This window comes from Diadema antillarum, unplaced genomic scaffold (genome assembly GCF_040938485.1).
Source record: "Diadema antillarum isolate AM-2024a unplaced genomic scaffold, OU_Dant_1.0 seq00000847_RagTag, whole genome shotgun sequence".
Classification (NCBI taxonomy): Eukaryota; Metazoa; Echinodermata; class Echinoidea; order Diadematoida; family Diadematidae; genus Diadema; species Diadema antillarum.
The window spans coordinates 484,840-629,018 of NW_027271721.1; the positions used below are offsets into that span (position 1 = coordinate 484,840).

A 144,179-nucleotide genomic window follows, 5' to 3' on the forward strand; every position below is an offset into this window, starting at 1 on the left:
GGGAGACACAGAGCCAGGGCGGGAGAAATCAAATCTCCAGCGGGAGAATGGGAGATTTTGCAAAAAATGGGTTTTCGGCGGGAGATCTCCCATCGAAAATGGGAGAGTTGGAGTCTCTGTCATTAGTACTTTAGATCGTGGAACATTCTGGGGGTTGCTACATACTTGTTAGTATTTCAGGGTAATTCACAAACACAAAGTAATCAGTGAATGCAACAGTTAACCAGACAACCCTACCTTCCTTTTCTAGCAGCCTAAAATCGTCAAAGTAACCACCCCCAATTCTGCCCTGGAGGGGCGAGACGCTCTTCCAGTCCTCTTCTTCAGCATGGATAGAATCTATTAACCACCAGCCATACTCTCCCTCTTCCTCCTCCTCTTCCCCTTCCCATTCATCATCAATTCCATCCTCATCAGAGCCTAGGGAGGAGTGTTGGAGCATAGATGAATTTAGAATGTGTACATGAGCAGACATGGCTTCACTTAGATATAATTTACCATTTGCAGATGACACAAAAACCCAGCATTATTGCTTTAAAATAGTTCTAAAATGTGAGTTAGGGATAGAAACAACTGTTGTGAAATCAGTAAAATCAATGTAAGTATAGTTAAATATACTAAATGTGAACTCTCTTGACCAACAGACACAAGCATATGCCCACACAAGACCAACAGTAGAAAATGTGAGTAGTTCTGAACCACCAGCATAAAAGTGAAAGAGCTGCCAGATTGTGAATTTGAAGGTACCAAAATAGTCCAAGACCATGTCTTATAATGAAGACATTGGAACCAAAACTTTTACTGTTGACTTTGTTGTGTACATTTCTCCCAACTTGGTGTAACAATGGTCTAAAATTAATATTTTTGCCTGCACTATATGGTCTCTTCCATACAATTTTTGTGCAAGATGAAACTCTTAAATCCCAGTGTTTTATACATACACATACAAACAACTGCAACCATCCTCGAATGGATTAATTGTAAACATGATTTTTATCCTTGTCTTGATCTCAGCAGAGGTTCTTGACACCCACTGAAAAGTTTCGAATGTCAAAGCATAGTGGTAAGTGCAAATTCGCACAAGTGTGTAGAGTCTATTGTGTTGTTAACAGAAAGATCTTCAAACATCAAATGTGCACACATAACGCCTTGACATCATGACATTGTACTGTACCTACCTTCTGTCTCATTACTACTCTGGGTTTGGTGCTCAGGCACCAATGCCTTCCCCTGACCCCGCCAATCTGACACCTTCTCCCCTGCCCTAGCAGTAGAGGGTTTCTGTGGGCTTCGCAAGACAGGTGAAGCAGACGATCTGCCTCCTTTTGTAGGAGTGGTAAACTCTGCAGACCAAAAAATAAATACCAATGCACACTAAAAGAACAAAAAATAATACAACAAAAAAGCAAACAAATAAAAAAACACAATTAACACAAAATAAAACATATTTTGAAGACAAAAATAAAATCCGATCAGGATAATGGGGAAATTGCACCTTTTATTAAGCATGCTACCAATCAAATTTTAGAAGAAACTTAACATTCATATGAAAATTATATTCTAAGTGGGGAGAAAAAGGTAAAAAATATGGTACAACATACTGGGCGGCTGTTGCGCTTTGGTGTCTTGCTGGTTGTCAGAGCCAGTTGGCTTCTTGCCAGTCGATTCCTAAAACACAACAAATTGAAAAAAAAAAAAAAAAAAAAAGCATTATACCAGGCATATGTTCAGAATTCACGTGTTGATCAAAACTAATGTTAGATGTTATTCAGGGGCAGACAAAAATTGAAGCATCTGATTATTCCTGTTCGTGAGTGGCAAGAAGACAGCGTATTTAAACCACACTTATGACACACAACAACACTGTTTCAACAGTGACAAGTAGCTTGTAAACCAACTACGGTGTATTCACAAACTCTTCACTTTTTCAGAAAACCAAGAAATGAAGCTGTTCTTATGACAGATGCATGAAGTCAGTATCACTACTCATGGCTATTAATCCCTTGAGGGCGAGTCCCGAGTATACTCGGGCAAGGGTCTATGGGAAATGCGTGTTGTAGCAAAATTAGTCCGTTCTCAACGGGTTAGAAGATTCAGGGCATGTATAGTTCATCCATACATGTATCATCAGTTAGAGCATTAGTGAATAATCCTTTTACAAAGGGCATCAGTCTAAATCATACAAACTTTTAAATACTTCATTGGCAAGCTGGATACTCATGCTCATGATACCACTTTCCCCTGCTCAAAACACGCCCACCTCCTCTTTCTGCCAGACTAGGCACACCACATCGCCATCCAAATGAAAGACTTGGCTTTGCTGGAAGAAGTCTTTCAGGCCCCCCAAGTACTTGATACCCTGGCGCTGGAACGGCGTGAGGCCCATGAAGACACTGAGTAGACGCTTGTCAGTAACTTCCAGTGGGCCGTGCTCCTGCAGCACCACACCAAATGTTCTGAAACAAAACATAACAAACTGTAATGAATCACTGGCAATGCAAACATGGCAAATGGGCTCCTGTGAGTCCAGAAAGTTGTGTGAATCACAAGCCCGGTCACTCCTGGTCATCAAGACAAGTAGAGATGTATGAAATATACAAATGGCGTGAGTGGTGCGAGTTCCCTACAATCTTACGCATGAAAGGGCACTATTTCATCTTGTCAAAATATGTTGTTCATTTAATTTAAACACAATGAACTTTTACAAATGTTTTTGTTGTTGTTGTGCAATGATTACACTGTCTGTAGACTACCAAGGGTACTTGGGCAAGCCAGTACTAGGAGAAGGTGAAAACAAGAATGCATGGATAAGTACCCAAGAGTCTCACCTATATAAATCAGCCTTTTCTGTTTTGTTCAATGATCTGTCCGCATTTGTGGATTGCCTCTTGGTGGGAGTGTGCATTCCTCGGCGAAACAAAGGTTGAGGCACCATTGGAGAAGGAAGAAGGGGAGGAATATCACTTTGGGGTTGTTGATGGGGTGAGGTGGGGGAAAAGGGGTCCGGAGGGCGATATGATCCTGGACTGATGTTAGTCCCAATGTTTGTAGACTGGTTTGGTGAAATCTGTCCCTGGTTTCCTGGAATGCTACAGGGCGGGACTGGAGTCGGCGGCAAGCCACTGGCAAACACCGGAGGCGGCAGTGGCTGGTAGGAGGACACAGGAAACATTGTGGCAGCAGTGGGCACTGGTGGGCAGTTGTTCCTAGTAGATGTTGGCACAAAGAGCGGTGTTGGAAGGCATGATAAAGGCTGAATTACTGTCAAATGTTGAGTCACTCCCGGTACAAAGGCATTCGCTTGGCAGGACAGGTTCCTCTGATAGGGCACATTTCCCTGGCATGCCATGTTCTCCTGGTTTGGAATGTTTCCTGGATGGGGTAGCAAACTTTGTCCACTTCTGGGTGGGGGTAGCAAACCCTGTCCACTGCTAGGTGCAGGAAGCAGCTGTCCTTGGTATTGACCAGAATTTGGTGGATACCTAATGAAATGTACAAGAGAAAAATGGTTATAAAGATGATAAATGTGACTGATTTCCTCCCTTAAAAAGGCAAATCCTACATTTAATAACAAATTTCAAAGTCATATTTTTTTAAATACTCCAATGATTCTACTATGATTCATATAAATATTCAATCACGTATAAAATAGACATCCTGCATGACCTAACTTTTGCTTGAATTAAAAAGGTACATACATCTATCTTTTGTAATGTACTGTTTATTAGACAACAAACTTTCTCTTTTTTTGAGGGGGGATTCAAAGGTAATTCAGAGACACAAATCATTTGGTCACAGTATATTTATGAAACATCAGAAGAATACATGTATGACTAACATGACCTTACATGATTACACACAAACTACAACATAAGAATCATGTCATATCAAACAATGTCAGAGTGATAATCAATGACAGGTTCTACTGACTTTTTATTTATACAATACACAAAAATTTTTGAAGTGGTGTGAATATCTGGAATTGGGAAACACTGAAATTTTGATAGAGGACATAAAGGGCATTTGGGAACAATCAGACATTTCACTGAAAAGTTAAATAAAGACATTTTATAATCTATTAATTGACTATCATCAATATGTGCCCTCAGCACTGGACAAGATGGTTACAACAGTTTTTGATGTCACAGTAGCGAAATGACACCAAGAAAATATCCAAAAAGAAAATTCAACACCATTTCATTCCTTGACTAGTTACTAACACTTATAATTTATGGATACTACATTTATTATTCCCGTTTTCTCTAGGAAAGTAACTATCACTGACGATAAGGACTATGTGTGAACATAAATTTTGTATCCTAAGTTTGCAGGTCTTATATATTCACTTAACCTTCCATACATTGTAGGATAAGTGAAGAAAGGAAGATTCCTCGAACTTTGCACTTCGCAAGAACAAAATTTAGCATCATGCTTTGAGATTGATGGGGCATGTTCCCTTGTACTACTAGTAAAAGAGAATCTACCATGAAAAAATTCTTCAGCAACAGGTTACAGCAAGCATTAGTATGCAGCATATCATTGTGTTTGTGTAAATGGTGTGAAACTATGGGAAGTATAGTGCAAGCAAGGCCAGTGGAATAAAAGAGTACAGAAAAGGAATAATTTAAATCTAAATTGCATAATCTTTGGAATACACAGATTTTCCCTGCTCCTGGGTCTTCATTCTTTAGCTGAAACAACTAATTGTCATTTATGCTGATCTTTCAATGAACATGGGGCTCGTGGATAAGCGCTTCAGCACCTTGGCAGAAAACTCATTGAGGGAACATTAGATATTGGATTAAAGAAGTAATCCCGAAACTAGCATGCAGTAGCTAGTTGACTGCCTGTTCAACCAGTACCACCCACTGCAGGGTTGGTTTGAGTGATTGTATTCCAGTATATAAATCCAAAAGAAATTTTGAATTCTGTAAAAATGTGAGCATGTGTATACTCTATTTTAGCTCTCTATGATATTGTACTAGACCCATGCTAACTTTATGAAACCATCAACACATACAGTATATGTACTACTCTCTGGCTACAATGCTGGGAAGATGGTGAACCCTATGCAAAGACTGTACAGTATCAGTTAATTTGAGTAAAACGTTGTCCAATCAACAATATTTCCAGAGTGGAGAAATGGTCGAACATAATGCTTGCATCATTGACATTGTGTTAAAATGAAGCCATGCAATTTATCATTCCCCTCTCTGAAAAAACAAAACAAAACAAAAACAAAAACAAAAAACAAAAACAAATGAGGGGCAAGTCAAGGCAATTAAAACATAACAATGAGGCTAAGACTAAAGAGGCAGGTATGAATTCAGACTGTGTAAAATCATCCGAGGAAAGAAATTCTAAGCATTAATTACCGTTGTCCTCCTGGTGAATACATTTTTCAGCAGCTTTGACGGTTAAAACAGCAGAATCAAATCCATGAGCAGAACCATGAAAGTCCAAGCTCTAAAAGAAAACATGTTTATAATTGAAGTTATGAAATATCATCAGATTGTCCCTCAATGAAATAATTTTGTATGACAGTACAACAAAGAACGTAACCATTAGGGACAGAGTATAGGAAGATATTCTAAGTACAAATGCTACATCCAAAGTGAGAAGTCTTTGACAATGATGCAATTTAACATTTAAACTTGTGAAAAACTGCAAATCTTTGCAGGTTATAATTTTTGTAGGTTAGTGAGTTTTTAGAACATAAATTTGTTTCTCTATTTAACATGCGTAAACACATTTCATGTTATATTCTGATTTCTTCAATGTAATCATGATTCATTTGATATATCATAATTCAGAAAATGATTTTAAAGCTTGTGTTTCTGACTATACCCAAGAAAATTATCTATTGATGTGTATAGCCACTCGCACTTTCTGAAAGTATGAGGAAAACCATGTCTCATGTTACCTTTCCACAAACAAAGTGAACATCTAGAGTGATCTTTATGTAATACTGCAGTCTAAGATTCTGCTCATCAACCTTTCATTGCTTCGGAAGAACCAAATGCCTTGAATAATGACTGGAGGGAAACTTGTGTCATAACTATAGCATCACTTCAGAGATTGAGTTGATTTGTAGATCTATGTTTTCATTTCATAATGCAAGGCTTTGGATTAAAGTTCCAAGGAAAACGAAGATAACAATGTAGAAAAGTTCAAAATGTACCCAGAACAATGCTAACTGTAAGTATAGCACTTAGCAGGATTTAACAAGAACCCAAACTTTCCAATTTATTTGAAATGAAAGCATTGCTCATAGTGTAATTCTTAATCTGTTATGTTTGAGACTGTTGCATTTCTTTTCTGTTCAAATAAACTGGACAATCATAACCATGTACAGTTTTGGGTGTTGCAATCTGTTCAAGAATGTCCTCCAAATAAAAAAAAAAAAATCATCCACTTTGCGGTATTTTAGCAGTGATTAGCATGAACTAAGTTTCAATGACAAGCTGTGTGGAAAATTGGTTGATCTAGCTACCATCACTTTCAACTGATGCACTAACAGGCATTTACAAGTACACAACATCATATAAGACAAAACAAAGAAATGCTGGGTTCTGTCACTACTTTTGTAGGTAAAAGACATCATTGTAATATGAAAACTACAGCCACATGGTAACATTCATTCAATTTCAATTTAAATCATTCACTGCATCTCATACACCTCCGGACAGACTAATTACATCAATTTTGCACTAATTTAAGTCATCTAAACCTCAGCTCTATGAATGCTGAAATAGAGTAAAGTCTCTATTAAAAACAAACAAACTCACAACTTGTATCCGATCTATAGACATGATGTATTATATTGTAACAATTTTTAAAAGCCATGCACTGGCAAGGATGTTCTAGTAAGTATTGTTATTTCAGGTGAACTTCCTTCAATTTATCTTTCAGCTTCAACAAGATTTTCTTTTTAACAATTGCTGAAAAAACTTTTTTTTTTTGGTACTCAGAGATGCTGAAGGTGTAGCTGTTGAATCTTACATGTGAACATGTTTTTCTTTTATTATTATATAATACAAGTCTTTTGTATTCAGCACTGACACATCTAACATGGTTAGGATATCTAGCATTTATAATCACTTCACTCTAGAGCCCTTCCACTTGCAAAATATGTAGAATTCTGTGTACACATGCAATGTTAGTCTACCACAAAAAGCCACAACTTAACATTGAACAAGATTACCAACTCAAAATCTGAACAGCTCAACACAGCAGCAACCAGCCTAGAGTAGCAGTAGGCCTATGCAGTATCAGACAGATTAGCAATGACGATGCAACGAAGGAGGCTAACCCTTAACCTTATTACTACTAGCAGCAACCACAACAAAATCAAAATAAACTAAAATTGAGGAAAGGAAGCAGCATCTTAACTCCCATAACTCCCATAGGCCTACCAGTCCTAGGCCTAAAGTAAACAGAAGTGCCCGGTCTTCCTGCAAGAGTTGCTCTCGAGTTTTCTTATAAACGTTTCAGAAGTTCTGTTGGATGTTGACCTGGCCTGAGGCCTGCTTCAAACTCAAACTGAGTCATTAACTCAACTAAATCCTGATTTCAATTTACAGTTCAGTATAGGTCTAGTTCAGTTCAGTTTATTCAAACCAAATCAAACATGACAAAAATACAAGACATAACTGCAAAAATTTAGAATGATAGGTTTGGGACCCCAGTGAAGCACAGCTCAGAACTGTCTAAAACTTATCAAAACTTTAATTAATTTAAAGTCACTAGACTATGTCACTTATTGTCACTTCACCCAGTGATGTGCTTGTCAGCCAGCAATGTGTTGCCGTCACTCAATCAAGTGTCCATCTAGTGTAGTAGGACCCCTTTAGGTAATCTACCAATAACCATTCTAAAAAAATCAAAAATAAAAAAAATAAAAACAAAGTTCAGCATGATCAGATGAGATATGGCGAGTTGGATCTTGCAAAGTAACTAACAATGTTAAAGGAGCTCACCTATTCACTGTTAAAGGTCTATTATGACTTTTCCTAGAGTCCAGACTAAAAGAAGAAGAAGCAGTGGCCAGTGCCAGTGCCAGTGCCAGTGCACTCCCTTGTTTCCAAGCAGATGTAATTTAGACTGATAGAGTAGAATCTAGAAGACTAGATCATAGTCACATGCATCTAACGATTCTGTAAGTGAAGAACATACAGGATCTAGCGATAGCCACAAGGGTCTATGTCTAGCTGGTTTGGGCACAATTTGAAATGCGACTAACGCTACAATCTAATCTAAATTTACCTCTCGTCTGTTGCGTTTCTTCACAAGTTTGATCCAGATCAATTTTAATGGTTGACAGCACTTCTCACAGTCACTTATCACATGCATGCACGACAATCCGAGTCCAAGAAAAGACTGAACAGAAGTGAAACTGACGCAAGTAACCAAACGCAGGTCCTCGCAAGTTTCTGCAATGGTCTTGGTGAAGAAAGTATGATGGGGCTACACACGGGTCTTTACGGGGTCCTCTTTCCAAACTACAGGCACCAGCTGGATGTGGAGCCACTCTCACTCGCGCGCCCCTCCGCTTGATCGCCCATGCGAGGTCTACATGTCTATGGCGCGCCATTTGCCCAATACTAGTTTATCGTTGATTACACGAGTTTATCGCCGAAGAACTCAGTTTATATTAAAAGTCGATGAACTACGTCGTTGTTGTTTTTTTTTTCAAGAAAAACTGTGTTTATCGAGCGGTACACTAAGTTTTTTTTACTCTGTTTATCAAAAGAAAAACCCAGTTTATCACAAGAAAAACTATGTTTATTGTGAATAACGTACCCGTAGTTCTTTTTCTTACTTACCGGTATAGGCCTACAGTTCATCGACTGATAATCTAAGTTTTACGGCGATAAACTAGGTTTTTTGCGGTCCATAAACTGAGTTTATAGATAATCAGAGTTAATCAAGCTTTGTCAGTAGTGGGCGCTTTTAGCTTAGCATTACCAGTGCTCGTGTGGGGTATTACCAGCCTCAGGTGTTAAACGACACTCATAGTCACATTGCAACAGTTGTTAAAATGACATATTTTACATAGCCTGCTGCAATTCATTTATGAGACTGAGCTCCCTTTCAGTAAAGCTTAAATAACCATAATTATCGATAAACTTAGTTTTTGCTTGATAAACAGGGTTTATTGTTAAACTCAGGGGCAGATCCATAATTTTTTAAAGAGGGGGTGCCTTCGCCAAAAAAAAAAAAGTTTTTTTTTCTTTTTATTCTTTTGTTATACCAAAAAAAAAGAGGGGCATGCACCCAGTGCAGCCCCACCTGGATCCTCCACTGAAACTTAGTTTTTTTTTTTTTTATAAACTCAGTGTATCAACAAAAAAGAAACTCTGTTTATCGAGCGAATTAAAAAATAAGTTTATTGATAAACCCTGATTATCAAATGAAAAACTAAGTTTATCATGATAAACTCAGTTTTTCACTCAATAAACAGAGTTTCCCTCGAAAAACTAAGTTTATCGACTAATAAATAAAAGTTTTAGGGGATAAACTAAGTTTATTGGTCGAAAAATTAAAGGACAAGTTCACCCTCATAAACATAAGGATTGAGAGAATGTAGCAATATTAGGAGAACACGTCATTGAAAGTTTGAGGAAAATCGGACAACCCGTTCAAAAGTTATGAATTTTTGAAGTTTTTGTGTAGTAACCGCTGGATGAGAAGACTACTGCACTGTATGAATAACTTAGATGTCACATGCGTACAACAATATAAGGAAAATATAAAGAGAATTTCACAAAATTCCATCTTTTGAAAGAAGTACATATTCCCTTGACTCGTTACCGACATATGTTAGGGGTAATATTATTCCCCCTGCTTTTAGAAAGAGACAAGTCAAGTGCTCTTTTATTATGCGAAAAAAGTGAAAATATGTTGAATTTTCTTTACATTTTCTTTATCCTGTTGTACGCATATGACTCACAAGCTGTATATAGTAGTCTCCTCATCCAGCGGTTCCAACACAAAAATTGTAAAAATTCATAACTTTTGCATCGATTGTCCAATTTTCCTCAAACTTTCACTGATGTGTTCTACTAATATTGGTGCATTTTCTCAATCCTTATGTTTATGAAGGTGAACTTGTCCTTTATCGGAATTATTGGACATATGGCGCGCCATACATGTCGCTTTTCGCTCGTGGTTGAACTGATGTGGATTGTGAGATGACGTGATTATGTAATCGACGAAGCTTCTCTGCGACATGCGCATGCTCTTGCTGTATTTTTTCCAGGAAACTTGGGGGGTGGGGGTGGGAGGGGGAGGGAGGATGGGGGAACAGAATTAGAACAGGCTGCGGCGCGCCGCGGCGGGGTGCGGAAATGTGGGAATCTGAAAGCGCGCACCACCGTTCATCAGGCACGTGCACAAACAAAAACTCAAAACAAAATACGACCGCTCTGGTCTGTCGCTAACGCTCATTTTGCGAAGAAAAAAAAAAATTCATGGTAATTCATCCGGTCACCGTATATGCAACGCAAGATGGACATCCTTTTCAACCAATCTCCTCCTTCCTTCACTCCACGTCTCGAAAAAATTTGCACTCCTGTTACAACTTTTCACAAAAAAAAGAAAAAAAAAAGAGCAGGTGACAATATCTGCTCCTGCAACTGTTGATCTGACCATGGAGCTGAACATTGTAGCTACATGATCTGACTCGTATTCTCTCCAAGGACTGTTGGGTAACTTATGTTTGGCTATAGGCTAAGTATCTGTTTCTGTCTCTAAATTTTATCTTTATAACAATACTTCTCGTGGAACTGCACTTCTATATACTCATCGGAGAATCCGTATCGGGCTATCTTCATTCTGTTATTGATCTCGGGGATTATCATTTGTGTCGCTCCATCACGTATACACGGTATTGGAACACGAGTAATTGCGAACGGATGATCATACTTTTGGTTGAGATGGGCTGGATTCAAGTTTGAACTTTTTTTTTTCAAATAAGCCACCAACAAGATTAAAGAGCATACGATTCTATGAGGAATTAAAAGTTCTTAGCAGTGATGAAAATCGGTTTTGAAATGGCTGAGATATCCACAAACGAAGTAAAACAAAGTGGTCCTTCACCTATTAGGACATTTTGTTTTTGGTTATTTAAACCTTTCAAAACCAATTTTCATCGAATAAACTTTGAATTCCTCTAGAATTGTCTGTTATTTTGTATTCCATAATTATGTTTCTCATTATGAAATGAGGTTTCTCGATGAGTATCTAAATTGAAAACAAATTGAAACGTGATACACCATCTCAACCAAAACTACATCAGACGGCATCATCAACATATTATAATAAAGTATAAACGTGCTTAGTTTTCTGTTATTGTGTTTTGGGAACAAAGGGCCTATTGACAGAAGTACCAGTGTTCTTACAACGTTGAAGGGATTGCTTGATATTGGTGGACATATGAGAATTGGGCTTTTAACCCTTTTTTTTGCGAAATAATACAGAGCATAATTATTCTAAGAGGAATTCAAAGTTTATTAGATGAAAATCGGTTTGCAATCGCTGAGACATCCGAAAACAAAGTAAAATAAGGCGATCCTATAATAATAAAAGGTGGCTCCACCTTTTATTGGAAATGCTCGTTTTTGGATATCTCAGCCATTTTAAAACCGATTTTCATCAAATAAACGTTGAATCCCTTTGGGAATTACATGCTCCTTAATGTTTCATGAGGTTTGTTTGTTTGTTTGTTTGTTTGTTTGTTTGTTTTTTTTTTTTGCCGTGAGATATATATATATATATATATATATATATAAGATATGAGAAAGGGAGGAGAAATCGGTGCGTAGCTTTGACATCGTTATTCCTCTTACTGTTCTTCCTTTTTTTTTTTGGAAAAGCGCAAGAGTTGAAAAATTGGTCTCCGCCAGGAATCGAACCCGGATCTTTGGCATGGAACGCCAACGCCTTAACCGCTCGGCCACAGAGACGTCATAGCGATTCAGGCAGACCCAAGCTCGAATACCCGACGGACCAACCTTTCAACTCTTTAGCATACGTTCCTTTTTGGGGCAGAGAGTTATGAATAACGACCAGCCGCGTGCCTCAGCTGGATCTGCAATGAGATTCACGTAGCGGTGAATTGGGATAACGTTTTTGCGAAAGAGATCACCGCTACAACAGCTTTTTGGCTTCTCCTGAATAATTTTGCAAATTATGAGATATGAGAAAGGGAGGAGAAATCGGTGCGTAGCTTTGACATCGTTATAGGCCTATATATATATATATATATATATATATATATATATATATATAGGCCTATTATATATGTATATATATATAATATATATATATATATATATATAATATATATATATATATATATATATATATGTGTGTGTGTGTGTGTGTGTGTGTTTATAATTATGTATATATATTTATAATGTAAACATTAGGTCCTGCAGGCATCATCAATGAATATTTGATATCGTAAGTAAGGTACATCAACTTGTATATAGGGACCTAAACATGTTTTAAATTAGTAGAAGCGCTCTTTCCTAATCGTTGTACTTTCGAATGGCACATAATAACGAAGTTAAAGGGACTGTACAGTAGTGGTTGAGGTGGGGATTCATGTTTTGAACATTCCTAAGTGAGATAATGAGAAACCTCTTATGAAATATGAAAGAGCATGTGATTTTAAGATGGATTCGAAGTTTATTTAATGAAAATTGGTTTTCAAATGGCTGAGATATCCCAAAAAGTGATAATAATAAAAGGCGACATGCCCCACCTTTATTAGGATCTCTTTGTTTCACCTTGTTTTTGGATATCTCAGCCATTTCAAAACCGATTTTCATCAAATAAACTTTTGATGCCCCATAGAATTGCATGCTCTTTGACATCTCATAGAGTGGTTTCTGAATATCTCGCAAAATGTTAAAAGCTAAATCCTCACCCCGACCACAACTGTACACACCCTTTAAAATAGGTAGGGCCTATTAATTAGCTCGTAAAGCATGGCACAGACGGTCCGTAAATGACATTCCAACAATGGATGGCTATAGGCTACTTCTGAACGTTCAAGCAGTCATTGAGCATTATAGTTTCAACAGCATCACTATGGTAATTCCATTGCAGAAATCAGTGACTATTAAGTACTGTTCGTAATTCTCGTAAAGATTTCTTTATGTCAAGGTAACTTTATGTCAAGAGGTGCTGCTATAGAGACTTCAGTGTGAACAGGGAGGTGGAAGAGAGAAAGAATTCACTTTTTAACTGTAGCCCAAATATTCTACAAAACTTAATGCGTTCTCGAGTGAAAGGCTCCGATAGGTCGTAAATGTGTCAAGAATGTCCTCTCTGCTGACCAGATGGGAATGAATAACCTTCCAGACCCGAAACGTAGCTGAATTTGCTCTGTTTTCTGGAATCTTGACGTCACAGTGTTTCTTGCTACGATGAATCATTCTTCAATGCTCTTGAATTCATTAAAAAATCTCGCTAACTGAGGTATGTAGGCCTATTCAAATACTAAAAACGCATCTAAGCAGAATTATTATTCATACTGCATAAGGAATACACAATAATGATAACTGACAACTGATCGATTCTTTTGTGCATTTCGACATAGTAAATCATCATTTCACTGTATGATCAAAGAACCAATTACAGTATATATTACATTTAACTGAATACTGCTGCATAGGGCCTACTCATATTATTCCCAATAAACAAGATTTGGAAGCAAAGGAAGGAAGGATGAAGAATGCGAATAAGAAAAAGAGAAGGGGGTATTCTAGTGCACACACCAATATCTTGACCACATCATGAATACTTTCAAGACGAGCGTTTCCTCCACAACGCGGTCACACACGCGATGTCACCCATCAAGATCGATGGTATGGAAGCAGCAAATTTCAGTTGATATGCATCTGCGAATTGTCAACTCTATCTTTTAATCAGCTTTTGCAACAAGACCTTAATAGGAGCTTGATAACCGATAAACAATGTCATATCAACCAATCCGTATCTAAGGTATAGGTTTGAGCCATATGTTTCAGATATCAGATATATAATATACGACAATGAAAATCTCATGCGCACAAATGAATGCACATTCTCGTCACTCAGGTGCTCATCATAACAAAGAACAACTAGGCCTATATCAACACAATTTGAAGAAGCAACAATATTATCATTGATCTATGGCACAAGTGGTATAGCCTATAGATAATCCTACCGTGCATTATCTATGAACAAAAATTAGGCCTAGACTCAAACCAGACTTCGTACAGTTTAAGTTTGACAAAGAAGATAACTTACCACACAGTGCCGTAAATGCCAGAGATGCAGATAGTTTAGAATACGCTAACACAAATTCTTCTCGCCTCTTAAAATATCTTGATGTCACAAAGATGTCAGAACAAAATGATCGAGGAGAGAAAAACTTCCCTTTTTATTGGGTTTAAAATACACTTCAAAAAATACGTTTCTTACTTTAAGTTCCAATCCCTGCACTCACCAACCGTTTTTGCGTCACTTTTGCTACCACCCTGCTGGGGTGAAGGGCTATGACGAGGTCACAGCTTGTAGACCGAAGGATTGGGAGTGGACATTATGCCCATATTTGGCAAGTAAAAGCGGGAAATGTGACCTGACGGTGTTGATTTCCTGATACATAATGACTCATGATAACTCCTTTTCTGGAAAACGCATTGTTTTGTTACTAGTTGAGTATTGATTCTAAGAAATCTTTTCTTTCTTTCTTTTTCAGAACACAATGACTGTTTTTTTCAGTGACTTGACCATAATTATTTCAATGTGGTTGAGCGTTCTTACAACAAAATGCTAGAGTGTTGATTATACTTTTGATATATAGAAGACGTTATGATTACATACCTGTACAAACTATTACAGGCTTGTCCATTTCATCTGCTCTTGATGAAGATTTGAGGTACACGTGTATAATTTTATTGAAAAAACGAGAAAAAAAAAAGAAAGAAAAGTGGTTCAAACCATTCACCGACTTCTTTATTGATAGAAACAGTGTAGGAGATAATTATTGATGTTTAGTTGCATTTTGCCCTTTCAATTTGGTTTAGTTCTGCTTAGAAAATTGTGTGAATATTAACTGAGCCATTAGAGAAAGGTGTCAAAGGGGAATTCAACACCAACAATATTTTTTTAAATAAGAAAGTAAATTGGTGAAAATGTAGAAACATTTTTGTTTAATTTCAGGACGAGTAAACTGCCAAAGGTATTCGATGAGGTACAGCATTTTGTAGATATATGCCAGTGTTCATAAATACTTACTAGATGATCTACAACAACAAAATTTACTTACCATAACTTTGCGCTATTCTCACACAAAATATTCATTTGTTTATACAGAACCAAGTGTTTGTAATTAATTAATAGATGATCTTTAAAAAAAAGGATGCACGAAGGTTTGCTGTATTTACATGAAGATTGAAGACGGTTCAGATTGGAATTGTGTTGTTGTTGTTGTTTTTTCTGTTGTTTGTTCACTTTTTATCAGCTTATTTGCATTACAGTGGACTCCCATTATAACGAAGTCCTCGGGACCGGCAGTTTTCTTTTGTTATATCAAAATTTCGTTATAACCGAACAAATAAACAATGAAGAACCAAGAGCGGATAATTTTGCGGCGTGAATTCTTACTTCGTTGTAACCGGAATTTCGTTATAACCGTGTTCGTTACAACAGGAGTGCACTGTATTTACTAGATATTAATTACAGTGCCCATGTCAGTGAATTGTATCTGGCAATTAATCTATAATAATAGAACTGTAGACCCCTTCTTCCTCTCCTACAGTCCTTCCTTTCTTTCTTCCTTCCTTCTCTCTACTAACTGCCCCTTCCCAATGCCTCTTTCTGCCTGTATAATACCACTTTCCACTTACCTTGAATATTGTCGTAATTCTCGTGTTTTTTTTTTAATCTACAAGTGTATGTTCAGAAACTCCAACACCAAGCACCTTCTGATCGGGAGATTCTCCTGCCTGAAACCCCTAGCAAACGGGAGACTCCAATTTAATGTGCGCGCGAAGCACATATCACGAGCGCAAAGGGCGAAGTTCCTTGCGGTCGGGGTCCAGGGCCCGCTTGGCTCAAGGGCCCTGCAAGCTCGGTTCTAGATGCTCTCTCGTGCTATCTAAGGCTTATTTTTCAACATACAATGATATTAAAGTAAGAAATCATTTCAAGCGGGGGACACAGAGCCAGGGAGGGAGAAATTAAATCTCAAACGGGAGACCGGGAGATTTTGCAAAATGGGCTTTCGGCGGGAGATCTCCCGTCGAAAACGGGAGAGTTGGAGTCTGTGTTTGTTTCATTGCTTGTAATACTGTCTGTTTTGTCATATGAAAGTATCTAATAAACCTTCATTAATCAATCAATCAATCTTCATGTTTGTCCTGTTTGTGTCTTTGTTTCACTGGTTTGTTTTTGTGTGTTTGTGTGTTTGCTTCTTTGTTCTGCCATTGCTTTACTTATTTTTTCTCTTGTATTTAAAGTCCAATTCATTTTGTGGCTCACATCTCTACTAAGCATATACATGTAGTTTCATATCTACACGATGTATTTACACTGTGCACTTGCTCATTTTCTTTTTCTGCTTTCCAGTGTATGTCAGAATATTCTAACAAATTGATTTGTTGTAATTATTTCATAGAGCCATGGACAAAATTTTGCCACAATCAATTTCTTTCATGCATGCATCCAATGATTACAGAGGCAATGGCAAATTTATTGAATGCATGTCTTGCTGTCTCTTGCTACAAGTGTGCTATAGCATGTATACAGTGGCTGTCGTCAGTGATCGTAATGATTATTTTATATCAAATGATGGGCCAGAAAAAATCAATGCACAGCTCTTAACCGATACAATTGCAGAGTTTTCTGAGCGTGTATTATAAATGATAGATGTATAAACTGATTGCATTAAGGCATTAAGACATTTCATTTTTAGATCTGTAAAAGCTCTTTTATTGTGTGGTCATCACTGCCACATCTAATTTGCACATGTTGCTGTAATGGATATTGCTGTTCTGTGAAAAATTCCTTAAGTAAATTCTTGTTTGATTTTTTTTTTCATCTGCAAACTTATATTGCTCTCTCAGTATGCTTTTATACTATTTGAACATGGAGTAATAATTGTCTTGCAAGATGACAATACAGCACTGCTGATTGTAGAAAAATAAAGACTTTGTGTGTTGACACCAAAACAATACAGCTCCAATGTACACTTCCAAATTGTAATCATTCATTCATCAAAAAATGCCTTCAAGCAAATAAGACATGACAACTAATTGAATGAATTTCTTCGCAACTGAATCTACTTGACAAGACTTGCAGGTACAATGTATTTCAGTTCAGTTCAGTTTATTTCTGCATTCTGTTTTCAATATAAAATGTAACAAAATTTGAAAATATGTCATGAATCATATGAACTGTACCAACAAATTACTGTATACGCCATATATTTAGCGAGTCTAAATTTTTGTTAATCGGGACTTCCTGATGATTTCGCGAGTGGTTAAATTCGCGATTGTGGAGTCCTGTACTGAACAGAGAAATGTTTACGCGTATGTCACAGTCACATTGGTATCACAGTCAATATTTTCGCACATCTTTAATGTCGCGAATAGCACCTGACTCGTGAAATTTGCATAAATAAAACATTGCAAAATATTTGGCATATACAGTAAAACATATTATGGAACACAATTTAATCAATACATTAATGCATATTATGAAACACAATTTCAATGCATGATGATACTCAACAAATTACAGAAGATCACAGAACATTTGAATTTTACTCTGACATAATTTAACAGCTGATTGCCTTTTATTTGATCGACTTATAAAGTGAGTTCAACATATTTGAATAATGCACCATATACATTGTCAATCACTCAAACATAGCACACTCAGAGGTTTCCTGTGTTCTGACAAACAGTTTCTAGTAACTGCACAACTCCTTGGTCCATGCATAAGAGAAAAATTTACACATTATTTGAAATAATCTAAAGCCAGTAACAGTGAATAACAATTTCTAGATGACATGGAGCAATTGAGGTACCATACCAAGCCTGGCAGAAGTAAGGAATTAAAGTACCAGATATGACAGACCTTACTAAAATTTTGCACTTCATGAAATTCCCACTCTTTTTCAAAGGGAGTATGGTAGCATGCAGAATCCTCACTGCTGCTGCTAAAACTGCAAATCAAATGCCTTTCTTGCTATAGGGTAACCATATACCAGAATATATTAAGAAAATGGTCCCACATGACCCTTGCCTAAACACCAATACAGTGCATTCCCATTATAATGAACAGTTATCACAAAATTCCTGTTACAACGAAGTGAAATTTCTGGTCCCAAAATTCTATAAATCTGTATATACTTTATTCATTTAGTTATACACAATTTCGATATATAACAAAAGAAAACTGGTGGTCCTGAGGACTTCATTATGAACACAGACACCCGTATGTTTGTCAAAAGTCTGCATTAAAGAAGATAGTTGTAGAGAAGAGAGTTGATGACAGCAGCAGTCAATTCAACAATGGTAAGAAGTACTGATCAAAGACATTCTACCTTCAAGAGAAGGTTTGGAACACAGTCAAACAAACGTGAGAGGATCAGTGATGGGACTTGTATGAAACAACATTCACTAGCTCCATTCACTCAAAATTCTCATAGGAAGGTGTAGTGACAAAAGAATTGTAGACTATAGATATTGGTACCTGGGATCCGCTTCATGAAAGTCTTCTGAGAGACTGTTCACTCATAAGACACACTTATGAGAGACTTCATGAAATGGATTTGACTTCTCTCTGAATGTCTCTTGTAGCTATATATGAGCAAGTTAAGCCATGTTTCTGTTAGAAATGGAAAAAATGAATGAATGAATGAATGAAAAATTCAATCATGGGTCAAGTAGTTCATTGGTTAAGCTTCTCCTCTGGATATCTGTAAAGTTTCACCAAGAAATATCCAAACATATATTTTTGTTTATGTGGCATAAAAGGGGGCATATCACATACATATTTCTGTTACAGGGATGGTATACTCTTGGTTGAGATGGGGATTCAGATTTTAACTTTTTGCAAGATAACTGGAAATTATGTAGAGTACCGGGCTAGTGATCCGGGGGTCTCGGGTTTGAATCCTGATGGAATCCCATTTTCTTAGCTTATTTTTTCCATTAATAAATATTAATGAGCATAAAGGGGAATTAAAAGTTCATTTGATGAAACGCAGTTTTAAAATGGCAGAGATATCCAAAACAAAGTGAAACAAAGTGGTCTTAATAAAAGGTAAGTCCCAATTTAACCTTGTCTCAACCATTTCAAAACCAAAATTTCATTAACATTTAATTCCTCTTAATACTGTGTGCTTTTTCACATTTCATGAGAGATTTCTCATCATCTTACAATAAAGTTGGAAACCTGAAGCCCCATCTCAACAAAAACTATTCTATCCCTTTAATGTCACATTCAAAACTGATTTTTCAGCTCAGAAGAAATGCAATCCTTCAAGGGTCTAAAGCACCATCATACAAGTCATTAACCCATTCCCAGCCAGACTCTAAAATCTTCAGAGACTTTGGGCAGTAACCAACGGGTTCCAGCTGGCAATGAATTTATTGATGACTCAATAACAACCTTCCTCTTGCAACTGACTGACAAATTGACAAATTGCCCTACATCGACATAAATAAGCAATGAATTGATCAGTGTTTTAGTTTTGCAATGAAAACATCTCAACGGAGGAATTGCATGAATTTGAACCTTCCTCTTATTTGTTAGCTGACCATAAACCCACTTACACATGACAAATACACACTGTATCATCAATTTGTCCTCACGACAGGTATGAAGACACAAAACTGGTAGCTAGCTGTTTCCCTCTCTGCCCACAATGTCAGGTAGCCTGGAAAGGTTTGATCATTTGTCTTCTAATTTGTCAGTAAACAGTAGCCAAGTTGGCCATGGTCCTGGTGCTACCTATATGTAATGGGGGTCGATATTTTGCTGCTTTAAACCACGTGGAACCCACTTGTCGGTCACACCTACCTATGCCTTGGTTTCAAGGTCATTACTGTTGATCTGTACTGAGCTGCTGCCTCCCTCGTAGAGGGCATTGTTAAAGGAAACACTGTTGGGAATCTTTGGCTCCTTGGCATTTTTCTTCCAGGCCGATGACCGCGAGGAGACAAGGAAGAAAGCGATGAGGGCGGCCAAACAAATGACTAGGACGCATCCCAAAACAATCCCTGTGATTTCTCCACCAGACAGACCAGCCGTTGGCTCTGGTATTCCACCAGATAGACCTGCCTTACTCGCTGCAGAGAAAACAGTGATAGGAACACCATTGTCAATGGACCTTACGTTATGAAACAGTTCTTGCTCAATCTAGCAGAACCTTTTTTTTTGTGTGTGTTTAATGCATGTACTTGAAAATATTCTTCACCTTGTTCTTCTTTGGCTCTCTGAGGATCAGAATCTCAAATTTCTTTGCTATAGTACATGATAAACTTGCCTACGACAGTAATGAGGAAAGCATGCATCTCATAAAATCTGTTTCATCACAGTCTGTCATTCTGTTGCTATATCATTTAAATCAGTTGACCAGTAGTCTGTGCTAAAACAAGTAATATTTTATAATCATCTGTGGGACTACAATAAAATGTTGCCATTTGTTCTTGAGTGGCTCCATTACCTCCTTCAGTCAAATAGCCTACACTGACCACAAAGTCTACAAATCGCTTGAAGTTGTTTTGTTAACGCGTAATGTGATCATTACCAAAGTCGCATACTTACACACTGATGGGTACAATTGGGCCAAGAATAAGACCATATTTGTTGGGCTCTACCCAAACTTACAATTAGATCCCACTGTTTGGCCTTTCAGTCACTTTCGAAATATATCCTAGTTATGGTTTGCATTCAATGTGCTATACATGATCCAATTAATGTCTCAAAATGGGCACTGTTCGCAGTATACCCTTGTGTCATTGTGCGTGTGTGAGTGTATGTGTGTGTGTGTGCGTGTGTGTGTGTATACGTGTGTGTGTGTATACATGTGTGTCCATTATGGTTGCACCTACTTCTTAGTAATCACATTTCCCTCCACTTAGAACCAATAAGGATTTGTGTAAAATGTTAGTGAAATAAACAAACTGATACTCACCTCTGCTGATATTGGGTGTAATGGTTGTAGGCACAGCTGTGGGCACAGCTGTGGGCACAGTTGTAGCTGGAAAAAAGGCACAAAGATGCAGAAAATTGTATTTTTTTGTTTGTCTATTTGTCAATTCCCACAGCCCATACATTGCATCTATTTCAATGTGATATTTGTCCCTCAGAATTTTGGGACTAAAGCAGTGTTTCAAAGTTTGATACAAGAAAATTATAAACTTTTTGTTAGATTAAAGTATATTGCAGTGTAATATGAACCATAGTATCAATTGAAATATTTGGGTGAAGTCCATCGACAGCATGTTCAAGTTTATGACAACATGCAAACGCGAACTTCAGTTTTCTACATATACAAAGATGTATCATGCAAAGATGAAAATGTAGCTATGGGTAATTGGAAAATTGGATGGTGGGTATCAAAAGACAATGCAAAAATTTCTACCAATTTCAGTGTATGGAACTGACTGCTGCTAGCAATGAAAATTGAGCTACGGGTACACTCAGAATAGGATAATTACAATCATTTAATCTACTATTGTCCTGAAATACAAATTAAAGCACTTTCCAAGTGAATATCCTCTCTGCTCAGAGTGACTTTGATATTGAGAGTGAAATAACTGAAAGTTTAGTTTGAGTAAGACATTAAATCTTCATGTTTTCCCTAGAAGTCATCTATGCAAATTAGATGCAATGATGTCATGGCCTCACAAGTTTTCCATTTTGCTCACACAAAAATATTCATTAAATTCATTTTTATCACATCAAGTCAAAAAGAAAAATGTATACCCTTCACAACAAAATGTTCTAAATATGCCTACTGTACATAATAATCTAGCACCTAAAATTACATATCAGAGTGACTTTGATATATAATTATATAGTTAAATAAAACAAACAAAACAGTAAAAGTTTTGTTTGGATAAAACATTAAATCTTCTCATATTTTCCCAGGAGTCATCTGTGCAAATTAGATGAGATGATGTCATGACCTCACGAGTCTTTCATTTTGCATACACAAAAATATTCATCAAATTAATTTTCATCACATGAAGTAAAGAAGAAGAATGTACAGTTGAACCTCTCTTATCCGGCCTCCCTTTATCCGGATCTCTCTATTATACGGACGCAATCTCGCCGTGATTTTTAAAAAAAATAATTACGGGAGGAAAGGGGGATTCCCAACTCCTTGAGAACTTCTACACAAACACACATGAATTACATATTACTTCCAACATGATTAACATACATTACATCAAATTTACTTCCAAATTGCTTACCTTCAGACATTTTAACATCCCCAAACATCCCCAAAAATCCCCAAACATCCCCAAATGTAACAATGAAAAGGTTGCAGTATACACATTGCTACATGTGGTAATGGGCTACATCAGTACATGTGTATGTATATGTACATGTATAAAGCATTGAGTCTCCCATATCCGGCCAAATCCCTTATCCGGATGAGCCCCGGTCCCGACTTGTCCGGATACGAGAGGTTCAACTGTATACCCTTCAGAGCAAAATGTTCTAAATATGCCCACATACTAATCTAGCGGTGGTAACTTTGAAAAGGGAGTTATGAATAGTTGCTGAAGATCGAGAAAAAAGAAAAAAAATAGAGTGATTTTGTACATATGTACATAAATCATATGGTGATGACATAATTGCCTTGTTGCTCTATCTGTAGATGAGACTGTAATCACTATTCCCAAAACAAAGGTTAAACTTCAATATTTTTTCCACTTTCTTGTTTGTTGGTTTGTTTGTTTTTTAATCCAAGTTCAGTGCAGCTGTCACAGTTCAGTTTGTTAGACTTTTCCTTTTCATAATCGAAGTCTGCATGAACATAGGTATGGGAGAGATTACTCCTCCAGTCTCTTGATAAATTTCTTTTCCTCTTTCTCTACCCCCACTCCATCCATGGAGGGGGAAGGGTTGAGGAGGAACGTACACATATCCAGAGAGACTCAAAACCCAGTGGCAGGGAAAGAATGCAATGACTTACGAATTCCAGACTTGGGCATGATGCAGACATATCCCCTGGTACTCCAGCAGTTGAGGTCGTTCCATTTGCCCGTCTGTTTCAACATCTCCACGCAGTCCTCGATACCCGGCTCCGTCTCGTACGTAGGCTCTCCCGTGTTCCAGTTGGTGAAATCCACAGGAGAATCATCAATCCACTCAAAACCTCCTAGGGGAGGAAGAAAAGAAGCCCTACACTGAATGGAGAGAATATCAGAACCTTCATGGTGTTTGCAGTGAAACCTTACATCATCACCATCAAGCATTTTCTCGACTATGATTCTAAAGGTCCTCTTCATGTTGGTTACACAAACAGATACTAGCTTAAAGAGAAGAGAGTTGAAGGAGAAATCACTCAATTTATGACTAGGAATGTCCACTTTTGTAATTTGTTCATCATAATAGCACAGTGCACTTATCAAACATTGCAGATCACGAATTGTTGTAATGGTATACTTAGGGGTGACATCCCTATCATGAATGCTATATGTCTATAAACATTGTATGCCCTTGAAGCATCTGTAACCACTTGGGTAGATTCCTGACCTGTGTTTACACCAGTCTACTCGGTCAAATATGGTATTATGAGCTCATTACATAAATCTACACCACTAATTTTGTTTTCTATCATATCACTAAGGTAATAATTTTTTTTTTTTTAAATTCTATTAGCTTACAATCAGCACTTGTTTCATTTGACAGTGGATCTGCTTACCGCTGTTTCCCCTTGAGAGTCCAATCCAAATGTTCTTGGAGCCGGCTGCAGCTAGGCTCTTGATCTTGTGGTTTTCCAGCAGAGTGTGGTAGCTGGCCAGGGTTCCCCCCAGCTGCTCACACTCATAGTTGGCTCCAGGCCATGACCGGGCATTGTCCCCATCACCATTTACCACCAGGTAGCAGTAGCTGGAGTAAGGCGTCCAGCCTTCTGAACAATTGCCCGGAATATCTGGATGTTCCGTCGGGACCGGCACTGTGGAGATTTTACACAAGTTGGTAGTATTTTGAGCACACTTGTATCTTTCATTCTAATTCCTTGTGACATGGAATCATTATATCTACGATACCCACCAAAAGAGTCATGATTTTTGTGAATTTCAAGAATCACTGATAGGCCGCGAGTTTAACAACACACGAAAATATCACCAGCAGCAGTCTTGTGTCAACTTACAAAAAGAATACAGCATCTCATGTCAATGTCCTCCTCATTTGCGAAAATATTTGCGCATGAAAATATCAGCTTTTACAGCATTCCCTCAGTTCAGAAGGATAGCTTCTCGCAAGTGCAGTCCAGGGTAGCATTCCCCTATCTAAAACACTACCATGCTATATACATATATATCTTAGTGTTTGACCCACAAAAAATCCTATATGTATCATCCTCTTTGTACATAAAAGGTGAAGTGATGTCATCTTACCAGTGCTGTATTTACAGAGAGGCTTGTAGAGTAGATTGCAGGCTGTGTCATCCCACCCCCCTGTGCTTAGCAGGGCCACGCAACCCTCGTTTCTCTCCCCACTTGGCTCATTCTCAGCCCAAAATGTGTACCATACTGGTTGGCCGTCAGCAAAGCTGTATGTCTCTTTTTCCTGCATCAGTGAAAGTAAACATGCAAATTATTTCCTTCACAAAAGGAAAACAACATGAAAATAATTTTTAATCTTGGGTAGTGCAATCATCTCATAAAAGAGTAAATCTGCCAGTTTAGGGTCAAGTATATAAAAAAACTAGAAATGTCGCTATGGCGACTGATGCCTCCGCCATAATGCATGATTCTCCCAATAGGTGTATAGTACAATGTCTTCACAATGTGTGATGACAGTTTCACATAACTGGCAAAATATTGAAATGACAGGTTTGTCAGAAATATCTTGAATGTTCACTTTCCTTGAACTGGGTTTGCTATAACTATCTAAGAGCGGAGGTACACATATTTGGGGAATTGAGAATTTTTACTTGACTTCTGACCGACCCTTTTATAAGTTTATGCATTGAGTAATTTCCAAGGTATGAAGAAAGAGTGTAACTACAGAACAAAATAGATTTTTTTTTTTTTTTTTTTTTTTTTGGGGGGGGGCATTAAAACCTGGCCTTTGACCCTTAACCTTTGACCTTCTGGCTGGAAATTTCCCAGAGAATCTCCATTAGGTAATGCATGTATATATTAAGTTTTAAAACTAATAATGCAAGCATTGCATAAAGTATATGAGGGAAATAGTAAAATTTTGAGGAGTTGACCTTGACCTTTGACCCCCCTGACTATTGACCCATGACCCCTAAATTCCCTAGATAATCCCTGCCAGTCAGTACATGCGTATATACCAAGTTCCATGAAGATACATTGAACCATTTGCGAGAAAAGTGATATTGCAACATTTTCACCTAACCTTTGACCTTTTGACCTTCGACCTTATGACATGAAACTCTCTCTGGAGAATCTTTACGCAGTAGTACATGTCTACACTAAGTTTTAAGAAAATACCTTCAGCCATTGCATAGATATGGGGGAAATAGCAACATTTTTTAGCATTTGACCTTTGACCTCTGACCTCTTGCCAATGTCACTAAAATCTACTCAACTAATTGCCACATCATACATCATCCTTGGACCAAGTTTGGTGAAAGCTGCTTCATCCAGTTTTGAGTTATCACGTAAACAGATAAATTTTAGGATTTGACCTTGATCTTTGACCTTTGACCTCTGTCCGATTTCACTAAAAAACTAATCAAGTAATTGTCCTATCATACATCCTCCTCCCACAAAGTTTGGTGAAATTTGCTTGATCCAGTCTTGAGTTATCGCATAAAATGGATACAATTTCATGATTTGACCTTGACCTTTGACCTTTGGCCTTTGGCCGATTTCACCCAAAATCTAATCAAGTAATTACCTCATCATACTTTATACTTTGACCAAGTTTGGTAAAATTCCAGTCAATATTACTCAAGTTATCGCTTAAACAAAAGCAAACGGACGTACGTACGGACGTACGGATGTACAAACGGACGGACGGACGGACAACCCGAAAACATAATGCCTCCGGCACCACTTCGTGGCGGAGGCATAAAAATAAAATCAACAGTGACAACAACTGAAAACTAGAAATATTGCTATGGCCACTGGTATGCCTCCACCATACTGTACGAGCTGAAATTTTCGTGGTGGTTTAATTTTGCGAATCGCCTTTGAACCGCGAAAATAACAACACACGAAAATAACAACGCGTGAATAACTAAGTTCAATTAGACCCTTGCAACCGTGAAATTAACAACACGCGAAAATGTCCCCCAAGTAACAATTCGCGAAAATATCTGTACGCGAAAATTTCAGCTCATACAGTATTGAATTATTCTGCCACAAGTCTGTTGTACATCCTGAAAATGTGAGATGACAGATACGCATGACTGCATTCTTTGTAGCATTTGTAACAATATACTTGAAAAACAAAGATCTGGTACCAAAATTATTTTCTTAGGTATTTTACTGTTTTATGAATCTCTCTTGTATTCCGTTTTTTTTTTACTTTTTGTTTTTGTTATTTTTTTCTGCAAAATTTATCATAGAACCCATTTCGAGCATAATTATGCTGAAGTTAATTGATTTTAGCCAATGAAAGTGAAAATAATAATAACTCTTTGAATAAGATGAGAAAACTTAATTAGCATTGCATGACTTTCTTCACAAAATCATGTTTTAGAGCATATACAGTAATCACAGACAGGCAGAAAAAAAGGGAGGGCATTAAAGTTTTTGGCATAACTTCATGACTGCTTGAGACAGGAAAAGGCATACTGTCTTTATAAGGATTTGTTTACCATGTCATGGGTGAGTCCAATCCAGAGGTTTTGGCCCCCGCTGAGATAGCCCTGGGCCTCGGCAAAAGCCTCCTCGTAGCTGCTTGTGATGCTGGCAAGGTTCACGTCGTCTCCGAGGGTCTGGCAACTCGCCTGAGCCTCCTCGTAGATGTACGTTCTGTTGATCACCTGAAAACATGACGTGCCGTATTGAATGAAACCTTCCCGGCAGTCACCAGAATCAGCTGGTAGTTCAGCGGCATCCGGATCTGATGGGAGCAAATGGGGAATAACACAAATAATTCACCCACTCATTTTACTGAAATCAATGTTTACCTTCATGGTCATACACATCTTGTGCTATTAGATTTAATTGTGAAGTTTGAATTATCAGTTGTTGTTTTTTTTTCACAGACAAACAAAGGAATCAAATGAGAAGTTGTCAACACGACAGTCTAGTATTGTATCTGGCTTGCATTTACAAAATGTGATTGTCAATGTCATCTATTACTGAGAATCTACTCAATCTAAAGGGCCTTCAAAAATCATGCAAGCTGATTGACAAAGCACAAGCCACACAGAGAACTGCTTGCACATATTTAGTAATATACAAGGGACATATGCCATACATTTAGCGAGTCAAAATTTTTGCAAATCGGGACTTCATGACAATTTCGCGAGTGGTTAAATTCACCATTGTGCAGTATAGCAATGAACGGAGAAATGTACAAGTGCACATCACATTCATGTCAGGATCAGAGTCAATATTTTTGCTTGTCTTTGAATTTGCGAATAGCACCTGACTCATCAAATTCATGAAAACAGAAACCTCATGAAATATTCGGCATATACAGTACTATGCTGAACATATGCACATACAGACAGGAAGAAAGGACATTGCCTTGAAATGTTTTTCTTACTGACTGAGAAACAGTGCTGGTGGCTCATACAAGAGTCCAGTTATTTCATGTGTTTGGGGAGAAAAGGGGAAGTAACTGAGAAAACATACAAATGGACAAATCGACTCACGGAGGTCCATTTGACAAATGTAGCCATTGGCAACAGTGCAATCATTGTCATTCCATAAGCCAACTTTGTCTTCGCGGAACATCATCTCAGCACAGTCCTGTGGAAATGGAAATAACCTTGTCAACCTCATCATCACTATGGTAATTTAGTACGTCACTATCATCATTGCCATCATTATCATTATCATTATCATTATCATTATCATCATCATTATCATTATCATCATCATTATCATTATCATTATCATCATCATTATCATTATCATTATTTTCATTATCTTCATTGTTGTCACCATCAGCATTATCTTCATAATCACCATTATCACTATCATCAGCAAACACAATAACACACATTCTTATCATCAGTGCAGAAGTGGCAAAACTTAAATCTCTTAAAAAGACATGACAGCCATTACCATTTATTAGTGCTAAGCACAACTAGCATCAAATTGTAATGATCTCATTTCAACATCCATACTGGCTGCATTGTTTACTACGTCACATACGTATCATTACAGCAATGCTCCAACAATACGGTACGCATTTGTCTAATGATTGCATTGATGATAATAAACTAGAAAGCAAAATAAAAACAGAAATATCTTCACAGGATCCTCAAAAGTTCATCAAATTTGCAGATTTAGCTTTAGGTTGTACCATCATGGGAAGGACTTACACCACGCCCGTAGTTATTTGGTTCGCCTCTGTCCCAGTTGGTGAAATCTACACCCGATCCATCTGTCCACAAATAGCGCCCTCTGCTCTGGGTGTCGCTAAGACCGATGTAGACATTAAAAGTAATGTCAGCCATCTTTGATGACAAGAAGACTAAATGGAAAACAAGCAGAGGAAAGAATGATCACAAAATGTGTCTCACTCCACGTAAAAATGAGGAAGGTGCAGCATTAACTACAACTGTACATACGCAGAGTTTGTGTACATTGAGAACTTTCTTTTTTAATGAAAAGAATGGTACAATGACATTATGTTTCCTCTGTCATGATCATGATCTTTAACGTCATCTCCATCATGCCCCCCTTTAACACAATCATTTTCTTATTCAAATTCATGAAATTCTTCCGTCAAGTTGTTTTTTATTGCAACCGATAAACAAATTGCCCTACATCGAGGTAAATAAGCACTGAATTGATCTGTCTTTTAGTAGTAGCCATAACAAAAGAAATCATGGTCATACATGCTCGGGCAGGATTTGAATCTACGACCTCCTGATCTCCGGACTGGCATCTTATCCTGTAGACCACCAAGTATGCCCATGTTTTCTTTTGTCATGGGCACTACTAAAACACTGATCAATTCAGCACATACGTCCATGTAGGGCAATTTGTTAATCAGTTGAAATCATTTTCTTGCTTTGAAGAATTTGCTCCTCACACAAACATGAATTGGTCATTTCATGTAGGCAACTCCAAATCCAGTCAGAATCATTGATTGACACCTGATTACATGGTCCCTACAATCTTGACTACAACAAGTCTTGGCCAGTACATATATCTACACAATGAGAGGGCTCTCTCATGGAATATCATACAGTAGCTATGGATGGTGCTGTACCCCTCACAATCTTTATCCTCATCATCATCGTCATTCTCACAAAAATGACAATTTGTTACTCTCCATTACAATTATGCTGGTCATCATCATCATCATCATCATCATCATCACCATCACCATCATCATCATCATCATAATCATCATCATCATCACCATCACCACCATCACCACCATCATCACCATCATCATCATCATCATCATCATCATAATCATCATCATCATCACCATCACCACCATCATCACCATCATCACCATCATCATCATCATCATAATCATCATCATCATCACCATCACCACCATCACCACCATCATCACCATCATCATCATCATCATCATCATCACCATCACCATCATCATCATCATCATCATCATCATCACCATCACCACCATCATCACCATCATCATCATCATCTTTATTATCCACACTCTCAAGAGTTGTCAAACAACCCCCCTCCCCTCCCCTCCCCAACCCTTCCCCCTTTTGTGGACTCACCCTGCAGCTCCCTGCTATGTATTGTTGCCAAGTCCCTTCCTTCGACAGACCTACAGGTGGTGCGGGCATCATACCAGCTCTTTATACCATCCTCCCCATATATGATGTAGCACTTGTTGTCAAACCTCCAGTACCCTGCAAGACAGTTCCCAACAGGTGGGCTGGTAGGGGGGTGGGTGACACGCCCTGTGGCACCACTGGCCTTGCGGCAGATGAAGTTACTTTCTGTGCCACAGTTCAAATCATTCCAACGTCCACCTGGAAAGATTTGGGCATCCATCACGTCACATGAGTGGTGCAATCACAAACCATAGGGCATATTAATATTAGCTACACATTCAACCACCATACATGCATATCTCTTCATAACTGTTAATGCCACTACTTTGGAACCATGTGCACACTACGCAAAGCATACAGATTTTCTTGAGTACTTCACTAATTCATTTTGTATCATTTTCAATTCTTTGCAAGGTTCTGAATTTTTCCAGCAGCCTCAGTTCAATTAAAAAAAAAAACAATAACAAACAACAGCAAAAAACATACATTGTATATCATTATAATCATTACAACACTAGGGGAAAAGCCTGTAAGTGCTTGCACATGTCATTCTGAAAAGTTTTGCTGTCTTGGTCTCACAACAAAAAAAAAAAATAAAAATGACAGAATACATGTTGTATCTATAAATCACAGTAATGAATTATAATTTCCCAGTATCAAACATCAATTGGTAATATACCCTGGTATCCACTTTGGACGCTTTAATTAATAGTGAGTTTTGTTGTTAAATCTTTCTTTGCCACAATACAAAACAACTTTGACAGCTGAAGAACATATATATAGTCTTGTCCCAGATATAGTCATATTTGTTTTAATGCATTCCTACACAAATTACACACTACAGAAAATCTGGGGAATGTGGTTGATACACATAAATTATACAACTGTAGAAGGCAATTGCCAGGCAAGGTGGGGTTAATATTTCCATTTTTTCTTTCCTTATCAAAGCCAACATCCATCCATCTTCAAACAACTAACTTTCTCTCTGTTACTGTAAGGCACAGCTGGTCATATTTATTGCCATTACTAATATGGAGAATTTCTGTATTATTTAGTAAGACATAAACTGAGACTTGCTTATGGAATAGAGTTGTACACACTGCTCCTCCCCATTAGCATCATTAGGCTCATTGGTATTCCAGAGCGTGAAATCAACCGGTGACTTGTCGGACCATCTGCAGTTACAAACACAAAAGAACAAACTTCATGAAAAAATCAACAATAATCTCTCTTATGTCATTCTTAGCTGTCTACTCATATATGACACAAAGATGGGAGAATGTAATAGACATTTTTCTTCAACCTCTAAGCATTTTAAAACTTTTACATGTTACAGTTGAAGCAATGACTTGTGAAACTCTGAACTAAAGGGAGACTGTAACCATGGCTCGATACTAACTTTTTTGTTTGGTGGCCCGATGGGGCCACCAAAATCCTAAATTTCAAATCTTTGGTGGCTCGAGAGAAAAATTTGGTGTCAAAAAAAAAAAAAAAAATTAAAAGTCCTTTTTTTTTTAAAAGAGTCAAATATTTAAGATTTATGATAGTAAGAATTAGAAGTTGGACATATCTACTCATAAATAAACTTCAACAAACTTGCAACACTCACTCTCAGGCATTCATTCAGTCCTTTTCATCCATCCTTTGAACAAATTTAACTGCTAATTTCCGGCGCAAAAAGTTACAAATTTATTGACATACTTTTCAAAAAATTTTGGTGGCCCGAGGCGGGCCACCACATATGCCCTTTTTTGAAATTTGGTGGCCCAACTTTCATTTTTGGTGGCCCCGGGCCACCGGGCCACCGGGCCACCGGGCCACCGTTAGTGTCGAGCCCTGCTGTAACAAAATACTGAAAATGGAGAACTTTCACTGGCTTTGAAGGAGAGCTCAAAAGCTGGACTGAGTTCCATGAGTGATGAGCAGAATCAATAAAACGTAAATGACAGAAACCAGTTGATTTGGCCATTTTGCTTTGGATTCAATACTCACGTGTACGTGCCCTCCACTGTATACTCTCTCATACCAATATATGGTCGAGTGTAACCATATCTCGCCAGCTGTATATAACAGATTGAAGAAGATGAGAGATAGGATCAGAGTCTATACAACTTCTTGACAGGTTTGACAAAATAGTAAGGATTCCCATCCCCCCCCCCCCCTCAGATTATGAGTCATTGTAGATGAGACAATATGGCAAGAAATTAGCCATGACGAAAAAAAAATTGAATATACGAATTGACAATAAAAATATGGCTGATTGAATGCTCCACAATTCTAATCTTGTCCTCATGGCTGGTCCTCTCTTTCATGCCACATTAACCCATTGAGGACGGATTGATTTTGCTACAACACGCATTTCCCATAGACACCTGCCCGAGTATACTCGGGACTCATTCTCAATGGGTTAACCACCACACCATAGAACAGAGCTTGATTGGCATTACAGAAACCATATCAACACAGACACATTCTGAATGTCTGATTATAATGATTAACAATACTTCAGGAAGTCTCTCGGTCAGGAATATGCTGTGCAAAATTCTCTCTCTCCGCAGGCTGGTGGAAATTCTGCATATTTTGATTCAGTATCATAGACTCAGAAAAGAAGTGCATAGGATGACACATTGCCAAGATTTATTGTGTCTTCATGAATGCCTTCATTTCATCTGCCATTTCTTCACTCCAATTGACAAGTTTGCTGATTAACAAGACTTGAAAAAGACTTACATGTGTCTTGAGAAAGTCTATTTCGTCTTGACTGTGGATTGAAACGAGGTAGCCTCCAGCCTCCATACAGTATTCATTGGCATCAAACCAGTTCTTGTTGCGTCCAGCTGGAGTGGCCCCAGCACTGAAGAAGTAGCAGTAGGTACCCATGTCAGTTTCATACTTGAGCCAGTCTGGGTCATTGTCACAGGAAGGCCCTATGATGGGTGGGGGAGATAAGAATCAAAATATATTACTTGCTTGATCGAAAATTGTTGTTGTTGTTTTTTTAATGATTGCACATATCATTCAATGACACAAAACACTGAGAGTACGGTGAGAATATAAATATATCATTTGCTAAAACAAATAACAATATACACACAAATATAAAATATGACCTTTTTTCACCAATTGCATATATCATTCAATGACATCTAAGATTAAGAGAAAACCTAGAGACATATAGAACATCATCATGCAGAGCTGCCAAACTTTGGAAGCACAAATGAGTAGGCCTACTTGGTATCTCCAAAATTTGTACTTTTCCTTCAAAATTCACATTTTTGCAACCTGTCCTCTTTCAACTATAAATAGAACCCAATAAACAATTTCTACTGATTCATTGAAAAGGTTTAAAGAGATGGTATGTCTAACAGCATCTCTTCCCAAAATTGGAATTTCCGTAACAAATTGCGTGCAGCTCTGTCACTGATCTCTCTGTAAGCACACACACAGCCAAAGGGTCTCAGTTGGAGTCAACCATTCAGCTGCGTTAACACCATGTTCCCGGTAGCCAAGGCAGCCCTATTTGCTCGAAACGTAGTGCGCCGTGGGTAGATGAGACATTCTCCTGTTTTCCCCCTTCGCATTCTAGTCTTGTCTGTTCCAGTCCTCGCCCTGGTAAACATTATAGCTATCAGACACTATTCTCACGGCGTCTGGTCAGGCTCGACTATCAATATCTTCAGTCGTGTCCCGCTACGGACAGCCTCCAAGTTTTGTTACGGCCTATTACCTGCTGCCCCATTTTGTTGCGTTCACCTTGTTTTATCACTGCACACAAAATTCCTCATTAGCACCGGGACTGCTGTGGCAGAGTTTTTGACGGTATAGAAATCTGTCACAGCATCCATGGCAATCATGGCCTGTCGCGTTTGCCAATCCCGTCTCACCACATTGTTTCAAGTCCATCCCGTTATGTCCACGTTGGCCTGAAATGGGGCTGCCGTGGTTGCCAGGAACATGGTGTAAATGCAGCTTTACCCATGTAAAGCATAATATGCTTCTTTGCAAATATTTGCTGATGGGTACCATTCCCATTTTCTAAAATGCACCCTGGTGGACAGCAAATGAAGATTCATTCAATCTCACCACCCACATCTCCCCATGCCACCATGCAGGTCTGTAAAAGATGACTGGGGTTGCCAGAGTGCCTGCTGCATTATCAAAAGCACTTCAGTCATGACCATATCAGTACAGCAGGCAAGAACAGTCGCAAATAAAGAAAGAATTGTGGTCAAGTCATGAGCATGTACTCACATGGTGTTGGTGATGTAGGCTCTGGAGTTGTGACTGGAGTTTGACCTGAAACAAAATCAAAATGCATGAGACACTGCTTTAATACCCTCTTGAATACACAACAGTCAATATATTTTTCTTTAAAAGCTTTATGTACACCATTAGTTTCACATGTATTTTCACCCAGCTTGTCTTCATTTACACGCTACAGGACTAGTAATAGTCCGGGAGCCAGCGGGGGTCAGCCTAGCTGAAAAGGTTACCAATTTTTATGTATACAGCAATTTAGTACATATGCTCCCAAGTATGGAAATGCACGTCTGGCTGGTCATCGGTGGTGGGTGTGGCCAGGAGGGCCAAAAAAAGGACCCCTCAAAATTAGGCTAGCCTAGCTGGAAAAGTAACCCCATGAAAACAACTGGAACTTGTTCGTTACACTTACAGGATAAATGAATGACCATTGCCAGACGTTTTAAGCGGTGGGGGGTAGCCGCCAGACGCTCTTAAAGGCCCAACTCCAGCTAGGCTAGCCTAGCTGAAAAAGTAACCTCATGAAACCCACTGGAACCTGTTCGTTACACTTACAGGATAAATGAATGACCATTGCCAGACGTTTTAAGTGGTGGGGGGTAGCCGCCAGACGCCCTTAAAGACCCAAATTTTTCCAGCTAGGCTAGCCTAGCTGAAAAAGTAACCTCATGAAACCCACTGGAACTTGTTCGTTACACTTACAGGATGAATGAATGACCATTGCCAGACGTTTTAAGTGGTGGGGGATAGCCGCCAGACGCCCTTAAAGGCCCAAATTTTTCCAGCTAGGCTAGCCTAGCTGAAAAAGTAACCTCATGAAACCCACTGGAACTTGTTCGTTACACTTACAGGATAAATGAATGACCATTGCCAGACGTTTTAAGTGGTGGGGGGTACCCGCCAGACGCCCTCAAAGACCCAACGTTTTCCAGCTAGGCTAGCCTAGCTGAAAAAGTAACCTAATGAAACCCACTGGAACTTGTTCGTTACACTTACAGGACAAATGAATGACCATTCCCAGACGTTTTAAGTGGTGGTGGGGGGGGGGGGGTAGCCGCCAGACGCCCTTAAAGACCAAACTTTTTCCAGCTAGGCTAGCCTAGCTGAAAATATAACCTAATCAGGGGCGGATCCAGGGAGGACCGCAACCGGCGCACGCCCCCCCCTTTATTTTTTGTTGAAACAAAAGAAATAAAAAGAAAAAAATGCGGGAGGGGTGCGTGCGCCCCCCATTTAATTTTGTAAACGCGCCCCCTCTTTACGGAATTCCTGGATCCGCCCCTGCTAATGAAACCCACTGGAACTTGTTATTTACACTCACAGGATATATGCATGGCCGTTGCCAGACGTTTTAAGAAGTGGGGGGGGGGGGGGTAGCCGCCAGATGCCGTCAAAGACCCAATTTTACCAGCTACACTATAGCCCTGGCTGGAATAGTAACCTCCTGAAACCCACTGGAACTTGTTCTATGTTTGTATCTCACCTGATAAACACTGTCGACATAGTATTCTGGTATTCTTTCAATAACTTTCCACACTTTTGAGCTATATGACCACCAAATTCACTCCTCAGATCATCTAATGATTGCTGTCAAGTGTTTACATTGGTGAAGTCCGACTGTACGCCAACAGTCAAAAAGTCAATGAACTATACCATTTGAAAATCTCTGTAATCACAAAGTCGATACGTGGACGAGACATCACTTCGCTTTTGCCTTGTTAGATGATGAATATTTGTAAGCTTCCGTTTCTAATTCATACAGCACCAGCATATACATGTCTGAGAATAGCGGTAAAGAAGATCAGAGTCTTTGGCAACAAGTGCAAAATTAAATTCTGTGCCTTATTTTGCTAAACAAACGTGGTAGGAGGACAACGACCTGTTAGGCAATATGGCGGACCAATAGCTCTATATTAGTAGTGTTATAGAATAAATGACAATGATGTAGTTCTGAAGCATACTTTTCATTAGATACTTTTGCAATGACTCTTTTAATCGAACTATTAGTATATATCCATGACTTGCTCCTGAATTACGGCAGAACGATTCGGCGAGGAAAGTTTTCTGTCATGTCATTACGGAAGAAGTGAACGTGTCAATATTTTGCTATTTGTTCCGTAATCATTTCTGAAGTGGTTAAATGTATTTTCCTATTTAAACATTTTTTTCTTTTATATAATACCTACGTTGCATCCAAATGCCTATTCGTTGAAAAAATGCGGGCCATGTATTCAAAGGTCAAAGATCATTGGTTAATGGAAGTAGGGCATACATTGTACAACATTTCACGTTGTTGTTGTTGTTGTTGTTGTTGTTGTTGTTTTTTTTTTTTTTGGGGGGGGGGGTGATTCAAAGTGTCCTAACACCTTGTATAATACATGTATTTAGTTTTGTAGTCACGACTCTTGCTATGTATGATGCCAAACTCTTCCCGCTCATAAATGCAGCCGTTTCAGGGAAATAATTATGATAATGATTTGGTAATGCTGAAGTGGTTCATAACATTCCATTGATATTATGTATAGAACAGAAAGTGAATTTGACAATGGTATATGATATCCGCAATTTACTATTTGACAGGTTCTATCATCCGATTAATAATGTATAAATTGAATATACATATAGTCCCCTATTCAGTAACTACAGGTTAAGTTAGATAAGCTGCATTCACTTTGCACGCGACCATGGCGTTATAGCCAAAGATGATTGAATTCTGTAAATCTCTGTGTGCCTGCACAGGATTGGAAAAAGAAACAACTTTCTGTGTATAGAACAACGAAACAGAAACTGGTGCATGCATTATTCTCAGTCACTTTGTTATGCATAATGATGGTTTGCTCATTGCAGTTCCGGAATCTCAGCTCGAGGGACTCGAATTAATCCCAGATCAGTCGGCATGCGTGTATCACCCAAAACAATATCTGAACACAATATAACTGCAGTTCTCCATATTCTCTATTGGTTGCCGATACGGGCTGGTATCGAATTTGATTTTCATATTATTTACAGTACCTTGTATTTAAATGTTTTCATCGAAATGCCCGTATACGGTATGCGTATCTCAGTGAACTCTTTAAACCCTAGTTGTAATCTACGTGCCAAGAATCTCATGTTTTCAATAAGCGTGAACTCCAAGACATGTCGTGATAAGGACTTTAAGACAATTGGCATCGTCATTATAAAACGAATTCCCCTTTTACAAGACACGTTTTAGATTTTAGATAGAAATATGGATTCGTTTGAATGCATACAAACAGCTTCTTAAATCCTCTTACATTTTGTTTTTAAGATATGGTGTATATTTTAGAAGTGTAAGAAGCATGCTCTTGTTTTAGAGGCTTTGAGTACTGGTAAGAAGCATATGTTATTCTTATAGATTACGTGAATAAGTACGCATTCAAGAACGTTTTGAATAAAACGTATCCAGACAACTGCATATCATATTTTCACATCTCTCTTCATGCAGATGTATACTCTTGCCGAGAAGGTTAACTGTTTGATAGATATAGTGCTCACCTTATTGAAAAGGTAATTGGGTACATTTTTGGTTTCAGTATATTATTCAAACACAACTAAGTTAACTTTTACATTAACATTTTCACAACTCACAAATTCCACACGCACACACATTTCATGATTCACAAGATCCAAGTTACACTAATCCTATTTACTTTGCAGAGTGCAACAACAACATAAGTTATATACTGAGCAAATAGGCTTACATCAGTTCGCACTATTCAAGGTTTAGAGTAGTTAAGGAACTAAATCGTACCCGATTTTGTGATGCTAAGTTGCACCCTGAGATGATGGGCAATATTGCCCCTATAAAGGAGCAGGCAGTGACACTGACTTGCTCCTTTAAAGGAGCAATTATGCAGCAGTCATGGAGCAAATAGGCACCACATAGGTGCAACATCATACCAATAAGGCACAAGATTGCACCCTCAAAAGAGGGTACATTCTTGCATCCTTCGGGCATAAAGTTGCACCTAAAGGTACGAGGTTGCGCCTTTTTCAAGGGGGCAAAGCTGCTCCCGAGGGTGTAACTTTCACCATTTCTTGCGGGTACAAAGCAGCACCCAAAGTTCCAAGATTGCACCCTCAAAACAAGGCACATTCTTGGAACTTTGGGTGTTTCTTTGCACCCTCACGAAAGGACGTAAAGTTGCACCAAGATGTAAAGGCTACACGGGGTGCAAAGGTACGCCGAAAGGTAAAGGGTGCAAGATCGCACCCTCAAGAAACGTGCAACTTAGCACCACTTAGTGTGGGTAGAAAAATGCACCCTCAAGAAGAGGTGCAATCTAGCACCACTTAGTGTGGGTGGAAAGATGTACCCAAGGGAACATTTTCTCACCCTCAATAAAGGGTTCAACTTTGCACCCTCTCTGCAGTATTATTTTATACACACGTGAATTCCTTGTTCCTGTGAGCTACGTTAAATGTGAGCGTGACCCAGTATTAGACACGTGTCAAGCCTTTGCAGACACAGAATTTTTTTCTTCATATTGTTTAAAGGTAATTTAAAACAAATTTGAATATATATCTAATAAGTTAAGAGGAGCAAATGTGGAGATCATGACCTGTGATACATGTTACGGGAAGTCTATATTTTTATGTGTACTCGGTTTTTTTTTTTCAACTACAACTTTACCTATGAGCTAATTGGATAAAGAAGCTGAGCATTCCTTTTTTTTATCAGTTAATGTCAGTGCTGGAGTATTATTCTTGAAAAGTTGGCATCTAAATGTCCTCCAAACCAAGTACTTACTGTATAAAATTATATTCCTGTGAGTTACGTTTCTTATGAGCATGACAGATCTGTAGACACGTGTCATAGTGGTTACAAACACTAAGTTTCCTTTGCTTTCATCGTTATCAAGAAGCGATTTTGAACAATTTCAGATGTTCTGGTTTTTTTTTTCAATTTCGTTACGAGAAGGCAATAATGATTTCACGTAAAACATGTTAAGGACAGTTGATAGTTTGGTTATTTTATCATTACTCATCTTCGTCTTCTCAACAAGAAGATAATACACATGAGCTCATTTGCTAAAGGAGTTGAAGGATGTTTAATTGCTGGTAGCCACGTAGGGGCTTTTGTCATAACATTTTGCATCTTAATCCCTCGAAACTAAGTACAGGCAGTATTAGTTTATAGATAACATAATATTTTTGTTGTTGCTGTGAGCTTATTCATATGAATTTTAGACATGTTTCTCAGATGTTTCTGTCATATGCTTTACTGAAGAACAGCAAATGTTGAGTTTATTGGCAAGAGAGGTTGATCATTACTTTACATTTAAGTTCATTGAAGTGCAGGAGCATAAACTTGTCTTGAAATATTAGCATCAAAAACCCTCCAAACCAAAAACGTGCAATACTAGACACGACAGGAATTCCTTGTTGTTGTGAGTTATGTTTCTTAAAAACTCAGAATTTGTCTGCTTTTGTAATGTACTATGTTCAAAAACACTCTTGAACAATTTTCATATTTCGTTTCTTTCTTAAGAGAAGAAAACGGTGAGGTCATGTGAAGCATGTTCCTATAAGTTTTATTTCGTTAGTAATTTTTCGTTACCCATCTCCTCAACCGTGTAAGGTGATACGGTACCTAAAAGGTCATAGGCCAAAGGTGTTGAGCTTTACTTCCCCTTTTTAAAGTAAATTTAAGAGCTGGGGCATATTTTTACAAAGTTGGCATTTTAAGCTATGTACACCGAGGATGAGTCTTACTGATTGTATTTTTTATGAGCTTGATAGAGTATTAGACAATTGTATAAAGTGTTTGCAAAAACTGTTAATGTATTCCCTTTTGCTAATGTCCAAAGAGTTAATTTGCCAAGTTTTGATTGTCTTTTGTTTTAATCATCAGGGGTTTGTTTTATCATGGTCACAGAGGAAAGAAACTTAATTATTAAAAAAAAGCCTTCATATAAGAAGAGATACTGTAGGACACAATTTCATCAAAAGTTGTGATTTTCAACTTTTCCAAAAGTGTTATTTTTGTTTTACACTGCAAATAATATGAGAACACTGATGTTTGAGAATTATCCCGACATGTTTGATTGGGCAATTCTTTTTTGATGTCTATTATTCTTTCCAAATAAGTTTTTTGGTTATCACTGAGGACAAATACAGATACCCTATTTCTTCTACCAAAACCACAGCACTGTATATTCTCATATTTCTACAGTATTTTGTCTCAACACTTGCCCTATTGATATTTCAAAGCACGTTTCCCTGTGCGCTCAAGAAACTCCCCCATTAAAGGAGACCTCAGGGTGATACTCAGATTTTTACATTTGTACAACTATGAATTAGTTATACTGAGGACAGAGTTTTAGAATCTGTGATAATTGGGATGAAGAATAAGAATATTTTCAAAAAAATAGAACAAATTGCAATGAACAAGGATGATGGCATGGGAGAGTCACCATAAGAATGCATGAGTTGGGGCTCAAGGAAGCAGAACAAAAGAATAAGGCATGCATAGATTATAGACAGGTGAACTCGCAAGCAAGCGGTATTGTTATGGAATTACACTGCTATCATTTCTGAAATATGTGAACCTTATAGCTGGTAAAATTGGATCTTTGAGAGCGTCTGGGGGCTACGCCCCACCACTTAAAGCGTCTGGCAACGGTCATGCATTTATTCTGTAAGTGTAAGAACAAGTTCCAGTGGGTTTCATGGGGTTACTTTCCTAATTTTCAGCTAGGCTAGCCTAGCTGGTAAGAGTTTGGTCTTTGGGGCGTCTGGCGCCTATTGTCTGCCAACAATCATTCAATTATCCTTTGAGTGTATCACAAGAACAAGTTCCAGTGGGTTTCAGGAGGTTATTTTTCCAGCTATATACAGGCTAGTCTAGCTGGAAAAAGTTTGGTCTTTGGTCTGGCGGCTACCCCCCCCCCCCCCCCCCCCCCACCACCACCACTTAAAACGTCTGGCAATGGTCATTCATTTATCCCGAGTGTAACGAACAAGTTCCAGTGGGTTTCATTAGGTTACTTTTTCAGCTAGGCTAGCCTAGCTGGAAAAAGTTGGGTCTTTAAGGGCGTCTGGCGGCTACCCTCCACCACTTAAAACGTCTGGCAATGGTCATTCATTTATCCTGTAAGTGTAATGAACAAGTTCCAGTGGGTTTTATGAGGTTACTTTTTCAGCTAGGCTAGCCTAGCTGGAAAAATTTGGGCCTTTAAGGGCGTCTGGCGGCTACCCCCCACCACTTAAAACGTCTGGCAATGGTCATTCATTTATCCTGTAGGTGTAACGAACAAGCTCCAGTGGGTTTCATGAGGTTACTTTTTCAGCTAGGCTAGCCTAGCTGGAAAAATTTGGGTCTTTAAGGGCGTCTGGCGGCTACCCCCCACCACTTAAAACGTCTGGCAATGGTCATTCATTTATCCTGTAAGTGTAACGAACAAGTTCCAGTGGTTTTCACGAGGTTACTTTTTCAGCTAGGCTAGCCTAGCTGGAGTTGGGCCTTTAAGAGCGTCTGGCGGCTACCCCCCACCACTTAAAACGTCTGGCAATGGCCATTCATTTATCCTGTAAGTGTAACGAACAAGTTCCAGTTGTTTTCAAAGGGTTACTTTTCCAGCTAGGCTAGCCTAATTTTGGGGGGTCCTTTTTTTGGCCCTCCTGGCCACACCCACCACCGATGACCAGCCAGACGTGCATTTCCATACTCAGGGGCGTATGTACTAAATTGCTATACACATAAAAATTGGTAACCTTTTCAGCTAGACTGACCCCCGCTGGCTCCCGGACTATAAGTTCATGGACCATGGGGTCGTTACAAACTGACTGAAAGTTTCAACCACACATTCAGGTTTCCCGTCCTGATCATGTGAAACGGGCAACCCCCAGAGCACCTCGCGAAACTTCAAACTGATGAGGTGATAGATTCATAAATAGATTTCTAGGCACACTGCCACTAATCAGCTGTTGTCTTTACCTATGATGATGGAGTCCCAAATGTCAGTCAGAGGTTTGGAAATTTGGGAATTAGCTGTTAACATAATTAAGACTTGCGTGTCTTACGTGACTGCCTCCCGTAAAGAAAAAATTCCAGTCCTGTTATAAGTTTGTCTGAGAAGAAAGAGTAAAATGTTAAGAGTACATGTAGGTAGTACATATAGGGAAGTTACGATAATTGAAATGCATATGCAAATGAGTGAACTGATGATTTTGTCACCTCACAATTTTCCATCGATCTTTTACCCAAAAATGATGAAAATTCAATTTTTCTGTTAACAAAATATAATACATGATGTTATATCTGGTTGAATAACTTAAGAATAATGAGCAGTTAGATATATCAGGATTTGAGACTGAGGCATAATTGCATTTGAATGAAAAACTGGAAATTTCAAAATATTATGTATAAGTTATATGGCAAGCTGTGAGGGGATGACATCATCACTTCATGATTTGCATATTCATATTGACTGTTTGAGAACTGTTTCCTGAAAAGTAAGTGAAAATTTAAGATATCATTACTTCCTTATTTTTCATACGATTTTAATAAAACTTTCATTGTTGTGCTAAAAATGTTTTACTCCTTTTCAGAGTAATTTTCATCTGCACTGAAATTCCCCTTTAAGTGTTAATATCAAATGTTTTCTTGTGCACTACTTGCATTAAAGTGACAAAAAAATCTGATGATCGCAGCTGTAAGCATATGCACACTGACCCAGATCCTGATCCTGATGAGTTGGGGAATAGTCGTGACTGAACGGAACAGATAATGCCTATCAATTTGTATGAGTCAGCTACAGCCATAACCAAGGTCATGAAGCTTGTCAGAGACCATAATCAACCCGTTGAGGACGGACTGATTTTGCTACAACGAGCAGTTTCCATAGACACCTGCCCGAGTATACTCGGGACTCGTCCTTAATGGGTTAAAGGACACGTTCACCTATATACAATGTATACATGTACATGTGGATTGAGAGACTGCAGGTTGCAAAACTCCCTTGACACCATCAGAGAGCAATGTCTCCTTCCATACCATTAAAGAATTATGGTAAATAATATGACACTAACATGCTACTAAACCATTTTTATTTCTGCTAAATTTTCTTTCCCTTTACGGCAGATACACTTGGACATAATGATGTACCTGGTATCTCCCATATCCATGGAGGTGTTAACATTAAATGTAATCACGTATGAAACTGATCTACAATTTACTGATTGTAGAATGTGCAATGCACATTGCCAGACTCTTGCAATGATAGAGGGAGCTGGAGGAGGCTTTCGGGAAGTGACGTCCATGGCAGAGCAGAGGGAGATAATGTACAGAATCTATCAATGAATAAGACAAGATACTGCCATAGTTCCACTGTATCCAAAAATAGCAGTTTGTGGTATCCGACTGCAAATGAGTATCTTGCAAGTTCCTGTCACCATCTGTGAGAAAATGAAAGGCTGGCACCAGCCACGCTCTCAGAGCACATTCACTGAACTCATCTCTAACCTTTTGGAATCTTGCAGATCCAGTACCTGCGGGAGTCGCAGGACTGATCATTCCAGACCCGACTGGAGAAGAAGGCCTCGGTACAGTCCTCTCCACTGCCCCAGTCATTGGGTTCACCTCCGTTCCAGTTTGTGTGATCCACCGGTGTGCCGTCGCTCCACTCAAAACCTGTCCAAGTTATGGCATGGTTAAAAATATTGTTCAAATGGGTGTACTTCATCAAGAGGCCAACAGGTTCTAGTGCTCAGCTCATCATGGCCCTTTGCCCTCACGGCATTCTACTGGATGCAAACTATAAAAAACAAAAATTGAGATTCCAGGATTGTTGCAGTCACCCTTGGCGGCACCTTCCTCATTTTGGGAGCTTGCGCCCCACCCTAGCCCCCCCCCCCCCCCCGACTCAATCTAGGAGCGCCATCACCATTTGTACAAACTATAATGCCCTTTCCAATACACACGTAGATGATTCCTGCTGAGTTTGGTCAAAATCAAGCCACAATGTTCAAAACAAAGATGAAAGTACCAAAATTCTGAAAATTGGCCAATTTTTCATATTTGGGGCACCACCATGGGAGTGCCACACCATCGTTTGTGCAGTCAACAATTAACCTGTTGAGGACGGGCTGATTTTGCTACAGATGCATTTCCCATATATTCTATAGGCACCTGCCTGAATATACATGGGACTCGTCCTCAACGGGTTAATACCCTCCCTCTAATGATGATTCCAGCTAGTTTGGGGTAAAATTAAGCCTCTGGCTTCTAAAAGGAGATAACCATATAGAAACATTATAAGTTGCTAATTTGAGGAATTTGGGGTTCTCCCTACATAGGGACTCTTGGGGGCACTGACACCATTTGTACAAACTAACATCCACTCACTCAATTGATTCTCACACAGTTTGGTAAAAAAAACTATGAAAATATCAAAACTTTTACACACGACGCATGCTGGATGCCCCATGCTGGATGGCAAATGTTTGCAATAGTTCATTTGAGCCATTCCACCCAGGTAGTAGGTATTTAGGCCATCTTTCATCCTTACATCTGATTAACAAAAGTAATCTGAAAACAGTAAGACAAAGGCATTTTGACTACGATTTAACCTCTCATTCTGTAAACTCGGCCAATTCGAGATCTGCCGATACAAAAGAGCATGACCCACATTACCATTCATGCAATACAAAAAGTTGCGCAAAGTACAATGTAGCTTCACATGCTTTTATGATATGTCCACCTAAAGAATCTGAAGCACATGTATTTCAGTTCCGTGAAAACAGGATGACAACCGTCAAATAGGAAAAAACCTTTTGACGGCCATTTTGATGCTGCTTGAATCCTTCCTAACTAAATGTTCGACTTTTGAGTCGCTGATGTCTCATAAGTGATTACTGGCTAAATATCACTGCTTTTGCAGGAAGATGATGTATAATTAGAAGTAACATGGCTGAACCTGTGGACAACAGATATGTCTTCAAAATGTCTTTGTCAGAAAAGTCTTACCTCCTTCAGTGCTTCGATCATGAAGACCAATCCAATAACCGCTAGTTCTGAAATGTCACGCAAGAGAAATAACAAGCATTTATGATAAACTGTCGTGGTGAAATGTCTGTATGAGTTACATGTTTGTTTGTGTAGTAAGACGGGCGATAATTACAAGTTATGTCAAAGTTCAATGAATTGGTGAGCATTGGGAAATGAATGGCATGAATGCTTTTTGCACCAAAATTACTGGCTGACAACTCTTGAGTCCTTTGCACTGCTTATAAATGAGGAGTTCTGAGCGAGGAAGATTTGTGATCCATGCACCCAAATTATTCGAACAGTGGCGGATCGGGAGGGGGGGAGCACTTTTAACTTTGTGGGGCTTTTTTTTAAAGATAAAAGAAATAAAAAGAAAAACTTAAAGAGGGACGGTAATGCGGGTGTGTGCCCCCCTTTTGATTTTTTGATCTTGTTTTTTTGAAATAAAAGTATGCATAAAATGGCACAACGATCAACATAAATAGGACCTACTAAAATATTCCTACCATGGGAGGAGGGACACCTCCCTTGTCAGCCAATTGTAGTGGCACCAGAAAATTCCTCTTGATTGATTGATTTTATTGATTGATTAAAAGGTCTTTATTCAAATAAAATCTGAGTCGGCGACTAAAAGTCGAATTACACAGATATACAGAGATTATACAGCAAAACAGATGAAATAATAACATAATCATAATACATAAAAAAATACATTACATTCAAACATTCTGTATACACAACTAATACATTTTTAACGCTACAGATTGTTATATAAATACAAAAAGAAAAAAAATGAATGGACATTTTATAAACAGTAGCGGTACACTCCTAAGAAAAGGAAGAAACACTCAGGGCTACTCAACTCATTGTCGAAAGAAGAAGAAAAAAAAAATGTAAGCTCTTCTACAGATACAAAAGGGAGTACAGGAGTTTGCAGTGTGGTTGGAAAGACGCGTCAACAACCTACACTATACATTCCACAAATACTTGCAGTAACATTATTTTGTTGGTGAGGTGATCATCCCCCTCCCCCGTAATGTACACACATTCACTACCCACACATACCTAAAGCATTTCTCACTGGCATACTCTCTCTGTCTCTCTCTCTCTCTCTCTCACACACACACACACACACATGCACACATACAGTACTGTACATTGATGTGTAGATCGCATATCTGTACAACACTCACAAACGCGCATGAGCATAAACACAGTGCACATGCTCGATGTACAATACAACGTATGTACACACTCACATTCACGCGCATACATTTACATACATATACACTATACGTACACACAGGGAAAACACACACACACATATTGCAGCTACAAACACACGCACACATAAACACACACACACATACATTACTCACACACACACACAAGCACCGTCATGTCCACAAGACCACACCCAACACACGCCCATACAATGTACCTGTGCTAAGTGCACGTTTAAAGACAGGCCCACCTACATGTATTGTACATTGTGTAAATATCTAACAACTAACTTTGAGCGCAGTATGGAAAAAGTGGGGTTTCCTAGCATGCATAAAATACATAAAAATTTCCTAATCAAATGTATCATTTGTCTTCCCTACCCACCACGCTGCAAACTCCTATACATATAACTATATAAATAAATTTACCAACACATTAGACAGTAGTGGGAATAAAAAACTCTACTAAGAGTCATTGCAGTAATAATCATTCAGTATATCAATAAAATACGGTATTGCACTTTTCTTAAACCGATCAGTTTTACAATGCAGTTGAAAATATTTTGTAGTATTTCTTAAATTGATTTTAACATCTCTTTGATCCGGTAACCACAATGAATGATTGGGGTGCTTTTCTAACTGCAGAGCAAAATCTAAACACAATTTCCTTCTCCTTTCTTTTAAAGATAATAAATTGCACACTTGTAAGGCCATATCATATGTAACATAATTACAACCTAATATGATTTTCAATACACGTTTTTGAATCTTTTCTATTACCTCTGTGTGTTTTTTTGTAAGACTCGAATGAAAAAGTGGGGCACAATATTCTAGAATTGGTCTGATATATCCTGTATACACTGTAATAAGATCAACTATTGATAAATTAAAGTGTTTCAATTTGCGTAACATAAACAATCTCCTATTGCATCTTTTCACCATTTCAGAAACATGTGCATCCCATTTGAGATTCTGCTGAAAATACACCCCTAAAATCTTAACAGTGCTTGTTTCTTTCAAAAAAATTTCGTTAATACACAAACTTTGCTGAATTGATTGCTTCATAAAAGAAATTGTCATAAAAACACATTTCTGAGGATTAAGTTTCATGTTATTCAACAATGACCAACTTGCCAGTGCATTAATTTGTCTTTGTATCTGAGATGGTTGATTTCTATTCCTAGCCTCTACAATAGTCAAATCATCAACATATTTATAAAATAAAAAAGGGCAATCTTTACAAGCATCATTTATCATAATCAAAAACAAAACCGGTCCAAGTTTTGTTCCCTGCGGAACCCCTGCATTGCATTCTCTAATATCAGAGATACTGCCATTGTATTTAACAACCTGTTGTCTGCAATATAAAAAATCCACAACTAATGAAATAACAAATGGGCGCACATTCATAAATACCAACTTATGAATCAGAATGTTATGATCAATTCGGTCAAATGCTTTCGAAAAATCTGTTAAAACCATAGTTGATACATTGCTTTGCTTTTCAGCATTTTTATACAGGTTATGAAGCATTGCAATCAAATAATGACAAGTTGAAAGCCTCTTTATAAAGCCTTTTTTATCTTTTTTTTTTTTTGCTTGTCAGCTGATTAAGCCCAGAAGTGGCACCAGAAATATAGACTGCTTTGCATTCCCCCCCCCCCCCCCCCCCCGCCCCCTTTATGGAATTCCTGGATCCACCCCTGATATTCCACTCACTTTTCAAAAAAGAGAAAAGTGAAATACAAGTACACAAGAAAATTGTTCCTGAGACATCAAACCCAATTAGTAAGATTAAGGCAGGACAAGGTTGGTTGGAGAATGGTATCGGTCTAGCACATTATCACCCCATGAGAGAGGCAAGGCAAGTACCTAGAGTCATTTATAGGTAGCGTCTAGTAAAACTCACTGGGTGGAGCCCGAGTTAGAATAGATGTAATTCTCCTCCTCAGAACTGTGAAAGCTGGCCAAGTCTCCTCCCATGTTCACACACCGGTCTCTGGCCATCTGCCAGCTGGCCTTGGCAGCGCTATTAACTGTGTAGGCCTGTGGGATTAAAAGAATTCATTTTAAGATTAATTCTATCAAAACTATCAAAATCAAATACTAGGTTGAATGAAATAATGAACTTAAACATTATCTCTACAGATCATAAAATATCAACCCACATATATGATTTAGCACAGCACTACACCACAATGTAAAGGAAATATATATAACAATTTATGGGGCAAATAATAAAGCTAAGGTAATAAAAACTGTATTCTAGTGCTTTCTGTATGTTTGCATGTGTTTATTCATGTCTATTGTTCAATCCCTCTGCGACTGGTCTACAGCATAAAAAACAATAAACAACACAAAACAAAAACATCACACAATGCAAAATTTGAACCTGAGGTGCTGCGGCTTTGTCAATGTGGTATGAACCCAGCCCACACAAAGCAAAAACTTGAATGAGTTGCGCTGTGGCTCTGTCAACTTTGTTTAGCACCAAGACTTTTAAGTGTCCTGCGTGTGCAACATCACTGTGTAGGCCTACTAAATGATACAAGGAAGTTGTCAGGGGAGAGAGGGGGGGGGGGGGTGTGGGAGGAGGAAGACCCCTCCCACAAACCTCAATTACATATAAGAATCAGACTGAATGAAAGCATAGAAAACTAAATCAAAAGCATTTGAAAAACATCAGTCTGATTGCAACTGATTGACAAATTGCCCTAATCGACATAAATAAGCACTGAATTGATCATTGATCAATTCAGTGCTTATTTACGCCGATGTAGGGCAATTTGTCAATCAGCTGCGATGAAAATATCTCAACGGAAGAATTTCATGAAAGATCAGTTTGATTATTCATAAAAATGATACCAAAGTGTGATGCAAGTCCAGGATATATCTTACCCTGAAGCAATTATTGCCATAGCCAGTCCATCCCCCAGCACATCCTGTGTTGGATGGCTGGGTGGGAGACTGAGTGGTGACAGGAGCAGGAGGGGGCGCTGTGTAACCTGTGCGCACACGCTTGCACATGTATTTCAGGTTGGAGGAGCAGTCCATGTTGCTCCACAGACCAGCCAGGAGTCCAGATGAAGAGGTTGCACAGCGTCCCTTGGTGTCATCTTGGCCAGTCAAATGGGGCACACAAAATTAGAATTACAACATGATTATGCCATCTGTTAAATATATGTCACAAAGGACCCAAATCTATGCTTACATTCTTTCCAATATGCAACAATGACCTTTTTTTCAACATCTTTCTTCATCTTACGAGCAAAAGAATTCTAAAACAAATGTATCAAGTGATTTTAATGTCTGCAATACTTTTCTGAATATTTTTTTTTTAGGATACACCATTTATGTAAAATCAGACCAACATTGCCCAACATATATCCTCACTTGCAGATTTGCAGTCTTTATGAATCTACATGGAATACACTGTCAAAATTCTATTTAGTCCTTATCAAAATTAAAAAGTAATCATGCATGTAAAGAATTTTTCTTCTTTCTTCTTTTGTAATTTGCATTTCTTCAACACATACTATGACCAAGATGTTTTTCTAAAGGCAACACATCAAAATATTTGCAAGATGCATAACATAGCCACAAGTTTTAATTCTCTCATCTATCTCTTTAAGTTTTGACCTAAAACTACTTGTGACCCGTCTCTTGACACCTCTCTTCCCTCCTCTGAAATGCAAGTTTCTCGGATGAGAATCAAGTTTGACAGAATAATTACATTTATAGCACCCACATGAGGACAGACTATGAGTGGGCGGGGGTTAAAAGAAACAGCCGTTATCACAACTACAGCAAGAAAATTCAAACATTAACACTGATTTCTGGGAGTTCTGTGTTTACTTGTTCAACATTCCCAGCATACTATTTAGTTCACATTTACTGTAGGCCTACTGGCAATGGCACAGATACAGTATGGCACAGTGCAGTGCACATGGAGTTTACAGCTGTATGGTACGGCTGTTTATACATGTTTAATATTTGTCAAACGCCAGAGGAAAAGTGGATCCAGGCGTCACAAGTAATCTTGCAATTATTCTGATGTGTGCATTCTCATTATAAAAACACCTTTTGAAGTTTCGCATGAACTTAAAAAACACACACACACACACACACACACACACACACACACACACACACACACTCTGATTCTGATCCATGATTTTTGTTGCAAAGTTTCTGGTGGAGTTTTGTACAGTTGTCAAGCAATTTTCACTGTAACTTCACAACATTTCTAATTTTACAATTTCTCTATCCTGATGAGAACGGCCTCATATCTCACCTGGGTACAAATAATCCCAGTTGGTGTAGGAAACCCTTGAACCATCGCTCCAAACATACTGGCCCTGGTTATCCCTGTCATTCAGCCCTATCCACACTTTTGATCCATCCTCAGACCCAAGTAAGCTGGCAAGCACTGTTTGCTCATACCTACAGAGATATCACAAATTAGTGTTCAAGGAAATAAAGTGGAACAATTATATCTATGTCCACCATAAGCAACACTGAGAGACATTATGGTTTATGGCAAATTTACTCTCACTTGCCTCCCTATTCATACTAAAAGACAAAAACTGAATTATTTACAAAATATTCCACTGGTATCTATAAAAAAAACTCTAAGTTAGTGTTCCAGAAGTCTGCTCATCCTTCTAAAAGCCAGACAGTAAATCATCACAGATCTAGGATGGTCACATAATCTTTATCAATGGTTGCTGCAAACACTTATATCTTGGGATTCCTTCAATATAATCTGTATTATGAACACCAACTGAAAAAGAAATGACTAGCCTGGGTAGCGACACTCCCACTGACCTGAAGCCAGTTCATGGCAGTGACACAATGATGTCTGAACAAATGTCAATTGCCTCACCTCTCTTTCCTTCTCTCTTGGTCTTATTACCTCCGCCAAGGGAGGAGGTTATGTTTTCTTTGGCGTTGGTTTGTTGGCTTGTTTGTTTGTCCATGTGCAAAATAACTCAAAAAGCTGTTAACAGATTTGGTTGAAACTTACAGGAAAGGTTGAGAATGATACAAGTAACAGATGATTAAATTTTGGTAGTGATGTGGCAATTTTTATGGATTTTATAAAGGATTTTTGATATTTTGGCAGGTAGGGTCAATGAAATTGGGAGTTCAAGCTGCATGTATTTGAGGTTTTCATGCATGCACTAAAGTGCATGCTCTAGTTTCTGCTAAGGCAATTAAACGTAACAAAAGGCTTCTATATTGGGAAATCGGGCAACTTTCAGCACGCATATGTATGGGTGGAAATCACTGTTCTCTATGGAGGAACAAAATCTGAGGTGGAAATGAACTGCTTGGTGGTTTTTAGTGTTTCTCTAGTTTGTAATGCATTAGCCTCCGGCCAGTATAAAGGTGAGTTGAATTGCAAACCAAGGCAAAATTTGCTTGTAAAATGCTGTCAATAGAATCACATCAAAGCCTGAAAAGGAGACATCTTTCTGGAATTTGAATGTTACTCCCTCTACAATTTACAAACCTCACCTATCCAAGACAGACACCAGATCGCCACCACTGCTTCTGCAGTCAGCGAGGGCGCCCTGCCAATTACTCGCTGAACTGGAGACAGAGTAGCAGTAGTAGCTGTAGGCAGTTTCACTCTATAAGGCAGAAAGAAGTAGTTGTACGTTGTTGCTGGGGTTTTGTGTGTGTGTGTGTATGTGTGTGTGAGTGTGTGTGTGTGTGTGTGAAGATATGCCACAGGCAAACAATCACAGAGACTCCAACTCTCCTGCTTTCGACGGGAGATCTCCCGCCGAAATCCCATTTTTGCAGAATCTCCCGTTCTCCCGCTTGAGATTTAATTTCTCCCACTTGAAATGATTTCTTACTTAATTTCATTGTATGTTGAAAAATAAGCCTTAGATAGCACGAGAGAACATCTAGAACCCTAGACCACAAGGAACTTTGTGCTCGTGATGTGCACTTCAGGCACATCAAGTTGGAGTCTCCCGTTTGCTAGGGGTATCAGGCGGGAGAATCTCCAGATTAGAAGGTGCTTGGGGTTGGAGTCTCTGCAATCATGAAATGCAAAATGCACAACACAGAGTAATTGAATGTGTTATTATGGCAAGGATTACTGGTGAACATACATTTGTACATAAAATCTGTAGAAAGTATAATACACGAGACAGGGTACACAAGTGGGGAATCTTTAACTATACTGGTGACAGATATGATTTTTTCATGTCATTGAAAAAATTCAAAGTGTACCAAAGAAAGAGCTAGAGTACAATCCGAGAGACATCAATCACATAACCAAGAACAGCACTTTCAATTAATTGCCCTGAAATACAAGGTTTCATGATATTTACATTGACTTTCATTAGCTGGTTACTTTCTCCTAAACTGTCAAATTCTCCTAGGACCTACGATTAACTGTTGCCTTTCTTTCACTATTTTGATAATCTTTTATGAGGTAAGAATCTATTTCATTCACCTGGTAGTAATGTATCTATCATTGTGGTGAAGATTCCTCAGGTAACGCACACAAAATGAATCACCACTGCTGGAGGACTGTACTCATCACTCTTACACTGCATAACTTTCACTCAGAGCTGTCTATTGAATGATGGCTAGAGGAGGATGCACACTATAGTTCTATCAGATTGGATGAGATATGGCTGACATCAGGTGGTATCCACTGGTAGTCACTTACCCCACTGCAACCTGTTGGAGTGATGGGAAATTGAGTGGCTGGTAGGTTCTCTCTGGGCCTCTTACACACTGCAGCTCGGTTTCTACTGCAAAGCACGTCATTCCAGTAGCTCTGTAATGAACAGAAAGAAATATCATCTATGAGATCGATGTGTAGTGTTTTGGGCACCATGACACAGATGGACACATGCATTCAAGAACTTGAAAAAGTTTTAAATATCATAAGGATTTGAGTATCTGTTAAAGCTGTAGCTACAGTACATGCACTTGATAAGCTATTTCAGTGGCAATAATTTGTTTTTTTCTGTAACATAGTGGATTCAATCAATGACTTTTTGAAGCAATGTACATGTACTTCAAAAGGTTGCATAACACCCAACATATTAAGCTGTCATTATATCTCAAAAGAATGATTTGTGAAACTTCAATATCACACCATTGTCTTCTGCTGAATTTGATTCTTGCCTTTGTCACAAAATCATTATAAAAAAGTGGACAGATAGAGCCATTCTGGAGATGACAGCTATCTACATCTAAAATACGGTATTGATCATCTTTTGACATACGTACATTGGAGTACATCTCCACACAGTCCTCTGCCCTGCCACGGTAGTTGTTTGGCTCGTTACGATTCCACTCAGAGAAGTCGACTGGTGTGGCATCATCCCACTGGAAGGACATGGGGTCGTTAAGGTCATTCAACCCAATCCACACTTTGCCTGTGGCTCCATCTAAATCAATGAGATCATAAGAGAGATAAGATCTTTTGTTACACCAGATACCACACTACTTTTTCCCCCCAACATCACCTAAGCCATAAAAATTGATATTGCTAATTCTACGATATTGCTAGTACAATTGCTATGATTGTATTTAATGTACATCATAACACATTTAATTATATGGCCTACTGCAATTATTGATATAACCATTACTTCTATTCTATCACAGCTGCTACTACAAGTACTACAACTGTTGCCACTACTACTACTACTACTGCTACTACTACTTCTGCTATTACAATCATTACTACTGCTACGACAGTGTACGTTATAACAAACATGATTATAACAAAATTCCAGTTACAACGAAGTAAAAATTCGGGCAGCAACTTTATCCACTCTGTGCTTTCTTGTTTATTTGTTCAGTTATAACGAAATTTCGATATAACGAAAGAAAACTGCAAGTCCCGAGTGCTTTGTTATAATGGGAGTCCACTGTACTACTACCACTACTACTGCTATTACTACTACTACTACAGTGTGCTTGATTGTGATGATGATTGTTATTATTACTTAAATCAAAATCACCATCACCATCAACACCATCATCATCATCATCATCATTACCATCATCAATGTCATAATCATCATCATTATTGTTATTATCACTTTATATTTGGCATTGCCAGAAGAATCGATTCTCAAACTTCTGAGAGAGATTTATCTTACTCTCATTGGCAAGAGCTCTGATGAAGCTGTTCTCGTTGCTGTCATGGATAGAAGCCAGTTTGCCCCCTGAAACACCATTGATGTTAGCGCAGTTAGTCTGGGCAGAAGAATAGCTCATGGTGTCACTTAAAATGTAGTAGCAGTTGTCGCCATAGCGTGACCAATGATCGGCACAGCGGTAGCTTGATGGGAGGGTGGGATCGACGGGATCCACGACTTCCATCTCTGGTGGAGGAATATGATGTTTAAAGATAAAAGCGATTAGGTTCAACTAGAGAGTGAAAGAGAATGGGATGGAGAAAAAAAGGCAGACATAAACAGAAAGATTTTGTGGGAGTGTGAAAAGTAAAGTTTATCAGTTGCAGTATAAAAAAAAGAACAACAATGTTAACAAAAAAAAAGATACAAGGAACATTGGAACAAGGTATTCCCCTGTCCAATGTAGGGTTGGAGTGAGATAAACCTTCCAGAATAAAGTCACTACATCTTAAATCCAAATAATGTGGTTGGCATTCTGAGAAGGCAATGCACACTTTCAAGAAGAAAATAATTCTGAGAGAAATCAACAGGTCCCCATACAAGCTAATGATGGAATCTCAACTACATTGTATCTTTTAATACATTAATATCATGGTGATAACATCCTGCCACACTAAATGAGAAATGCATAAAAAAGCAGAAATACCAATAAAATCTGCAATGAGTGTAAGAATACCCCCACAATAGTAATTCAATAATGAATGGTTGGATAACAATTAATTCCTGCCAAAAACAGATAAAAGGGGAGAATGTAGTGATGCTGCAATGAGGTTTATTTTTCCAATCCGCATGAGATATTAAGATTACCATTTCAAAAGTGAAACAAGGAAAAGTAGAAATTACGCGGTGCGTAACATATGTCCCCGCCGGAGGTAGCATTTTGTAACAAAATGTGCAATATAGGTAAAAAATCAAGGTCAAAGGTCAAAGAAGTCAAAGGTCAAAATTCTGTGTAGAAGTTTTGAAGCCCTCACCTAGTGCCATCACATAAAGCAAATGGAATCGAAATTGGGTTAGAAATGGCGAAGGAGTAGCATTTTGTAGCCAATGTACAATATAGGTCAAAAATCAAGGTCAAAGGTCAAAGAAGACAAAGGTCAAAATTCTGTGCAGAAGTTTTGAAGCCCTCACCTAGTGCTATCACATAAAGCAAACGGAATCGAAATCGGGTTAGAAATGGCGAAGGAGTAGCATTCTGTAGCAAAATGCACAATATAGGTCGAAAATCAAGGTCAAAGGTCAAAGAGGTCAAAGGTCAAAATTCTGTGTAGAAGTTTTGAAGCCCTCAACTAGTGCCATCATATAAAGCAAACGGAATCGAAATCGGGTTAAAAATGGCGAAGGAGTAGCATTTCGTAGCAAAATGTACAATATGGGTCAAAAATCAAGGTCAAAGGTCAAAGAAGTCAAAGGTCAAAATTCTGTGTAGAAGTTTTGAAGCCCTCACATAGTGCCATCACATAAAGCAAACGGAATCGAAATCGGGTTAGAAATGGCGAAGGAGTAGCATTTTGTAGCAAAATGTACAATATAGGTCAAAAAATCAAGGTCAAAGGTCAAAGAAGTCAAAGGTCAAAATTCTGTGTAGAAGTTTTGAAGCCCTCACCTAGTGCCATCACATAAAGCAAACGGAATCGAAATCGGGTTAGAAATGGCGAAGGAGTAGCATTTTGTAGCAAAATGTACAATATAGGTCAAAGGTCAAGGTCAAAGGTCACGACTGAAATTCTGTGTAGAAGTTTCAAAGCTCCCATGTAGTGCTATCATATAAAGCAAACAGAATCAAAATTGGCTCATAAATGACAGAGAAGTAGCAAATTGAAGATTTTGATCACACACGGACGCACACACGGACACACGGACGGACGGACGGACGGACGGACGGACGGACACACGGACGGACGGACGGACACACGGACACACACACGTACGGAGCCCGTTTCATAGTCCCCTGCTCGAACTCGTTCGGCGGGGACAATAATCATCTACCAGAAATGCATGTGGAATAACCCAAACACAACAGATTTATTTGCCAGTATCTATGCTTTTAGAAATTATGAAGAACCAATATATGTTCATGCTTCAAAAATAGTTTTTGTCGTTAGTAACACAATTGTGCTACAGTTAGTAACACAATATAAAGATTATTCCTGGAGAGCGATAGGCATACTAACGTCGCTCATAATAGTCAACATTTGCATCAGACATGGGACTGGAGGAGGTTGTGTCAAAGAAGGTGCACTTCTTGCTGGCTCGGTCATAGTTGAAGGCACGGCAAGTGAAACTGTCCATCTTGACACAACGCTGCGCACATTCATTGGCAAAGACGTCCGACAGCGTTAGGCTCCCAGTTCCCACCTCCAGCCGGTTATTTTCGACGGTGAAATGCGTCACCAGGTATCCTACACAGTTGACAATCAGCAGAAATGCAAACCATGACAAAGTGTTTATAGGTGGCAACAAATAACTGCCTGCTATCTCTTGTTTATAGGTTGCACAGTAATGCATGCTACATTTCTGTGATTTCTACATCATCTCTTTATTCTGTAATGTTCCATTACAAAAACAAACATCTCAGAAATGTTTTGAATCACAAGTTGCTCGAGTAGAACAAAATTTTTTCCATACAACTCTTCAAATAAGAATGGAAATTGTGTTGACGACGTATTACATAATCACGGCAATTTCGATCTTAAAGGTGCATGGTCCCGGTGTTTTAGTCAAATGCGTACGCGGGCGCAAGGCGCAAGTTTCCTATAGAGACCTACGCTATCGACTCCTCTTTAGCGCTTACGCTTTGGCCCACTTCCCCGAGTCCGAAGAAGTCCGATCCACCGTAGTCAGTGGTCCGATCACAGTTCGGCTCATGATTCGGCTGAGGGGGATGACCGCTTTAGCAAACTTCTTTTGTGATGTCATAATAACAAGCACATATGCACGCACCCTGGCATTACTACAGACTGCGCGATGCGCAGAGAAGACAACGAAGGCAACGTTACTTAGCAACATCTACGCACTTTACTCTTGATGAAAGCTCAACTTCGGTAATCTTCGTATCAATGCTAACGGTGATCGGCAGTATCATCAGCAGCGCCCTCTACACTACCGGGACTATGCCCCTTTAACCTTGAATAATCATCAGCTTTTCTTATTAACAATGCATGTTTTCGGTGTGCAAATGGTAATAATAAAGGTGCAATATTAATTTGATAAACATGACCAGGTGTCAAAATTATTTTGCAAATATCTTCCATTTGTCTCAACTGAGTGGATAAGAGAGATGTACTAACCATTCTTTTTGCAGATGTAGCCCCTTTGTCTGTAGCAGTTGATATCATTCCAGTTATCAGTACCTGTGTAGATTTCCATACAGTCTTCACCATTGACATCATTAGGTTCACCTGTTGGCAAAATGTGTTTGTAAACACAAAAGTGCCGAAATGTGTCTCACCCACAAATGTACCACAACACATTTGTAAAAATCTAACTTTTTTTTATAAAGTGGAATCAAGGCAAAGTGTTAGTACAACAAGAGCTTTGTAAAACAAAAATTATTTGCAAAGAAAATGGCCCAAAAAAGAACATGGAACAGTATAGTTATCATTTCAATAATAGTGAAAATGTCATATGGTTGACAAAAAGTGGTGTACATACAATTTGACTGTAAGAAGGAACATGATCGGGAAAATTTTTTTAAAAATACTCTGTTAGGTATAAACACAGTCAAACTTAACATTGGCCCCTGAAAGTTTGTTGACCCCTGTCTGTGGCCTTTGACCTTGTGGTGATCTTCAACTCCGCAAGAGACATCTACCACCAAAGTTTGGTCGCAAACAGTCCTACCGAGCAAAAGTCATAAGCCATAATCGAAACGCGCTGTAAAAACTTAACATTTGCTCCCAAAAGTTCATTGATCCCTGTTTGTGACCTTTGTCCTTGAGTTGACCTTCAACTCCCCAAGGGACACCTACCATTTAAATGTGGTCACAAACGGACATACCAATCAAAAGTTATGAGCCATAATTGAAATGCGCCGTAATAAGTTATCAATGTCCCTTAATAGTTTGTTGACCCAATACTGTGATCTTTGACCTTGTGGTGACCTTCAACTCCTCAAGAGACACCTACCATCCAAGTTTGGTCACAAATGGACATACCAATCAAAAGTTATAAGCCATAATCGAAACGCGCCGTAAAAACTTAACATTGGCCCCATAAAGTTTGTTGACCCCTGCCTATAACCGTTGACCTTAAGGTGACCTTCCTGTTTGGTAACATGAGTAACTTTGCATAAACACTCTTCACTCCAAGTTTGATTGACATTGAAGCACACTGAAGCACGGACGGACAACGGACGGACAGACGCCGCAGGCGATCCCTTAGTCTCCCCTCACCTCCGGTGGGCTCGACAAAAATGAACAATTGCATATAAATATAGGAAGAAACTCAATGGCCTGAATTTATGAAGGTGGTACAATCTTTGTCCATGGTTTAAACCATGGACAAAGACCGTAGTTTTGTATGGGGTCCCAAGTGTCGCATGGCCTATTTCATTACGAAATCTGTCATTTCGTCAACGAAATTTTAACATTTCATAACAGATTCACAGACTTCATGTCATTTTCTTGCCAATATACCCCCTATTTCAAACTCCGATCTTACATCAAATATCCTATCATACATCTTGTTGGCCTTGGTGACTTGCTATGTCATAAGTGTAACTGAAGTATGTACGTTACTGGTACTTACCAGCATTCCAGTTGACGTAGGCAAAGCCCTCTCCATCACTCCACCTCCATCCGCCCTCTCTGTTGAAATCGTTTCCACCAATAAACAGGGCATCCTCCTGGCTCAAGACCAGTCGTGCTGGAATGCAGGACGAGACAGAGAGTTATGCATTTACTTTGTTGTATAAGAATGCTCTGGGGGATTTGAGGATCACTCATGCAAGTAGAAGATTAACACCACTGTGTTGAATTGTTAAAATATGGTAATGAATAAAAGATGGAATATAGTGTAGAATCAGTTAATATACAGTTCTCTTTTGTACACTTATTTTTCTCATTGAGAATTAGTGAAAATGAAATAAATACTGCTAATCTGTGGTTCTTGCTACATGTATAGTAAATGAATGCATCAAAAAGCAGCAGATGAAGGATACACACAAGACGGAAAAGAAGTTTAAAGGTATAGCTTACCATTGGTAGCAGTGATATAAGTCGTCACATTTGACGCACATGTGTAGGTTAGCTGTATCACCAAAAAAAAAAAAAAAAAAATCCTACCACAAACAAGAAAGCTTAAAATATCAGGAGATATCAATATTTTTCTCAATAAACCATAACAGTAGACAGTTCATTCTAATCATTCACATTTACTATTACTTACACTCACTATCCCTAACTCACACTTTGGAACTATTTTGAAGCAGTAAAGCTGTTCTTTCTGTGTCATCTGCAAATGGTATAAAATACCTTGAAGAAAAAGAAGAGAAGAAGAAGAAGAAGAAGAAGAAGGAGGAAGAGGAGGAGAAGAAAAAGAATTAGAAGAGAAGAAGCAGAAGGAGGAAGAGGAAGAAGGAGGAGGAGGAAGAAGAAGGAGGAGGAGGGGGAAGAGACGGAGGAGGAAGAGGAGGAGGAGGAGGAGGAGACAACGAAGAGAGGGATGAGGAGGGAGAGCAGAAAAGAAGAAAATAGAGAAGAAGATGAATTAAGTAGGTGAAAACAATTACGGAAAAGTAGAATTGAGGGAAATCAAGAGGGAGAGAACAGAAGAAAGAAATGAAGAAGAAAGAGGAGGAGTCTATTCACCGTTCATGTAGAGCTGTTCATCCTTGGAGACGATGCTAGCCAGATCCCCTCCTTGTAACTGACATGCCTCCCTAGCAGCGTACCAATCCTTGTAGTCCCAGTCCCGGAACAGGTAGCAGTTCCCGCTGATTGGCTCATACTCCCAACCAATGCCGCAGTGGTCATTAAATTGGGCTGCATGATTTATGGGAGAATGTATTCAACTCTGTCATTACCAATGACAACTACTGTATTGCAGCATGTCTCAAGGAGAGTCTTTACACTTACAAGTACTTTACTTTGTTTTGATATGCAAATGTCATGTTGTATACTTTCGTTGGAAATGAAATAAAATGAAATGAATGAAATGAAACAAGGAAAAGGAGAAATTACGCGGTGCGTAATATATGTCCCCGCCGGAAGTAGCATTTTGTAGCAAAATGTACAATATAGGTAAAAAGATCAAGGTCAAAGGTCAAAGAAGTCAAAGGTCAAAATTCTGTGTAGAAGTTTTGAAGCCCTCACCTAGTGCCATCACATAAAGCAAACGGAATCGAAATCGGGTTAGAAATGGCGTAGGAGTAGCATTTTGTAGCCAATGTAAAATATAAGTCAAAAATCAAGGTCAAAGGTCAAAGAAGTCAAAAGTCAAAATTCTGTGTACAAGTTTTGAAGCCCTCACCTAGTGCCATCACATAAAGCAAACGGAATCGAAATCGGGTTAGAAATGGCAAAGGAGTAGCATTTTGTAGCCAATGTACAATATAGGTCAAAAATCAAGGTCAAAGGTCAAAGAAGTCAAAGGTCAAAATTCTGTGTAGAAGTTTTGAAGCCCTCACCTAGTGCCATCACATAAAGTAAACGGAATCGAAATCGGGTTAGAAATGGCGAAGGAGTAGCATTTTGTAGCAAAATGTACAATATAGGTTAAAAATCAAGGTCAAAGGTCAAAGAAGTCAAAGGTCAAAATTCTGTGTAGAAGTTTTGAAGCCCTCACCTAGTGCCATCATATAAAGCAAACGGAATCGAAATCGGGTTAGAAATGGCGAAGGAGTAGCATTTTGTAGCAAAATGTACAATATAGGTCAAAGGTCAAGGTCAAAGGTCACGACTGAAATTCTGTGTAGAAGTTTCAAAGCTCCCATGTAGTGCTATCATATAAAGCAAACAGAATCAAAATTGGCTCATAAATGACAGAGAAGTAGCAAATTGAAGATTTTGATCACACACGGACGCACACACGGACGTACGACCTTACAGTGATATACTTGTGTGTCTACCCCTTTGTTCTCCCTTTTGTTAAAATAGACACACAAGCAAAAATTTTAGCCACACAAGCCTGACGGAATAAAGGCCATCTATTGTGCACTATTGTTCTCCTAGCCACACAAGCATACTCTCGTTAGCACGGACACACGGACGGACGGACACACGGACACACACACGTACGGAGCCCGTTTCATAGTCCCCTGCTCGAACTCGTTCGGCGGGGACAAAAAGCTCATATGTAATCATGTTTCTGAAATATGTTTCTAAAACAATTAGAGTTACTGAGCTTTCAGACACATCACCCTCTAACATTACACACAGCAGTTGCATCACAAAGATCATGTCAATCAAGCACACAAAGCCCGTCAATCAAATAAAAAAGCATGTCATTCAAACACACAACTCTTGATATGCTCACATGCAAGAGAACATATACATGTATATATACATCTATATACACATACTACAGTGGAATGATGAATACACGGTGATAATAGGCTTCAAAATATCCTTGTTTAAAAGGTCATATTGTTTATATTACAAATTGACACCGAAGTATTGAGAAAAGCTTACAGTAACTTACGTGTGGGCAGAGGTATTACAGTATCTCCTGAAAGCAAGAAAAAAAGGGCATTGAAAAAAAAGAGGGTCATATGAACAATGTGCGTAGAAATGTGTGACAGTCACAAACAGACAAACACACATGGACACAAACTAAATAAAACTCTATATCACTACATAACTGCAACTGAAATCTCAATCTATTGATCTGCAGATACATTCACATCAACACAAATGTAGCGCCTATCCATTACAAGCACTGATGCTTTATCAGTTACTTCTAAACCACGTCCAACCAAGGCTGCGAAAATGTGGTGATAGCACAACTTTCTATTAGCAATATAACATGTCCTATTGGATTTTTCATTATCTTTTTAAACACTGTGTTCTCAGAACATGATGTTCAATCTATACTTACAATCAGACCATGCTTTTATTGACAATACATTGTACTCTCAGAGACTCCTACACTCATTTACTTACTGATACAGTAGACTTCTACACTCATTTTAACCCGTTGAGGACGGGCTGATTTTGCTACAACACGCGCATTTCCAAAAGACACTTGCTCGAGTATACTCTGGAATCGTCCTCAACAGGTTAATATATGATGATACACTACACTTAACGCTTCTGAATGGTAAACAAATATTTTGCCATACCCTCACACCCTTTAGAATTAATGGCAGCACCACAGGAATGATACAGTGTTACACTACGAGCAGTTAACTCTGATACACCATACTCACTTGGAATAAGGTCCTTCTTGCAGACTGACGCCAACAGACTGGTGTCACAGAACTTGTCGTTCCACGAGCCAGCTGAAGTCCCTGTGCGCATATGGATGCAGTCTTCCCTATTCTGCCAATCATCTGGCTGGTTTGGAGCCCAATTACTGAAAGTATTGGTGTTGTACTATGGATATGTGAAGAAAAATATGATTAAATCCCAAATGTGATAAACTTCATACCAAACCGAGAGGGAGAGTTTGATCACACAAACGCATCAAGTACAAAAGTCATCTCTCTTAAATGGATACTAATTTGTGACGATGAGGAAAAATTCGGTCTCCTAGCACTCATATCTTCTCAATGTGAAACATTAAAGTGGGAATTTGTTGGTCCTATAGATTTGTCTGCTCGGGAGATCGTTCTCGAAAACTAATGAAGGTTTCCCCACTAATCTTGCATCTCATAATCATTACAACCATCGTGACAACTACTGTCACCGACAAGTGTCATTAGTCAATTCTCATGAAATGGAGCTCTGCAATTGTAAAGTAACTTAACCCTTACAGGGCCCAGACACTACGTTCAACTTGCCAAGTTTTCTTCATCACCATTCAGTAATCAATCAAAACTTGACCTAGTTGTAAGATTAACAATTATAGTGATGCGCATCAGTCCAACGTACAGGAAGGCCACACATGATGACACAACATGGATCTTGGGGCTAGGTCATCTGTATTCTTTAACTATTTGTTTTGAGAAATCTGTGCAAATTGGTGAACAAAGTAGAGTGAGGGTTAAATCTACATCACTAGGGATCCATTTTATCATAGAACAAGCTTGCTTTTATGTAGGCCCCAGCATATCTCTCGTACTATGACCTTAGCTCAACTCTAAAGAGACCTTTGTGTTTATGCTGTGACAGACTGTTATACATTCTGGTGAAGTTTCATTCAATTTATGCTTTGTATAATTTTGGTATTGTATAATTGCATTTTTTTCTGTGCCATTTTCGTGAGAAATGTGAAAATAAATTGAAATTGAAATGAGTTTTCTAACTGCTTATTCTTACTGGTGAGCCGTCTGTCCACACAAAGCTTGACTCATCTGAGTTGTCATGGAGACCAATCCAGAGTTGAGCACCGCCCACCTTGGCACGAACTGGGAAGATTGACAAAATGACAACGCAATTGGCCTGTCAATGAACCTATCACAGATATATTCACTGGTCTACAGCTGGTAATTATTCAAGCAGATCATTACTAGTCTGGATAAAGCACTCCTCTGATTATACAAACGTATACATGTAGGTTACAGATAACACAATCTTCCCTCCGATGTATTTTAACCAATTGAGGATGGGCTGATTTTGCTACAACACACATTTCCCATAGACACCTGCCCAAGTATACTCGGGACTCGTCCTAAACTGGTTAGAAGACGCTACTCTTACAACACCTGCACTGCAGCATACTCGTGCAACACCAGTACTGTGTAAATTCTGGGCTGCTTTAGATCTTTGTTTCTTAGAGTGTACATATCTTGAATAAAATGATTAATTCTACAAACCTGAAAAGATTTATCCGTTCTTTCCACATCTCTTTCATTTCAGAAGGTACAGTGCTGATGTACAAAAGTGTATAAGATTCTGACACTTCTTTTAAAAAAAAAAATTACATTTGTGCATATATTGAATCACTGAGAATGAGTACTCAAAATGTGACACACACTGTCCATAATCATATATTTAATCATATACCTACAATAAAAGTGTGGTGCTCTCCTGTGAGAAAATAAGGTAAAAGTTTCATTCTTTCTATAACTTTTTTTTTCATCCTTTCTCACTTCCCCTGCTCCTATCCCCATACCCAAGTCTCACAACCCGTCCCTACCCCTACCCATTCTATCATTTAAGTGGTGCTGGGATTTAGCGGACTTACGACTCAGAAAGTCCTGTTCATCCTGGTCAGTGATGCTGCTCAAATGGGCACCTTTGGCCGAGCAGGCATTTTCTGCGTCAGCGAAGTTCTTTCTGCTCCACTCAAAGTAGTAACATTTATTGCCGTATTCCAGCCACCCAGCTTCACATCTGGCAAAGGCTGCAAAAGATAGACATGATTATTCGGGGTCATCCCACAAGACCGACACCCATGAGTCCTACAGCCCACGAGTTCGACACTAGGCAAATAAAGCCCATGAGAATGACACTAGGTAAAAACAGCCCACGAGTTCAACAGATACAACATGGGGCTTAACGTGTCGGTCTTGTGGGCCTTGTTTGCTTAGTGTCGAACTCATGGACTGTATGATTCGTGGGCTGTATAACTTGTGGGCTCTATGACTTGTGGGCTGTATGACCCGTGGGTGTCAGTCTCATGACGTGCACAAGATTATTCTCTTCAGCAACCTTCATCCATGAGGTTATGATGTGAACGAACTCTCTCATCACTATCATCCCTCTATACCTTAGACTCGATAACATGTTACTACTAAAGAGATTTTACACCAATAGAGGGCAAAGTCCAGAGTACAGGCGGCCGTTTAAGGAAGCTGCCATTTTGGGTTACAGGCGCTGCCAGTTGCCTGGATCCTGTACAATCATGGAACAATAGATGGCAGCACACTGTTTAAATGCGCTTCACTTAGTCAGCCAGGGGCCGTTTAGATCTAGTTACGTCACAATAGATGTTCGAGTAGCCATGATGCTCAAACATCATAAGGTTGCTGGTGTTGTTTGTTTTTATGATGCCTTCATTCAAAATACCCAAAACAAACATCATGACGCTCAAACTAACTTTTAGTCTACATTCAAGTTCCCACTGTTTATTTTGTACATAACAAAAAGGTCTAGACACTAGAAAATGGTCTATAACTCATATGATATTATCGTAGAAACTAGTATCTAAATAATAAAACACATTGCGTTTCCCCAAAATGAAATGTGTTATGGGAAAAAAAAAATCACTCCCGATATGATATGACGGTTTATTGTCACCTCGTCTACAGCCACTTCGTCTATTTTCCAATTGGTCTACTGGCATATCGTCTATTACCGATTAGTCTAATACCCATTTGGTCTACATCTCGTTTTGTCCAGTACCCATATTGTCTAATAGCCACTTTGCCCACTACCCGTATTGTCTAATACCCAACTCGTCTAAGGAGCATTTCGTCTACAAATCAATTGATCTAATAGCCAAATCGTCTACACTCACAATGTCTATTTGCCATGTCGTCTAATATTTATTTTGTCTACTACTAGTTAGTCTACTCCCACCTCGTCTACAAGTCATTCAGTCTACATTCACTTTGTCTAGTTATCATATCGTCCAACCCTAGTTTGTCCATACCCAATATGGTCTATACCCATCTGGTCTACTCCTAACTCGTCTACTCCCAATTGGTCTACTCCCAACTGGTCTACTTCCAACTGGTCTACTCCCAATTGGTCTACTCCCAACTCGTCTACTCCCAATTGGTCTACTCCCAATTGGTCTACTCCCAATTGGTCTACTCCCAATTGGTCTACTCCCAATTGGTCTACTCCCAACTGGTCTACTCCCAATTGGTCTACTCTCTACTTGTCTACTCCCAACTGGTCTACTCCCAATTGGTCTACTCCCAACTCGTCTACTCCCAACTCGTCTCCTCCCAATTGGTCTACTCCCAGCAACTCGTCTACTCCCTATTGGTGTACTCCCAACTGATATAGTTTTACTCTCAACAATTTACCCAAACTGATCATTTCCATCTGGTCATGCTTATAATGAATATACCACTTTGTCTAGTGTCCAGTCCGTCTCACTGTCATGAACTATTCATATTAAACCTGCCCTTGATTAGCACAAAAATCAATATTACTATTAAGAGCTTTTTACACTTGTAAAATTTTGCTTAGCCCCGGACCCCCCTTAGCCCCACCGTTGGTACGGGACTATCCTTAGCCCACTTTCTGTTTACACTCGTTTTTGCCAAAGTGGGCTAGCCCCACCGATAGTACGATACTATCTGGCCCTGCAAAATAGCAGGGGTTAGCACCGCAATTGCGGTGCTAGCACCGCAATTGCGGCGCCAAGCAAGTGAGTGTAAACAGAACGAAAAAATAATCCTGGGCTAAGCGACGGAGACGAAGTCCGACCCTCACTGACCAATCAGAAACGAGGTCATCAAGTGCTGCCGGTGCGTGCGTGTACGCGTACAGTACACAGCGTAATTATGAATATTCATGTGGTTTGGAAAGTCCTGGGCTAAGAAATACGAGTGTAAAAAGGTCAGTTTTCTCCTTAGCCCCGGACAAGAGATAGTACGGGACTAATTGGCGAGTGTAAAAAGCTGAAAAAATTGGTACGGGACTAACGATAGTCCTGGGTCAGAGAAAGTCCGGGGTTAAGAAACACAAGTGTAAAAAGCCCTTAAGACTATTCTAGTTGTTAATTATTCCGCACATGCTGAATATAAAGACATACTAATCAATGGTGAGACATGACTATCCAGTCTACATTCTGGCCGTAAAATAACTAAATAATGATAAACTAGCTCAGTTACAATCCTCCATCACAAACGAATTGTCAGTCATACGTAACAGAATTACATTTCGACCGACCACCCCAGTCCACCCGTACCTCCATGTAGTTTGCAGGCACAAACCCTTGTTCGTCGTAGAGGAGTCTGCGCCAAGACTACTATATGCACCACTTCGGCACTGTCCCATAGGCCCTGTGTTGTAGCTTCTCCCAACAGCCTTTGAGTCCAGAAACACCTTTTCATGTTTATTAGGCAGAGCTTCATTCTGAGAGGATTGTCATGGTAACCGTGATTGACATGTCCTATGGGGGCCTGTCTGGCTAACCCCCACTGAGATAAAGGTCAACCTGAGTAGAAAGCCAGATGGTGGTTTGAACTGTTATGTAACACCTCGGAATGTACTTTCTAGAGCAAGAAATGCTCCATTCTGTCTGCAATGAGAGACCTCCTTGCATGAGGAACCAAGGAACTATCCCAGCCATTCCCTTTCTGTTTATTCGTTTTCTTCTTTTCTCTCTTTTCAAGCTCTCACTAGATCTTTTTTCTTTCTGTCCGTCTGTCTACTCTTCATAATTACTGAATCATGTCAAGACCAACATGATTTTTCCCTCTATTTTCACCTTTCTCTCAATAAATCTCTTTATGAAAGAAATACTACAAAAGGCCTAAATCATTCTCTGTTTTTGTACATTGAAAATTCACTCCCCATTTGCATTAATAGCTGAACAAGTTTGTAGGTTTTTGTTGTGTTTTTTTTTTTATATCAGTCTACCTTACATGTATAGTTTTCTTGGCCTCTGGCCGACATACTTATCCAATGTGTCATATAACTCCTTCTTTCATATTTCTATAATATTTCATGAAGGGCTATACAAGATTGTACAAAACTACTGATATGTCTATACGAGCCTAACCTTTATCTGTTTAAGAAAAAAAAAGATAATAGCTATAATAAGCTTTTACATTGTATGTGACATTCTGATTTAATTGTGAATGCGAGTTTACATATATATAAAAACCCAAGTTAATTCACCTATTTATGCATGGTGCCTGCTTATCATGCATTTTATCAAATTCGCCTTCTTGGAAGTTTGAGATAAATCTACTAAGGCTTATTCATCTACAGTAATAGATTACTATACTTAATGATTTGGTGACTTTTCCCTTCAGGCCTACGTAATGTCTTGTCGTGCTATTGCTAATGCGTTGTACATGTACCAAAGCAAAATCTCAACGAAATAGTTTGCCAATAGGCCCATAGGAGCTGAGATATAAGATTAGCTATAACCTGGATCAATCCATTCAAGTAAAAATCTGACACCAATGTCAAATTTATAATTGTCATGCATTCAAACTGTTTTAGCTGATGATTAGTCAATAAATATAGGCGTTCATGTATCTTACGAATAATGTGGATAATATTATAGAGCCTAATAACAAAGTTATGAATTTTTGAAGTTATAACTTGCTCTTTATCTAACTTTCCTCAAACGGTCACTGATGTGTTTATTGTTCTAATAATGTTGCTGAATTCTCTCAATCCACATGTATTTCAATGTGAACTTGACTTTTACGATATCATCAAAATATTTTTTGCGATTGTTTGATATTTCAATTAAACAGTTTTATGTTGTCATAAAGCCATGACCCTGATAACTGTAGTATTATATATGTTGTAATGCTTTTGGCTAATTTGGGGAGTAACAGAAAAGAGATTAGATATGTTTTGATGATATCGTAAAAGTAAGTACTGCGCAAGTTCACGTTGAAATCATGTGGATTGAGAGAATTCAGCAACATTATTAGAACATATCAGTGACAGTTTGAGCAAAATTAGAAAAAGAAAAAGTTATGAATTTTTGAAGTTTCTATAGCCAGGTCAAAATATCAAGGTCCCACACATAATGTGGGCTACATTGCCAAGGAATATACGCCCATTTTTTTTTTTTTTTTAACAGAGAATATTACAGTTTAAAGAACAATAGCCTACCTACATTTCTTTCAAAAACAACAACAGAAGTTCATTGAAATGTAAACAAACAAGCAAAAATGTGTTGCTCAGAAAATAATAAGAATGTACCACAGAGGACTGGCAGCAACAATACATGCAATACAGACTAGAACTATCACTAAATGTGATTAATACCCCATGGACCTCAAACTGAGGGAGTTAGGTCAATACACAATGCTTCTGTATGCTTTTTATCAGAAATAAAAAAGTTGCTACCATGGCAATGCGTTATTTAACATTGACAAAGATGTGTTTTTCAATATGCATATCTAAAATCTATAATGGTTTACCAAAATGTGCTAAATCTAAAGCTATAACAACATTCTCAAAACTGAGGAAAATAGCGTAAGCAATGTTTTTGTTTGATTGATTTTTATTCAAAAAGTTAATTATTTCTGTGGCAAATACTGTCTGTCCCTGACGAAAGAAGTGAATATTTTTTAATGAAAAATGCCGTTACAATGGCAACACGGATTTTCCATACTCCAAAGATTGAATTTAAGTATCAACATGCTATATAGTGGTCACATGTACCGAATATCAAATCAAATGTTCAAAGACTGAGGGAGTAAGCTCTAATATATATATATATATATATATATATATATATATATATATATATATATATATATATGTATATACATATATATGTTTGTTGATAAGGTAGTCCACGTGTTGGCAAGATAAAAAGAAAAGTAACAAAGCTGCAACAAAGTTCATGCTGTATTCACCAACGGTTTATTTCTTCAACAGTATCAACACTTGAGAAAGGGCGGCGAGACGCTCGAAAATTTGTGTGAAGAAATAAACCGTTGGTGAATACAGCATGAACTTTGTTGCAGCTTTGTTACTTTTCTTTATATATATATATAATTATATATAATTATAATATAGAAAAAGGATGTTGCCATGGGATCCCATTGTTTGATATTGACGAAAGAAATACTTTGAGCAATTGAATTTGTATTGGTATTATGTGTCAAATCTCAAGTCAAATCCTACAAACTGCTGGGTTTAGCTATTAAAAATCAACTAACAATTTGTATGATGTTTAATTTTAAAAAAATGCTGTTATCACGTCAATACATTGACCAGCAATGACAAGAGATGAAGTTTGCATGTCTTCACTTTACAGTAGCGGCCACATATATGCGACATTTCAATTCTAATGCTCAATAAGTGAGGGAGTTAGATCAATCCACATAATTCTGTAATTGTAAGATAATACTCATGTCATGGCAACAGACAGACTGAAAACCACACACACACACACACACACACACACACACACACAACTGTCTTGCTAAAATGAAATAGTAGGCCCTATTAAAGGACAAGTTCACCTTCATAAACATAAGGATTGAGAGAATGTAGCAATATTAGTAGAACACATCATTGAAAGTTTGAGGAAAATCAGACAATCCGTTCAAAAGTTATGAATTGTTGAAGTTTTTTTGCAGTACCCGCTGGATGAGAAGACTACTGCAGTGTATGAATATTAGATGTCACATGCGTACAACAATATAAGGAAAATATAAAGAGAATTTCACAAAATTCCATCTTTTGAAAAAAGTACACATTCCCCTACCTCGTTACCGATAAATGTTATGGGTAATATTATTCCCCCTGCCTTTAGAAAGAGGCAAGTCAATTGCTCTTTTATTATGCGAAAAAAGTGAAAATATGTTGAATTTTCTTTTATATTTTCTTTATACTGTTGTACGCATATGACTCACAAGCTGTAGTAGTCTCCTCATCCAGCGGTTCCAACACAAAAATTTAAAAAATTCATAACTTTTGCATCGATTGTCCAATTTTCCTCAAACTTTCACTGATGTGTTCTACTAATATTGTTGCATTTTCTCAATCCTTATGTTTATGAAGGTGAACTTGTCCTTTAACATGCAAGAGTGATCATTATAGTCTCTCAACTTGCAAATCAATTGTTCAAAAAGTGAGCAGTTTGTTCCACAAAATTTTGTATGTTTTTTTAAATGAAAATGCTGCTACCATGGCAAACACTGTTGACAATGACAAAAGCTAAAATTCTACAATGGCGGCCTCAATGTCATGTGCCAAATTTCAAGTCTAATGCTCAAAAATCGAGGGAGATACAAAGTGTAGGTCAGTTCATGTGATTTTGTATTTATCCATAAAAATATTGTTTAATGGAAAGAGGCATATTGAAAATTCTATATGTATCATATCTAAGTGTTGTCAAAAGTCGATTAGACATCACGGTCCGGATACATGGAACACTCTTCCTGAAGAGTTGAAACAGTGTGCCTCCTTGTTTTCATTCAAAGCAAACTTAAAGAAGCATATTTTATCACAGTATACTTCAAATACGAATTAAGCCCGAATAATTTATATGACTCATGTTGGTCTCCCGATAGTAGCAACATCGTAAGTCATTCCCTCTTCCAGCAAACCAATTTTATCATTCCAAATCCCAGCCTATCTGCCCCTGTGCACTCTCAAGCACTCGCACGCACATTCACCACCTTCACACATCAGAGTTTATTTTCCCCTGCTATCCTCGCAGCAGAATTTGTATTGTTTACCAATTTACCTACCTATCTTTTCCTCGGGCCGGCCATCTTTTCAAGCAATGCTTACAATGGCGGCCCTCTCCATTATCATTTCCTAAATATAATATTGTTATTGTAATCCCAGCTGCATAGACATGCATACTGTAATATCATTAATTTCCTTTTATATCATTGTTTATGCAAGTCAAACGACTCTGTTTCAAATATACTTTGTATATTTCCCATGTTCACGATTATTCAGTTTATGTATATTGATTTGCAGAAAATAAAGTATCTATCAAACAAACAAAACAAATAACATTAGGCCAACTATAGAGTGGTCATAATTCCCAAATTGCAACTCAAATCCAAAAATACAACTGAGCAAAAAGTTTGATCCACAAAATTGTAAATGATTCAAAAAAATATGAATGATGTTGTAAATCATGGCAAAACATTGGACGACAGTGACAAATATTACGTTGTTGCCAACATACTGCAGGTTCATTTCCAAAAAGCACTTAATTAGATTATTACAGCTATGACACAGTAGATTCAACTCATTTTGAGTGAACACATAACAACTAAGTATTAGCTCTTTCAGTGTTTTGCAATTAATAAAGATGGAAAAAAATTGATGGCAACCAGCAAATGATTTTAACTAGTATAGAATAGAGAATTGCAATCAATTGCAAGTTATGATCAACTGCAGCATCCAGGAGATTTTACATTGATATCTATCAGTATCACAAGTTTTAAAAGATGTATGGATACATACATTCACTCTGGAAATGTATTGTTTTATCAGACCAATGAATAGGGAGGAATTTACAGTGAATTTGAAACACTGTCGGAACTTACTAGGAGAGAGATCAAACTAGGGAGAGAAGTTATACAGAAGACCATCTCTGACTCCACTTATTAAAAATTCCTCCTGGAAGTAGAAAACCTCTTAGAAGTAAAATGTTTTTCTGGGTCTGGTTCCTGCATAGGCACAAGAACTGTTCTTTGCTTTTCAGCATTGATTTTCTCAAAATTAAGGTTTCATTCAGAACCTACACATAATGAAATTCAAGGGTATCAATTTTAGATTGTCATATACACTAGGTTGGTATACACTTACAATGAACCTAGGTTTGTGTTAGGGCCCATGAGTACATAGTATACCAGCGAGAAAAAGAAAACAAGTAGGTGTTAAAGGATGGTAATTTTGGTTGAGATGATGATTCAGCTTTTGACATTTTGCAAGATAGAAAGTACTCGAGATATTATTATCAAACAGAAGTTAAAATTCTATTTGATGAAAGTCGGATTTGGAAATATCCAAAAACAAAGTAAAGCAAGGTGGTCCATATAAAAGAAATTTCCCACATTTCATTAGGACCACTCTGTTTTGGGATATCTCGACCATCTCAAATTTGATTTTCGTCTCTTAGAATAATATGTATGCTCTTTTGATAAGGGGAATCTCATGAATTGTTGCAAAAAGTTATAACATGCCTTGAAATCTTGTTCAGAATAGTAAATAATGCCCCCAAAATATCTCATTACATTTTAGTCATTTCATGGTTTACACGTGAATGAATCCACATATATCTGCATAATATATTACTCCATGGTTTACAGAAGAGCCAGATTAAGGGGGAAAGATGACAATACGGACTACTGTGCAGAGTAGGAAGAAAAGGTCACCTGATACACCCCTTGGAATTTGGTGCACTGGTATAAGGGTTGTCTGACCAGGGAGGTCACCTCCCTGGTCTGACCAGTGTTGTTTTTATTTCACCCATGGACTGGTGATATCTGCCTAATCTGCCTTTCTAATTATCCAGTTACTGGGTGCTGCCAGACAAGTCCCAAGAGATGGTGATGGACATTGGAAAGCAACCAATCACATGGGTGGAGTTTGATTTTCACCGTGAGAAACTGATTTTAGAAGTCTGTACAAACCCTTGTTGGGAGAGGCTGCAGTGCAGTGGTACGTGTATAATTAGTCTTGGCACATGCAGACTCCTATTACGACCAACAAGGGTTTGTGCCTGCAAACTAACCTCCATGCGCGTTCATGCATGCATGCAGCGATCTTGGCGGGATGCGATTTTTTTTTGAAATTGCCAATTGTGTCACTTGAGCAAAGACTATCAGTGTGCTGGCTGGTTTTTGTACGCATGCGCGTGGACTTCGTTAGGTTCCTCGCGAAACGTGTATTGAGTACATTGCAGGCTAGTAAATTATTCATCTCAGTAGTAGCTATATATTGTACATGAATCATATTTTTGTGCATATGTTTCAACCTTTTTTGTGCATTTAACCGTTTACATACATCAGTACGTGGCAGACAGAATAAAGAATACTGATAATGTACTTCTAAAGTGTTCATTTTCATTTTTACCATACTTATGATTGTGTATCAAAGTTGAATGGATGGAGTGTTGGAGTTTGGACATATAAATGCTGCATGATTGCTTCTGATATAAATTACACATCCACCACAAAAATAACACAGCAAGTTTTTCACACTGTGACATTATCTTTTTTTCCTAAAAAAGTGTCATAATTAGAACATAAAAATTTAAAATTCAAATGGGGCACCAAGAGTGTTCAACCTATTTCACTGGGAAAAAAGAAACTGGATGAAGTAGACTTAAATAACAAAAAAAAAACTATAACTAGTAGTAGACCAGTTGGGAGTAGACTAGTTGGTAGTAGACGAGTTGGCAGTAGACGAGTTGGGTGTAGACTAGTTGGGAGTAGACGAGTTGGGAGTAGACCAATTGGGAGTAGACGAGTTGGGAGTAGACCAATTGGGAGTAGACGAGTTGGGAGTAGACCAATTGGGAGTAGACGAGTTGGGAGTAGACCAATTGGGAGTAGACGGGTTGGGTGTAGACGAGTTGGGAGTAGACCAATTGGGAGTAGACGAGTTGGGAGTAGACTGACTGGTTATTAGACTAATTGACTATTAGACAAGGTGGTTGTAGACTAATTGGCTATTAGACAAAATGAACTGTAGACTATTTTATTCATAGACCTAATAATTAATAGACGAAATGGTCAATAGACATAATGGGTGTTAGACGAAATGTGACTTAGACAAATTGGACTATAGATAAAATGGCTAGTAGACGAAATGACAATTAGACTAATTGGCATTTAGACAAAATGGTTGGTAGACGAGTTGGTAGTAGACGAAGTGGGTTTAGACGAGATGGCATTAGACTAGGTGGACAGTGGACAGGGTGGGTGTAGACGAGGTGCCAATTTACCGATATGACAAGATATAACTTGAATGTAGACTACGATCAATTCTGGGATCAGTGTGTGTGCTCCTTCTTCAATATTGGACCTCTCATTTGTATGCACGCGTATGTCCAGTGCATACATGTAGGTCTTGTAAAATCTCTTCGGTTACTACTAATGATTAACAGAACTGCAAGGAATTCAGTTTCTTCATACGTGTGAAAAAATATTCATTGATATCGTTATCAAAAGAGAATAGACACATGCCTTGAATAAAATGGATTCAACAATTGATTAATAGACTTTGATTATTTCTGCTCTTTTGTTTTTCATCACAGGATATATCATTATGCATTAAACTTTTTTGTCACTCTTAGAGTCTGCCTAATCACTCCCGAGAATCTAATAGCTTGTGTCATTGGAAGTGTTGTGCATCTTTGGAGTACGCACCTTCATTGGTGGCCTTTTTGCAGATGGATGCCAACCTATGAGTATTCCCGTCAATATCGTTCCAAAGGCCAGCCTGGGTTTCTGATGACCGAAGATGGACGCAGTCCTCACGTGACCGCCAGTTGTCTGGTTGGTTGGGAGCCCAGTTTCTATATGTGACCTTTTACAACCATGATAATTGCAATAAATAAATACAATCATCATCATCATCATGGTGATAATAATAACAACAATAAAAATTTCAACAATTTCAAATTTCAGATACTTTATTACCTCCGTCAAGGAAGGAGGTAATGTAATTTGGTATTGGTTTGTCTGTTTGCAAAATGACTCCAAAAAAAGTTGTAAACGGATTTGAGTGAAACTTGCAGGAAAAGTTGATAATGACACAAGGACAGATGATTAGAATTTGGTAGTGATTCAGGAATTTTAATGGATTTTTGAAGGATTTTTAATCTTTTGGCATAGAAGGTCAATGAACTTGGGAGTTCAAGCTGTGCGTTCTGGATGTTTACATGAGTGTACTAATTAAGCGTGTGCTCTACAGCTGCTTGGGCAAGGCATTGCACAGCTGGAAGCTGATGACGTAAACAAAAGGCTTCTATTATGGGAAATTGCACGCATGTATGGGTGGAAATGAGTTCCTGTCTCGCCAGAGGTCTGTGCTCTCTGAGTGCTTTTAAAAATTTTGGTAACATGCCACATAGTATCTTTGTAGTATGTGTATTCATATTCTATAAAACCAGAAATTCATGCATACATGAATTTTTGCAAATTTTGCAAAGAGCAAAAGTTTGTGAAATTAAGATGCATATGAAAGTTCTTGTCTATACTACTGTATAAGCTGATATTTTCACAGATGAGTAAGTCACAGACATTTTTGCAAGATGTTATTTTCACGAATTGACACAGAGGTGCACTATTACCCTAGCGCATGGCAACATTTTTGCGTGTTTTAGATTTGCAGTCCAACAGTAATTCGTCAAAATCACACCCTCGTGAAAATAACAGCTTATACAGTAAATGCACTGAATGCCCGTGGCAATTCATGAATATTTTTGGTCTATAGTAAACTGCCATGCTCTCTACAATCTGTGCTGAAAGAAACTGATGCACAGACTTTGATGCTCTCTGTGAAAAAGAAAAAAAAAATCCCACATTTGTGCTTATAGTCCAATATTTGCCCTACTCCTCCACATCAGCTTAATCCCTGCTTGTAATAACCTCATGTCCTTGCTCTAACCTTGCCTAAAGCTACAGTCAGAAAGGTTCGTACGAATGTCACTGTTCATACGAATTCTCGAGTTCGTACGGCCACCTAAGGAAGAGAGGGTTAAGTACGGCCTTCTAAAGAAGATCTTACAAAATTGTCTAAAAATCGTTCGTATGGCGTTCGTAGCAGTTCTTAATGGTATTTGTGACCGAGCCATTACTTTTATTTACAGTATACCATTCTGACTGCAACACCAACAATATGTTTGAGCGACTGCCTCGCTACAGTATCTTCAACAACAAACTTTTCATGAAATGACGTCAAGTGCTTATTTGGGTTGCTTGATAACCTGACATACATTTATGAGCACTGATCATGTTAATCGATTCTCGTAATGGAAAAAGGTGAAAAAACAGATGAAGCATCTTACGTCAGAATGATCCGTCCAAGAGTACTCAGATTCCGACACAATGTCATGCAGACCAATCCACTGGAAGACGCCTCCCATACGAGACCGCACTGTACAAAGACACAAAAGTGAAGGATGTTTCATTTTGTTTTGTTTTTTCACTCTATCATTCCAGCTTCAAATATCGCAATAGGAACATCAATTTTGAGCTACAAGAAGTAAATATAGTCAAGACATAATACATGGCAATTGACATATAAAGCAGAGGCCCAAGGCTACTACAAAATGATACCGGGCCTCCAAACTTCAAAAAAAGCTACTATTTGGTATTCTGATCAGGCAGCTAAAATTAAACAATAATTTGTATATAGTATATAAAATACATTTCCTTTTATTTTGGGCCACCAAAATTTCAAATTCAAAGATTCTAGTGGGTCAGGTGAGCTAGAAACCCGGAGCAACTCCCCAATACCAGTGATTTCAAAATAATACTCTGATTAAACTCACTTGTCAGAAACATCTGTTCTTCTTCACTCAGGATGCTGGTCAGATGAGCTCCTTTTGATGTGCATGACATTTCAGCATCATCAAAATTTTTTGAAGCCCACTCAAAGTAGTAACAGTTATCCCCAAAGAGTGTCCAGCCTGCGTCACATGTACTGATGGCTGCGATGGAGGACAATTATATATAAAAAAAAGAGAAAATAAATTACTCAGTTTTGACTGATTTAGGATTTGATGTAACTCTGTACTGGAGTGCTCTATCAATTCTTTGTGTTCCACTCCTTTTATTTGTATAAATAGACTGGGCTTCCTGTGGAAAGATGTACAATAACACGCTGGACAATGAGAGCACCAAATTATGTTCTCTCTTCTTTTTCAGTGTACTGTTTGTTTGTTTGTTTGTTTTTTGAGGAAGCAGAGTGAATAAAGATGATTCACATCTACAGCTTGAATGCCAGGAATATTGTTAAGGCTTGAAAAGATGTCTTATACACATGTATCATTATTCATAACACACACACACACACAGATGCACACAGACATGGACACACAGACACATATTAAAGGATATTAAAGGGATGGTACAGTTTCCGTTGAAATGGGGTTTCTGGTTTCCTATCTTTTTTATGACAATTTTTTGAAATCATGAGAAACTTCATATGACATATTAAAAAAGCATATGATTCTACGATGAATAATAAGCTTATTTGGTGAAAGTTGGTTGAAAAAATTGCTGAGATATGCAAAACAAAGCAATCCTAATAAAAGGTGGGTCCCATCTTTTATTAGGATTGCTTTAATTGACTTTTTTTGGGGGGGGGGGGTATCTCAGCCATTTCAAAACCCATTTTAATCAAATAAACTTTGAATTCCTCTTAGAATTGTATGCTCTTTAACATTTCATAAAGTGGTTTCTAAGTGTCTTGCAAAAAGTCAAAAGCTAAATCCTCTGCTCAACCAATACTATACCTTCCCTTTAACATGCGATACCTCAGACAAAATAGAAAAGATAACAATTGGGTTGATATCTTTAGCATCCTAAATAAAGACAAGCTAAAGCCGTCCACACTGCTAGCAATATTCAGAAGAGCCAGTCCAGGCAGTGTCAAGTGCCCTACTATTGCTAGTACTTATTTGACATACCCTCTAGGCTTTGTGAAATGCAAAGTCTTAGAAACAGATCATTCATTGGTTTGACATCACGACAGGAAAATCATCTCTCTCTCTGCCATAATTCTGTAGCTGGTGCATTAGTTGAGAAGGCTTCAATTATGCACATACGCTGTAAAATTGTTCTTATAAGTCATCAAACTTGCATGCAGTCTTTCCTCTGTTTGCCTTTAATGTTTCTTTGTGTTTGACATGTAGGAAAAAAAAAAAAAAGATGAAAACTCTTCTTACCTACACCAGGTGTAAGGGGCATGATAGGTTGAGCTGGAAATAGAGACGGGAAAGGGAGAGAAAATCAGAATATCACTCTTGCCAAATTTAATCCAGCAGTCCACAATATTTTACTTAGAATAGACCGACATGAGAACAAGTTCTCATTTAGACATCGGATTCCTCAGTCACAGTATTTCTCTATATGGCTCGCACATGAAAAATACACGTAAAACAAAGAGGACTTATACAACAGCAGAGGAGAAGAAGAAGACTAGAAGTTCAGGACTGTGGAGACTGGCAGCATCATTGTGCAGGGAACAGAACAAAAAGACAAAAGATATGTTTAAAGACTTTGTTACTCTTCAGTTGTTGAACTGAAATACAAAAATTGTCATGACCTACATAGCTCTTCATTGGTAAAAAACAAAAACAAAAAAACAAAAAAACAAAAAGAGAGAACAAAAAGTACAGACATGACTTCCTCACAGGCATGCACCTTACCCGTTCATTGAGTCTGCCTTGGAATTCTTGAATTACTCATGAGTGTTTGTCATATCGGGACAAAACAAAAAACCAAAATACAGGCTACATGAGCCACTGCCTTCCTTCCTACAATACATGATCATGAGAAGCTACAACAGCAAACTTACTAGCGACAACCTTGCAGATGTAAGCTCGGCTATCATCACAATCTCCTGTACTCCATGTACCATCACTTTCAGCTAGGATTGATTGAAATGTAGAGAAACATGAGAGAGGTCACTTCAGAGTTGAAGATAAATATAAGTATTTGTTGAGGATTTTTATTTAATTGATTGTAACAATAAGTAGTGGTCTCATACTCTAGAATAGTCATACAGAATCAGTCTGAAATTCAACTTATTTCCTATTTTTTATTACCCTAGCATTAGGAAAACAACTGTGTTCAACCAAACCACATGAACCACACATTAATCCCTGAAGCTCACACACCAGTATCACTGCATTCTCTCTATACTTAGCCTCAGACTTATTTTCTCTTAACTCTGTGATTGCTACTGCCAATTTCCAGCACACACAGTCAATGGCATTTTCAGATGATGGATCTGAGAGAGTTAAAGAAGATTGGCTAATGCCAGTAACAATATTCTCACCAGTGAGCTAACTTGTCAAGGACTACATAGGTTTGCTGAGGTAACATTTTCCTAAAAGATAAGATCTCTCAGAGTATATATCCCGAGTAAACTATGGAGAGGAGAGGCAAAACAAATGTCTCTATGAGAGTTTAACCCTCTTGTTCCTACTGGTTAACACTGCTAGTATACTACATAAAATATCAATGGTCCTCTAAAGATGTGGTGCTGAGTGGGTTAATACCTGTTGTGATGTAAGCGCAGTCATCCACCCCAGTCCTGAGGGCTGAGCCAGAGGAGTCCCAGTTAGTGTAGCCAAGGCTGCTGCTCTCTACCCACTGTAGACTACCATCAATCTCTGTGTCTGAGAGGGGTAAGGGAGAGGAGAGATATACACAGATATATACCATCCTCCAACACCAATTCACCAAATCACATAAATGACATCAATTACTGAAGAGAAGCTGGTTCTAAATCATTGAATGAGTCTGTGAACTACAGTTTATATTTCCAAAGTCTATAATTTCCCTCCTAATTTCAGTCTTAGGTTGTTGGTTGTTTTTTTCATTACTATTTTTCAGATAATTTCTCAGATGATAATTGCCATTCAGAGTTTCCCTGTAAATAAACGATTTAGGAATCACTGAAGAAAAAGTGAGACTATATTAAAGCAATGTATAAGATATCCATTTATTGAGCGTCTTTTAATGAGTGCTTACAGAATGCTGAAATGCACATCTGTAAAACAAATGTAATACATTGTATAATACAGTGTACAAAGTCAATGAAAAAAATCATTTTACACTACATATGAATTGAAAATGACAACTGGAATTGCGGTGTTTGCAAATTCATAAAAACATGCTTAATGATGTATGATCATGTAGTACTTATGATATATGTGACCCGCTACAACAAAAGGATCCTAAAGTCGCTGACGGGTGAGCCGAGCATGGCCCGGAAAAATGCTATTTTCAGGCCTTTCCTTTGATCATTTAGCTTTGAAATTTCGGCAGATGATAGAAGATACATTAGACTACAAAATTATGTTAAAAACAGAAATCCGAACGTTTTGACAGACTTTGGTGAGCTGACTTCAAAGTCGATTTTCTCGGCTCACCCGTCAGCGACTTTAGGATCCTTTTGTTGTAGCGGGTCACATATTATGTTAAGAGATTGTATGCTAGGACCCAACAGTTAAAATAGTTTCAGTAATTCTTAACCCTATCTCTGCCAGGGTCTTTTGGACAATGTGTACAATGCTATATGGTTTTCTGAGCCAATTGGCACTCAAATCATTCAAAGCCTTGAACAACTGTTTCTTCTGCAGAAAGATCATTGGCAGTTGTATTTACCAGAAAGTCCCAGCCAGACCGAATCAACAGTGATGCCACTGAAGTCACTCATCCGCTCGACGATGTAGCTGTTCTCAGCAGCACTGAAGTCAGTCAGAAGATACGTGCCCTGTGCTTCACAGGTGAACTTTGCCTTAGACCACGTTGAGGGCTGGTTGGTATTGTACTGGTAGCAGTAACCCCTGAACAGGTGCCAGCCATTTGGACAGCTTCCTGTTAAAGGTCAAAGGGCATCACAAGATTGGCTCAAACTCTTCCTTCTCCTTGGTCATCCCTTACTCAAATGTTTCGGAATAAATCTCTTTTTCCTTTCTGTCCTACAGTCATCATTACCTCTGCCAAGGGAGGAGGTTATGTTTTCATCGGCAATAGGTTGTTTCTTTCAATGAAATCTGCAGGAAAAGTTGATAATGACACAAGGAAAGACGATAAAATTTTGGCAGTGATCCAGGAAGTTTTAGGAATTTTTGAAGGATTTTTTATCTTTTGGCAGATAAGGCCAACGAACTTGAGAGTTCAAGCTGCACATATTTGAGGTTTGCACATGCGCACTACAGCGCTTGCTCTCTTCAGGAGACTCTGAGAGGCACCGCACAGCTGGAAGCTGATGACGTAAACAAAAGGCTTCTATTTTGGGAAAGAGGGTGATTTTCAGCTTGCATGTGTGGGTGGAAATGAGCTGCTTGGCAGAGGTCTGCGCTCTCCGAATGCTTTTCTAGTTATTCAAGATTTGGTTGCCTTTAAGTAATACATGGTTCCACCTCTTCCTTTTCCAGGACAAAATGAAAAAAAAAAAGTCAGCACTTATTTAAAGTATTCAATATGCCTAAAAGTTGAGAGGATTATTGATACAAACTTGTGCCCGTAAAAAAATGCAGCACTGGTCCCTTGAAGGTTGTATTGTGTTAAGAAACAAAAATTGCCCCATAGCAATTCCAGCTAGCTCAGATACTTATCTCCCTGATCAGGCAAAGAAGATGAGCACTTTGTGAATTTGTGGTTGAAACTCTCATCTTGTTATGGCCTGGCTTTCTGTGTTTACAAAGTGCCTAAAGGTGAAGTCGCTGTGGTAGCAACAACAACAAAAGACTGGTACAATATCATGTCACCCTCGCTCCTCTACATGCAAGACTCCTGTGCAGGAGACCACATGACCATGGAAATAGGGTCATGCACCCACCTTCTGGCCTTTCACACATGAAAGCCCTGGTTGATGTACAGGCTGCTGTGCTCCACTTTCCATCAGAGTTTGAAGTGATCTCCCCACAGTCACCACCCAGTGTGTAAAAACTGAACAGGAAATAGGCATACATTATTAAACATGTGCTAGGGACTTTGAATATGGCCAAAACATGAAGTGAAACACAGTGTTTTGAGAAATATTATACTGTCTTCTTATACCCAAATTTAAGTACAGAAAGGAAATGAAGGAGTCACAGCAACCTTCACAAACACTTTGATGATGCAGGTGGATATTTAAGTGATATATATCGTTATTACAAGTGTAAGTGGAAGGAATTGTTCTGTATTTTCTTGACTGAATAAAGAAGAAGAAAAATGATGTCCTTAAGAAATATTATACTGGCCTCATTGTTAGACACAGGGCCGGCGGAGCGTTTTCAAAAGTGTGTGTGTGTGTGTGTGTGTGTGGGGGGGGGGGGGGGGGGAGACCCACTTCCGGGTTTCATGAGCTAACAAGCAAAAAAAAAAGGTCCTCGGCTCATCTCTCCCCTTCCATTTCCAGGTTTCTTCAGCTGACAAGCAAAAACAAAAACAAAAACAAAAAAAGGTCTTCAGTGGAAAAACATAACCTTACATCGCTCACACTTCAAGATCTCTAATCTATTTCTATTTAGTGCCACTTACGTATTTCCGGGTTAAATAAAGTGTGGGGGCCCAAAGTGATAACACCTTATGTATTCCTTTGTATCATTGTATGGTGCACAAAAAGTGCAGGGGCCTGAGCCCCCACGGCCCCCACGGTTCCACCGGCCATGAGACATACAGTTGAGGAAATGTTATGTTATAATAGCAAAATATGGTGCCACACCTATTATCCGGTTGATTGGTTGCCCACTGGACATAGCTGTAAGATTCACCATCACTCCATCCATAGTTTCCGGCAGCACTGCCTTCCTTCATAGGGCACATTTAAAAAAAAAAAAGAAGTTTGTCTTAATAACAGGAAAGTAGTTGTTCCGCTAATCCGGTAAATGCAAATATACACAAGAACAGAAGAAATATACTTGAACACGCATATATGGAGATTTTAAAAGAGAGATCATATTCATTACTCATCTCTACTTGTAATGTACATAAAAGCTAAATCATATGCCACACTTATACCAAAATGATGCAATGCATTCTCATCAGCTAATTGGCTGACAGTTAACATGTGACAAGGCCCTGTGCTTTGCCCAGTACTCAGAAGATGATGAAGACAAGCAGTCACTCAGTGCAAATGATAAGTTAAATTTCCCAACAGGTTCCACTGACCTAAGTAAACATGATGCTATCAGGGACTTATAGGCTGCAATCACACATCACCTTCTGTATGATTATGATTCTTAACAAAGTAGTATAATCATAAAACATGAAAAATGCATTTAACAAATGATTAGAATCCATTTCTATATGTGTTCAAAAAATGTCAACTTTCAGGCATAAGGACACATCCATATGGTGAAAATCCAGCCTTTGGATACAGTAGGATTCATACACAGGGGGCAGTCAGAACTTGTGTGTTCCAAAGTTGCCTGCATGGGTAACCCTTAGTGTTATGCTTTCTGTTAGGTATCACTCATATCATCAGGTTACTAACAAGACATTACATTTGTCACATGGCTCTATAAGACCTGGGAGGAGACACATAGAGGTTTTTTAAAATATCTGGTCTTACCTCCGAGGACATCACAGATAAGGAAGCCTACAGAATGGCAATGAAGCAAATGAAATCTCCAATCCCACAGAGATGGTAAAATGGGCATTCAAGGATGATGATGATGATGATGATGACGATGATGGTGGAGGTGGTGGTGATAGTGGTGATAATGGTGATGGTGATGGTGGTGATGATGGTGATGGTGGTGAAGGTGATGATGGTGGTGGTGAAGGTGATGATGGTGGTGATGATGGTGAAGGTGGTGATGGTGATGATGGTGATGGTGGTGATGGTGGTGATGGTGGTGATGGTGGTGATGGTGATGATGGTGATGATGGTGATGATGGTGATGATGGTGATGATGGTGATGATGGTGATGATGGTGATGATGGTGATGATGGTGATGATGGTGATAATGGTGATGATGGTGATGATGGTGATGATGGTGATGATGGTGATGATGGTGATGATGAAGATGATGATGATGGTGTGCTGATGATGATGGTGATGGTGGTGGTGGTGGTGATGATGATGATGATGAAGATGATGATGATGATGATGATAATGGTGATGATAATGGTGATGAATGGAGATCATGAGAATGAAACACATTCATACCTTGTCGGTCAGACCAATCCACAAGGTCACGCCAGCAGCTGTGGCAGTATTCGCCACCATTTCCTGTTCAGGGTCAGAGTTAATGGAGACGAGATCTCCCCCGACGGTCCTACAGTAGCTCACAGCATCATCCCAGTTCTTTTGGCTACTGTAGTACTTGAAGCATTTGCTATCTGCTGTATACCAGCCATCGCTTTCATCACACTTCAGTGGGATGTCTGCAACATGGGGATAATTTCATACATCACAAAGTAAAGCATGTATTATGCATCCTATACAATCCATTTGTTATATCATGATCAAAGAGTACTTCAAAATATGTCATCATTACGTCGTATCTACATTTCATTTGTTTCTAGCGGTGGCAATTTGAAAAGGTTGGATACAAATGTAAAAAGTTATTTTGAGAAAAGCGTTTTCAGAGTCCATAAACAGCAAAAACTTGCACATCAGTACTGTCCAATATGATTAGAAAACACTGATGAATTCCACTCCACTGAAACCGACACAGAAATATCGACAACTGAAAAAGAGAATGTCCCAGAATACTATATTAACTCAAACAAGGTTTTGCGATACATATCTATAATTTTGAGTTAAGGAGTGCATCAAAATAGTATCAATGTTGTATATTGTCAGCTATCTATTTTAGATATCAAACTTGCAATGGATCCATACTAGTCACAGTCAAAATTCAAACAGTTCCTCAGAAATACATATTCAGAGCTGCACATCACCAGCAAAGACTGAACAGATCAGTTTAGAAAAACAATACTGAAAAACAGAAATGTTCACATGTATTTTGATTTTGCAAGAGCCAAGATTTGAGAAATTAAAATGCTCGTGAAAGGTTCTCATCTACACTGTATGCATTGGATACCAGTGGCAATTTGCGAAAATTTCATGCCTCAAAAATGGAAAAATGTCATGCTGCAAAAACAGTTTGTTTTACAGTAAGGCATTCTACTTGTGATATTCCAATTCCTGTAGGAAAATCGAAAAGAGCATCACAGATGACATTTTATAAAGAGATGATACAATTAGCACTTTCCTACAAACATGCAATGAAACATACCATTGTCTCGCTCACATATGTAAGCACGGGTACTGCTACACCCCAAGTCATTCCAACGTCTGTTGCCTCTTAGAACAACACAGTCCTCATTGCCTAGATTGTTTGGTTCACCGGAATCCCATTGCCTGTAATAGAAACAGATATTGAGAAATGATTAATGATTCAGCACTAGAATGATTTCAAATATTAATATTTTTTCTTAGTTTTGTTGTGTAGAAAATGGCCTCTGATATTTGAATGGAATAAGAAAGATTGGTAGTTACACATATCTTAAATTGACACTTACAAAGAAACAGTTGTTTTGTTTTTGTTTAAATGTATGCCTGTTAATGAAATTTGTATTTTTTATATTGTAAACTGACTGTTTTGGGTGCACCAGGTGGGTTGGGGAGGATGGCCTGAGGGCCCAAGTCATTCAGTTGGCTCATTCCAGACCCAGGCTGCCCAACCTGGTGCACCCTTACCACTCCAGTGTATGTTCTGATTTCAAAATATGTACTATGATATTTGTGAATGAAAGCCGAATTAATGATAATAATAATAATAATAATAATAATAATAATAATAATAATAATAATAATAATAATAATAATAATAATAATAATAATAATAATAATAATAATAATAATAATAACAATAATAATAATAATAATAATAATAATAATAATAATAATAATAATAATAATAATAATAATAATAAACAAACGACAGTGGCAGAGCAACACACTCTATAAAGCTTTGTTTTTGTGGATTTTTTTTTTTGTTTTGTGAAAAGGTGACACAGTGCTTATTTGAAAACTTGTGCGGCATCATGAATGTTATTTCTGCTTGAAGACAAGATACAGTACAGTATAGTTTCATATCACACTAGCTAGGTTAGTTCAAAATGCATCATACATTTTTATATAACGACTAGATAGATCCTTGTCATTTGATTAGTTGTTTGACATTGATCATTTAATCCATTTCACTATGATGTCATCATCCGTGCAATTGCACACACCTCGAGAGCCCAGCACACTACGCATGTAAAACGCTTGCGTTTTCAGTGTGTGTATGCGACAGCGCGCTAGCATAAAGCGCTCAGTGAGCACTCTCTCAATCTCAGATTCTCTCATTTCTATATGAATAAAACATCAAATGACAAGGATCTATTTTAGGCATTATATAAAACAAATGATACATGTTTTTCATTTGCGCAACGGACAGAAAAAATGAAATGTTTGATCCATTCAACTCAGCTGTGTCTCGTTGAATGGATCATTTCATCTTTCACCTCATGAAATATTATGTCTATTGGACTCATAAACATTCATTATTTGTATAGTAATGCATGAAAATTTGCTCTACAATTACACTTGTTGGACCAGAGTGACCTCAGCAATTCTGTCTATCACATTCAACACTGGTTTGTGTCTAAAACATCAGAATATATAGGCTGGTGGCTACACTGCACAGGACATTTCGAAACATAAAGGTTCTGGTCCATATCTGGAGCATCTCCAAAGAGCAGCCAGAAATTCCAGAACAGGTTTGATTCAACCAAAATAGATTAGGTGAGATGAAGCAAATCATGCATTGAGGTGAATGAATACAGATTTTTTCAGTTCCCTCTCATTCTTTTGTTTTTAATCCTTCTGTGATATTGAGTCAAATGTGTGCAAATTTCACTCACATATGCAAGCTATGGACAGGAAATAAATGCAGCACATAAAGAGTTAATTACCAAAATAACATTGGCTCTTGACTTTTTCTACATGCAATAAGCAAAGACCTAAATCCCCTGGCTAAATACTGGTTAGTGATATAAAGGTTAGAGTAAAGATTAGGGTTAGGTTTAGGTTTAGGGTCAGAGTTTGGGTTAGGGTTAGGATAAGGTTCAAGATTAGGGTAAGGGTTAGGGTCAGGAGAAGGGTCTGGAGTAATTTTCCACGGGGTTATTGCCCTAGAACCATTCGGACTCACTCCTGTGAATCCTCAAGAGGAGACCCATCTGCCCAGAAGAACCTGCTCTCCCCTGCCAGGTCTGACAGTCCTATATAGGCAGCTATCGAAGCCGTTGAAGTGAGTGAAGCAAGAAGATTCTGTGAGTAGGATGGGAGCAATCATTGACGTGACTTGTCATGTGGTACACTCCTTCTGAAATTCTAGACTATACAGTCATACACATAGCAAGACAACAAAAACGAAATTCCATGCTCTAATCAGACGTTAGGAGGCACCCTATGACAAATTACCATCACAGCAATTGTAAACAAGGAAAAGTAGAAATTACGCGGTGCGTAATATATGTCCCCGCCGGAAGTAACATTTAGTAGCAAAATGTACAATATAGGTCAAAAATCAAGGTCAAAGGTCAAAGAAGTCAAAGGTCAAAATTCTGTGTAGAAGTTTTGAAGCCCTCACCTAGTGCCATCACATAAAGCAAACGGAATCAAAATCGGGTTAGAAATGGCGAAGGAGTAGCATCTTGTAGCAAAATGTACAATACAGGTCAAAAATCAAGGTCAAAGGTCAAAGAAGTCAAAGGTCAAAATTCTGTGTAGAAGTTTTGAAGCCCTCACCTAGTGCCATCACATAAAGCAAATGGAATCAAAATTGGGTTAGAAATGGCGAAGGAGTAGCATTTTGTAGCAAAATGTACAATACAGGTAAAAAAAATCAAGGTCAAAGGTCAAAGAAGTCAAAGGTCAAAATTCTGTGTACAAGTTTTGAAGCCCTCACCTAGTGCCATCACATAAAGCAAACGGAAGTGAAATCGGGTTAGAAATGGCGAAGGAGTAGCATTTTGTAGCAAAATGTACAATATAGGTCAAAAATCAAGGTCAAAGGTCAAAGAAGTCAAAGGTCAAAATTCTGTGTGGAAGTTTTGAAGCCCTCACCTAGTGCCATCACATAAAGCAAACGGAATCGAAGTCGGGTTAGAAATGGCGAAGGAGTAGCATTTTGTAGCCAATGTACAATATAGGGCAAAAATCAAGGTCAAAGGTCAAAGAAGTCAAAGGTCAAAATTCTGTGTGGAAGTTTTGAAGCCCTTACCTAGTGCCATCACATAAAGCAAACGGAATCGAAATTGGGTTAGAAATGGCGAAGGAGTAGCATTTTGAAGCAAAATGTACAATATAGGTCAAAGGTCAAGGTCAAAGGTCACAACTAAAATTCTGTGCAGAAGTTTCAAAGCTCCCACATAGTGCTATCATATAAAGCAAACAGAGTCAAAATTGGCTCATAAATGACAGAGAAGTAGCAAATTGAACATTTTGATCACACACGGACGCACGGACGGACGCACGGACGGACGCACGGACGGACGCACACACGGACACACACACGTACGGAGCCCGTTTCATAGTCCCCTGCTCGAACTCGTTCGGCGGGGACAATTAGGAGCTAGAAAAGACTGCTCCCCCTCATCCCCCCCCCCCCCCACACAATGTTGCAGGTGTTGCACGTTTGAACCTCAAGTTAATCTAATAATCTGGAACAATGATATATAAGAATTTTCTATGCTATTTGCAAAGCAATTCTAAGAACCATGATGTATTCTAAGACCCCGTTTACAGTGAGTGAAAAGGCTGGGTTCGGCCGCGGGCGAGCCTTGCTTTCATTCTTCTGTAAACATGCAAACGGCCAAATGCGGTACCAAAGTTGGCTGCGCATTTGGCCAAGCTCTTGAGGTAGTCTCGGCCGTGGCCGAACCCGGCTTTTTCTCACTGTAAACACAAACTGGGCCTAATGCAGTATCAAATTTAGTCTGGCTTCAAGACCCTCTGCCCATACTATTTCGCTATTCAGGATAATAACGCCCTCAACATCGAAAACTAGTATAGGTTAAGGTGGTTTTGTCCTGCAAAGGCGGCGACAAAGTCGCCGCGGAGTCCAGTTGGCAAAGGGTCTGGAAACCAGACTATATCAAATTGCGACTGGCATCCTCCTAATAATAACAGCTAGATTATCAAATCCTTTAAAAACTATCTGTATCCAATCAAATGTGAAAATTAAAGGCATAATATACATGTACCATATTTTGCAGATGAAACAAAAACTCAGCATTAGTGCTTTAAAATAGTTCTAAAATGTGAGTTAGGGATAGAAACAGCCATTACAAAAAATTGGATTTGCATAATCAATGCTAAATATTGTCAAACACACAAAATGTGAAAAATAGTTATGATAAAAACATTCCAGACTAAACCGTCTACAGTTATGGTTTATTGAGAAAAATACTGATATCTCCTTATATTTAAGGTTTTATTGCAAAAATTTTATATTGAAGGATGTTTTGTGATACAACAGACCTACACATATGCATCAAGTGTGATATTTTGAACATTTTTTGAATCACTGCTCCCAATGGTAAACAGGACCTTTAACAAATCATAGGGAAAATGAACAGAAATATTTCTAGTATGCCCCTAAACTTTGGCATATTTTTCTTAGTTTTGAAACTCCAAATATGGGAATGACTCAATTAGATTTCAATTAATATAATTTCAATGACAGATAAGATTAAAATAAATTTACAATGCGATCGTTGACAGATAGTCGCCAATCTGTTGTCACTGCTGTGAAGAACCAGAGTTGTCAACTTGATACTTACATGGACAGCAGGTGTTTTGTCCATGGCCAAGTCCCCATTCTCATTCTGACATGCAATGACAGCTTCATGATAGGTCTTGGTATCAGTGAACAGCTGGTAGCAACTGTCACCCAGCAACGACCAGCCATGGGGGCAGAGTTGACCGTAAGCTACAGGGTGCACGGTATGTATGGTATAGAGGATGATACCAGGGAGGTGGAAGAGAGACAACTCCCTGATAATACAGACATTCAAAAACAAGCACATACAGACAAAACATAACAAAGATATGCTTTCTGAAGAGGAACTGATGTGTGATATACAAAGGCATATTTCATGCAGATTGATACACTGTGACTTTAAAACTTTGATGCATTCCGACTCTTTCATGACGATGAATGGTATCTCACTTGATGTAGGTTTCCAGTTTCTCTATAGACAACCAGAATATCTAAGGATACAAAAGCAAATTTCATACGCTGGGAAGTTTCGCTTCTTACAGTGAATAGATGTTACTATAAGCAATACACATACAAACAAGCACAAAACAGAAAATGCTTTTTGATCATTCATTTGTATTGCACATCAATATGTAATCAATCCTATGCAGATGGATCAATGCAGAGTGTTGATTATCAAAATGTTCAGCAATGTTTCAAAAGTGATGGCCATTGATGGGAATAACATCAAGTATAAGTATCATTTTATTAAGTAGAACATTGCATAAAATGATATGTAGGCATGGATGATTTAATCAAATGCAAGCTTGAAAAACATATTCTTTGATATTTCCATCAATTATAACTAGAACTATCACTGAATGTGATTAATACCCCCACCTAAACCAGAGAGTATTAGCTCATTCTGTAATAATGTAGTGTACACGTATATGTTTTTCATCATGTGTTGTTCACTATTGATTACAGGTGCATTTTGCTCATTTACAGTTTAGTCACATTTGCCAAATCTAAATTCAAATGCTCAGAAACTAAAGGAAGCGAGAAAATCAACTGGTAATTTGGATAACTTCCTTTAAAAAGAAAATGCTGTTGCCATGGCAACACATTGCTTGACTTTGATGAAAGATGAAGTTTGCACATATACATAATAAAGCAGTCATATATTCTATTTCTGCTTCCTGATATGTGAATGATACCAATTTCTCAGTCTATTGCACTATACTCTCTGATTGCAACTGATTGACAAATTGCCTTACATCGATGTAAATCGACGTACTCTCTGATTGCAAATTTAACCACTCACGAAATTGTCAAGAGGTCCTGATTCGCCAAAAGTTAGACTTGCTAAATATATAGGGCACATACAACATAATTAATACCCTAGTCACTAAAAAAAGCTCAAATCACAATATAGCAACTTTGTTCTCATTGTGAAATCATTGTCAAGCCACTACCTTGAACTGCCATACCTTCTATGCCATACTGCCATACATCAGAGGGTTACCAGTGGCAATGGTAGAATCAACTAACCAAACAGTTTACATACGCTTTTTATATGGTTGCTAGACTTTAATTTCAAACCTCTATCTCTGTATCCATCGACCAATTGATAACATTATTTCAAATCATGACTGTTCTTGATATATTTACCAAGTAGTGGCTGTACCACAAGGATTAACAACACACTCAGGCTCTTTATCATAACTCCTTGTCTGGACCACTGTCTCATAAAATGTCCAGTTCACACAAAGTTGTTGCAGCCTAGCTTTGTCCAACAAATCCCACAAGATGGTGAACATCCACAAGCAAAGATGAAAGCATATGCACCCTAAAACAAGCTTTATAGCATAAAGTGGAAGTACAGCATGTCCAAATCACAAGATATTGGGTGCAAATAATGACTGGCAAAATTGTAAAATAGTATGAACAGGAGTTAAAATCCCAAGACTGCCACTATATGAATCCAACAAAATAATTCCCCCAGAATGAAGGGTGAAATGCTGAGGACAGCAACAGCTTGCTACATGAAAGATCCAGGGAAGCTCGATGAAATGTCCTCATTCAAAGCTACCAGAGACTCTGCAGCGAGACAGTTGAAATGCCGTCTTTTTCTCTTGCCTGTTTTGTCTATCTGTGTGCTGGCAACTCCCCCTTATGAGGAAAAAAACGAAAAAAAAACTCCCCTTTACTACGAATATACAAAGAAAAAAAAAATGAACCCTGAATTTAAAAAAAAAAAGTATGATAAACTTAGACAAGACAGCAAGACACAAAATGTCCATTCCCCCCCCCCCCCCCACATAGTTTCTCTGTGTTGATATACCTTGTATCTTCCTTTTTGAATACCCAATACACCTGGGCTCAAATGACACTGAGGCCAGGAGGCCAATGGCTGTGGAGCCCCACCAACTGGCTGCAATGCCCCGCCAAACTTCAAAGAGTTAATAATACGGTTGTAGCAGCTCAACTTTTCTCTGCTTCTCTCTCCTCCACAATCTCCTTCTCTCCGCTCCGACCTCTGATCTCCATCTTCCACACATGCACTCTCTCTCTCCTCCTCTCTCTCTCTCTCTCTCTGTGGGTGTGACCCTCTCCGCTGTTTCTTTTCCCCTCAACAAGTTTCCTTATCAGGTAATTATGTAGACAAACTCTTGCATGATTACTGGAGAGCCTCTGCTCGCCAGTGTGTTTATCATTAATGTTATTGATGACGGATACAATTCCTAGTATTGAAAGCCACTTGGCGTAATATTTCTCTCTTCGGGTGTGGTAATATTTCTCTCTTCATGGCCAGCCACGGGACACCGCCTGATAAGCACACGACTTCTGAGGCGGCCGCCAATGGGTAAAGATAAGGCCGCCAACTGATAATATCCGAACACAGTAGACCCCTGTCAAAAGTGACAAGTGATTTGTAACTTTCTTTAACCCCATTGTTTCACCGCCTACCAGAGATGTGAGTCATCTCCCTGCTGAGATTGTGTATAAATAGTGCTTGCGGAATATTGTAAAACAGTTACTCGCACCATGACTCGTCCATGTGATACCTCTTCAAATATTAAAAGCTGCAATATGGTACCTCATGTACTTCTTGCGTACCCCGAGTCTCCTTTTTCTCCAACTTCGATTAGTGAGAAGGTGCTGCTGTGGAAGTGTATGCCTGCTCTGCACGACAAACAATTCACTACATACAATCATCTACGATCCCTAAACGGTCTTCTTTACCCAGGGTAGCCTCTTCAGTGTTGACACTGCTCTATACCAAAGGGCCCTGCCATTATTACCCTAGCGCTGGAAGAATATACACCTGGGTCACGAGGGACATTGCAGGTAAAAACATTGCTTCCAAGGATGTAAGCACTGGGCTGGATTTGAACTTGTGTCCTCCAATTTGGAGTCGAGAGTCATATCCACTATGCCACAGTGCCCCCTTATGAGACCACAACTGGCCGTGACCCTTTCCTGGTAAAAGTAGCCAGAAAATCTTATAAGTTTGAAGACAAAACATGAATGTTCCCCACCTTTTCATAGATCGATCTGCATTGTTGCACATATGTACATGTACTTTTCTTCCAGAATGTGCATGATCTAAAATAGTAACTTTCCTCTGACATTGTCATATAATAAATATCAAGGTTTTCTTACGATAGGTTTAGGGAGGTTTTCAGGTTATCATACTACATGTACAATATACATCCTAAAACAAGACTTGGTGACTTATGAGCAATGCCAGACACAGAAGCACCAATCAAATCAATATTGGTGAAAGTGAAAGTGAAAGTGGAAAAAAAAAACACTTAAGCCCTTTTTACACTTTTGTGTTTCTTAACCCCCGTACTTTCTCTGACCCAGGACTATCGTTAGTCCCGTACCAATTTTTTCAGCTTTTTACACTCGCCAATTAGTCCGGTACTAAGCTCTTGTCCTGGGCTAAGAAGAAAACTGACCTTTTTACACTCATATTTCTTAGCCCGGTACTTTCCAAACCACATGAATATTCATGATTACGCTGTGCACTGTACACATACACGCACGCACCGGCAGCACTTGATTACCTCGTTTCTGATTGGTCAGTGGGGGTCGGACTCCTTAGCCCCGGATTATTTTTTCGTTCTGTTTACACTCGCTTGCTTGGCACTGCAATTGCGGGGTTAGCACCGCAATTGCGGTGCTAACCCTGCTATTTTGCAGGGCCAGATAGTACGGGATTATCAGTGGGGCTAGCCCACTTTCGCAAAAACGAGTGTAAACAGAAAGTGGGCTAAGGAAAGTCCGTTACCGACGGTGGGGCTAAGACCCCCCTTAGCCCCACCCTAACTGGCCCCGATGCCTCAAAATATTTGAGAGTCAAGGTGAAAATGGCCATGACCCAAATCAAATGGAATGTGAGGACTGATATTGTATACGCCATATATTTAGCAAGTCTAAATGTTTGTGAATCAAGACTTCCTAACAATTTTGCAAGAGGTTAAATTTGTGATTATGGAGTCCTGTACTGAATGGAGAAATGTCTATGCATGCACGTCATATTCATGTGGGATACAAGTTAATATTTTTGTGTGTCTTTAAATTCGCTAATAGCACCTGACTCGCAAAATTCGGGAAAAGAAGACCCTCACAAAATATTTGGTATATAAAAACACAATCCACTATAGAGCAGTGAAACAACTTTAGGTCCAGTGATTAGCTTATGACTAAATGATTGAAAGTGATAGTATGACTTACTTTAGCAGATCAGAGAGAACAAGATCTTCAAAAATCCATTTTCCTGGCAATGCAAACAAAGTTGGAGTTTATAGTGTCTTCACCATGCAAATCAATGCTATATACATCCCCAGCTTTAAATCATACCCGAAACACTGAACATAAAGTCTCTTTTGCATGGCATTGCATCATTCTACTAATGAGATACTATGTCTGCTAATCAGCAGCTCAAACAGCCTTGTAATGTACTAGTGCATGTAAGCAGGATATTGTGCTTTTGAGAAATTCCAAGGAAACACACTTTCTGACCTGGAAAATTGTCTGGTTACGTGGATCATCATTTCCCTTGAATAAAATAAGTCAACATAAACACAAATACCTGTCAAGTACAATTAGCAAAACTACTGGGTACTAAGTTAACTACCTGATCTGCAAAAGTGTTTGGTTACATGACTCAACACGATGTTGAAATGCTATTGGCAGATGCAAAAATTGATGACACCTGTTGCAATTTATGTTTTACAAATCAAACAAAGGTAATGGTCACAAGGATGAGACTAAACAAGAAGGGGGCAGTTAACTCGAATGCCCCATAATTCTCCAGCCATGATCTGGAAGCTACCTTAAAGGGATGATTATTGTTTTGGTTGAGATGTGGGATTTCAAATTTAACCTTCTTGTGAACTGATTAAAAATCACTTATCTGAAATATTAAAGAGCATACAATTCATAGAGAAATTAAATAATGTTGAGCTTCACACTGCATTTGTATTACAGGAGTTTGGGAGGATCATGATTGACTGCTGGCTGCACTGCAACATTACCTTCTTCTGAAAAAAAAAAGAAGGCAGTTGCTTTGGCAACACTATTCTACCCCATGATGGTATGCTGATGATTTACCATCCCGCAAAAGAGGAGACTAAATATTGCATATTTTTGGCTTATATTATAAGAAGTTATTGTCAACAAAATTTGTTTTGATTTAAGCAGTGACACAACAGTGACAGAGTAACAAATATTCTCAACAAAAAAGAAATGAACAAACAGTGCAGTTAAAATGCTTTAAATTTCGGCACATAATTTTTACACATTGCTGGACTAAAAAGCCTAGCTGAAGAGTTTTGAGTTTGTTTGTGTGTGTGTGTGTGTGTGTGTGTGTGTGTGTGTGTGTATGAAAGAGAGAGAGAGAGAGAGAGAGTGTGAAAAGGTGAAATGTTAAATCACACAGAAGAGGAAAGAGATTAAATGTGTATGTGATTGGTTTCAAAGCTGTTCGTACATTCATTGAAGCCGTATGAAATTCTTTAAAGAACTACCTTACACTAGGCTGAAGGATTGCAGCAGATGTCAGGGGCAGGGTTGTGACAGCAGATGGTATTTCAATCATCCATCTATACAAAGTGTCTCGGTATCGCCAATGCGCAGAAAATTTCTGCGCACACTGAAGAGCTCTGGCACAGATGCACTATGGGATTCCTCGGTGCCCTTGTTCACTTCCGGTTGTCTCACACGCAGAGACTCCAACCCAAAGCACCTTCTGATCTGGAGATTCTCCCGCCTGAAACCCCTAGCAAACGGGAGACTCCAACTTGATGTGTGCGAAGCGCGAAGTTCCAGGGTTCTAGATGCTCTCTTGTGCTATATCTAAGGCTTATTTTTTCAACATACGATAGAAATAAGTAAGAAATCCCTTCCAACGGGAGACAAAGAGCCAGGGCGGGAGAAATTAAATCTCAAACGGGAGAACGGGAGATTTTGCAAAAATGGGTTTTCGGCGGGAGATCTCCCGTCGAAAACGGGAGGGTTGGAGTCTCTGCACACGAGTCACAGTTCCCATACAATTCAATGAAGTTATTTGTCCGCTTTTTTCGTTGTTACCCCTTTTTTTCTTGGCTATACATGTAATTCAGCTTAAAAGAGCTGAAAGTTTCTAAGTTTAACTGATTTGCGGTCATGGTTCACTACTGCAGGGCTTCAATGTGCTGGTCACATGATGGAAAGCTAAGAAATCTTCAACATAAAATACCTCTGGATAAAGACAGAGCATGATCTGAGTGCATGTGCAGCCAAAACCGGGGCAAGTTTGTCCCGTAAGCTATCCCATAATACAGCTAAAAGACTGCTCTGCGCACAGCACCTAGGTATTGGTGATACTGAGAATTCTGGAATGGTTGTTGATATCCTTCCTCCCATCTACGAAAGAGTCAGAGAATGAGAGAGGCATATAGTATGGATTGGTAGATTGATAGATGGATAGATAGGTCGTATAATCTAGATCTCGGTGAACACAGTGGAAACTCAATGTACCGGTAAAGAGATCTGATATGATAAAATACCTGACATAGGAAACTATAATCTCTAAGGTCCTAATGAATTTATTTCCTTCAAGTTTCTTGCATTGTTTATTGACTACTGTTATAACAAAATAGCTGATATAAAGAACAAATTGGTTTTGTCTTAAAAATGGGCCTTCCCTTTTGCATTCCTTCCCAAATAGCACAGAACATGATATATTCCACGAGAATGACAAGACCATTGTAAAGCAATAATATTTCTGTGATATTTGAAGATTGTTAGCCGTTAAAATACAAATAATGCACCAAACACTAACCATAATGTAATCTGTGTACTAGGCACAGTTGCATGTACATTAATCCTCCTGTGGTTGTAAATAATTATGATACTTATACTTCGAACAAAAGATATGCATGTTAAAGCTGTCAGAAAAGAAAAATTCACTAGCTTCTCTTACTTTGTTATCGATGGCAAATAACAACACATCACTTATTTGAACTACATGTTCATCACACAGGTCTGTAAAACTAGACTAGTAGTTTAGATTTGTAATTTTTTCGTAGTACGAAAAAATTATTCAAATCTTAATTAGTGGTCATTTTAACTAAACAAATAAAGACCCTCTTGAGTTCAAAATTTACAGGAGGTTTCCAAATAGTGTTTTCTTCAATACCTAGTGTGTTCTCACCAATTTTTCAAAAATTTACATGCAAAAGGGATTGGCTGTCTTTAAGGATCTGATTATATTGAGTTTCCACTGTACATACATTGTACATTGCCTGGCAGACAGCGGAAAAATATGTTAGTAAATACTGGCACTGCTATTTCATACGGCTACTTTTTTGTTACCTTGAATGGACTCAGGGGCAATTCCATGGAAAAGTAGACTCAGTAATAAAAAAAGTTTATATCACATTGCAAATGAAAAGATTATGTATTGAGGGATGACTACAAAGTACTCTAAGCTACAGAGACAGCTTAATAATGATGCCTGTTTTGAGGGATGTTCAGTCTTATAATATTTCTAGGGACAAATACAATGTAGCACCGAAATCAGATAAACATTGGGCACACTCAAGCTGTAGTGATGACTTTTTCTTGCTGGTTACAAATTTGACAGTCAGTCCGCAGCGCGAGCGAAAACGCACGTATTTATTCAAGTCGTATGCACGGCTGAGCGGTGCTTGCAAAATGTAATGAGCAGATACATGGTCATGAATAAATCCGTGTAGAACGAGTATTTCTTGTCAGTTTTCGACACTTTTAGTATCGACTGAAAGAGAAAACATTAGCAAATATGCTCATGATCAAAATAAAACGGAAAAGAAGAATATAGAATATCAAAATCTCTCTCGAAGTTCGGTATTGTATTCAAAAATATTCCTTCACGTTTGACGCCAAAAAACTAACCTGAAATCTTTCATGCCCCTCTAAAATATGGTGAAGACTATGTCCGCTAAAGTATATAGTATCACAATAAGGGCACGTTTTCTCATCTTCATTTCAATACGGGTCAGGAACTAGCAAAATTCAGAGACATGTCTAGCGTCGAGTTTAAAAAAGACTATCCTCGAGTTCGCACCGGAATTCCGGGTCTGTGATTGGTCGAAATCTGTCGCAAGACGCGGCGTGTCGCATTGCGTAGTATCCATTGGCTGCTGACTCAATGCTGTGAGTTCAAAAACTATGTATCAGATAAAAGTGTCATTGATATGAGTAATAGCTGAATAGTGTACAATTGAGTTGGAGGTTATTTGAAAATGAAAGCCTATATTAGTTTCATGAAATCCATGATTTTTTTAAATGTTGGGTTCCAGATTGTGATCGAATTTTCACTCTCTATACAAAACTTGAACTTTACACAGGAAACAATGATGTGTATGTGAGTGTGCACTTACAATGACCCTGAACAATGGACCTGGCTACCACCTGTCCCGAGCTCTGCTGCAAGGCACATGAATGCTTTATCAATTATTCATGTGGATTGCCCTGAGCACTGCTAGTCTGAATTCTTGACACAGGGTGAAATGCATGCACATGAAAGAATTAAGCACATGTTTCCATGTGCTTGCACACACCACATTTCAGAATGAACAAAGACTAGCTGCGATAGTGGAATTCCTCATGAAGCATTCCAATCCTGGTCATTGTCCACGACCATTGTCTGGGTATCAACAACACACTCCACGCGTCTTCATTCACTACCCCACTTCCGGTAAGAAAACATAATTTGCCTTGTTTTCAACAGAAGAATTCACATCCTTAAAAATGATGCCCCTCTTCGTTTTTTAATTGATCATACTCGCTCAAGTTTCACGATTGTGAAATCGAAGAAATTACGGAGATCTATTTTCAATACCAGTCAGGAACTAGCAAAACATCAAACTATGATCTAAAAGCTTCTTGAACACTGGCAAAATAATCGTTTACTTTGATGCTAAAATGGACTACTACATTGAGATAAAAAATAGGGAAATTAGGTATCAAATTGATGAGGATAATCAGCTCTATAACTTACCCAACCATCCTGGGTCAAACAATGCACTGCGAAAGCTATGAAAGCTGTTGTTGCGAACTCTGCAAAAACTCTCGCAAAGTATCGCGAAATCTCGTCAGTCTCAAGGGCACAAACTGCGCAAACGTGATTCTGAATAAAATTGTCGTTCGTGCCTCATTATCGCACGCGCTGCGGACTGACTGTTGACTGCTTTCTTTCATGTACAGTAGACTCCCATTATAACGAAGTCCTTGGGATCGGCAGTTATCTTTCGTTATATCGAAATTTTGTTATAACTGAACAAATAAACAATAAAAATACATACACTTTACTGGACAGTGTTACAGCCCAAATTTTTACTTCGTTATAACCGGAATTTTGTTATAATCATGTTCATTATAACGGGAGTGCGCTGTATTCAAATTAGGTTTATCTTCCTTTTTTTCTGTTTCTATCTCACTGGTAATAACATACTCAGGTGCACCACAGTACAGTGTGTATATATAACATAGCAACACGATCAGTTGCTGTGACACATCATGTTGTAGCACAAAACAAGTGCCTCTGCACTGTAACATAATCAAATATGCTACATATAAAGAAAATACTTATTTTGTTTTCCCCAGTCATGTTGAAGTTATAAAAACACAAGGAATTTATCATTCAGTCAAATATTTCCAGAGAAACAGCTACAGGTGTTCAGATATTCCATAGTTATACAAACAGCAGAAATGTACATGGATAACTTATTATTGCAAGCACTTCTATCATTCTAATTCAGAGGAGCACATCAGTCTTAATTTCTACACCACCTCTGAAAATATGTCATCATCACACCAAAAATTAAGCAATTAAGCCATGTTATGCAAGTTATCCAAAATGGTAAATACTTGTCATTCTGAGCAAATAAGTTATGAGCTAATTCGCTGGCACTCGTAATTTTCCAAATTCAGCACACCCTATAATTCTTTAAAAAAAAAAAAAAAAAAAAAAAATGTGGTAATAAATAGTGTGATAAATTGTTTTGTTTTGTTTTGTTTTTTTTAATCTACCCCAAGGGAACTGTTGTCTACCCTCTGTCCCAATTGGGTCTTCATCTATAAAACACTTTAGGGAATTCAATTCAATCTAATCTAATCTAATTCAATTCAATTCATTTATTTTCATTTATTTTCATTCTCATTTTTCTTCAAACAAAACAACACAAGATAAATCAAGAATTATATCTGGACTGTCAATTACAAGTTCATTTGCAAACAAAGAGTAAAATTTTCTAAATACAATAAATAGTGCAAATTTCATCTGTCATAACTGGATTAGAATTAGTCTTGGTAAGGTATGAAATACTAGAGTTAAATTGCTAATTTTGTAAGTTTCTCACAGTTGAGTGAGGTGGTGATGTCATCATGGACCCCTTTGAAAAATCAGTCTTGTACTGAAAGGGCTATCCACCCTGTGAATGGAAATAAATAAAAAAAAATTACTGTAAAACGAGAAATGTTCGCGTGCATTTTAATTTCGCGAATTTCGCGAGCGCCAAGATTCACAAAATTAAAATGCACGCGAACATTTCTTATCTACACTATATGCATTGAACGCAAGAGGCAATTCGCAAAAATTTCTTGCCACGAAAAAGGCCGTCAGCTCCAATTCGCGAAAATTTCGTGCCGCGAATATATGTTTTACAGTACCTCATACTGTTCCATATATCATTTGAGAAAAAAGAAATTGATGAATTAAAATGCAAAACATCAAGTTATTCCAGCATGAAAAAATTCAGCATAATATACTTCAGTACCTTATAATTATACCTTTTCTGGAATGGTGGTGTCGGACAGGGCCTGTTCATCGATCAAGGTTAATTTGTGGAAACGGTGCTCCTCACTAAGAAGAAGAAAAAGAAGAAGGAGAAGAAGAGGAAGAAGAAGAAGAAGAAGAAGGAGAAGAAGAAGAAGAAGAAGAAGAAGAAGAAGAAGAAGAAGAAGAAGAAGAAGACAAAGAAAAATGATATTATTAATAAGATTAAGAAGAAGAAGAGCTAGGAGGAACCCAGGAGGAGGAGGAGGAAATGACTGGGGGTTTTAGTGTCTGGAGGAGGGTAGAGATCCTCATTTTTCTTAGACCAAGGTCAAGGAGGTTATTCAGCCTGAAATATAATCCCTGAGCTCTGAGTAATGTCACGGAGATTGCAAATCGTTATTCTATATCTTATACAGACCGAGCTAGAGTACATGTACCTGTGCCGTGGCTGCGGCCTGTGTAGTAAATATCGTGAACATGAGAGCTCCCACCTTCCGGTAACTTGGAGGCGCGGGGCGGGCGCCCGGCAGTTGCTGCAGTTGGGAGCCGCTTCGCGTTTGGGCTGGTCCCTGTACCGTGTCCTGGCATGGGCTTGATACGGTGTACTGTGTTTTTTTCCAAGAGTATTTTAGTAAACTTACCTGGTATCACTATGTACGTACATTGTGTATATATGGTTTCTTTTTACACATGATAAAACTACCTGCCACAGCATTTCACACTCACCTGCACTCGTCCGCCATGAATGATGATGTACGTGGTCTAGATTTAGACGTCATGCTCGAGTTTTCATCTTCACGGCTGCCACTCCAAAACCCAAAACGTCGGGGACCGGGACGCGACGGACGGGGAGACGAGCGCATCTTCTTCACACGTGTGGTACGGTGGGCGCGGCTTCACCGAACGCTGGTATGGACAGCAATGATGGAGCGCCCCGCATCCACACCACTGATCCACACCACCCACACCCGCAGCTCAGATAGCCCTACTCCTTGAGTCCTAGAAATCCTAGCTTGGTCGGGTCGGCAGGAATAAACTCCCAATCCTTGGACCTTGAAGAGCATACCTCCTTCACTCCTTGATATTTTATTAAAGTGATAGATACAGGTAGGACATGCTTACAGGTCATTTCACCTGGTTTATCGCATACTGCAGACCCAAGCAGCCTACAAGATGAGGAGTCAGTATTTGCGTGTGTTCCAATAGATTGCAATACACATACACACGTGTGCACACTTTTGCATACACCAATGAGGTTCTACATGAACCTCTTTGGCATACACACACAGGCCCGGTACACAGGAAGGATGCGAGGCTCGTACCTGTATGGTATGACATTAGACATCCAATATTATCCAGTTTTGCGATAACGTCGAACAGAGAAAAGATTTGAGAGAATCAAAAAAGGAAATTCACTCAGATGAGAATACATGTATATGACTTTGAACCTACTTGAACCATCATAACCAATACCATATCCCCAATTGACGAAATACCAATTTAGTCTAGGCCTACATCTCATAAAGCATCATGGGATCATCGTCACATTGCTATGATGTTAAAAAAAAATGCTGGAGAAATACGTGACCGTTACCGTGACGTCATTCGTCTTCCTATATCACAATATAAAGATAAGAGACTTAAAGTTTTGCAAGGTGCTTGGTTTCTGTGTAAGCCCTAGTTAAGATCAGTCACTTGCCGCAGCTAGTTGCAAATCAAAGCATGATCTCAATGACTCAAGTTGAGCAGGTGGATAAAAATTAACCTGGTATAAAACGCTGGCGTTTTCTTGTAGGGCCTATAGCCTGATATTACTTGAAAACAACGACACCTTTCTCAAAGAACAATGTAGATACACAATTCGCAGGGGATTCAACATGGACATTCCGCCCAACATGTGCAACAGTAATCATTCTGCATCTTCTCTTTTGCATGACATTATTGTGTATGGGTAATGTATTAAGGCCTACACACAAACACACACACAAAACACACACACACACACACACACACACTATAAATGAAACAAACATATAGATCTACACAGATATAAGCGTGATTATTATGCAGCAAAACTTCGTTTATTATATCGATTTATAAAGATAAACCATGAGCACCAATACCCCCCCCCTCCCCACACACACACACACAAAAGACTGAACAGATAAACACACAACGTGGGACAAAGTAATGACGTCTGATAATCCTCGAAATTGAAAGTAACTTCAACAAAATAAATTCTATAATTCCGCTCCAGTTGAGTCGCACTGATGGCATTCGCCAGAGCCTTCGGCATTTGCAATGAAAGAGCTCCCTCTGCGAAAATTTCGTGTGTAATTCTTGCAGTGAGCACCGTTTTAACACATGAAGGGGCATCGGTCGGTGGAGTTTATTCAAAAATAATCAGTATCATTGACAATCTCTGGACCCGATTTCATAAAGCACCTTGGAGGATCACGATCTAAACCAAATGCTATATAGGCTTCGATCTGGTAACATAATTCAGCTGTGGTAACTGCAACAATGAATAAAAATTATGATGAAATCGGACGTTATACCGTGACTTTTTATACCCAGTCAAAATACGAAGTAATCTTCGCGCAAAATCACGTACGTCAGTTCCCCAGGTCACTGACAGTAGTACCAATCCGCCGCCCCTGTAAAGAAAAAAAAACCGAACAAAACAAAAAAGTTTACCTGCCATATAAGAGGCAGGATTTGTGAGAGAGTATAGTCCCTCCCCCATGCACGAGGGAGCTTTTATCTTTTTAGAATGGAAATTCAACGATCTGGAGTGTATACTTTGGGGACAAACTTTGATCTTCTTTTTTTTTTCAAACGCAAAAGTAAGACAGTCGTCTTGTTTTATATTGTAAAAATAATACCCCAAACAACTGAATTCTATAATTATTGTTGCGTGATTTTCTTCGTTAATTTATCAATTTGCTGATCAAATCGTTTGAAAATGTATATAATAACATCTAAACGCAGTGACCAACGATCAGGGGAGCTTTTGTATCTTTTGAATTGAAGTTCGACAACCTGGTGTACATTCTAGATGGAATATTTTGGGAAATATCAAATCAAAAAATTAAGACGATTATAGTCGGTCATTACAATTTCTTTAAACAAAAATAGAACAAAAAATTAAACTGAATTTTTAAATTGTTGTTCTGTGACGTTCTCATTTACTACTCAAATTATTCGAAATACTGCAACGACAAAGCAGAATGAGAGTATAGGAGAGGTTCATCTTCCTCCCACACAAGGGAGCTTAAAGGGATCGTATAGTTTTGGTTGAGACCTAATTTCAGGTTTTTAACATTTTTTTGGTGAGATAATGAGAAACCTCTTATGAAATATGAAAGAGCATGTAATTCCATGAGGAATTCAACGTTTATTTGATGAAAATTGGTTTTGAAATGGCTGAGATATCCAAAACAGAGTGATTCTAATAAGTGTGGGACCCACACTTTTTTTTACAATCGCTTTGTTTTACTTTGTTTTCGGATGTTTCAGTCATTTCAAACCCGATTTTCATCAAATAAACTTTGAATTCCTCTTAAAATGATATGCTCTGTACTATTTCATAAGTGTTTTCTTGGTATCTCGCAAAAAGTTAAAGGCCCAATTCTCATCTCCGCCAATACTGTACTATCCCTTTAAGTTGTACTTTTAGAATTTCCTTTTAATGATTTGATGCACACTTTGAGTGGAACGCATTGTGTAAATGGAAAATTTTCAGTCAGAATAATAATCCGATTACATACTGACGTTGGCTATTCATCTAAGCTGAAAAAAGACACACGACAACAACAGCAAACCAGCCGCATTCATTCACCGTGTGATCTATAAACAAAATGATATTATCCAAGTTATAGACACCGCATCCTCGCCATTATCAGTCGGAGGGGGCGGGGGGGGGGGGTGGGTGGCGGGGGAGTGAGTCGTTCTAATCCCCCTCCTATATCTATACGAGCCATGAGTGGGGAGGGGGATCTTCACGTACAAATGGGGAAAGTTTGTGCATGAGGGTTTAATACAATCATTAAAGGGGGATCCAGTCCAACTATAAGTTATATGGTATCCTGATAAGAAAGAGTGAAGAACTAGTATATGAATTCAATGGTATGATTTTGATCGAAATTGGATGAAAAATAAGAATGTTATGACATTTTGAAATTTTGCTATTTTTGGGGGAAACAGTTCTTGAACAGTCAATATTAATATGCAAATGGCAAAGTGAGCATGTCATTCCCTCACAACTAATTACCATTTAGTTTGTACATAAAATTGTGAAATATCCAGTTTTTCATTCAAGCGTAATATGCGAGGCTCAAATCTTTGTGTGTCTGTATTACCAACTGATCATTATTTTTAAGTTATTCAATCATGAATAGCATGCATTGGTTGCTTGTGAAGCAGAGAATCATATTCAAAACTCTGTTGATTATTATATAAAGCTATTCATGGTACAGCGCCAGTGTACATACAAGAACTTGTAGAGTTAAAAACATCATTTCAATCATCTTATATGCACCTCCAAAGTTCACGGGATGAAACATTATTGAAATATCCATTGGGGAAATCAAAAGTTACTCTTGGTAACAGGGCATTTTTGTATGCTGCACCAAAACTATGGAATAGTCTACCTTTGTAAGACAGGCAGGAAATTAATGAGTTTAAGGTCGGGTTAAAAAGTCATCTCATGAAGTAATGTATTTTATGTTTGAATTTCTTGTATAATATATTTTGTAATGCGCAGTATATAATAGAGTATATTACTATAATAGCTGTGCAATATAAATGTCCTTTATCATTTATCATTATTGTTATGTTTCAGAATTCAATGATAGAATTCAATGATGAATTCAATGAATTCAATTCAATTCCTCTTTTTTTCACACGATCAATGGAAAATTGTGAAGGTATGACGTCATGGTTGGTCAGTCATTTGCACTTCATATCCACTGTTTTAGAACTGTTTTGCAGAAATTAACAAGTCCTTATGGGACTTCCTTACTTTTCATCCGATTTCAGTCAAATTTTTACCGCTGAACTCTAAAGATTTTACTCTTTTTTTTTAAATCAAACTAACTTATATTTGGACAGGATTTCCTCTTTAATACCCTTGGACAGTGAGTATCATCAAAATGTAAAAAATAGGGGTCATGGTTGAAAATGATTGTAAGAATAAAGTGATCTCTTGTCATGAGAAACCATGCAGAGGCAATGCGCCCTGCATGCAGTTTGTGCCCAATACGTGCCTCACGATTTGTATTTGGGTCTCCCTGCAAAATTTACCATTTGCAGAGGAAACAAACACCCAGCATTAGTGCTTCAAAATAGTTCTGAAATGTGAGTTAGGGATAGAAACAACCAATGTAAAATTTTGAACCATTATAATCGATGTTTAGTATTGTTAAATAAACAAAATGTGAGGAACAATAGTTATAACAAAGATGTTTCTAGATTAAATCGTCTGGTTATTAGAAAAGAAAGTGATAACTCCTTATATTTTTAGACTTTATTGCAACATTTTTTACATGGTAGGATGTTTAGTGATACAACTGATCTACACATATGCATCAACGTGATATCATAAACATTTTTTAAATCACTGCTCCCAAAAGTAAATTGTACCTTTAAGCAGGGAGGTGAAATATTTGGTGCCAGGTAAAAATGGCAGAGGTAAAAATGGCAGGGGTAAAAATGGCAGAGGTAAAAATGGCAGGGGTAAAAATGGCAGAGGTAAAAATGGCAGAGGTAAAAATGGCAGAGGTAAAAATGGCAGAGGTAAAAATGGCAGGGGTAAAAATAGCAGAGGTAAAAATGGCAGAGGTAAAAATGGCAGAGGTAAAAATGGCAGGGGTAAAAATGGCAGAGGTAAAAATGGTAGAGGTAAAAATGGCAGGGGTAAAAATGGCAGAGGTAAAAATGGCAGGGGTAAAAATGGCAGAGGTAAAAATGGCAGAGGTAAAAATGGCAGGGGTAAAAATGGCAGAGGTAAAAATGGCAGAGGCAAAAATGTCAGAGGTAAAAATGGCAGGGGTAAAAATGGCAGAGGTAAAAATGGCAGAGGTAAAAATGGCAGAGGTAAAAATGGCAGGGGTAAAACTGGCATAGGTAAAAATGGCAGAGGTAAAAATGGCAGGGGTAAAAATGGCAGAGGTAAAAATGGCAGAGGTAAAATGTTAGAAGTAATGAGAGTGATTTCGTCAGAGATAAACGTATGAAGAGGTTTTGAATGATAACCTAGCCAGAGCAAACTGTATTTATCGAATTATCACATCCAAACTGCAGATTTGAAGAATGTTTATTGAATTATGTTTTAAAAAGATTAGAGCACTCTCAGTATTCTGAGTATGATTCAAGTGCAGTGGCGTAATCTGTCTGTTCAGAGGTATGATAAACCAGCTAAGAGCCTAGTAGGCCTATGGGAAATTATTTTTGTTATTCATTATTATTATTATTATTATTATTATTATTATTATTATTACTATTATCTATCATTATAAGGGGGTTCCAACAATGCTCCAAAGCCCTTAAACAGTATAATCCTACGTTGTTTCGCAAAATGAAGTTATCATACACACACACACACACACACACACACGCACGAACCCACTTCTGGTATAAACATAATTCTACACGCAGATATACATACTCTCACATACACACTCTTACACAAACGAATTCCGCTCATGTCCAGGCAGTATATTGTCATTATTTTTCATTTTTTGAACTGTTTAGTGTAAAGAAGTGAAGGAGACATAGAAGGAAACCGCTAATTTTTCACCTGTTCTATGTTAATTTCTATAATATAGGTTTTCCCGGCCAATTTCGCACTTTTGTCAGTCCATTTGATAAAAGGTTCATTCAATTTAGCGAAAATCCTCGTCACTGCACATTCTGTCATTCAAAATTGCAAGTTGGTCGTTCAATTTAGCATTTCGATCAATGAAATTTGCACATGTGCCATTCGAATTCGTAAAACGAGCATTCAAATTGGCAAGTGCTCTTCAGTCATTCAAATTCGCCAACACTGGCCGAAAGGGGTATTTCAGTCATTCAATTTCGCGTATGGGCAGTCAAATTCCTAACATGTTCATTCAAATTAACGTCATGTTATTTCTCTTTTGAAAAGGTGATAACATTTAAACGCGTATTTCTATGTGACTTTTTGTTTCATCCACGCACTGTTAAGCAGTAAAAGTATCATACTTTTTTACCATACATAACTCGGGTTTGTTTTTCTGTAACGCCCCTTTTCTTTCATACATGTCATTTTAGGCCTACATGTACCAATACTAACTTCATCTTCTTACAGTCATGACAGCACAAATTAGATACAGACGTATTTCTCAAGAAGACAGAAAAAGAATTATAGAAACATTTGATGATAATAACCTTGACTTCCTAGAACTGGCCGACACACTCGGAATAAAGCACTCAACGGCCAGATAAGTTGTGGCCACATGATGCACTAAATCTTCGGACTGGAAGAATCACTAAGCACATTGAAGAAAAACAAAAAAACCTGTTGCCAAAATCTTTCAAATAAGTACGAAAATATGAAATGTAATGACGCTTGCAAAACAGTAACTGTGTTGAAAAAAAAAAATAAAGAAAGAACCAAAGCATAAACATGCGTGCTAAATTGACTGCAAAAGATGTTAAATTGGATGCCCAAAAATGAATTTGAATGAACGAGTGCGGCATGTCCGTGATCACGTGACTATATCATTCTAAATTGAATGAACGAATAACGAAATGGTGCTAGTTTTACGAATTTCAATTGAAAAAGTGTTAATAAGAATGACGCTAAAGGTAATTTGAATGCTCCAAAATGAATTTGAATGAAAAGATCATAAAATTGAACTACCGAACATGTCATCTACGCTAAATTTTGCTAAATTGAATGCAGCAATTAGGAATTGGACTGACACAAGTGCGAAATTGGCCGGGAAAACCTATAATAATTCGATAAATTCTATGTTAATAGACTTCTTAAATTTATTAATAAGTATGATTTACTTATTCCCAATCAATATGGTTTCAGAAAAAATTATTCAACTGATTTAGCACTAATACAAATTTATGACAAAATTACGAGTGCTTTTGCAAACAAAGAACATGTTTCAGGTATATTTTGCGATTTGAGTAAAGCATTCGATACTCTTGATCATTCTATTTTACTCACCAAACTTAGTCATTACGGTATTCGAGGACAAGCACTTTTATGGCTTAAAGATTATTTAACTAATAGAAGACAATATGTTATTTTTAATGGTTGTGAATCTGACCCCCTTTTAATTAAATGTGGTGTTCCTCAAGGCTCAATTCTAGGCCCATTATTATTCCTTCTTTATGTTAATGATATCATAAATACATCTTCTCTTCTCTCTTTTGTTCTATTTGCTGATGATACGAATATATTTTATTCTCATAAAGATCTTAAGATTTTAAATGACACTTTAAATATTGAAATTAGTAAAGTATCAAATTGGTTTAAGTCTAATAAACTTTCTTTGAATATAAAAAAGACTCATTTTATTCATTTCAAACTTCATTCTCATAATGAAGATACGTTGATACATATTAACATTGATGATATCCCATTAGAAAAGAAAATGAATTCAAAATTTCTAGGAGTATATATAGATGAAAGTTTGACTTGGAATGAGCATTTACATTATGTTACAACGTGTATTTCTAGAAATATAGGGATAATTTCCAAGCTGAAGTTCTTTCTTCCTCGTTCAACTTTATTTCTATTATATAATTCCTTAATTCTCCCATATATAAGTTATTGCAATGTTGTATGGGGTACTTGCGGCTCTACCAAAATAAATTCTATATTTAAATTACAAAAGAAAGTTATACGTATTTGTACAGGATCGCATTTTCTGGCTATATACTGATTCTTTATTTCATGAGCTTAAAACATTGAAGGTTTTTGATTTAAATATTATTCAAGTAGCAGTAATTATGTTCAAATATATACATCATCAAATTCCATCATCGTTTGATAACATGTTTAGGTTCAATACTTCTGTCCATTCGTACCCTACTCGTATATGTAGAAATTTCCACCTTTTGAATCCCAAATTATTAGTGACACACAAATCTATAAGATATTCGGGTCCGGATATTTGGAATAATCTCCCGGAAAATATAAAGTCTTGTTCAAGTATTTATTCTTTGAAAGCTTCACTTAAACGATATTTGATACAATTATATTCTCCAAACCAATTGAGCTAACAAATATTTATAGTATAGATTGTCATCTTATTGTCAATCTCAATTTTCTTCCTACAACTGCATCTTGCACTCTCACCTGCAACTGCACTGCACTCACCTGATCACCTTCCTCCAAGAGAGTTATGTCGTTGGATAGTCATTTTATGAGGCCTCCATCCATTTCAAGCTTAATCGCTTATGATGGTGGTCTCCTGCATTCAATTATCTCTGTTGTTTACTGAAAAATACTGTATATTTTATTTTATGTTTCTGTGTATCTACATTGCTCAATGCAATCACCTATGTGAATCTATTTATGTACTGTTTATCGATTTATGTCACTGCACTTGTTATTCTTTGTCTTTGTACTTTTTGAAGTTTGCATTCAAATTGCATCTGATTGAATGCAGAAATAAAAGCAAACAAACAAACAAACAAAAAATTTCTCACATTAGGTTTCGTAGGAGCCTATTTATCTCACAAGGCCTGATCAGGACATAATGTAGAAGTAAAAATACAAAACGCAAAAAACAAACTAGAGCAGATGTATCGGCAGACATAAGTAAGCTCTTGCAAAATATTTTATTACATTGTTCCAGTATCACATGGCGCAAAAACAAATATCTCGAAGTTTAATGAACACTTTGTGGTCACTTTACAAACTTATGCCTATCAAAACTGGAGACGAACTTTAGCAATAAACTGTTCTAGTGAGAGAAAAAACCGATAGTTTGCCATGGGATTTCTTTCTATCATTGTTGAACGAATCCGCAGGCGAAAAAATGTAAATGTTTGATGCCTTTCAAACTTAGCTGTTGCCCCAAAGCATTGGCGTAAATCCCGGAACACACCAGAATCAGGTCAATAGCACCATTAGACCCAGAGATAATCGCAACTGTAGATTTCAAATGGCGACCATCTTGAAATCCAATATGGCGGACATAAAGAGAGAATTCCAAGTGGCCCAATATCTGAAAATGTTCGCAATAAGTTAATGTACATTTGTGCCAAATTTGGTGCTTGTATCACAAAATGGGCGATAGGTTTGATAAGCTGCCCCACTAAGAGTATAACCCCTATATATATAAAACATTGTCGTGTAATTAATGATTTGTTTAACCCCTAATTTTGGGGGGAATGGGACATCAAGCGGGGAGAAATGAGACAACCTGGAGAGAAATTGGATAACCATCATGACCAAAGTAGGATTTACATGTGCCGCGGGGAGAAATGTAACCGTTGACTGCCCTATTAAATTTCTCCCAGTGGTAACAGAAACAGTAAAAGATCCCTGCCAATTTTTCATACCTGCATGTCTGTTATCAAGCAATTTTATTTTCAGAAGTTTGCACACTTATTAAAATACCTATTAACATAGTATAGCACCTACCAGATCTATAGTAAGTTTGATATTTTACTGATAAGATGAGTGTACCTGTATAGCTGTAGAGCGGTTAATATGTCCATTTTCAGGTGTACCGTTCGAGGCTTATCTTTTTACTGATATAATTGGATTGTTGCCTGGCCAAGCATTTTTCAAGTTACATGAGTGTCCCATATTTCTCCCCGTGTCCCATTTCTCCCCGGTCTCCCCCGTGCTTTATTTCAGAAGGTACGAAAAGTGCGTATTTGGAGAAAGGTGTCAGAAACATGAAGAAAAAAAAAATCTGTCACTTTTACCATGGAGCTACTAACAACCTCGTCCTCTTGCATTTCAACGACTAAATTTTTATCAATGGCATTTTTATCTCTAGCATTTTGACCACTGACATTTCGACCACTGACAACTTTACCTCTGACATTTTTACCACTGACATAATTATTTACCTCTGACATTTTTACCCCTGCTATTTTTACCTCTGCCATTTTTACCTCTGCCATTTTTACCCCTGCCATTTTTACCTCTGCCATTTTTACCCCTGCCATTTTTACCCCTGCCATTTTTACTTCTGCCATTTTTACCTCTGCCATTTTTACCTCTGCCATTTTTACCTCTGCCATTTTTACCCCTGCCATTTTTACCCCTGCCATTTTTACCTCTGCCATTTTTACCCCTGCCATTGTTACCCCTGCCATTTTTACCTCTGCCATTTTTACCTCTGCCATTTTCACCTCTGCCATTTTTACCTCTGCCATTTTTACACCGAACCAAATATTTCCACTTCCCTGGTTTAAGTACGAAAGGAACGGCTATAAGAATTACAAAAACCCAAAGGCTAACATCGTTTTTTTTTTTTTTTTTTGGGGGGGGGGGGTAGTCTCATTTAGTCTGTCATTAAATATTGTAATTGTCTTGTCTGCTATTTGAACTCACTTATCATTGGTAATATGACTCACTGATATAGGCCTACTTCTGAAAATTACCACTATCAGTAATAACATATACTATCATCGATAACGCCATTGCTTCGATCTTCTCTAATTTCTGTCATATTTCTTTTCCATACTTGTAGGCCTATTATCATCGTTGGGCTTCTGGTTATGATTTCTCGAGAACATCAAGACTAGATGGAATGGCTACGTCAGCAATGGATTCTGGCATGTTCAAATTTTGACTTTTCGCGCTCAAAGTAATGCAAACAACAGGGTCCTGTTTCGAGAGATGGATTCGTAACCAGCCTCCTTCTTGACTGTAAAGGTCCGGATCGATTCGAGTCTCTGCTTTTGATATACATGTGGGCCCTACCGATATACCAAGGAGGTACGAAGGCGAGCCTAGTACTTAGAGTAGTACCTCCTTGGCCTATGCTAACTAGTACTAGTTTCGCGGCCCTGCGCTGGTTTTTGTACCAAGGAGAGTACAATGGTTGGTATGGCAGTACCCGTTTGTAGCTCCATGGTTGGTTCAACACGAAGGCTGGCTGCTGGCCTGGTACTTAGCACGCACCAACTTGTTTTGAGGTTCATCACGCAGGCTGGCTGGGGGGACACGCCCCCTTTTTGCGCCCTTGCATGTAAACAATGCCATCGATATTAGTGCGCCTGACATGCCGGATGTTTATACATGGCCAAGATGCGGCAAGAATATCACGCAGTATAATGAGTATCATGCATAAGTATGAACAAAAGAATTACATACAGTATTTGTGCTTTTTGTCTTGTTTGATTTCGATATGATAGCATGCAATGCTAATTGCATGGAACTATTTTGTTTATTCTCAGCTACTATTGTGATACACGTACTCCGATTTTCACGGTTGCACATGCTTTGACCAGTGTGGTCGCGAGTATGTCGATCGGGTCCTTGTGGATATGATTTGTGTGTGTGCATGTGTGTGTTGTGTGTGTTTTGTTGTTGATGTTGTTTTGTTTTGTTATGTTTTCTGCGGTGCGGGATGCTACGCACGTCGTCGCATCGTACATGCGTGCTGCAATAGTACAGCTAGCAGTGCCGTATATTAAGAGAGTCTGGCCAACTAATAAATTGGACGCCATGTCGTTACCCAGCGTACAGTGCGCTTCAGGTTTTAGCGTGTGCGCTTGGGGTTTAGCGTTACGCGCAGGCGTCCCAAAGGCGCGTTGCTTGACTTTTTTTTTCATAGAGAAAGAGGGAGAGACACAGAGAGAGAAAGGGTGTAGGTTGGGGGAGGGACATTTTTTCATTCCATCCATGTTGAACAAAGCCAACAATCATCAATCATTTTTACACATTTAAATAGACCATTGTAGACACAAGCACCCAGGTGTAGGGAAGCTGTCTAAAGTACATAATTCTTGAATATAAATATGATTTTTTTTTGCTGTAAAAATAAAAGAAGAATTCACAGTATGCCGTGTCATACACTTTCACTAGACTGTATGCTATATTGTATTTAGCAAGCTGTCCAGGGAACAAGAATATTGTACAACAAAATGATAAATAAATGTACAATTCTAGCAGTGCACAGGCAATAGACGAATTCCACAGTTATTACTGTTTTGCACGTAAATAACCATCAATTACCATCCTATTTAGTACCGTATAGTTATGTATAGGTTTTCCCGGCCAATTTCGTACTTTTGTCTGTCCAATTCCTAATTGCTGCATTCAATTTAGCAAAATGTAGCGTAGATGACATGTTCGGTAGTTCAATTTTATGATCTCTTCATTCAAATTCACTTTGGAGCATTCAAATTACCTTTAGCCTCATTCTAATTAACACTTTTTCAATTGAAATTCGTAAAACAAGCACCATTTCGTTATTCGTTCATTCAATTTAGAATGATATAGTCACGTGATCACGGACATGCTGCACTCGTTCAGTCAAATTCATTTTTGGGCATCCAATTTAACATATTTTGCAGTCAATTTAGCACGCATGTTTATGCTTTGGTTCTTTCTTAATTTTTTTTTCTTCAACATAGTTATTGTTTTGCAAGCGTCATTACATTTCATATTTTCGTACTCATTTTAGAGATTTTGCCAACAGTTTTTCTTTTTCTTCGATGTGCTTAGTGAGTCTTCCAATCCGAAGATAGTGCATCATGTGGCCACAACTTATCTGGCCGTTGAGTGCTTTATTCCGAGTGTGTCGGCCAGTTCTAGAAAGTCAACGTTATGATCATCAAATGTTCCTATAGTTCTTTTTCTGTCTTTTTGAGAAATACGTCTGTATCTAACTTGTGCTGTCATGACTGTAAAGAAGATGAAGTTAATCTGTAGTATATCTATTGGTACATGTAGGCCTAAAATGACATGCATGAAAGAAAAGGGGCGTTACAGAACAACAAACTCGAGTTATATAGGGTCAAAAATATGATACTATTACTGCTTAACAGTGCGTATAGATGAAACAAAAAGTCACATAGAAATACGCGTTTAAATGTTATCACCTTTTCAAAAAAGAAATAACATGACGTTAATTTGAATGAACATGTTTGGAATTTGACTGCCCATACGCGAAATTGAATGACTGAAATACCCCTTTCGGCCAGTGCTGGCGATTTTGAATGACTGAAGAGCACGTGCCAATTTGAATGCCCGTTTTACGAATTCGAAAGGCACAAGTGCAAATTTCATTGATCGAAATGCTAAATTGAACGACCAACTTGCAATTTTGAATGACAGAATGTGCAGTGACAAGGATTTTCGCTAAATTGAATGAACCTTTTATCAAATGGACTGACAAAAGTGCGAAATTGGCCGGGAAAACCTGTATTAAACAGACATGAAGGCCTACTAGTATGTAATCCAAAAGGAATACGCCTATGTACAATGTACAACATGAAACGTCATCGGCAAGTGCGTATTGAGGTATGTAAAATGATCTCAAATTGTTTAGAAATAGTTTTTAAAAAGACCTGTAATTGAACGAAAGCACAAATACCTGGATAACATAATGATTAGGGATATTCTCAGTGACATCCGTACCAAATATAAACTATACAATCAGGACCATTTAATATATAGATATGAAATAAGTTAAAAAACAAATAAAATTGTCCAAATGGCTACCGGCATATACCTCAGCCATATTACATTGTTCTCTTAGCAGGTGTACAGTATGTCCCCCCCCCCCCAAAAAAAAAAAAAAAAAAATCAGATTTTCGCATTGATAACACCCAATAGGATTAAATTGTTTAAAATGCTACTTCAGAGTCTTAAAATACAATATCTTAGCTCTCAATTTGGTAAAGCGGTCACAGAGAAAAGTGGATAGTTGTAAAGCATGTCATGAGTCTGATTCTTCCTTAAGCACTTCGACAATGCTCTTGTGTTAGAATACAATAGACAGAACTTGGAGGGAAGAGATTTCTGACATCCTCTACAAAACCCCTAATTTCTCTTTGACCACTGAAGCAAATCGAATGGGGTTTTCTGTAAATAATTTGGGCAATGAGTTATAGTTTCACACCATGAATGTGTATTTAGATTGATTGACTATTTTTAAAGATATCAATGCGGAGAGTCCCGTTGTAATTTTTTTTTTTTGGGGGGGGGGTACATACGGTAGAGTACGTCTTGACAATGTTACATGTCAGTTTCATACAATTGACCCCCCAAAATGGCATGTTTGTCATAAGATATAATACGTCGAGTGTTTACTTTCCTTGAACTAGGTGTGAATGGATGACTTAAGTATTAAGGAATTTGAGCAGTTTTTACTCGTCAGTTGACCTATCTATACTTCAAGGCAATACCTTGAGTGGTTATTTTAAAAATATGTGGAAAATCTTGTCATTTTACTATTTTCACTTGACCTTTGACCATCATGGCCAAAATCTTTCCCTATGTATACGCGTAACTGTGTAGTAACGATGGCATGCAAATACCGTGTTTGGTTTTAAGTTTTTGCATTGGGTAATCTCCAAGGTACGGAGGAACTGGGTAATAATATTTTAACAATAGATACTAGAATTTTAACATTTTACCTGACATTGATCCTTGACCTTTGGCCCCCTCCCATGACCCCCACCCTTACGCCGCCCAATAAATGAATAAATAAATAAATAAATCACAAGAGAATCATAGTCGCCGCAGTAAGTTTTGTTTGGAAATACATGTACTCACCCTCAAAAATTGCATGTAGATATGTGGGAAATAGTAATATTGCTTTAAGAATTTAACCATTATATACATGATTTTGACCTTTCACTTTGAGCGTGTTTACACAAAAGTTTATAAGCTAAAGACAAAACTTCGTCCACTCACACCTGCATCTTATGTCAAACAGTTTCATTACAAACGGTGTCCAAAAAATGATTACGGAATGAAGGACAGACAGAAGGACGGACGGACGACCAAAACAAATGCCTCAGGCTACACTTTGTACGTTATGGCGGTGGCATACAATGTAAATCAAAACTTGGATAGTCTGAAAGACACCGTGAGGAATCCAAAGAAAACATATCATACAGTTTTCCCGTCGCACACTGATTTCTCACTTTTTTTCCTTCGTTTTGGATCTGTCGGAAAGCGGTGCATCATTACACATGAGTCATACAGGTGGTTCAAGCAACGCCATGCTGGGAAGGAATTTAGACATGACAAATCTTCAGTTTTTCGCAGAAACATATCAAAATAACTTTAAAATAGTATATTATATACCTTCTACTTCAATAAAGTAGACAACGGCAATGACAATTCATTATCCCCACTGCACCGTGACTGATATTGGGGATTTCCCAAAGGCAAACAAAATTAGCGGGTAGCTGCGCGTAATGAACAATGGGCACTGCGTATGAGCTTTGCTCGCGCTCGCGTGATTGACTTTGGTAACGACATGGCGCCTGTAGATCACGGGACCAGCTTTTGACCAATCACAGGCTTCAAAACACATAAGCCAAAAACCGAGTTGGCCAGACTCTCTTAATATACGGCACTGGCAGCTAGCATGGACAGTACCATGTATGCACAGATTTTGCACGCTCTATCATCCCTGTCCACCGCACCACGTACGAGCTAGATAGAGGACGCGCAGGCGTACGCCCTTCGCTTGCGTTGCGCGCAAGTACTTACTGAGTTTATAGTGTGCTAGAATAGCTGCTGCTGTACGTACGTGCTGCGCTAACTGCTGCTGAATTTCGCAATGATCGCGCGAGCGATCGCGGCGAGAGAGAGAGAGCGAGCGCGAGCACGCCCGCAAGATAGTGAGGCAAATGTTGTGGAGCTGTCGTGAATGAAGTACGGTCATGAGCTGTTACTGTAAATTCGACAAATTGGATTGTTCTGTGCCAGTTCAGTCTGTGGTTTGTGCAAATTCGTCATACATTCTAAAAAGTCGACACTACATCCAATTAAGGGTGTTCTTGCAATTTGCTCATATTATGAACAAAGCGCTTTCCAAAATACCTGGTGAACTGGAAAGTATGGACGGTGACGACGAGAGGTCAGATCGCAGTCCAAGCCCGCGAAATCTTTCACACAAAACCGTACAATCACAAGGTGGAATACAGCGTCACTCACAGCATAAGCAGCCCAGAGCTCGAAAGAAGGTGACAATAATGGCAGTTGATATTGAGAATTCGCGTCGCCCGAATAATCAGTTAGTGTTGAGGAATATGCAGCAGGAGAGTCAAGATAGCAATGGGAATGATAAATCAAAGAAGAGACGACGTCCTCGTAAGCGAAATCGAAAATGGAAGCCGTATACGCAGCTCAGCTGGGAAGAAAGACAACAGCGGGACGAGGAGGAGTCGAGACGCGCCTCGTTGAAGCGAGCTAACCGTCCAACTCCGTACAATACCACACAATTTCTAATGGAGGACCACAAAGTTGACACGCCTGATCTCAGTGGAATAGGTGCCTATGACGAGAACAACGAGATGAACCTATCATCTTCTGATGAAATCCAGGAGAATGAGAACGATGAATACCTTGTGCGGAACTTCACAGCAGTGTATGATGAAGTCCAATCAGAGAGGTTGCAGCAGATGTCAAAGGAGCAGCTTGTCAACGAAGTGTTGGAGCTGTCCAAAAAGGTTACAGAATTGGAGGATTGTCTACGGCCCAACAGCGGGGTTGGCGGCGGGGAAGAAAAACTTTCAAGTGGTGAGAGTGATGGACATTTGGATGAGGCAACACGTTCAAGGTTGGAAAGTGTTACAGATTTGGAGGAAGAAGTTAAACAGTTGAGAGAAGAGAACCACCGATTAAGAACATCAAGGATTTCTTTGAATGAGTGATGGTTAGAATAGTGGTGACTAGTGATGGGTTATGAGTTATGATTGTTGATTCCATGATTATTGTGTTTCAGTGCTGAAAACTTTACGTCATACTGTCTGAGATGGATGTATTGGTTTTGGCATTGTTTTAGAACAGTTTATTTTTGTGTTTGAGCCCATCATATCAGCATACATTGTTCCATGATTTATTTGTTATTGCCAGTGTCTATTTTGCTTTGATTTATGATGTCTGTCTCTCCATTGCCTCAAACATTAATCACATGCTGCTATTATAAATCATGTAAACTGATCTGTATCCGAGCAGAGTTGCGTGATAGTCGTGATACAGTAAAAAAGGCATGTAGATGATCTAAAATTTCAATTTCCTTGTGACATAGAAACACAGTTAATTGGAAATGGTTTATTTTAAGCATTAAATTCTGGGCAAAACCAAAAACCTAATCCAGCCCTTTAAACTCATTGAAGAATTGGTTTGATTGATGCTGGACTTGTACCGACATAACATTGCATTTTCAGTACCCCTCTACTATCCAAAAAAAAAAAAGAAAAGAAAGAAAAGGAAAACAGTTCCAGTCAATGCCTTTAAATCATACTAATGAATCAATATCAAACTACTTCTTTAATTGCCTTTATTGCAATATGTTCTCCAATTAACGTGTAGATCCATTGTATTGGTTTTATAGAGTTTACAAAATTTTCTCCCACAAGAACAGTATTAGCATATCCATGTGTACCAGGGAATGCCAGATGGATTATTTAATTGCAGCGCATCACTGAGTATTATTTTCAGCTTGAATATGCTGACATACAAACAGTGACAAAGAAGAATCCAGTATACATGCTCAAACAATAGCTTCCTATCCACAGCTAACCCCAACCACAGAAATCGGTTCAATTGTGAGTTGAAAAAATGATACATGTTGAGCACAATGATAGAGTACTTAGTTGCAGACTTGAGTGAAGCCCAAATATTGCTAATCATTTATGTTTTGAATTGCTCTCATTTACAGAATACCGTCCTTTAATCAGATTCATGATGCAGATGATTAAGATAAAGAAAAGCTGCTGCAATCAGGACAGAAGTACTCAAAGTGACACTGGTTTTTAAAAGCAAGATCATTAAGAAATAAGAATAAGTTTTCAAAGTTTCACCAGGCTTACACATTATTGAGGAAATGTGAAACTACAATGTGTTTTTGCATTTTTTTTTTTACACAAATGAGAAGTACAGTTTCAAGCAAGTGATGTCACAATAGTGCAACATGATTCTTTTTGTGGTGCTCATAGAACATCATGTCAAGTACAAATATGACATCCACAAGGGTATAATGTTTCATAATTTTGATACAGTGTTGCTATTCATACTTTCCCTGGTCAGCTTCCATTGTTACTTTCAGTCCACTTATACGATGTAGAATAAATTTGTCCTTTAGAGTGCACTCTTTTTGAAGAAATCATTTGGTACAAACAACTGTGGTCATTAAGCTTAAAAATTTGATGAGTTTGATAACAATAAAACACTTCATTTTGAATTGTAAATCGGGTTAAAAATTTTATTAAATTAATTGCCACATTTTTTATAGAACTTGTACTGCACTGTAGGAATCTGCATCAGCTACAACTGTAACATTTGATTTTCTTGAGATGTGTCTTTGATGATAACATCTGTTATCATCATTTCTGAATATGAAATGATACAATGAATTTCAAAGCAGGCTTCAGATATCTTGCTGGTGGCCAGAAATATTGTGTGCTAGTAGCTGTAAGTCACTGTCTCATAACACAACAGCTGGAGTTTCAGCAGATGGAAGATGGTATGTGTCCATGTTTTATAAACTCAATTCTTTACTAATTTCCTCGTTAACCCTCTCTATTTTGACAACAGTCAAATGCAATGCAATGTAAAGTGGGAATTACCATCTGGTCTACCCTCAGTTTTCTTAATCTGTAAAAGGGCAATGAAGATGACGAGATCCCTGTCTGTAGAATATAATGTGTGATGAAGAACCGAGTTTGTTAAAAGAAAAACATAAATGTTGAAGATGATAATTAAATGTTTCGATGATTTGAACCGCTTGGAAGCAAGATTAAAAGTCCTCTTTGTCATAACAGTAAAATCGACTAATTTGAATTTGAATTTGGTCAATATCAGTATGTTATACTGTTCCCTAGAAATATCAATAAACTACACACCTAATGTACTAAACTAATTCATAAGATTTTATTCCTCTTAAAAGTTCATACAGTAAATTCTTAATCACCTTGTTTACATCGTGCAATGCTATATTTGTCCAGAGCACTAGTTGATGACTTGTTTTCTCTCTCTCTCTGTCTCTCCCTTCTGGACAGCATCCTAAAATACTCAACAAAGCAAACATTGTTACAGACCTCTGCAGATTAAGAACATCCACATTTCATCTTGCCGAGAAAATGTCTTTCACTTACAATGACCACACTGCACTACTCATCTACACACACCTTCGATCCCTCCATTTTTCTTAGTTTCTCTATGGGGTTTGCCATTCAAACATATTGTATGTGTAGTTGCCCTTATGAAGTGACCACAGCAGAAGACATATTGCTTACAGGGCCATTACAGTTAGATATATTTTGAGCAGTTTTAATCTTGGTAAGCTGTAGTCACGGTGCTGTGCTTTGGTATTATACATTGTATGGTGTATGTGTGTGATTTACAGTGTGTACTTGTAAGTGTGTGTACAATATTGTGTGTGTATGGTGTGTGTATGTGTGTGTGTATCTGTTGGGTATGTAAATGGTTCCTGGATATGCCAACTAATTCAGAAATCCATATATCACACAACACACACACACTCCACACTAACTGAAGATATCGTAAAGTCATTATTTACCATTTGCAGATGAAACAAAAACCCAGATTTAGTGCTTCAAAATAGTTCTAAAACATGATTTAGGCATAGAAACTACCACAACATGAAACTTTTAATCAGTATAGTCAATGTTAAGTAATTATAGATACAATATACAAAATGTGAACAATAGTTGAATAATAAGATTGTTTCTAGAATAAATCATCTGTATCTCAGAAATGCCTCAAAGTATCTTCATGAACCTTTTTGATTCATATGCATTATATGTACTGCCTAACAATGATTCTCTTTAGATTTTGGGGGTCATGGGGTCAGGGTTCAAATGTCAAAGGTCAGGTTAAGAGACTGAAAAAATATTCTACTATTTAGTACTGAAATAAGATGATTTTCCTTGGAGATTACTCAATGCATTATACACTTTCAACTAAGTTTGTACTTTGCATACCAGCACAATAATTCTGTAGGGATAGATTTGGGCAATGGGGTCGAAGATCACATGAAAATGTTAAAATCATATTTTCCGGTATTTTGAAAATATCTCATAGTAATATAGTCATGAAATTGACTATTACTAGTTAGTGAAATCCTTGAAGAAAGTTTTGGACCATGAGGGCAAAGGGCAAGGGTCAGGGGTCAAGTGAAATGCTGAAGTTCCCAAATACATCCTGCACTGTGAAACAATTTGGCCATCCAAATTATACCTGGATGGAATGTAAACACTTCACACATTTGTGGTTGTGCCAAACTTTCAAACATGTTATTTAAATCTTTTTGCCAATCATGAAACTGCCATCTTACAATGTCAAGGCATACTGTATGTAGACCAATTGGGAGAATGAGATTTGGTAGAGACACACCAGTTGGCATTGCGATGATTGTAGTTTGTAGTTTCTTGTGTTTTTTTTTTGTTTTTTTTTTTTGTTTTTTTGGGGGGGTTTCAAATGAGTTGCATCAGTAAGCAAAAAAGGATACAATTATAAAGTACAGTATTTTGGCAAAAGTTAAAATAGAGCATCTGAGAACTGACCTCTCCTGCTAAATGTATGCCTATGTCAGGGCCTTCTAGGTCATAAATAATAGTTGAAACATAAAGCAAAAAATAGAACAAAACATGTAATAGACATCTACTGCAGGTCTTTCAAAGTATATGTGTGTGTGTTTGCGTGTCTGTGATTTATTACTAAGGTTATGTTATAAATTATAGAGAGTTCTACAAATTATACAAATCGATTCAGGATCAATTCTTTACATTTTGTATTGATATTGATATTTGTGATTGAAAACCGAAAGAAATGATGATGATGATGATGATGATGATGATAATAATAATTATGATTATTAGTAATGATAAAAATAAAATATATCAGTTATTACTGAAGTAATGTCTGCCTTCATTGAGCAGGTACTACGGCTAATTTGTAGGCCTTATTTGTTCCTACAAATGTATTGGATGGGTGTGTTAGGAGGTGGGGGCATGAGAGATGATCTTACAAAGAATCTGGTTCAATGATGATAATGTACAATTGTACGTGTAAACATACGGTATATTCAAATAAAGTTTAATAACATGTGAAAAACTTTACCACTCTTTGCATTTGACAATCAGTGGGGCATTTGGCTCTAAGTTATAATTCGTGGCCAAAGCTTTATGCTTGCCTCAATGATTAAAAGATTGTGAAGAATTCCTGTCTGCGGTGTATTTCTGAGATGGTTTGCTGGATGGCTCATATAGATTCTTTCTTTGGTAACAAACTTGAAAATGAATATATGGAACTGCCCTTGGGAAGTACAACTATAATCATAGATGCCAAGTTCAAAAAATGTTTATGAGTGAGATTTTCACGACTCAGCATCTTGGGGCGCGCGCATGCCCGTGAGCAAGGGAGCGAAGCAACTGAGCGAGGGGAGGGGTGTGGGAGTTGAACTATAAAATACATTAATTATTTAGTGAAATGGTACATTTTGTAGGCTGTATGAAATCAACTTACATGTAATATGCTGTTGATAAGGAATCAAAACAAACAGACCAAACAAACACACACACATAGTTTGAAAACAGAATAATTGTGCAAATGAATTGCACTATAGAGTTTGATAGCAGCTAGTTTCAATAGAAGTGTCAATAGAATTTAAAAAAAAAAAAGTGTTTCCTGTATACCTGAAATTTGTTTCTTCTATTAAGAAATAATGAAAGTTACATCTAGAACTCAACTGATGAGGTTCTAAACTGAAGAATAGGGACTGCTGCAAGCATGGAATTGTTTTGATTGTGGTATTTTCACACATATCATACCATGTGACATCAATGTGAAAAGAAAAAAAAATGTGTCTGCTCTATAATATGTCTCTTACAATCACGTGCAAAATCCCCAGAATTACAAACACTCAAAATTCATCTTCCTCACTTGAGCACACACAAGCAATTAATCTAATGAAAAAGTCCGTTTCCATGTTAAAGCAGAATTGGATATCTGACGTAACTTCGTGATAGGTAGTATTTCATTAACTTAAAGGAGACCTCTGAATCATTTTCAAACTTAAACATTTGAACTATAGATTGGTAACACCAAGTACAAAGTTTCATGATTTATAGTGATTTGAATTAGGAATAAGAATGCTTTCAAAATTTATGACATCACAATGAACAAGGATGATGACGTCGCAGCTTCACCATAAGAATGCATGAGTGGGGGCTCAAGGAAGTAAAACAAAAGAAAATATGCATAAATTCTACACAGGTGAACATGAAGCAAGTGGTATTGTGATAGAAGTATATTGCTACATTTCTGAAATCAATGAGCCTCCTATGTCATCATCTTTGTTCAGTGTAATTCGTTTTGGGTGTTTCAGGGTATTGGTTTCTCAGCTCAGGACCACAGTAATTTCTACAAATCTATACGTGGAGCTGTTGATTAATATACTACATGATATGCAATTATGAAACTCATGTGGGCTTCTCCTTTAATTATATAATACTTAAGAAAAAAAAATCAGTGCAGGAGACCTAGTCTTAAGAATAGGGACTCGGACAGTAATTGATGGTTATAGTTGTTCGTCATGATTTTCAGTTGTAGATTAAATTGGGTTTACAGCTGAACTACAGTGTATGTATTTCATTAACTTACGGGTGTTGGATAATAGCTGAAAATCCTTGCATTTACATACATATGTTATTTTTCTCAAGGGAAGTAAAAGAGGAACTTGTACGGTAATTTACTTGGGTGGTTGCCAAATTGATATTTTTATTCAAGGGCAAACACCTCTACAGGTGTCAAATGACACAGATTTGTATCCACCATTGGAGGGCTACAACAACAACAAAAATCAAAATGTAATATAAGATTGCAGCTTGTAGTGTAAATACATCAGTCATTGTTCTTACTGTGAAAATTTTCTCTGATCAGCTGGATTGTGCACCTCTATAGTGTAATTCACTCAGACAAAATAGCAGGATGTTGATCACGATCCAAATACCACAATTTTTACTTGCCAGTTCAGATAGACAGAAATGCCCTGGTAGTGTAAAAGTGAAAATTTTTGCGGTGTTGAAATTTTTACGCATTTTGCGCAACCAGAAACTAGCGCGAAAATAAAAGCATGCGAATATTTTTGCTTGCCATGTGTTCCAACAGTTGATGTATTGATTGCCTGGAATTAAAAACACAGAAAACTATGCTTACCCCACCAGATGCAAAAGATTAAAATCATGTGAAAATATCCACGTTTACAGTAATTGCTGAAAGTGATGATATACTGGCCAAATTGCGCATGCTTGAAATTACCTTCTTCTTCTTCTTTTTTTTTTTTTTTTTTTTTTTGGGGGGGGGGGTTATTAAGGGATCAAGGAGTAAAGAAGTCTTAATGTAAATACCTGCATGATTGATAAAACCAAAAGTTTTACAAACTGTTGGTCATTGTGATAAGCCCAATGTAAATGATACATTATTAATGGATTATTTGGAGATTATGACTGCTAGCTAAAAAGGGATCATCATCTAAGGCTGGATTAGGGGTATAACTGGCATTATAATTGGAATTTAAGAGCTGAGGGTACTATTTTTTTATCCTTGTGGTGATGTTTTGATTTTTTTTGATTTTTTTTTTTAGGGGGGGGGGGGGCTCATATTTCCGATGTTTGCAAACAACTTGTAGTGCCTGGTGCAGGTTTTGGCATGCACGGTCATGCTTCTCAATCCTGAATGTCAAGCCAGCAATTAATCTGCACTGGCAGCCATCCAGAAAATGTTAGGGATGTAGAAGATCCTGCGGTAGAGGGTAGCTCAGCTGTGCCGAACCAAACCAATGAAAAAAAATCCTAATTGTAATTTATCTGACACTGCACCTAGGTCCTTATTTCAGCCGTTTGGTGTATTGTGAAAGTAGAAATGCTTGTACAGTTGAATTTGTTTTTCCAGTCTGTTCCACTTCAATGACTTCCTCTTGTGTAATCAATTTCTGGATGAGAGGACATGATTTCAAATCTTCCCATGTATTTGAATGCTATTATGTTGTACTGTGAAATTTGCACAGAAAATAATCCATACAAAAATGTACTGAAAAATATTTCACATTTACAGTATTTGGTGCTAAACCAACAAATATCACCATGACAAACCAATATGTTGCAATAAGTAATGTGCAATTTGTCTGAACAATGGGCGAAAGCGGCATTTTAGAGTTGTAGTAAAATTCTCAAATAAATCTGAGAAATTTGCTTCCTTTGTATTATGGTTAAGTACAGTACATCATATCATAAGGTGTGCACGAGAAAAGCTGTTAATATGACAACAGACAGCCAAACCTCTCCTGACTTACAGTAGATGGCCATTTATTGTAAATGTAAGAAAAATAGTCATTGTACTGGTGATTACCAGTGGCCAAGAGAGAAATTTGTATCATATTTTTTCCCTTTTGCTCATTTTCTAAGGTATACTATTTTTCACACCTTCACTGAGATGAGATGTCAGTCAAACAGGGAGAAATCTATACAAATTAATCCATTCAAAATGGAAAATTTATTACCCAGAAGGAGGAAAATCCAGTTCATTAAAGATACTGTTTACCATTGGGAGCAGTGATTTAATTAAAAGATGTCAGAGATTTGATACATATGTGTAGGTCAGTTGTGTCCCAAAACATCCTACCATGTAAAAATTTTGCAATAAAGCCTAAAATATAGGGAGATATCACTATTTCTGTCAATATGTTATAACTGTAGGTGATTTAGTCTAAAAATATTTTTATTATTATTGTTCCAATTTTCTATATTTCACAATACTTAGCATTTATTATACTGATTCATATTTTTACATTGGTTGTTTCCATTCGTAACTCACATTTTAGAACTATTATGAAGCACTAAAGCTGGGTTTTTGTTTCATCTGCAAATAGTAAATTATACATGGCTACATCAGTGTGGCCATGTGTATTGAATAGTCCTGAAGCAGTTGCAGAAAGTGTAGGTTGAAAGGAATATTCATCAGTAGCATAAGATTTATTGCTGTGTAATGCATCACATCACAGTTGCCTTATCGGAACAAATGTCAAAATTTTGAAGTCAGCTAAAACAATATTGGGGAAAAATAATATATTACGAGAATGTATCAATATCAAGTACCGTATAAGTTGTTATTTTTATGTGCGGATATTTTTGCGAATGAGGAGGTCACAGACATTTATGCGAACTGACACTGAGGCTATCGTGAATGCGCAATTACCCTAGCGCATGGCGACATATTAGAGTATTGTTAATTCACATCAATTTGCGAAAATTAAACCCTCGCAAAAATAACAGCTTGCAGTATGCTTAAAGGGACTGTACAGTACTGGTTGAGGTGGGGATTCAGGTTTATAACATTCCTACATGAGATAATGAGAAAGTTTACCTCTTATGAATTATGAAAGAGCATGTAATTTTAAGAAGGATTCAACATTTGATGAAAATTGGTTTTCAAATGGCTGAGATATCCAAAAAAGTGATAGTAATAAAAGGCAACAGGCCACGCCTTTTATTAGGATCTCTTTGTTTCACCTTGTTTTTGGATATCTCAGCCATTTCAAAACTGATTTTTATGAAATAGACTTTTGATACCCCTTAGAATTGTATGCTCTTTGACATCTCATAGAGTGGTTTCTGAATATCTCGCAAATCCTCACCTCAACCAGAACTGTACACACCCTTTAATGGGCAAATGGAAAGATGTGATGAAGTGATGTCGCAATCATGTAAGAGATAGTCAAGTACAGTATCTATTCTTTTGCCTATCTTTAAGCTTGAAACCAAAACGTAATTTGGTAGACATCTATCCTTCATTATGATTGGAATGTGGCTTCTCGTCTCCTGCTAATACTTTGACAATGACTTTTTCAAATGTATCATGTGTATTACTACAGTACTTGAGATCAAGTTGAATGGGAAACAGCTGCGTTGTCATTTTTACCTACCGAGACTGTTCAGTATGTGTGTCTGCCTGTCTTTAAATCTGTGTGCTTGTCTCTGTAATGTTTTTTATTTCTCCTCCTGATAACTTGAATAAAGGAAAACACAAAACATGGAATACTTTGCAGTGTGGAGATTTTCACACATTTCGCATAATGCGGTGCCATGGGAAGATGAAAATCAAAATACATGTTATGTTTGGAGTAATAGTGTGGTAAGTGTGGTGAAATTCATGTATGAATTTATATGCTGACTGTGTATGAAACTTGAGTATCTGACAGTTTTGTACTCAGTTCCACTCTCATCTTCTCTCCACCCCATGTAAACAAGGAAGAAAACAGAGATCACTTCCGCAGCTCTCCCGGGGTACTAGTTGTGTTATCCTTCCTGTTGGGGCAAGTTCAAATGCTATTTTTACTGGCTGGAATCGTGATGGTTTTATAATGTGTGCATGTTTAAATGCTGTGTGCAGTGCTGTGAAGTTGTACCTGGGTAGTCACAATGCCCCAGTCACAAAACAGCCCTTCAGTTCACATTTTGAGAGAAACATTATATTTTGTCCTAAATGTTGATTACTAAGAGTCATACATTTTGTATGTCACCTGCAAACACTGTGAGTATTAAATATAAAATTTACGAAGTAATATGATATCAATAAGGATAATCATGGGACTGGACAGTGTCAACTGAATGTACCATCAAAGCTATTAAATCCGATAGATTTACCCGTGGCCAAGTTTTGAGCATGACCAAAACATTTTCCGAGTGAGTCGTGGAGATTGCCTGCAGAGGTCCACGCAGAATACCAGTAGGAGGCCCGTAGCTGCCGAATGTCGCAAGCAGTTGATCCGCTTGAAGTACGTACTAAGTTGCCTGTGAATCTATGCAAATCGAATTCCTTTAGAAGGATTCCTTCACAAAATTGTCAGCCCTTATTCGCCACTCATGCGCCTGGCACGCAGGTCACATGGAATGCAAGACGAACGTAAGTAGCACGGGTCCAGCACTCCCAGCAGCATGTAGGACGCACTTGAAACTCGCCCAAAGCCTTGTCCGCCCTCAAAAATTGTCGTGCGTGCAGGAAAATCTCCATACGTAACAAGCCCGCGTAGCTTGCCCGGAAAGGTGACAAGGCCTAAACTTGACTGCGGGTAAATGGGACTTGCGTGCACAACTCCGGGTAACTACGGGCGAGATTCATACTAGGTACTGTCATGTGCGGGTTATCTGCAGGGACCTTTCCTCTGCTCTTTTCCAAGGTTGTTTTGAATAACCATCGCTCTGTAAATACTCAAAAGAGCTAACATTAGAATATCATTGGCTAAATTGCTCTCTGTATTCACCTATATTTTTAAGGGAAATTTGTGTCCATACATTGCTAAAACTACATTTGCGTGTACTTTGAAGTCAAATTTGTGTTGAAAGTACGACGGATGCAACTTTTTCATGCATTTTACTATTCGAAAATGATATCTTGCTTTCAATGGCCGTTTACTCAAAATGTGTGTTTATATGCCTTTGTTTACAAAGTTTGCTGTAACTTGAGAATGCTTCAATATTTTCTTCCCATATACGGTACACTTATGCAGAAGGATATGCTTATCGAGCTTTCTGAAATGTTGGGCTGAATCCTGATTAGATAATACTGGTTGCCATGGCAACAGGAGAATTATTTTAACTATAGTCAATAAAAATTTGTTTTTTTTTTCATTGCATCTATCTAAAAACATGAACAAAAATACCAAAGTTTGCAGCAGTAGGCATTTTAGGGTTACCAATCATCACCTGTAGGCATCTGGTTACCATGGTAACCATGCACAATATTGCCTTACCATGTATCCCATTGTATTGCTGACATCTCTAGCAACATGTACATATATGGTTTAATGGAGTTTTGATGAATTCTTCATGAAGTAAATCCATAAAACTGTGATTATTTTGTCATTTTATTCCGACAAGCGTCACCTGCCCTAGTCTAGTTTCTAGCCGTTTTTATTTCGTCTTTATTTCTCTCTTGCAGCTTGTGTATGTGCAGCATGAAGCCCGCTGGCCCATACCCTGTGATTGCGACGCCCGAAAAACAAAAACAAAAACAAAACGGTTCAGGCATTTCAATCACTGGGTATGCGCCCTTACTCAGCTTGCTGCAACTTGGAAAAATTAAGACAAAATAAAAACGTCTAGAAACTATACTACACCAACCCTAACTTAGCATGGAAAGTTAGGTTGCAGGCAAAAACCCTTGTTTGTCGAAGAAAAAGTCTGCGTGCGCTAAGACTACCGGTACTAGACGCACCTCTGGCACTGGGGCTTGTAGCAGTGCCAGTGGTGCTTGTAGTAGTCTTGGCGAGCGCAGACTCTTTTTCAAATAATAAGGTCTTGTTGCAACGAAAGTGGCCTATAAAACTTTATTGATACCATAATTTGAAATCACATACTACCTAGGGGTGTTCTAGAAGGTCCAACTGACCACCCCATCCAGTCAAATATTTTCTGCGGGGTGGGTTGAACGAAGTCATTTTTCCTGGGTCCCTGCGCCTTGACTATTGTAAAAATTTTGGTCTGGTGTGTACGTTCTTTCCAGGCTAAACCTTGCAACCTCACAGGCTATCTCTTGTCCTCATTTGTTTGACCTTATGAGAATGTAACATTGAATTGAACATTGAACGTTGAATGTAATTCACTTCATAACCATTACCCCCTCTCCCCCCCCCCCCCAAAAAAAAAGGAAGACATTTTTCAGGTTCAGAAATGTTTAAGTACATGGGGCTCTCGAAGGGAAAATGGGGAAGAACATCTCTCTGTTACCACTTGCAGTCACTCATGGAGATAATATTGCCAAGATATGATAATATGCTTTTGGTATGAGTGACCACCTTCTTGTACAATAGACAGTACTATTGCCAGTGGACCACAGAGGGAATTTTGCAGACAAATAGCAGTCATTTGCATAACTTTGTCTGGGATTTTTCTGAAAAATAGGCATGATAATCATGTCAAAGAGAGAGTCTGAAATCATGAGGCAAACATATAGCAATGCATGCAAACATAATATATACCAGGTGGATTACAACCTTTCATTGAGAAGATGCCAGTAGTATTTCAAGAAAATTAAAGGGAAATTCAATGAGTATTATTTTTCATCACTGCTATTTGTAGTTGTGGCTGAATATGTGATACATGCTATTTTCTTACCCATCTGCATTACCTTTCTCAGATCAAATTTCATGAATGTTGAGATGACTTTCAAAAGAGAATGATTAAGCCAGACACAACATGCTCACAAACATTTCATGTGCACTAAACTTCTAGCATTAAATTATCAAGCAAATTGCTTCTGGAAGCAATATTAAGTCTCACTCATCATCCTCTCTCAATTACACAGGCATTGCACAAGATTGCAGATGTTTTGATGCTCACTATTTTCATGATCTATTCACTTCTTTGCTGCACATCCATACATTGTACATTGTCATTAAATGATCCATTTTCAGTGCAGGTATGGGGGCGGCATTGTATAGCTATAATGCAAACCAGGGAGGTAAAGTAATTTGCCTAATGTAACTGACTTCCCAAGACCAAATATTCATCCATTTAATTCGTATTTTGAAAGGCTAGATCTTGCAGGTGTTTTGTTTGTTTTGTTTTGTTTTTGTTTATTTGCTTGTTGTCGTTGTTGTTGTTTTGGCTTTAGGCAAAATTCTGTGAATCCCTCTTGTTCACTATTATACCTGTGCAATATATTCTGGGATATACATTTGAACATATATATGTTTTACCTCCAAATATTTGCCTGTACTCTTTTTTCTTTTCGTGCCAGTTCATCAGAATGTGAAAAAATTTCAAAAAATTACTTACCACATCTGTTATACTCTTTGTTTAGCATGTTGAGGGCAAGCTGATTTTGCTACACAGTTCGATCTCGATTATCCGGCCTCCTTTTATCCGGCAATCTGTATTATCCGGACGCGTTCACGCAGTGAAGGACTTTCTTTTTCATCCAAAAATTGAGAAAAAACAGTGACTTTAACATCTTTTCATGGATCTATTTCACTAATTTCATAAGATGTGCATGATAGGTTTCTCAATATCTAATGAGGTAAAACATGTATGATTTTCACATAAAGATATACTTTATTTTTGTGAAGAAGGGACTACAATTTTGCGCAAGCTATAGTATTGATTACACCACCGTTGCGGGGTATGCTACCTGCCTACAATTGTAGCTGCCAGTGCACTGGGACGGCAGCTTGGACGGCAGCTATATGCATTAACATTGTGTCTCCCATATCCGGCCAACTTGCTTATCCGGATGAGCGCCGGTCGCGACGATTGGCCGGATAATCGAGGTCGAACTGTATTGCACATGTTTCTTATAGACACCTGCCCGAGTATACTCAGGACTAGACTCCAATGGGTTAATGTCTGTGTAAAACCTGATCATAGATATAGAGAAAAAAAAAGATGACAAGCCTGACGAGATGATGTTGTACACCATCACTGATCACTCTCCATATGTACATTGTACAAGGCCTACTTGCTTGCTAAACATTATCAGAGATTCTCCTACTAGCCTTAATGGGTGTATGAGCAAGGGTCTCGTATTTTAAATCTATAAAATAGGGGAATGTTGATTCCCTATGAGAGTTTTAGTTGCAGAGACTCCAACCCCAAGCACCTTCTGATCTGGAGATTCTCCCGCCTGAAACCCCTAGCAAACGGGAGACTCCAACTTGATGTGCGTGAAGCGCGAAGTTCCTTGTGGCCGAGGTGTGCCAGCTCTAGGGTTCTAGATGTTATCTCGTGCTATCTATCAAGGCTTGTTTTTCAACATACAATATAGACACTATAAAGTAAGAAATCGTTTCAAGCGGGAGAAATTAAATCTCAGGCGGGAGAACAGGAGATTTTGCCAAAATGGGCTTTTGGCAGGAGATCTCCCGTCGAAAGCAGGAGAGTTGGAGTCTCCGTAGTTGTCCTCAGCTAGTGGGCAAGTTGGATTGTAGTACTGTTGCAGTGTTGTGTGATGAACATACACAAATGCCACAGTAAATTTATACATATACGTGTGTATAAGGGGTTTGTGCGAGATTTTTTGTTTCAGCATTGCGCTGACATGATCCAGGGCAGCTTTGTGCTACACATAGCAATAGTGTGAGGATTACAACGATCTGAGCTTCTACTATGATGTCTCGCAAGTCTGGCAATTGTTGTTGCCTGTATAGTCTGGCAGTTGACCTTTGTGTGTGCACAGTGACCTGTAAATGTGTACACATGAGTCTGTGCTGCTGTAAGTGCCTGGATAGATTCGATCTTGGCTTACCATGCAGTACTAAGTAGTTGGCTCTCTGGGCTTCAGAAAGTGTTCACTTTTTCATATGGCACATTCACTTCCAGAATACTTGTGCTGCATGAAGCTGTTTTTGCCCTTTGAAGTGAAAGGTCAACATAGGATATCCTTCTTGTCCTGATTCTGTTGCTATGGGTTTTGATAACATTATGCTGTGAATGTTTATATTTGGAAGAAGGGAAGAAATGCCATGCCTGTCATACAAATGTAGCCTGATGCATATATCTTGAGTGTATGTGTGTGTATGTGTGTGTGATTGTGCATGTGTGGGCGTATAATTAACAAAAATTGCAGATGTTAGTTCCTATTTCAGGAAATTATGTTATGGTTATAACTTTGATATTATGGTATATGCATGAATAATTCTTGCATTGAGATGTTTTTATTGCAACTGATTTTCAAATTGCAGTTCATAATTCAACTTTTAACATTATGGTCTTCATGTGATATCATTGTACATGTTCAAGAAGTGGAAAAACAACCTGTTTTCTTCAACTTATGACATATGCCGTGTATGATATATGAGGAGGCCTCAGGTGGGCTTTACAGCAGATGCTTTGGGCAAGAAATGATAATTTGATGATGTGGATTTGCTGATTTATAGGTATTTTTGAAGTCAAAAAGCAGTGAACTTTTGTAATGTGGGACTATATGATGGAATAGTGCCCTGTGGGATAGCAATCTATTCTCTTATAGACCGATTCAGGTTCGTTGAGGGCAGCAGACAATTTGTGGCACTGGGCGCAGCCATTAGCTCAAATTGCGGTGTCCCAGCTTACCCCCCTCCTCTCCCCCATCCCCGGGCAACATGTTTATCACACACTTGTAACAAGGGTTCACGCATTTAGCAAGCATTCGCGCACTCAGTACGAGACGCCTATTGGCTAAAACAACCATGCATCAGTTTTTCATTCCGTGCGCGTGCTAATGAAGGGAGGGGGTGGGGGAGAGGGTGGGGGAGAGGGGAGGGGGGTCGGCTGGGACACCGCAGTAATGGTGCTGCCCATGCCGATAATACACAAAGCGCATCACAGAATCGGTCAATAGGAGGTCTATGGTTCAGACTTTCCTGTTTTAAAAGACCCTCTCAAAGTGAAATTCAGCTGATCACACATGCCTAATACTGAATAGTTGAGGCAGAATGACATGTGCATGCCCTACACAATGCAGGGATCACAGTCCCATCTTGTTTACAAACACTGTTGCCTGTCTTTATGTAAACATTGTAAATCAGTGTTTGTACTTGGCTTCTAGAAATCTTTATTCTGTGATGACTCTGTGCTTAATTGATTTGAATTGGTATTGTGTGTTTTTCAGCGGCAAATTCCGCATTGTAGAAAAGAGTATGAGCAAAATTATAATCCTCTGCAAATCCATGTTGAACAAACCAGGGTTGTTGATACTGTAGAGCAATATTCCTTCACTTGAAAATGATGCGGCTAGGCTGTATTCTTTGTAGATTGAATTTTCCACGTACCGTAGTTTGGGTTGGATCGCTAGTGAACAGCAAGGTTGCTATGGAAACCTACCCAGAGAAGGCTTTCGTTTTGTGACTATTAAAATGTTGCCTCTTTCTCCCACCTGTGTCTTCATTGTCCAAGGAAAGGAATGTTACCCCGTGTTTGTTCTCCGGACGTTGTCATGATCCAGTCCAGTCAAGGTGTCTTAAAGAAGAAATCTACTCCAAAAATTGTTTCAATTCCGTAAGAAAGAGAAACAAAATCCCTGCAGGACAGTGCAAAAATGATCAAATTCGGATAAGAAGTAAGGAAGCTATTTCTTATCCGATTATTGTCATTTTTTGAATGTTCTGTAGGGAATTTTTTTCTCGATCTTTTAGAATTTAATTACTTTTTGGGTTGTTTTCCTCTTTAAAACAAAATCTGAAGTTGATCTTGCTCGAGGTGTAAATACAGGCACCTGCTCCATGCCAGGGTCCAGGTCCCAGATTAGTGGCAGCTAGGGCCCTCTTGGAGAACAGCCAAGAGTTGGTTGGGCAGACACAAGAGAGGGTTAATCATGTTTGTAATGTACGGTACCAGCTATGCAGTCCACTTAGTGTACAGCGTCATACAACATGACATCCTTTCAGCAGGAAGGTGGCACTTTTACTTTAGTTTATAGGCCCTATATATGTGGCATCTATGCTCCCATCTAACCCATATCCAATCCCACTGATAATGAAAATCATACTTCTATATAAACCTTTTAAACTTATTTATTATCATTATTATTATTATTATTATTATTATTATTATCATTATTATTATTGTTATTATTATCATTATTGCTGTGTGTGAATGCAGCAGCTCTTGTGATCTTTAATTATCAAGAACCTCACAGCAAAATCTAATTGTTGTTGTCACATGATGTCCATGCCTTAAAGGGATTGTATAGTTTTGGTTGAAACTTAACCTCGGGTTGTTATCATTTTGTGGTGAGATACATTGTAATGAGAAACCTCTTATGAAATATGAAAGAGCATGTAATACCATGAGGAATTCAACATTTATTTGATGAAAATTGATTTTGAAATGGCTGAGATATCCAAAACAGAGTGATTCTAATAGAGTGTGGGACCCACATTTTATTACGATCATTTTGTTTTACTTTGTTTTTTTATGTTTCAGCCATTTCAAACTCAATTTTCATCAAATAAACTTTGTATTCCTCTTAACTCTTAACGTGCCATGGTCGCCGAACGGCGACCTTAGTCCTGACGTGCCATGGTCGCCGATCGGCGACTAAAAAGAGCAAGAAAAGCATTGATCATTTAAGTTCTTTTGGTACTGTAATGTGTTACACCAAGCAACTGCCAATGATATGTACTGGTAGCTGATTAGTATAGCCATCGTTTTTACTAAAAATATGAGCATGCTTATATTGGAAAGTTTTGAGTAAATACATGATTTTTCAGCTAGTTGTATTTTTTTCGCGTCGGGAAAATCCGCAGCGGGCGCACCCTCTGCGAGATGTGTATGGGTCAAAAGTCTCATAGGTAAACCACGCATGTGTATGCTATTGAATCTGCGTGTATTGTCTATGCGGTTCCACTCGCATTGTTCCGCTTGGACGCTGTCCTGCGGGAAGCTGCTTTGATTTTGTCTCTCACAGAGGGTCAGCTTAGGTTCGTCGGTCAAGTCTTTCATCCTTTTGTTTTGGTGAATGTAACTAATTGTCCCCACACTAGCAAAGGAATTGCGCGTGGACAAAGGCCTGCCGATTTCAATAGAGTACGCCCGCCCGCAGTCCGCTTAGACAAAAGGAGGATTAGCAGGTTCTTCCTTCTCAGGTGGACAAAAGACACTATTCCAGGGCCCGGGACTATTGCTTTAGTTGCAAATACAGGATCTGGGACTAAAGGACTCAGATTTGGGAATGAATTACTGAGGCAAAAAGAGAAATTGCCAAGACAAAATAAACTGCTAGTATCTTTGGAATCATACAATTCTAGAAGACAATTCTGTTATCATTTGAAAGAGGAGATGTTGCTCTAAAACTTTCTCACAGAGTCAAGGGAACGTTCCATTGAAGAAAAAACACGACTGACTCTTTTTTTCCATACTACACGAAAATCTTCAATAATTTTTTTTTATGTATCAATTATTTCTGCAATATTTCAGGTTCAGATAGATATTGTGGCAAACTGACTGCATGACACGAAAGAACAAACATTTCTTGATATATGTTGTGTAGAACTCAATTCAAAAAAGTCAATAGTTTCAGAGATATGGCGGTTTTAAATTCCATTGTTAGTCCAGTTTCGAAACGTTCTGGCGTTAGGTAAAAACCTCTGGCACGTTAGGGGTTTTGGGCCTGGCACATTAAGAGTTAAAATGGTATGCTCTGTATTACTTAAGTGTTTTCTTGGTATCCCGCAAAAAAAATTAAAGCCCAATTTTCATCTCCACCAATACTGTACTATCCCTTTAAATGATCTGACTTCTATACCAATGAGTTATGAAGCAAGCCTAGCACCTCTTTGACAATAAAAAATGTACAGGTGAGCATGCTTCCACCCAAACAACAGTGCCAGCAAGCCAATTACCGGTACCTCTAGAGTGTGTGGTAGTAGGGCCTACATTGTTAAAGTGGCAAGAATTTTCTCACTTACAGGTGAGAACGTGCTCTATGTGTGGAGCTGTACCAAGTGTCAGCGCGCGCTGATACCTGGTTCATTTGGTAAAATCTGACCTCTTAATATCACATCCAATGCCAGAGGCTATAGCGTCTCTTGAGATGTAATGGGAAATATCAGTGATAGAAGTTGGCAACACTTTCCCCTTCACACTTTCCCCTTCAAATTTTATGGCTAATGATTATCATTAATGATACAGAGAAATCCACTCGTTCCCGAAAAGACCTGTATGCTTACAAATCATGGCTGCCAGATGATGAAGTACCATAAACTGACATTTGGAAAAGCTCAGCTGAGGGCCCCAGCTACTGTTTGTGGCATCGGTAATTGGGTCCATGCGTGCGTAGTGCTCAAATCTGATTACGTCGCTGCCAGCGTGTGCAGTTTGGCGTGAACAACACAGCACTGCCATCAGCTGTGCGAAAGCATTGACTCGTCCCGACGCAAAGAATTAAAGATTGCATGAACCACTCGGTGAACAACAGAGCAATACTACCTTGCAATACATTAGACAGTTTTAAAAGGTGTGTACAGTTCTGGTCGAGGTGAAGATTTAGCTTTTAACGTTTTGTGAGATATTCAGAAACCACTCTATGAGAGGTCAAAGAGCATGCAGTTCTAAGGGGTATCAAAAGTTTATTCGATGAAAATCGGTTTTGAAATGGCTGAGATATTCAAAAACAAGGTGAAACAAAGAGATACTAATAAAGTTGGGGCATTTCGCCTTTTGTTATTAGCTCTTGTTTGGATATCTCAGCCATTTGAAAACCAATTTTCATCAAATAAACGTTGAATCCTTCTTAAAATCACATGCTCTTTCATATTTCATAAAAGGCATTTCATTATCTCACTTAGGAATGTTCAAAACATGAATCCCTACCCCAACCAGTACTGTACAGTCCCTTTAAAGAATGCACACTGCCCGGCCTTTCACACCACTGAAAGATGAATGCCTTCTTGGTTACTTGTAGTTGTAATCTTTACCATTTATTGTTTTGATCTTTTGGTTGATGAGAATTGACAACAATAAGAAAAATAAACTCACTGCATTCTTACCTTTAACACTGGCTGCACACCATGTCAAAATATTGTGTATTGTGAACCAGCTTTATATTGTTGCGATTGATAAATATACAGGCCACCAACATGATAATTTTGGTATATTTTGGTGGGTTGGAAACTGAAGATAGAGAATTTAAAACTGTGATATTGATTAAAGAGCATAGAATATCAATGCTTAATTTTAGATCAAAGAGCTTCGAAGAATATGAAAGCTTGATTTTAAATCAAAAAACTTTGAAGAATCAGCCAACTTTGATATGGAATGAAAAAGCTTGATTTGAACTGGATGCTGTGGAACAGTCTTATATAGATGACTCACTACAATCACAGTCTGAACCCAAAGTATGAAAGTAGAGGAATGGAAGGGAGAAAAAAACTCAAAACATCAATGTGCTTGATAGGAGGCTAAATTTCAAGCAGTGTTCCAATTATGCTTGACATCCGAACAGTTGTTAGAGAGATGGTACAAAGAGCAAATGTCAAGAGGGTTTGAGTTCACATCTCTCAGATATTATTCCTAGTCTTTGCAGAGTAAACTCCTATAAAGCCAACTGTGTTTGGAAAGCTGCTGTTGTACACCATAGTAAGCATGGATGTAAAGCCAAGTAAGAAAAGAAATTTTTTTTTTTTTTTTGCCCTCGCAAGCATCGGATTTTGGCGCCATGTCTATTTTTTTTCCCATTTGTTTTTGTTTATGAAAATATTGTAAAGAAATGTGTTTCATGTTCCCATTTGCATCTATTTCAAGTTGTCACATTGATTTTTTGATATTTACCGTACTACTTTTTTGGTGGCTGAAAAAAAAACCCATATATACAGTATATATATATCGCTAGCCAAGAATCCTACAAACCAGCCGCTACCTATGTATTTCTGGGGGCTGGGATGGTGCGCTGTTGAGAACATCATTATATGACATTTACCATTGTGTAATAGAATAATCAACCTCTGTTGCTGCAACAGATTAATTTTCTGCATTCACCTGGTTTCTTAAAGGGGCATAGTCCCGGTAGTGTAGATGACGCTGTTGATGATACTGCCGATCACCGTTAGCATTAATACGAAGATTACCAAAGTTGAGCTGTCATCAAGAGTAAAGTGCGTAGCTGTTGCCAAGTAACGTTGCCTTTGTTGTCTTCTCTGCGCATCGCGCAGTCTGTAGTAATGCCAGGGTGCGTGCATATGTGCTTGTTATTATGACATCACAAAAGAAGTTTGCTAAAGCTGTCATCCCCCTCAGCCGAATCATGAGCCGAACTGTGATCCGACCACTGACTGCAGTGAATCGGACTTCTTCGGACTCGGGGAAGTGGGCCAAAGCGTAAGCGCTAAAGAGGAGTTGATAGCGTAGGTCTCTATAGGAAACTTGCGCTGTGCGCCCGTGTACGCATTTGACTGAAACACGGGGACCATGCACCTTTAAATTTTACCAAATTTCTTTTTCTTTTCTTTTCTTTTTTTAAAACTTTTGTATCATATGCAGCTATCTTCAGAAAAATAAGTTGAATTTCTAGATTCAATATCATGGTGAGAATTTTGCTATTACTGGTATACATCTAAGCTATTGAAGATCGGCGAACATCTTATAGTTCATATTTGCAAATAATATTTGGACATAGATATTGATGTGTGTCTATGTGTATTTGAGTCACTGTGTTTTTAGGGTTTGTGATGTATCTTTTGACAAGGTAGACAGGTGTAGAAAATTAAGTTTGTGAAAGGAGATTTTTTAGTTGAGCATGACAGATCAGTGGTCTCATTTGCAGACCATGAGCATTGTGATCCAAGCTCTGTCAAAAATTAGAGGCATAATATACTATTAGCAGATGAAACAAAAACCCAGCAGTAGTGCTTCAAAATAGTCCTAAAATGAGAGTTAGAGATAGAAACAACCAATGTAAAAATTTGAACCAGTATAATGGATGTTAAAAATTGTTAAATATACAAAATGTGAACGATAATTGTAATAAAAATGTTTCCAGACTAAACCATACACAGTTATGGTTTATTAAGAAAAATAGTGATATCTCCTTAAATTTTAGGCTTTATTGCAAAAACAAATATTGTACTGTAGGATGTTTTGTGGTACCACAGACCTACACATATGCATCAAATGTGATATCTTCAACATTTTGTAAATCACTGCTCCCAAAGGGAAGCAGGACCTTTGAAGGAAGGGGGCAACTGAAAAGTTTGCACCAGGTTGGTATGGGTGAAAGGAGTGTGAGGAAAAGAGCAGGGGAAGAACCATGGCTTTAGCCAATAAGCTGGACTCTGACCCCCACCCCCAATGCCTGGCTGCGTGTGCACATCCAGCCATTCAAGTCTTGAAGAAAGACTACTGCTTTGTAGGTCAGATGTTCTCCCCACTCTAAATGAAGCATTTATCATATTAGACAGTGTGCGGGTTCGCAGACGGAGGAGATAGCCATGGTGTATCTCAATGACGATAACTCACATGGAGTGTGGAATCCTGGCTGGAACTGGACATTCCAACTTCAAATGGCTTAAAAAGATAACAAGTGACTAGAATGTTGTAACTAAGAGGAAAAAAATGTCATACTCATACCCCAAAGATTAAAACAGATTGAATGAACAACTGAGTGATGCTCGTTAATTGGGAATGCATAATCCAGTGATGTCTGCATCATTCACAGTTTACGAAGTATTATGTGCCTGTTCATTGTACATAGGCAATCAATCTCTTGATCATCATGTAACAGCAATCTGCGTACAACTGCAAGTACCCGGTACCGCACAAATATTAAAAAAAGTATGCTATTGTGTTTTCTGTATTGACAGTGACACTTACAGTTAACAACAAAATTATTCATACCCCTGATAAATTTTTAGTTTTGAGCAGATTTCTTACAAGTAGAGGATGGAGTGATGGTGATTGGGTGTTATATCCAAACATTTCTATTGTTATGCTAATGAGGTGAAACTTGAATTAATTTCAATTTGTAGAGGACAAACAAGAGTAACAAGTTAACACCCAATCACCATCACTCCATCCTTCACTTGTAAGAACTCTGCTCCTAACTAATAATTTCTCAGGGGTATATGAATAATTTTGTTGTTAACCGTATGTATGCCTTCACCACCAGTAGCTATCCTACAGTTATATTATATTGGATGGCAATGAATGGGAGACCAGGGAATATTACAAGTTAGAGCCAATATTGCACAAATCGAAGATGAATGGAGTATTCCTTGGTATTCTATGAAAGAAAGCCATCCATGACAATTATAATCATCGATGTTAAATCGTTATCTAAAGAAGGCATATAAAATCTGTAAAAAGCAGTCACCAGGTACCAGAATTTGAACTAGACCGTTATGCCGCAAGACCCCATTTACAGTGGCGGGTCAGCCTGAGGCCTACCTATGTTGCGGTACTCAGCCCCCGTTTTCGTGCGTTTACATTGCCTTGTCAAACCATGCCCAGCCAGTGAAGATTCCTTTTGCATGTTCTTTTTTTCATCGTAGTGGCGATCTCTACAGTACAGTCGAGTAGGTTTAGCTGTGCATTTGGGTCCGCTTGCGTTTATATCAACAAAAGGATGGCTTTGCTTTTTGGTACTGCATTTCAATTTTTGTGTGTTTACACAAAAATGAAAGACAGCCTTTTGCCTACTGTAACAGGGTCTAAGTTATGACTTGCACTTGTAGCAAAAATTTGCGCATGTAGTAAGCGTTCACACAACAGGCCAAACAAAATATGGTGTATTAGTGCTCGGCCACTTTACTACGGTATAGCATGGATGTGAAATCAACGCATTAGCCTACAAGTGTATGTGTCTCTTCGAATATGCTCCGATACTGTGCATGAAATTGAAGCAGACAAAAAAAAAAATGTGTTGAATGCACCGCTAAAATGATATAGATAATAATGGATGATAGTGATCATATGCAGCAGTAGTATTGAGTGGGTGAGCAAGGGGTTTGGTTAATTGTATGTTGTGACACGCAGGCAGCCCACAAGAGCATTGTTGAGGGATTAGCACTGTGATATGGTCAGGTGACCATTAGCACTGTGATACGGTCAGGTGACCTCCTGGACCAATCATTTTAACCGTTGCCTCTATCTCGAGACCTTTGCAAACAAATGTCCAGACCATGGCTGTATTGGATTGATGGTCAAGCGTTGT

At 38.2% G+C, this 144,179-nt stretch overlaps 2 protein-coding genes across 2 annotated transcripts; one reads left to right on the forward strand and one right to left on the reverse strand.

Annotated features, from left to right (window-relative positions):
* Positions 1-3,276: 3,276 nt before the first annotated feature.
* On the reverse strand, positions 3,277-102,931 carry LOC139740344 (macrophage mannose receptor 1-like). The gene is made up of 44 exons (XM_071650938.1): positions 102,781-102,931; positions 91,109-91,257; positions 88,474-88,592; positions 86,509-86,633; positions 85,434-85,651; positions 83,985-84,070; positions 83,115-83,224; positions 81,935-82,147; positions 80,824-80,943; positions 80,118-80,189; positions 79,486-79,518; positions 78,088-78,246; positions 77,602-77,690; positions 75,959-76,118; positions 65,143-65,301; positions 64,275-64,363; positions 63,224-63,389; positions 62,497-62,523; positions 60,666-60,839; positions 59,605-59,721; positions 58,146-58,256; positions 57,030-57,257; positions 54,817-55,041; positions 53,936-54,096; positions 53,367-53,477; positions 52,193-52,308; positions 50,967-51,115; positions 49,571-49,788; positions 48,582-48,718; positions 45,429-45,475; positions 43,926-44,093; positions 32,889-33,105; positions 32,171-32,230; positions 31,264-31,353; positions 30,119-30,384; positions 28,730-28,881; positions 28,055-28,151; positions 27,047-27,294; positions 24,648-24,819; positions 23,948-24,202; positions 23,216-23,401; positions 21,203-21,268; positions 20,112-20,354; positions 3,277-3,482 (listed from the first exon to the last, which is right to left on the reverse strand). Exons 1-44 carry the CDS (start codon positions 102,929-102,931, stop codon positions 3,277-3,279), a joined length of 6,465 nt encoding a protein of 2,154 aa, XP_071507039.1.
* A 16,263-nt stretch (positions 102,932-119,194) lies between these two features.
* Positions 119,195-120,455, forward strand: LOC139740317 (protein HEXIM1-like). The gene has a single exon (XM_071650911.1). It carries the CDS (start codon positions 119,198-119,200, stop codon positions 120,188-120,190), a length of 993 nt encoding a protein of 330 aa, XP_071507012.1. The 5' UTR covers positions 119,195-119,197; the 3' UTR covers positions 120,191-120,455.
* Positions 120,456-144,179: the final 23,724 nt, after the last annotated feature.

What these genes read in the sequence shown, in the direction of transcription:
- LOC139740344 (XM_071650938.1), bottom strand. Translation starts at nt 102,931, where the DNA reads ATGCCAGGACACGGTACAGGGACCAGCCCAAACGCGAAGCGGCTCCCA. An exon ending in ACAAAACACCTGCTGTCCAT is followed by an intron (nt 88,593 to 91,108) that starts GTAAGTATCAAG and finishes TCCTACTCACAG; the next exon opens with AATCTTCTTGCTTCACTCAC. An exon ending in CATTTGTCAAATGGACCTCC is followed by an intron (nt 27,295 to 28,054) that starts GTGAGTCGATTT and finishes TGCTCCCATCAG; the next exon opens with ATCCGGATGCCGCTGAACTA.
- LOC139740317 (XM_071650911.1), top strand. Translation starts at nt 119,198, where the DNA reads ATGAGCTGTTACTGTAAATTCGACAAATTGGATTGTTCTGTGCCAGTT.